Below are 144,179 nucleotides of genomic sequence, written 5' to 3' on the forward strand. Positions count from 1 at the left end.
CAGCTGGATCGTACAAGATCAGCTGGATCGCACAACGTCATTTGTGTGTTTGTTTTGGGCCGTATGTTATAATTGGGCTGGGTAATATTGTTGGACTGATTTAATCAGGTCGCACAACACGAACTGGATCGCACAATGCCATTGTATGATAATTATTTGGGCCGTGAATGTTTAAACCATTTAACTGTATGATGGGCCGGGTATAGATTGGGCTTAGTCATGTGATCGCACAAGATGGTTGGGCTCGCACTAGCTCTTTGGCCCAACCATCCGAATCGCACAAGTGGTGTTTATGACGTGTTGACTGTTTACGTGCATACGTGTTTGCCATGATGTATACGTGCAATACTTGAACACAAAACCTGACTAGTGTGATAACCCTGTTAGGACGTGATTGATCACTGTTAGTTCAAGAACCCTCTATTGTGTATCTGCCGAGCAAACCAAGGTGAGTTCACACAGCCAAGGCATGGGGTTCCCAGGGTGGGAATGGGATTGAATGAATTATACGTACATACTTAGTTAACGGAACTTAATGATATGAGTCCTCAGGGTGAGGATGGTGAATGATAAGATACGGCTAGACTAGTATACCTACTTGAACAGATCTTCGCACACACGCCAAGGGTTGGCTGCGATAATTATGACTGATCTTCGCACACATGCCTCGGGAAGGCTGCGAACTAAACATATTAGAACTTCGCACACATGCCAGGGTGGCCAGCGATACAAATATACATAGTCTAGGATATTTGGGAGTATTAACCCAAATCTTCGCATACATGCCGAAAGGGCCCGCGATGGAAACCAATACTATACATGAATAATGAACGAACTAATACGATGCATGATTAGATGAAAGAACGCAACGCTTGCTATACTATTTCTATTACTGAACTTACTTTCTGTGAACTCGCTCAACTAGTTGTTGACTCTCTGCTGCATGCCTTGCAGGACCTTAGGTACATTATGGAGCTTGCACAGGGAGGAGCAGGTCGTTGTGGGCAAAGGATCATGAATGCTATTTAAACACTTATGATGTTTCATACATTAATATTTATGTTTGGGTTTACTTAAATGCTTCCGCTATACTTAACTATATTACACGTTCAATATGATTGGTGGTTAAGATCCTGGTCATGTCACGCTCCCAAGCGGTGATACTCTGCAGGTGGATTTTGGGGGTGTGACAGATTGGTATCAGAGCCATTGGTTATAGAGAACTCGGTTTTAATATGGGAAAACGTTTTTATTAAAACCAGACTATAACCAGAACAGTGCTCTCAACGATCCACAACGACGCTTCGCTCCACGTGCAAGACTCGACATCCTAGGTAATAAGGTTTATGATTATTGCCTGCTTGCTAGAACTATATAGAACTTTGCTCGCATTACACTTAGATACACATGATACTATTACATGAGAATACCTACGTGCTACGCTTTTCTGTCATCGCCCTACTCGCGAACCACTCTCACTTACGTTACTTTTACTATGAAGATCATGTCTGGACGAATTAACATGACACAAGCCCAGCTAGAGGCTCTCGTTCAAGCTCAAGTTGCTGCGGCACTTGCAGCTGTGCAAGCAGGTAGTATATCCTGCAGTATAGCACACACTAGGATCTTTAGATCCTACACTCCCAAACTAGCTCTTGTATTTAAACTTTGCCCTATTCGTACACAATAGGTCAACCAGCGCAGCAGCAAGTTTGCACCTTTAAGAACTTCATGGACTGTCGTCCAAGTACTTTCAGCGGCACAGAGGGGGCAGTGGGACTCCTCCACTGGTTCGAGAAGCTTGAGTCTGTGTTCGAGATGTGCGAATGCCCTGAGGCTCGCAGGGTGAAATACGCCACTGGCACGCTAGAAGGAATAGCACTAACTTGGTGGAACGCCCAAGTTCAGATCTTAGGGTTGGCAGCTGCTAACGCCACACCCTGGAACGACTTCAAGGAACTCATTAAGAGGGAATACTGCACTCGTGATGACATCCACAAGTTGGAGAACGAGCTTTATCACTTGAAAATGACGGGGTCAGAGATTGAAGCCTATACGAAGCGGTCAAACGAACTGGCCATTCTGTGTCCAACTATGGTGGACCCTCCAGTGAAGCGCATTGAGTTATACATCCAGGGACTTGCGCCAGAGATCCAGAGCCACGTTACGTCGGCTAACCTCGATAACATCCAAGACATTCAGCGTCTTGCTCATCGCCTCACGGATCAGGCGGTGGATCAAAACAAGTTACCCAAACGCGTCAGTGCAACTACTACTCCAGCTGCTACTTCTGCTACACCCAACGACAACAAACGGAAATGGGATGGGGATTCCAGCAGGGGATCAGTTTCCGTTCAGTCTCAAGCACAGCAGCGCAGGACGAATGACTACCAGAATCCGAGTCAGCAATCATCTGGCAGTCAGGAGCAGGGTGGATACAGGGGAGTACACCCACTATGTAACAAGTGTAACAGGCACCACAGTGGAAGGTGTCGCAAGGAACGTTGTCAGAGATGTCTCAAGATAGGGCACGAAGCCAAAGATTGCAGGAGCTCACGACCTGCAAACCAGAATCAGCAACTTCCACCACCAGCTCCTCAAAACCCACAGCAGCAGCAGCCACAACGTGGAAATCGGGGATGTTTCCAGTGTGGGGCAGAAGGTCATTACAAACGCGATTGCCCTCAGTTGAACCAGAATCAGAACCACAACAATAACCAGGGCAACGGGAACAACAACAACAACAATGGCAACGAGGCAAGAGGTCGAGCTTTCGTGTTAGGACGAGGAGACGCAATGAACGATATTTGAACTTACAACTTATTTTGGGTTTTCATTATTATGTCTCTGTTACTCAAACAAAGTTTGGTTTGAACATCAATCGTATTGGGTTTTATGAATTATTTTAACTACTATACTTTATGTTTGATATGATGGATGGTTTGATATTATTGAACGCACCTGCCGTATTTAAGGACCTTATGAACAGGGTGTGCAAACCCTACCTAGACAAGTTCGTCATAGTATTCGTGAAGTCCACTTCTTAGGCCACGTAGTGAACAAGGATGGGATCCATGTCGATCCATCCAAGGTAGACTCGACCAGAAACTGGCCTGCACCACGTACTACAGACGGTTTACCAAGGATTTCTCGAAGATTGCTCAGCCGCTTACGCTACTGACACAGAAGGGTGTCACCTACCGTTGGGGCAACACGCAGGAAACTGCTTTTCAGTACTTAAAGGATAGACTTTGCAGTGCACCTATCCTCTCTTTGCCAGAGGGCACAGACGATTTCGTAGTATATTGTGATACATCCATTCAGGGTCTTGGGTGTGTATTGATGCAGCGAGATAAGGTTATTGCTTACGCTTCGCGCCAACTTAAGGTTCATGAACGCAACTACACGATGCACGATTTAGAACTGGGAGCTGTTGTTTTCGCGCTTAAGATATGGCGACACTACCTGTACGGTACCAGGTGCACGATTTACACCGATCACAGGAGTCTCGAGCATATCCTTAAGCAAAAGGATTTGAACATGCGTCAACGGCGATGGGTTGAATTACTGAACGATTACGAATGCGCTATCAAGTACCATCCAGGCAAAGCCAACGTTGTGGCTGATGCCCTCAGTCGGAAAGACACTTTACCATGGCGCGTGCGAGCGCTACAGCTTACGATTCAGTCTAGCCTTCCAGCACAGATACGAACTGCTCAGATCGAAGCACTAAAACCAGGAAACGTCAAGGCAGAAGCCCTACGCGGCTCACGACAGCGGTTAGAACAGAAGGCAGACGGCGCCTACTATGTAACGGGGCGTATTTGGGTCCCACTTTATGGCGGTCTACGCGAACTTGTGATGGACGAAGCACACAAGTCTCGCTACTCGGTACATCCAGGGTCGGACAAGATGTACCACGATATCAGGACTACTTATTGGTGGCCTAGCATGAAGGCCCACATCGCTACGTACGTTGGAAAATGCTTGACCTGTACGAGAGTCAAGGTTGAATACCAGAAACCAGCGGGCCTACTTCAGCAGCCTAAGATACCTCAATGGAAATGGGAAGAAATTTCCATGGATTTCGTTACAGGCCTACCTAGATCCCAGCGTGGGAATGATACCATATGGGTGATCGTGGATCGACTCACCAAGTCTGCACACTTCCTACCTATAAAGGAAACGGATAAGTTCTCCACTCTCACAGACGTTTATCTTAAAGAAATTGTTTCGAGGCACGGGGTGCCCATCTCCATCATTTCGGATCGCGATGCACGATTCACGTCAGAGCTATGGCAAGCGATGCACAAATCTTTCGGCTCACGACTAGACATGAGCACAGCGTATCACCCTCAGACGGATGGGCAGTCTGAGCGAACGATCCAAACTCTTGAAGACATGCTTCGGGCATGCGTTATTGATTTCGGCAACGACTAGGAAAAGCACCTCCCTTGGTGGAGTTCTCATATAATAATAGTTATTACACCAGCATTCAAGCCGCTCCATTTGAGGCATTGTACGGGCGTAAATGCCGGTCACCTCCCTGTTGGGCAGAGGTGGGGGATAGTCAGATTACGGGTCCAGAGATTGTAGTGGACGCCACAGAAAAGATAGCACAAATACGACAACGCATGGCGGCAGCACGCGACCGTCAGAAAGCCTACGCGGACAAGCGTAGAAAGCCATTGGAATTTCAGGTCGGGGACCGGGTTTTACTAAAAGTCTCACCCTGGAAGGGTGTGGTTCGTTTTGGCAAACGGGGCAAACTAAATCCGCGATATGACGGACCATTCGAGATCATCGAAAAATCGGCAAAGTAGCCTACAAGTTGAATCTACCAGCTGAACTCGGGACAGTTCACAATGTCTTTCATGTGTCGAACCTAAAGAAGTGCCTATCAGATGAAAACCTCATCATTCCTTTCAAAGAACTCACTATCGACGAGCGGTTGCAGTTCGTCGAGGAACCAGTTGAAATCACAGACCGGGATGTGAAGGTCCTCAAAAACAAGAGAATCCCTCTTGTTCGAGTACGTTGGAACTCCAAACGTGGCCGAGAGTACACCTGGGAACGCGAAGATAGGATGACAGAAAAGTACCCCCAGTTATTCGGAACCAATGCAACCACTACTGAGACTGAAGCTACTACTTCGGAATTTCGGGACCAAATTCCAGATCAACGGGGGGAGGATGTGACACCCCAGGAAAACCAGTGAACGATTGAACTTACCTAGCTTCCTCAGTGAGTGCATACCAAATTTCGGGACGAAATTTCCAATTAGTTGGGGATAATGTGACAACTCGGACTTTAGACTTGCTTTGACGTAACGTTACGTGTCTATATGATACCATGATTTAATGAATGTTTTGTTATTATGTGCATATGTGTATGTATTGCATGGTTGTATGTATGCTACATGAAGGTTACATGACCCGATCGCACAACACACACACCCACTCGACCGCACAAGGCCTTTGGGCCGTGTTACTTGTAAATTGAGCTATAGGGCGGCCCAAGTGGTGGGTTCGGCCCATCCTTCCCTAAACCGAATAACACTTAGGAAAGTTGTAACCATTCTCACTTGTTACAAAACAATCTACACACACAACCCTAGACGACCTCTCTCTCTCTCTCGTTTTGCTTGAACCCGACGGCAAGATCATTCCATAATCGGATCACCCTTGCTTCTTCTCTAATTCGGTTAGTATATCTTTGATTGTGTTCATGTATTATTCGTGTGATATTGCTCGTTTGTTTACCGAATGATGTGTTTCGAATGAGTATTGTATGATGATGATATTAGCAAACTTTACTTGTTAAACCGAGGATGATTTATAGTATTTTGTTAAATCGGCTATCATGTATTGATTTAGGTTGTATAGAATGATGCTTGTAATCGGCTGTTAAATGTTGAACTCGAATGATATGCTTAGATGATAGGGTTGATCCGAATGAATGCTATACGTTGTTCATGTTGATGTGGATTAGGGTTCATAAGAGTTTTTGATGAAATTGCCATGTTTGATCGATATTTGGGTTAACTGTTTTGGGGATTGTGTTAATTGATTGATTTGGTAAAAAGGAAACTGCTATATGATTTGTAACTGATTGCATAATTCATGGAAAGTTGTTAACTAATCACACAAATGGATCAATCACACAAGACCGGCCGATCGCACAAGGGAGCCCACTCGTACAAGGTCCCTGGATCGCACAAGGTCTGTTTATTTGGGCCTGTTATACTGTGTTGTGTTGGGCTGGACCGCCCAAGGTTCCACGCGTACAAACAGATCAATCGCACAACTGATCTAGTCGCATAAGGCCCAAACGCACAATACTTTTAGCCATTGCCTGATCGCACAACATCGAGTGGATCGCACAAGCTAGTGTGGATCGCACAAGATGTTGGGCCACACACTTATACCGAACTGTTGTTGACTGTTGGGCCACAAAGCCCATTTCCTGATCGCACAACCCAGCTGGATCGTACAAGATCAGCTGGATCGCACAACGTCATTTGTGTGTTTGTTTTGGGCCGTATGTTATAATTGGGCTGGGTAATATTGTTGGACTGATTTAATCAGGTCGCACAACACGAACTGGATCGCACAATGCCATTGTATGATAATTATTTGGGCCGTGAATGTTTAAACCATTTAACTGTATGATGGGCCGGGTATAGATTGGGCTTAGTCATGTGATCGCACAAGATGGTTGGGCTCGCACTAGCTCTTTGGCCCAACCATCCGAATCGCACAAGTGGTGTTTATGACGTGTTGACTGTTTACGTGCATACGTGTTTGCCATGATGTATACGTGCAATACTTGAACACAAAACCTGACTAGTGTGATAACCCTGTTAGGACGTGATTGATCACTGTTAGTTCAAGAACCCTCTATTGTGTATCTGCCGAGCAAACCAAGGTGAGTTCACACAGCCAAGGCATGGGGTTCCCAGGGTGGGAATGGGATTGAATGAATTATGCGTACATACTTAGTTAACGGAACTTAATGATATGAGTCCTCAGGGTGAGGATGGTGAATGATAAGATACGGCTAGACTAGTATACCTACTTGAACAGATCTTCGCACACACGCCAAGGGTTGGCTGCGATAATTATGACTGATCTTCGCACACATGCCTCGGGAAGGCTGCGAACTAAACATATTAGAACTTCGCACACATGCCAGGGTGGCCAGCGATACAAATATACATAGTCTAGGATATTTGGGAGTATTAACCCAAATCTTCGCATACATGCCGAAAGGGCCCGCGATGGAAACCAATACTATACATGAATAATGAACGAACTAATACGATGCATGATTAGATGAAAGAACGCAACGCTTGCTATACTATTTCTATTACTGAACTTACTTTCTGTGAACTCGCTCAACTAGTTGTTGACTCTCTGCTGCATGCCTTGCAGGACCTTAGGTACATTATGGAGCTTGCACAGGGAGGAGCAGGTCGTTGTGGGCAAAGGATCATGTATGCTATTTGAACACTTATGATGTTTCATACATTAATATTTATGTTTGGGTTTACTTAAATGCTTCCGCTATACTTAACTATATTACACGTTCAATATGATTGGTGGTTAAGATCCTGGTCATGTCACGCTCCCAAGCGGTGATACTCTGTAGGTGGATTTTGGGGGTGTGACACATGTAAAGTGGCTGACAATTTCGTTACTGTTGGCTATACCCTGGATCCTTAAGGTATATGAGGATTGATCACCCTCTCTCGCGAAAGGGTATTTTCATACTCTATAAGGTTTAAAGGTTTTCACCTTTCTAAGTCTTGGAGTTTATACACTCCCGCCTGTAGCGCACGAAAACAAGAGTGTTTTCACACTCTTCTAAGGTATAAAGGTTTTCACCTTTCTAAGTTTCGGGGTTTCCACACCCTCGCCTGTAGCGCACGAAACGTGGGTAAAATCCCCGGTAAAACTCAAAGACTTAAAGGTTTTCACCTTTTCAAGTCTTGAGGTTCTTATACTCCGGCTTAAATGCCTGGAAACTGGGTTTAGTCCCAATAAAATACAAATTTTTTGGATAATCCCAAAGTATATTTTCAAAAAACATAATCATTTACAAGTCTACATAAATTTTTGAAAAAAGATTGCTAAGTTTAAACAACTGGTTGAAGAATTGCTAAAGGATCATATCCCGGTACAACATACTGGTCCTGCACAGACAGGGGACATCCGTGATGGAACATGACGTATGCTGATACTATATTCGACTGGGGACATTTATGCTGGAGCAAGAAGGAAACCTATGCCAACATTATATCCCACTGGGGACATTGCGAATGATTCAAAGGTTTAAGAATGAAGATTATTGCCTAGGTGTTTCTGGTATGGATTCTTACTTTTCCTAAGTTTGAAGGCCTTATCTGAGTAAGTTAAGTTTTTATGAAAATTTGTATTTAACTAAGTTTTTGTCAAACATTCTGAACAAAGGTGACAAAGCAGTTAAGTATCATACCAGTATCCTGACAGGATATTCAGAACAAATTTTTTAAATAAACATATAACACGGAGATGAGGTCGAAAAGGTTAGTTTATTATTATTGGTCCAAAAAATTGTATTCTTGGTTTCATCTCAAAAAGAGACCCATTCACCAAGAACACAATTAAGTTTTTAAAGCATATTTACATAAACAATTGAAGGCTTCGTCCTGAAAACACAGGATCCCTCCACCTTCAACTGTCAAACTATTCTACTTGCAGGAAATTAAAATTGTTCTAAGTGCAGGACGGCCAGATGATTTAGACCCTACAAAATACAGGTATCATTAAAGACAAACTAACCAGGATACAAGTTCAGTATATGTGTACGGGATACAGGATCTGGATACTTACCTTATTAGGGAAGGAGATCATGGGCTCGATGGATTCCATGAAGCCAAGGACACCATAAGAGAAACCTTCGGCAGCAGCAACAGAGGGCTTAGAGCTGATGGTAACATATGGCTCCTTTTATCACCAAGGCAGGCTTAGAAAAGCTGTCAAGCTCCTCTAGATCAAAAGTAGCAGGGTCCTTGATGGAATCTGCGTAAAAGGGAGTAATTCTAATTTCATTACATGATAGTATTCTGAAGTAACCAAACCTATGCAGGAATATTTAAAGCAGATATCATTACCAGACATATTGGAATGACTAAAAAATATATCCGCTGGAATCAGGATATCCAACAGTTATATTTTTGGGGACAATTGTTATGGGTGAAATTCTGAGCCCATATCCTGACTTTGTGTCTTGACTTTTTATTTGTTGTATATGATCAGGATACCGGATCAGGATACCGTATCAGGATACCGGGCCAGGATATTGGTAATATCCTGAGGCAGTATCCTGACTATTACTAACGATTGGCTTGTAAAACGTTGGTTGCAAGGTACCAACGTTAAAAGACTTGATCTACCTGAAGATTCACTCAAGGTGGTTGAAAAATGGACGTTGATGGTGGAAGAATGGGTCTTCTAACGGTCAGAAAGGCATGTTCTGCGAGAATATCGGATGTTGGTCAATGTTATTGACATTGTAACGGTTATATGAGCTGAAGACCCGGTTTTGTAGTCAATAAGCACGTGGAAAACAAGTAGAAAGAGTTCCCCAACGTTCAGAATGGAATATTCCCAGCATCCTGGAATAATAGGAGAGTTAGTTTGTTTTTTGTAACTATATAAAGGGGCGATCGGATCATAGGTAGACACAACTTTTCACACAATCTCCACTAACACTCTCGCATACTTTCACTTTCTAGCTCATTGCAAACAACACACTTGTATTCAAATTTCGTTGTAACACTTAGTCGATCCGCACCACATCCTCCAGTGTATCCTGATATTTGAAGCAATACAAGAACAAGGTAGCTGCGATTGTCAGCTCCCGAGGTTTTATGCCGGCGATCTAGATTGATCAAGGGCTTTCCTCGTACATCTCGTGTCATTTACTTTACTTTTTTGCTCATTGTTTGATCACAGATACGACTCTATATCCTGAGCCGTATCCTGAAACTGTTTTTGCAAATAACTCAATTAACATATTTTTGAACACATTCTCTTAGCACACTACCTCACTTAACTAATTTGATCACTTAATTGCTTCGGTAATTTTTGACCAAAACAATTTGGTGCCAACCGTGGGGCAAGTGGTGCTCTCTTTACTAAAATTTTTTTGTCAAATCGCTAATCAGTTTTCTATTTTCAAAACTTTTTGCCACATTGTCCATAATGGCCTCAAGATCAAACATGAGTTCCTCTACTGTGTCTGCTATGACTTCTGCTACTACTGGTTCGGTGCTTCCACCACCTCCTCCAAGGACGCCAGCCTCTTCACGACCTCAGGATATTATCCCAACCCGTAGTGTTCAGGAATCTGCTCCCTTGAGGGATTATGTGAACAAATTCAGTCGAGAATCCTTGGATATCCCACATCTTGATGTTGCAACAGCTGTGCAAGCTTTCAAGATGGGATTACAAAAGGATTCTCAGTTTTATCAGGGTCTTGTAATGAATCCCTGCAGGAATCTCGACGAAGCTCGTAACAGGGCTTTGAGATATATCCGTCTGGAGGATGACAGGAAGATGCAAGAAAGGATGAACTCATCTAACACTTATGAGTCAACTAACAGGAAGTCAGAATCCTCATTCAAGTCATATCGGCCTAAGCCATATGGTAGAAATGAAAACAAGAGAGTGAATGCTGTCGAGGATGAGGATCCTGAAGAGTATCCTAAGTTGTCTGAATATTGCTTTTCTGTTAACATTCCCAAATTGATGTATGCCATGCGGGGTCTAGGAGACAAGGCTAGGTGGCCTCGAAAGAATCAACAAAAGGCTGACTAGAAAGATAAGTCAAAATGGTGTGCTTTCCATGATGATTTCGGACATGTAACTGAGGATTGCATTGCTCTAAGGAAAGAAATAAGCTATCTTCTAAGCAAGGGATATCTGAAAGATCTCTTAGGAAGAAAGAAGAATAAAGGTCAGGATACTAAGAAGGATCCTGAGCGAGCAGCATCACCTCCCGCGGATGCCAAGATAATCAACTTCGTTTTGGGAGGATCCGACATTTGTGGGACTTCGTATTCGGCAGCAAAGAGACATGCAAAGGAAGCTAAGGCCGAAATGGGAGACAAACCTGTCAGGATGACTACCCTCACAACTGACAAAGTGATCACTTTTGATGCAGATGACAGGGATACTGTCCAGGATCCTCACCATGATGCTCTGGTAATAACGTTATATGTGGCTAACCATTTTGTATGCAGGATACTGGTTGATAATGGCAGCTCCGTCAACATAATCCAACTAGAAACTCTGAAGAGAATGAATGTATCTCCAATGGATATCACTTCAAAGTCTACCGTGCTTGTTGGGTTCAGTGGAGAGGCTAGAAACACAGTGGGAGAGATAAAGTTGCCAGTATACGTTGAAGGAGTCAACTCGATACAACGTTTCTGTGTGATGGATTCTCTATCCTGCTATAACATCATACTGGGAAGACCGTGGATTCACGATATGAAGGCCGTGCCATCAACATATCACCAATGCATCAAGATACCTACCCCTTGGGGAGTTGTCAAAGTTGATAGTGATCAGTAGGAGGCGAAAGAATGTTACTCATCCTCGATGAAATCCTCAACCAAACCTAGTGCAGCATAGCAATTAAAGACGCGGGCCCAGGATATCGTGGAGGATCCGGAGCAGGATGTGAAGAAAATTATCCTAGACCAGGATAATCCCGATATTTCGGTGCTCGTGGGAACCAATATCCCTCAGGATATTGAAGAACAATTAATTAACTTTTTGAAATGCAGGATGTCGATGTTTGCATGGAAGCATGAGGATATGACAGGCATATCCAAAGATATTATCACTCACAAGCTTGGAATTGATAAATCATTCAAGCCTGTGCAACAAAAAAGAAGGAAGTTTGCTCCTGAGCGGAACACTATTATCCAGGAGGAAGTTGAAAGACTATTAAAGTCCAGAATGATCAGAGAGGTTAAGTTCCCAAGATGGCTAGCAAACGTGGTTGTAGTACAAAAGAAAAATGGGAAATGGTGAGTTTGTGTAGACTACACAGACTTGAACAAAGCCTGTCCTAAAGACCCATTTCCTCTTTCCCACATTGATGCAATGGTAGATGCCACTGCCGGGCATGAAATGCTGACTTTCATGGACGCATCTTCAGGATTTCAACAGATCTAAATGGAGCCTTCTGACCAGGAGGATACTGCCTTCATGACACCAACAGGTATTTATTGTTATACAGCTATGCCTTTTGGTTTGAAAAATGCAGGTGCAACATACCAAAGAGTGGTAAACATGATGTTCAAAGACAAACTGGGGGACACCATGGAGGTATATATCGATGATATGGTGGTGAAATCTAAAAAGGCTGAGGATCACCTCCAGGATATCAAGGGAGCATTTGATATCCTGGATCAATACAACATGAAGCTAAATCCTTCTAAATGCCATTTCGGAGTGGGGGCAGGAAAATTTCTTGGATATATGGTGACAAAAAGGGGGATAGAAGCAAGCCCAGAGCAGATCAAAGCTATCCTGGATATAAAATCACCCTCAAATATGAAGGACGTACAAAGATTGACAGGCCGAGTAGCAGCTTTAAACAGGTTTATCTCAAGATCCTCAGAGAAATGCAAAGACTTTTATGATATCCTAAAGAAGAACAAAAGATTCGAATGGGGGGAGAAGCATGAAGCAACCCTGCAGGATTTGAAACGATATCTCTCAACCGCACCTATGTTGATGAAGCCTGAAAATGGTGAACCACTATCCCTATACCTTGTTGTATCAGGGAATGCTGTAAGTGCCATTCTTAGAAAAGACCATGAAGGTCAGCAATATCATGTTTATTATGTTAGTAAAAGTTTATTAGATGCTGAAACTAGGTACTCTCACTTAGAAAAATTAATACTAGCATTGGTCATGGCATCAACGAAGCTTAGACATTATTTCGAGACACATAGGATACATGTTAAGACAAATTATCCTGTCAAAAATGTGCTTAGGAAACCAGAAATGTCGGGTAGGATGGCCAAGTGGTCAGTAAAGTTGAGTGCTTATGATTTAGTATATGAACCTAGAAATGCCATAAAGTCTCAGGCTTTAGCTGACTTTGTGGCTGATTTTAGTAGTGACATTCAGGACGAGGTAGACCTAGAAGTTCAACAGTTAGGAGAATCCTCAGAATCCTGGACATTATATACTGATGGTGCATCTAATGTAAGAGGAGTAGGATTAGGAATACTACTAAAATCGCCACAGGGGGACATATTACCCCAGGCTATTAGGTGTGAATTTCCTGCTACTAACAATAAGGCAGAATATGAAGCTTTAATTACAGGATTAGAATTGGCTAAGAGTATGAGTATCGAAAATTTGCAAGTATATGTTGACTCTTTGTTAATTACTAACCATTTTAATGGATCCTACGCAGTTAAGGGTGAGAAATTAATCGAATATCTCGATATTCTCAAAAAATTAGCAGGATATTTCGATGTTTTTATACTTGAACAGGTACCAAGGGAGGATAATGCTGAAGCGGATGCCTTAGCAAATTTGGGATCATCGATCAGGATACCTGAAGGGACCCAAATACCAATATTACATATCTTGTATCCTGCAACGAATCCTTAGGAAAAAGAAGTAGCAGGTATTCAGGATCCTGGAGCGGAGTATCCTGAAAAGGATCCTAAATCCTGGACGACTCCAATCATGAGATATCTCAAGGAAGGACATATCCCCGGAGATGAAAATCCTAAGGCATTTAGGATGAAGGTATCACGATTCACTATTATAAACAATGTTTTATACAAGAAATCTCTTGCAGGACCGTATTTGAGGTGCTTGGAGGGTCCTGAAGCTAAAGAAGTACTTCAGGATATACATGAAGGGGATTGTGGTAACCATACTGAGGGCAGGTCGTTATTCTCAAAAGTATTAAGGACAGGATATTATTGGCCAACAATGAGAAAAGATGCCGCAGAATATGCTCGAAGATGTGACGCATGTCAGAGACATAGTAACATACTGCATCAACCTGCTGAACCATTATATCCTATTGTTTCCCCTTGGCCATTTTTGAAGTGGGGTATGGATATAGTGGGAAAGCTACCAAAAGCCCCGGGAGGAAAAGTTTTTATGCTAGCAATGACGGACTATTTCTCTAAGTGGGTCGAAGCGGAAGAATTTGTTCAAGTTAGAGACCAAGAAGTAGTATCCTTCATAAAGAGGAATATCCTGACCAGATTCGGAGTACCAGCCGAAAGAATCTGTGACAATGGTTCTCAGTTTATAAGCAAGAGAACTACTGACTTTTGCAAGAGTTGGGGAATCAAAATGGTAACATCCTCCGGTGCATCCTCAAGCGAATGGACAAGCAGAATCCTCAAACAAGATAATTGTCAACAACTTGAAGAAAAGATTAGGGGCCAAGAAAGGAAGATGGGCAGAAGAATTACCCTTTGTTTTGTGGGCTGATAGAACGACGGTAAAAAATGCAACTGGTCAAACCCTGTTTTCCTTAGTATTTGGAACAGAAGCAGTGATCCCGACAGAAATGGTGATACTCACAGCAAGATCCAACCTCCGGAATCCTAAGTAGAATACTGAAGTCCTATGCCAGGAGCTGGATACTATTGCTGAGACAAGAAATGCTGCACGACTAAGAATGGTGGCATATCAACAAAGGATATCCAGAACATACAACAAGAATATAAGGATTAGAAGGTTCAAAGTTGGAGATTGGGTGTTAAGAAAAGCTTTTCAGAATAATACCAATCCTGCTGATGGAAAGCTGGCTCCGAAATGGGAAGGACCATATGAGATTGAATCAGAATCAGGAAAAGGTGCATACCGACTCAAGGATATGGAAGGGGATATGCTGCCGAGATCTTGGAATGCTATACACCTTAAGCTTTATTTCAAGTGAGTTTAGAATTTAATTTCTAACTCAGGAGGGTATGAATTCTATCTCTTTTAATTGTGTTTGGTTTAATTTATTCTTTGAAACCCAATACTGACTTAAGCATCTGAGGGGTGTTAGCCAAGCTAACACCCACCTTAGTTTTGAAATGTTTTGCAGTATATGCTTCGGGATGTAGCTCCAGGATACACACTCAGGATGCTTCGGAAGATTAGAGGAATGGCCCCTTCTCTCACGTTTAAGGGATCCTGATCCCTTCACAGGTTTAAAGGTATTCACCTTTCTCACGAATTGGGTTTAAACACCCCGCCTGGAGCGCAAGTTATCCAGGGATAGTTCAAGGTGGCGGGACCAGTTCATGTAAAAGTGGCTGACAATTTCGTTACTGTTGGCTATACCCTGGATCCTTAAGGTATATGAGGATTGATCACCCTCTCTCGCGAAAGGGTATTTTCATACTCTCTAAGGTTTAAAGGTTTTCACCTTTCTAAGTCTTGGAGTTTATACACTCCCGCCTGTAGCGCACGAAAACAAGAGTGTTTTCACACTCTTCTAAGGTATAAAGGTTTTCACCTTTCTAAGTTTCGGGGTTTCCACACCCTCACCTGTAGCGCACGAAACGCGGGTAAAATCCCCGGTAAAACTCAAAGACTTAAAGGTTTTCACCTTTTCAAGTCTTGAGGTTCTTATACTCCGGCTTAAATGCCTGGAAACTGGGTTTAGTCCCAATAAAATACATTTTTTTTGGATAATCCCAAAGTATATTTTCAAAAAACATAATCATTTACAAGTCCACATAAATTTTTGAAAAAAGATTGCTAAGTTTAAACAACTGGTTGAAGAATTGCTAAAGGATCATATCCCGGTACAACATACTGGTCCTGCACAGACAGGGGACATCCGTGATGGAACATGACGTATACTGATACTATATCCGACTGGGGACATTTATGCTGGAGCAAGAAGGAAACCTATGCCAACATTATATCCCACTGGGGACATTGCGAATGATTCAAAGGTTTAAGAATGAAGATTATTGCCTAGATGTTTCTGGTATGGATTCTTACTTTTCCTAAGTTTGAAGGCCTTATCTGAGTAAGTTAAGTTTTTATGAAAATTTGTATTTAACTAAGTTTTTGTCAAACATTCTGAACAAAGGTAACAAAGCAATTAAGTATCATACCAGTATCCTGATCAGGATATTCAGAACAAATTTTTCAAATAAGCATATAACACGGAGATGAGGTCGAAAAGGTTAGTTTATTATTATTGGTCCAAAAAATTGTATTCTTGGTTTCATCTCAAAAAGAGACCCATTCACCAAGAACACAATTTAGTTTTTAAAGCATATTTACATAAACAGTTGAAGGCTTCGTCCTGAAAACACAGGATCCCTCCACCTTCAACTGTCAAACTATTCTACTTGCAGCAAATTAAAATTGTTCTAAGTGCATGACGGCCAGATGATTTAGACCCTACAAAATACAGGTATCATTAAAGACAAACTAACCAGGATACAGGTTCAGTATATGTGTACGGGATACAGGATCTGGATACTTACCTTATTAGGGAAGGAGATCATGGGCTCGATGGATTCCATGAAGCCAAGGACACCATAAGAGAAACCTTCGGCAGCAGCAACAGAGGGCTTAGAGCTGATGGCAACATATGGCTCCTTTTTTCACCAAGGCAGGCTTAGAAAAGCTGTCAAGCTCCTCTAGATCAAAAGTAGCAGGGTCCTTGATGGAATCTGCGTAAAAGGGAGTAATTCTAATTTCATTACATGATAGTATTCTGAAGTAACCAAACCTATGCAGGAATATTTAAAACAGATATCATTACCAGACATATTGGAATGACTAAAAAATATATCCGCTGGAATCAGGATATCCAACAGTTATATTTTTGGGGACAATTGTTATGGGTGAAATTCTGAGCCTATATCCTGACTTTGTGTCTTGACTTTTTATTTGTTGTATATGATCAGGATACCGGATCAGGATACCATATCAGGATACCGGGCCAGGATATTGGTAATATCCTGAGGCAGTATCCTGACTATTACTAACGATTGGCTTGTAAAACGTTGGTTGCAAGGTACCAACGTTAAAAGACTTGATCTACCTGAAGATTCGCTCAAGGTGGTTGAAAAATGGACGTTGATGGTGGAAGAATGGGTCTTCTAACGGTCAGAAAGGCATGTTCCGCGAGAATATCGGATGTTGGTCAATGTTATTGACATTCTAACGGTTATATGAGCTGAAGACCCGGTTTTGTAGTCAATAAGCACGTGGAAAACAAGTAGAAAGAGTTCCCCAACGTTCAGAATGGAATATTCCCAGCATCCCGGAATAATAGGAGAGTTAGTTTGTTTTTTTGTAACTATATAAAGGGGCGATCGGATCATAGGTAGACACAACTTTTCACACAATCTCCACTAACACTCTCGTATACTTTCACTTTCTATCTCATTGCAAACAACACACTTATATTCAAATTTCGTTGTAACACTTAGTCGATCCGCACCACATCCTGCACTGTATCCTGATATTTGAAGCAATAGAAGAACACGGCAGCTGCGATTGTCAGCTCCCGAGGTTTTATGCCGGCGATCTAGATTGATCAAGGGCTTTCCTCATACATCTCGTGTCATTTACTTTACTTTTTTGCTCATTGTTTGATCACAGATACGACTCTATATCCTGAGCCGTATCCTGAAATTGTTTTTGCAAATAACTCAATTAACATATTTTTGAACACATTCTCTTAGCACACTACCTCACTTAACTAATTTGATCACTTAATTGCTTCGGTAATTTTTGACCAAAACACCTTGATGTTGTAAAGTTATAACAATGTGTCTTTTTTATAGAAATGGAATGTACTCGCTAGTATTTCTTGCTGATAAAATGTTTTTAAAACACATTTCAGGTAACTTGATGTGAAGCTATTAAAAACCAGCTATGGAGCACTGAAGGCTTAAATAAAGTGGCTATAAGTTACCTAAATAAAAGAAGAAGTTTATGTTTTCAGTAATTAAGGTTTATCCCTATAAATACATTATAAATGGAATATGGGGTTTAGCCCATTTGTTTAAATATAAAAATTTTGGTGTTTTACAAACTCTAAAATTATTTCCTAACTATGATCCTCATGATTAATTCCGCTGCAAATTTAATAAACACCGATACCACCAGTCAGGCTCGCAGCACCTGCTCCCAGGGTGGGGTCGGGGGCTGCGACAATTAATTACTTAAACACGTTAGTAAAGTCGGAATCCTAAAAGTGTCATTTTTGCTCGTGGCGTACTAAAAAGGGGAACTTTAATTGTGATAAAACTTAAATATGAACCATGTGTGCTATGTGGCGTACTATACGTGTATATTATTATTGTGTGATCATAATCGAACATTAATCCACTTAATGGGCCACCAGCGGGTTGTCGGGTCAAAGTTGATCAACTCGAATAAACCCATTAACTGTTTTCAAAACACGTAAACAATGGGATTATTTGGATGTTAAGGGTTATATGAAACTATATCAACACACTCATATACATGTGTTGATATGTAGCAGTTAGAGATTCACTTGTGTTGCACTTGCTGATTTCCCTAAGGTGAGTTTCACAATCCTCTTTTACGCACTTCCATTTGGGGGAGAAAACATGAACGCAAACATTAGATTCTATAATTATTTTCTATCACTTGTTTTACTAAGCGCAAACATATCATGAAAGTCCTTACATCTCGCATCGTTAGTATAGGGATTATCGAGGTAATCTTGTGGTTTAGCCAGTTTAACTATTTCAGCACAAAAATGAATCTTTTAACATATCAGACCCCGAGGTTGCATTTTATAACGGTTTTGGCCCCTGACACTAACTTTATTACTTTTTTGCAGTTAAATGTAAGGTTAATTAGGTCATTATATACCTTAGGGGTTATTTCTGATAATTACAATGTTCTTTTAATATTTAAGAGATTATTAATGCAATTACTCACGTTTTTTTTATTATTTCGCTATTTAACGATTATTATTTAACAAAATACATTTTAAATATACAAAAAAATATGTATTTTCATTAACCGTTTGTTTTTATGAAAGTCGTTTAAAAAGTAATTTGTTTTTTTTTTACATTTTGTTTAAACCATCTATCATTTTTAAAATTGTTCCTTTTTAAACCATTTGTTTTTTAAAATCATTCTTTTTAAAGTTATTTGTCTTTTAAAGTTTTTTAAATACTTCATTTTGTACCATTCTATTTAAAATCATTTATTTTTAAATATTTTTAAACAACTTACGTTTTTAAGTTGTTCATTTTTAAATTTTACAAAACGGCGTGTATAAAAACAAAAGAAATGTAAGATTTGAAAAATAAAACATTCTAATAAAAAAGTTTGCAAAAGATCGTTCATTTTTCAAACTTTTTTTAGAATAGTTTATTTCTTTTTCAAATCTTCCATTTCTTTAGATTGTTTGTTTATTCAAAATTCGTTATTTTTTAACCTTTCGTTTATTAAATTTGTGCGTTTTTTAGTACCTTGCACGTGTTAACTTATTTTTTTAAGGTTTTGTTTTTTTATAAGTGTCCTTTTTTAATCTTTGTTTTTTAAACCACTCATTCGTTTAAAATCGATCGTTACTAAATTCCTTCAATTTTTGACATTATTTTCTGAGGTTCTTTTTCCTAATGGCTATAAGTAAACTGAATACAAAGTTTCAAAAATGAACGATTTCAAAAACGGTTCTAAAAGGAACGGTTTAAAAAAGAAACACTTTAAAAACTAACGACTTAAAAAAACGAATTGTTTAAAAAAGTTAAAAAATGATTTTAAAAAAACGGTATAAAATGAATAGTTTAAAACACATTAAAATACAAACAACTTTAAAAAGAACGATTTGAATAAACAAGCGTTTTAAAATTAATAATTTTAAAAACGATAGACGGTTAAAAAAACAAATTATTTTAAAAACGACGGTTTATAAAAAACAAAAGCTTAATGAAAATACATATTTATTTGTATATATAAAATATATTTTGTTAAATAATAATCATGAAAATAACGAAATAATAAAAAAAACTTGAGTAATTGTATTAATAATCTCTTAAATATTAAATGAACTTTGTAATTATGAAAAACAACCCCTAAGGTATATAATTACCTAATTACCCTTACACTTAACTGCAAAAAAAAAGTAACAAAGTTAGTGTCAGGGGCCAAACTAGTTAGAAAATGCAAACTCGAGATCTGATATATATGTTAAAAGATTCATTTTTAAGCTGAAAGAGTTAAACTGGCTAAAACAAAGAGGCCAAAACAATAATTTACTCAAAAATAAACTATAAAAAATAATACAATCCTACACAATTGCCTTTGTAATTTCATGAATCAAACCATCTAAGTTAGCTACCAATAGTTACAAGATGTGATCCAGAAAAAAACATATAATTTTATATTAAAATCAGTTATCTACGTTTAGTCAAATAAATTATCCAGATTTAGACTACACGGTGTGGGCGTTCTTTCTCGGTAGTGTTGCCAATCAACGCCCACTGTTGGTGCATCCGTCTATCGTCTACGTCTTGTATCGAGTCTAGAGTAGAATAGGCTAGATCAGGGCACGGAATCCGAGATTCTGTCATTGGAGGTGATTCCGCTCCAAATGACATCTTGTCATTTGGAGCGAAACCCCTATATTCTGATTCCGCCCGAAATAGGTTAAAGTCTGATTTCGCCCATAATGTTTAGTTCTGATTTCGCTCATGCTTGTAATGTCTGATTCCGCTCCTGATGATCTTATATGTTCGAGCGGAATTAGAACAACTATAAATAGCATGTGTTTAGGAGCGAAATCATATAGTTGTTAGGGTGATTGTCTTCCGGTGAGCCACGAAGTGCTGCCGAAGTGTTGAGTCGATTGTAAACGTCATCCAGATCAATATAATCAACAGTTGAAAGTGAATACTCGGTGAATTGAACCTGATTTGTCTGTTTCCGCCTTTCAAATCAGGAATAGTTCTTCTGATAGACTCAATTGGGTCCGAATTCGATCCTACATGTGGTATCAGAGCTAAGGAGGAAGAGCTCTTGCCAATTCAACCGAAAATTCTGTTTTTCTACACCTTCTACACTGTCCTTTGCAAATTGACTGAGAAAAATTGATCAAATTATTCTGATTTTTGCACAGTATGCTCGAAATTAGTAATTAACAAAGCCTTGAAAGTATCAGCAGTTAATTCGAACTAAAACTGAGTAATTTGCTAATTCCACTTGAAACGCGTTCGAGAAATGATGACGTCACATGTGATTTCGCTCCAGGATAGTTCTTGATTCCGCTGCAAACACCTGATTTCGCTCGAATTACAGTTTCCGCTCCAAAGTTACATTGTGATTCCGCTCATAATTACATCATGATTCCGCTCCTAATTACATCGTGATTTCGCTCCTAAATACTTTGTGATTCCGCTCCAGAGTACTTGGTGATTCCGTTCCTGATTACATAGTGATTCCGCTCTTGCTTAAGTTTCCGATTTCGCTCCAAACAGTGATTCCACTTAAAGTGTTAATTTCGCTTGAACCAAGGCTGTTTTGTGAAATTTTTGAAATCTGAAAAATGGACGAAGAATTCTACAACGCATTCGCTACTCCGGTTACCGCGATCACTATTGCACAGAACACAATGCTAGAAAACGAAACGGGTACAATGCAAAAACCGCCCAAACTCATGAACATAGAAGAATATAAAGGTTGGGAAGGTCGTTTCGAAAATTGGGTACAAGCTAATTACCTAGACGCTTGGGAGTGTGTTGAGACGAAGTATGTGAGACCGTTAAATGACGATGAAGAGGAAGTTGCGATCAAGGATATGAGTGCAGATAACAAAAAGAAATACAAAAATGAGAAGATGATGTTAAGTCTGCTACAACAAGCTGTGAAAGAGGATATTATGGTATTATTGCAGCATAACGGAAGTTCTTATACTATCTGGAAAGCTCTTAGATCAAAGTTTGTTGGTAGTCAGGAAATGATCAAAAACAAGAAATCACTCTTGAAGAAGGAATTTGATTTGTTTCGTGGATTGAAGAATGAGAGTACAAAGCAGATTATAGAGAGATATTGTAATTTGTTAGTAAACATGAGGAGAGTCAGTATTAACAAAGACAATGAAGAACTGATAGAGAAGCTTGCAGATGCATTACCTCATGAGACTTGGGGCACATACTTGATGATGCTCAGGAACAAGAAAGGATTTAGCACGTTAACCTTGAGCAAATTCATTGAGAAGTTAGAAGCTCAAGAGATGGAGCAAAGAAAGATTGTTTGAATGAAAGATTTCGACGTTGAACAGGATATCGGATTATACTATAAAGCAGGGATGAATGAGAAATCTACAAATTTCTCATCATTTCCAAGAATTCAACCGGAAATTCATCAAAAGGATCAAGCAGTAACACAAGTTTCTCATCATTTCCATCATTTGATCCGAACATTTCAGCAACAAAGAATGGAAGAAAACTTCAGTGCAATATTCTTTTAAATCTTGAGAATGATCAAGATTATTCAGATGAAGTTGCTAAAAATCAAATGTCTTTATTGGGAATGGTTTTAGAATCTTACAGTAGTTTTGTTGCTGGAAATATCGGAAATCCTATGCTTAATAAAGAGGATTATGATCAGATTGATGCTGAGGAAATGGAGCTTATGGATATAAAATGGTGTTTGGCCAGTGTTCTAAGGAGAGCTGAGAAATTTAAGCAAATCACAGGAAGAAATGACTTACGTGAGGCTAACATTTCTACTTTAGGTTTTGATAAATCTAAAGTCACTTGCTTTCGTTGCAGGGAAAAGGGACACTTCAAGAGGGAGTGCACCAATCGTGAAGCAAGTGGAGCTCAGAATCCTTTCAACAACAACAATGATTACTACCGAAAAGCCATCTACCATCAAGTTGCTCAACAACCATCTCAACAACATCAACATCAAGCTTAAACTGCACATGGAAGAAATGTGATTGAAGATTCTGGAAAAAGAGCTTGTGTGGTTAATCAAGATGAAAAGAAGCCATTCAACTTGGATAAATATGTCTCAGCTGATGGAAAAGCTTGTGTGATTGATCAAGATAATGAGAAATTACCTGAGGGTTTTAGCTAGGAGAATTTCACTTGGGATGATTATATTCCTGATCAAGCCACAGCTCATACAACTCACAAAGCTTTTGTTGCCAGAATAGAAGAAGAGAGTGATGATGATAGCACTGAGTACTATGCTAAACAAATGAGAGATCATTTGAAAACGTTGGAAGAAAGTGACAGCGAGGATGAGAAAGCTAAAAAGAAAAAGAAGAAAATCAAGACACCGGTCAGTAGTGATGATGAAGAGGTTCCGGTGATTAGAAGGAAAGTGAAAGAAGTTCCAAAGTTCGAGATTAATGAAGAAGCCATTGCAAAGAAGAATCCAGTGATTTGTGAAAATTGTGAAGCTGTAAAGAAACAAAACAATTCTTTGATTCACAATATGAACAGATTAAAGGAATCATATGATGTGCTCAAGAAAGCGATGAACATGTACAATGATACAAGTGAAGAGCAAGCAACTGCAATGAAGATACTTCAAGGAGCGTTCATGGTCAAGCAAAAAGTTGTGAACAATTATATCGAGAAGTATGCTGCTCTTGAACAGAAACTGGACTTCAGAGGATTGAAACTGAAAGAGTTAATCGTTTGTTGAAAAGTTACCCATGTTCGTCTTATGTCATTGACAGGATTTATCCGACGGCTGAAAGCTTGAAGGCATTTGAGGACAATGATGTAACCAAATAAAAGAAAGGTTCAGAAGAAAATATTGAAGAAAAGACTCCAGTGAAAAAAGACTAAAAAGAAGAAAGACACTAAAAAGATGACATCCGGTAAGAAACAAGGTGTCAGATATAACCAGTGTCCACCCCCGCTGGAAAATGGATATCTGGCTAGAAATCCAAATGATGAAAGAGTCAAAAAGGCAACAAATTTACAGTGGGAGTCGGAGTCGTCAGTAAACTTGCCAGATAATATTGATGTCGTTTTTACATCGTCTGACACTGATCAACAATCTCAATTGATGAAGAAAGTCATGGATCATGTGTTAGATAACGATGAGACAGAGGAGTCAAAGTCGGAGTCTGTGACAGAGTCAAAGTCGGAGTAGTGACAGAGTCAAAGTCTGAGTCAAGTATTCCGGGTCAAACAGAAAAACAAGAAAAAATAGTTTATGACAAAGAATTCTTGTTATCAAAATCAATTTGAGTGATGAAACATTTAAAGTGGCTTATACTTTAAATGATTCGGATAAATTATATTCTGATGGGGAATTTCCAATAAGAGGTGTCAAAACTGAAATGATTAAAAAGGTTTTCAAACTCACAGAAATTAATATTTCTGAAATAAAAGATTTAAATCTTACTGATAAACCTAAAAAATACACCTCAAGAGTTCAACAGAGATTAAACAAGAAAAAAGGTTACAGTTCTGGTTCAGGTTTTCAAAAGAAATCTAACCATAACGGTAATTTCAAAAAGAAAGGTTTAGGATTTACACCTACAGAAAAACAGAAAAATGAAAAATATGTTCGTGATTTTAAATCCAAAATGACATTTGTTTCAGGAACGTCAGCTGATGAAGAAGAAAAGAAAGAATTCTGGAGGCAGTCAAACAGTGAGTTCCTTGCAAAGAAGCAAGATGAAATGAAAAAGATGGCTGAGCAGAAGAAAGATACGAGAACCTGTTTCCAATGCAACACTGTTGGACATATTGCCAGAGATTGTTCTAAGGCAATAGCACCAAAACAGGGAGTATCTCGTAAACTGAAGAACAAAGTTATTGAGTTTGAACCACCACTTGATAGAACCAAACTTTTCAAAAATTCAATTTTTGAAACTGGTGAATGTTCAAACAAATTTTACAAGAAAAGAGCTAAATCTGACAACCAGAAATGGGTTGTTAAGAAGTCTAGTGGAAGTTCTAGCGATGATTCTGATAGGTCAAAATCAGAGGAGCTATCTTCTGGCGATGAATCTGATTCCACAAAATCAGATGAGCCACAGGTTGTTTTAAAAAGTGAAGCTATTTTGAAAGATGAAAAATCAGTTCGGATTGTGAATGATGAGGATTTTCCATCACTTCGGGCTGAAAATTATAAGAAAAAAATTGGTAAAGTTGAAATTTCTAACCAATTTTATTCTGATAATCAGGTTTTTGATGTGGAGAAGGCCTTTAACCCCAAGGTAAAACATATCTTTGGTAAGATGATTGACCGAAAAGTCAAAGGGGTTAAAGAGTTTTATGAGAAGAAGAGAGGAGGTAAGAAACCGAGTGATGGTGACTCAGTGACACCCAAGGCTGGTCAGGCTTGGGTGGATATTTTCTTCGACTAAAAACCTGACTTGCTGGAGCTCCCAGGTTGGTAAGCGAGGAGCAGGTATCGACATTTTTCTTGAGGAATTTACTACGGTAATGTCATCGTACAAACGGTAAAAAGGTTTGTCTGTGTATTACAAACAAGTGGTAAGAAGACTTGATTGTGCATACTTGCATATTGTAAATCAAGGACATTAATTTGTACTTGCATTTTCCTACTAGTGGTTGAAAGACAATATGAAGAACCACATCCCCGAACCTATTATTGATATACCTACAAGTGGTAAAATCAACCAAACTTATTTTCTGGAAAAACCATTTTGATTAAAACAAACTTAAGTGTTTTGAAATCTAAAATGGGAAAATAGTTTGTTGATAGGGGGAGTTCTGATTGTTTATGCCAAGTGAATGGCGAATTGAGGCGATTTGATATCGGTTGTCAAGTTTTCTTGTACAGTTTGTTTTCAAATTTTTTTTAATGTGTTTGCATTTTAGGGGGAGTAGAAAATTTCAGAAAATCCAAAAACATTAGAAAATTTGAAAGAGCACAAAACTCATTTTTGATCTGAAAAATATTGATAAAACAACAAAAACATGATAAAATGAAAAACGAGTTTTGTTGTGAAAAAGAGGAAATGATAGTACATCAGTGGACTGTCACAACATGCTAAAGAAATGGAAAGTTAAAATGTGATAAACAATCTCACTGCGGATATGCCAGTAGGTTTTTGCACATTTAGTAGATTGTGACGAGATATAAACCTAAATTCAAACTTGCTTAGTTCGTGGGGAACAACTTCTTGGATATATGGGTAACCCCCGAAATCTTGTTTGAAAGGTCCCACTTTCTGAGATACTAGGTCTTTATGCTTAGTGACATCTGGGGTATTATCCCGGGACTTCTGCTGTATGGAAATACTGACCTAGTCCCCATATAATACTTTCCGCAAATGCTTGAAAAAGCGCAGCCCTCAGCAAATTGATTAAACAATAAAATTGATAATCATTGCTGTTGAAGAAAAGATCCTCTAAAAGGGGACACACCAAAAGTAGAAGCCGTCATCTCTCTGCGTAAACGGAAGTATCGACCTGAGCTCTCACGGCCCTCGCAATTTAACCCCTTTACAGATATTATCTAGGTATACTCACCTGTAAGACTGAATATTGGGATCTGGATACGGGAGTATATTCAAGTAGTGGGACACGCGGATAAGTTTAAGTTCATAAGACATTAATATCGTATCTCGGATCAGTTGAACTTTGTGTGAAAATTTAAGTGGATCAATATACTGACAATCTAGGTTAATTGTTTAGAATTTAAAATGAAATGAAGCTTAACTGTGTTGGTGATTTGTCTCATAAACTGATATGATCCTCTTACACAAACTCGCAAAAATATTGTCTGTGAATATTTCTTTACTGCATTACATTTCTCTTATTACAAAATCCAAAAAGATTTTAGTGTGTTTTAGCATAATTTTTTTGAAAAAGACAAAAAGATTTTCGACAACTGGTGTTGATGAGCTGATTTTCAAAATTCAAGTGCTAAACATGATGACATCTGGTTTGGGAGAGAATGTTTAAGAGTGTAAATTTTACAAGTGGTCATCAGATGTTGTTAAAAAGGGAATACGTTTGCAAATGGTTCATCAGAGACTAGATGTTAGACCATTTTATGATGTTTCTAGTGGTGTCTGAGTGAATTAAAGATTTATTTCATAAAACTTATGTTTGAGGTAGAGATTATGCAGATAACCTGAGCTGGAGGAGAGCCAGGTCATGATCTTGAAACGGATGTTGAATCTGTAAAAGCCAGACTGTGATCCCAGATGACTGAGAGGGGGAGTCTGAGTTGCAAAGAGTCAGGTTCTGATCTTGAGATTGATTCTACTGATGAAGATTGAAGAGTCAACATTCGCGGGAAGAAGTTTGTTGGTGATGAAAGAGAAAGAGAAGATAGAGATTGAGGATGCTTACAGCGTCAAATATTTCAAAGAGAAGCCCAGAAGACTGATAAAGACTGAAGATGCGAAGACTCGACACTGAAGACTCCGTCAACATCCGAGGGGGAGTTTGTTGGTGCATCCGTCTGTCATCTACGTCTTGTATCGAGTCTAGAGTAGAATAGGCTAGATCAGGGCACGGAATCCGAGATTCTGTCATTGGAGGTGATTCCGCTCGAAATAGGTTAAAGTCTGATTTCGCCCGTAATGTTTAGTTCTGATTCTGCTCCTGATGATCTTGTATGTTCGAGCGGAATTAGAACAACTTTAAATAGCATGTGTTTAGGAGCGAAATCATATAGCTGTTAGGGTGATTGTCTTCCGGTGAGCCACGAAGTGCTGCCGAAGTGTTGAGTCGATTGTAAACGTCATCCAGATCAATATAATCAACAGTTGAAAGTGAATACTCAGTGAATTGAACCTGATTTGTCTGTTTCCGCCTTTCAAATCAGGAATAGTTCTTCTGATAGACTCAATTGGGTCCGAATTCGATCCTACACCCACACTCCCACACCGTCCCCCAGCGTTATTCACGACGTTGTTCAGTGAGCTTGGGATTCTTCACCGGCGTTGAGGGCAAACGTTGCACGACGTGGACGCCATTTATTGGTTGATTTAAACTAGCCGTTAAACGGCTAGTTTGACCCTAAATTTAAAAAAAAAAAAAAAAAAAAAAAAAAAAACCTATATATACTAACATATTTCACACATTTTTTTATGAAACCACACATTTCATCAATTCCCAACTTGCCATCTCTCTCCCAATTTTTATATAATTGTAAAAAAATGGTAGGCTCCATTTTTTCTTCTTCTTCGTCGTCGTCTGGGCTGATGATTTAATTCTATTCTCATCAGACGACGAGGGACCGACAATCATAATTTCAGCGGTTCAAAGGTGGATCAAACTATAATGGAAGGCGGAGGTTGCTCTTCGGAACCCAAGAGGAGAAACTACCTAGTAGTTGACCGAGTCACCGCACATGAATTGTTGGTAAGTGATTATTTTCACCGAATCCTACCTACGATGATGGTACTTTTAGAGAACGATTTCGTATGAGCCGTAAATTATTTCTAAGAATATCGAACAAAATTTAAATCTGCTAATCTTAATTTCAACCAAGCACCGAAGAGTTAAGTAATGAAGAAAAAGAAGCGAACTTGAATGAAATTAAAACTAATACAACAATCTGCCTTATGGGTGATGTTTGGCACTGTTACGGCGTTGCCAGCCCACGTGACGAGGGCGCCAAACCACAACGATCTGCCTTATGGCTAAAGTTGCATATTCCTTTATGTAAAATCAACTTCTCATGAATACAACATGTAGTCACACATATGTGGTTTACCCTTTGTATAGATGTTTATATGCCGGTAGTTGGACACACCCTTCTTTTACTTTTAATGAAAAAAGATTTAACTCCTCTTTTACTTTAAGTTGATAAAGTATTTAAAGACTGAGAGTTTAAATCCTGTAGTGTATAGGTTGTGATGTATTTATACTATAAAACTAGTTCAAAAATCCTGCAGTGTATAGGTTGTGATGTATTTATACTATAAAAGTAGTTCAAAGAAAAAAAAAACTATAAAACGTTTTGCTCCAAAGTTTCTAGTTTTTTAGCGTTAAACTTCCAAATGTTTAAAAAACTACAATGCATTGGTTTGATTTGTCATTGATGTCATCATCTTCTTGACAGACATCATGCCATGGTTTGTTTTGTCAAGTTTCAGGAGGTGCACATAAACGGTTCATTAACCGGAACCGGTTAATAACCGTTCGTCTAGTAACCGGTTTGAAGTTATTTTTAACCGCCGGTTTCTAACTGGTTAGTGATTTTTTGAGTGTAACCGGCTATTAACCAGATTACTGGTTAACCAGAAAAAAAAAAAAAACGGTTAATTAACCGGAAAAACCGGTTATTAACCAAATTAGTTAAATTGAATAACCGAACCAATTAAAGTAATAACCGGCTAGTTAACTGAACCAGTTATAAAAAATAACCGTTTTGTGCACCTATACATGCGATTAAGTTAATAGAATGCAGAAATCAGTATTGCCGTATGGATATTAATAAATCATTGGGCTGCACGAAAACCATTTAAAACCGAACATGGCCCAATAGCAAATACCATTAAGAAAGCTGATCGTGGGCCATAACTTATTTAGCTGCTTCTAGAGGTGCACAATTTTTAATAACCGGTCGTGTTTTAAGGGTTGGAACCGGTTATTGCTATAACCGGTTTGGTTTCGGTTCTGGTTATTTGACCATAAAATCATACCCTATGTGCCCAGTTTCGGGTAGGGTTCGGTTCCGGTTCTTAAGAAACCAGATATTAAAATACCCTATTTTCAGGTTTTTATACCTTATTTCGAGTTTTTTAGTTCTATATTTTCGTATTTTTTAATACTCTATTGAGTTTTTATTACCCTCGTATTTTTTGTTTATTATTATTAAATATGCATTGTATAATGTAAGAAAAATAAAATAAATGCACTAACATAAATTTAAAAGAAAGATATTAGAATCGTGTATCGGGTATAGCCGGATATAATCGGTTCCGGTTCCGGTTCTTGTCCGGTTTCGGGTATTAATCGGATATGATTGGTTCTGGTTCCGATTCTAGGTATTGAGATCAAAATGCATACTCCATCTATACCCGACGGGCAGGGTCAGTTCCGGCTTCGGGTATAGAATACTTGGGTATTAAAATAACGGTTCCAGGTTTTTTTAGCGGGTCCAGTTCTAGATACGGTTTTTTTTTGTGCACCTCTAGCTGCTTTAAGGGTGTTGTAGATTTATTGGGCTAGTTGATGCCTGATGGATTGATTATTGATAGTTTGACACAGAAGAGTGATTAGTTTCGTTTTGCTGTTTCTTTAGCGTAAAACAGAAATCGAAACCAAAAACCGACAACCGTATTGTAGGCGGTAGACAAGTTTTTTTTGTTCCATGTCGGTCCGGTTACAGTTCGGTCGGTCGGTCCACACAAAAAGTAGCCCCTGGATCGGTCATTGTACGCCAATTCCTAGTTTAAGTATCAGGTTATACAACAGGACATGACAATTTTGGTTTACTCAAATTTTATAACAAGTCAAAACGGACCACTCTTAAAGAACTTGCTAACTTAAAACGGGACCAAATTGGTTAACGCCCTAAAGACCTTTGTTTATCTCCACAACCTACTCGTCACCGACACCACCTACACCTTTGCTGCCACCACCGCCACCCTTGCCACCTCAACTTATTAGTTTACTCACATCATACAAGTCAAAACTGACCACTCTTATAGAACTTGCTAAATTAAAACGGGTCCAAATTAGTCACCGCCTCCGATGTAACACCCCGTGTTACGAAAGTCAAAGTACAAGCCAAAGTCAAGGTCAAAGGAAGAAAAGATTGCTAATTGCGATCTGTCACTCTTTGCTTAACTATGGATTGTACACTTTGACTTGTAATTGAATCTTTTATTTTATTTACTTTAGTTGTATTATGTTGAGTATCTGTGAATAACGAGGTTTAATCGCATGTTTTATCGCTTTATCGCTAATCGCATCCCAATCGCATTCGCAACTCGAACTATGCGTTCTGGATATTGTTTTACATGTGTGTGCTATTTATGTGTTACTTGTGCATGTTTAAATGATGTTTTGTGGTGATTATTTGAAAACGCAATCGCAACTCCATCGCAATAGCAGTCTAATCGCAAACGCTAAGCGCAAGATAATTAGGATGATTGTATGTTAGATATAGTATTTGTGTGGTTATTGTACATCTACCGTATCGCTTAATTGAAACTCGCTCAAACGCATCGCAACGCTCAACACACGAAACGAAACGTCGAAACGCAACTCATCGGAGCCACTCGATCGAATGACTGTTCGATCGAATGGCCATCCAATCGGATTGCCATTCAATCGGATTGTCATCCGATCGAAGTGTCATCCGATCGGCACGCCATCCGACACGTGCCCTTCCTTTCCCTTTTTGGCAACCTATAAATACCCCCTGTCACATCACAAGTGATGTGACAGCTCTCTCTCACGTCCGGCCAACGCGCAAGCCCTCTTTTCCTTCGATTTCTCGCGATTCTTGTAAGTTTTCAACTCAAACCTTGTACTTCTATGATCTACACGCAATTCTTCATCATTTTCACCTTTGAATCTTAACTTTTAACCATGAAATCAGCTGATTTGAGGTGTTCTAGGGTGATGTCATCAGGGGGTTCTTTTGAACTTCAAGTTTTGGCCTCATTCCACCAAGAACAACTCGGATCTGAAGGGTTTCCACATGATTAAACAACGTTTTCGCATAGATCTAAACATTTTCAAAGTTAAAAGGATTGAAAGATACTTTTTCAACTTTCTTTCAACTCTTTTACACTCAATGCACTTAAAACCGATAGAATCAGAGCTCATTCAGGCCTTCTACTCTTCTCTATTGATGTGTCAGTTTAAGATCTGAATCCTATCAACGAGACAACCGATTTCGGGTTCAAACTGAAACCACCCGTCATGAATAGTTAACTAATCGGATAGGGGTGATTCCCGTTCGATTGGATAACCTGGGTCTGATGGAGTTTCCGTTGTTTAACATGTTGTCATACCGTCTTGATCAAACCGCAAAACTCTTCAAAATAATCAAGTTCAAGACGATGTGACTGTTGGGACGGATTGTCGTCCGATCGGATTGCCATTCGATCGGATTCTGATCGAACGGCAATCCGATCGGATTGAACTTGAGGTTCAACACTTAAACATTTTCAAGATTTCAAAAGATCTGAATGTCGAATGGATTGCCGTCCGATCGGATTGCCATCTGATCGAACGACAATCCGATCGGATTGACTTTTGGGACTTCAACATTTAACGTTTTTACAATTTTCAAAGATCACCAGTTTCTAACGGATTGCCATTCAATCGGAAGACCATCCGATCGAGTGATCGTCCTGCTGTGAACTTGTTCTCTGAGAAATACCTCGTCGGACGGATCGCCATCCGATCGAACGACCTGAAAGGTAGAGATACTTCTCTGTTTTCAAAATGCTACAACGAAAACTTCAAAGCCACCATACACAAACGCATCCTTACCAGACGAATGTCAATCCGACCGAATGGCCATCCGGTCGGATGACCATCCGAACAGATTGACATCCGATCAAATGACCATCCGATCGGATTGCCATCCGATTGGATTACCGTTCGACACTTGGTCACTTTTCCCGTTTAACGCGCCGATCATTCGCTTATGCTATCGTTAACTATTCAGGCTAATCTCTCAGCGCTCCCGTCAATCCAAGAGAGTGTTTACTTGTTAAACGCTATCTGTGAGTATACTCGATCCCTTTTTGCTTTATGCGCTTTTGAGTGTTACATACGTTACTTATTCAAATCACTATCGACACACAACGCAAACACTATTTATACGCTGATCGTTAATGCATGTTACGTGTTATTCGATGAATGCTTATATGTTATGTTAACACAGTGATTGTTGCCTGACACCTTAGCAATGATAGTACTATAGTTTGGACTCAGCACCTGTCGTGGACAGGGGTTGTTAAGGGCTTTACTTCACGTGTCCCAGTGGGGATATGTGTTGCGCATTCTACAACTCGCAGTCACGTCTGTGCATATTTCTATGTCGATAACCTACTAGCCTTCACTTTGTTACATGTTACATGCCAGTTATGCGTAAACGATTTCGAACTCAATTATACTATTAAACTTGTATGCTCACCTTTACACTATGTGTATTGACCACTATTTTAACGTATGTGACAGATGCTTAGGATGCTTGCTTGCTATTTGATGGAATTGAGCTAGGTAGGAGTCTAGAAACAAACTAAATAAAATCTGAGTTGTCGGAATGGATATTTGTCTTTGAGAACAATGTCTGTAATAATTGTTTTTATTTTATATGTTTGTGGTATGGGACATGAACCTTTAATATATTATAACTAATAGTTGTTATGGATTCTCCTGGACAATTTGTTTCGCTCAGTGCCGCGCCCCGATGATTCCGCCATCGGTTGGAGTGTGACAGATTGGTATCAGAGCCATAACTATAGGGAACTAGGCAAGACTCGACCTAGTCCAGGTCGATGTCTTAGAAACGACCTAGTCTATAGTCTAAGTACCAACAGAACGACTTGTGCATACCCTGTAGAGGTTTGGTACAAGCTTACTTGCTATTCTCGCTCGCACCCGTTGAACACCATCACTGCACAATATTTTCGAAAATGAACGAATGATCAGATCGAGACTAGGTGTTAAAACCGCAAACTCTTGATCAGATCGCTTGTTCGACCCGCATTTTTACTATAAACAAGAGAATTTGCGTTGAATCAGGAGTGAAATCCGCACTTCGACGCAATTTTCTCACTCTATCTCGTGATTCTATCACACAAACAGGAATAAGGTTGTTAAGTCAGGTGATGTCTGTCGTTAGTGACATGCAAAAACCTAATTAACCTAGGTAGCTAGGGTAAGCAGGGTATCGAATCCAGAGGAGTCTGTGGTTAATGCTAATTATTATTTGTTTGTAAATATTTGAATTACTTTGAGAAATTGCTAGAAAACTATAAACAATAACTTTGAGATTGTAAAAACAATGATAGAAAAGGTGATCACTCCGGGATTCAGATTCTGTAATTACTAATAACCTAGTTCTGATTTTATTGGATGCTATTGATTGAATAGTAAATCTGTCACATCTACCAATTACCTATGCAGTTCAAAATCTTAATATTAATTGATCAGAGAAATATTAAAACAAACATTCATAGGAATCATTCAATCAACAAAAGCATAATTGGATTCAAAACATAATTATAACTCTGACTGTCACTCAGGATTTGTCTGTCACACAAATTATATAATCACGCAAATAGTCGGCTGTCACCCGACTACAAATCCAAATCTCAATAAAAACAAAAACTAAAATTAAAAGTGTCTCACAAGAATCATTCACCCGAAGTGTCCACGAAAGATTTAGCCGCTCATCTCGGTTGTTTTTGGATTGAATTGTCTTTCTGCCGTCGAAGATGATGATGAACGATGTGATGATGATTATTTTACTGTTCATCAAAAGTCAAGACCCTCAAAAAGTCGGCCTACTATGGCTGCCTCAAGTCCACGCGATTTATGATCACTGTCTTCTCAATGATCAGCCCAATCCAATAAAACAAAGACTAAGGGGTGTTTGTTTTTTGTTAAAAGCTCTCCAGGACCTCTTATGTCTGCCCCATGAAGACCACGCGCAGACGTTTGAGTCTGCAGTGTGTTTGTTTTCTCGAAGACCTTTCATTAAAAAAGTTCTGCGAGACCTCTTCTTGGTGCAGACTTGGGTCTATGTCTTCTAAGCTCTTCTCCCCTCTTTCATTTTGCCAGATACCATAAACAAAACACCCCCAAAGAAAACCCTAGCTCCTCCTCATCTCCCCTCTACATAGTTGCCGCCGCCGCCGTAGCTCCTCCGCCTCTTCTCCACGCCGCCGATCTCCTCCCTTCTCCCCTGCTGCTGCCGTCGATCTCCTCCCCATCTCCCCTGCTGCTACCGATTACCGACCTCTTCTCCGTTGAATCACCTCACATTTGCCGTCAAAGACATGTGAGTTTTTGAAAGAAAATGTGGTTTTTAATTTGTGGATTTGGTTTGCTTGGATCCGATCACTGTGACTTCTTAAATATGATTTCTTTCGGTTTATGGTTTATGTTATGGACAACTTCTTTACAATATTATTGGAAATCATCGCTGAATCACTTGAATTCTATTTTGCAATCACTGTTGTATTATTTTGCAATTTCATTTGTTTGTGATTTAAAAAACAGAAAATGTGATTTTTTTTTTGAACCAGTGATCCATTTTGGAAGTATATTGGAATCACTGAAACATTTTGGAACCACATGAAATTTCATTTTGTGATTTAAAAAATATGTTTAAAACTTATAATGGCTAGAAGAACACTGTTTGTTGCAGTGATTTAAAAAAAATGAAAAAAATTATGTTTAAAAATTATGTTTATGATTTCTTGTGTTTGCAGAAGTTCAAAACAAACAGTCTTCTCCTTACAGACTGCAGAGGTTTGGTCCACCTCTTCTGCTACAGATGTCTGCAGATGTGGTCCGCAGACTGCAGACGTTTTACCTCTGAAAAAACAAACAGCACCTAAAGGTCTCCTCCAAAGTCTGCGTGAAAGATATATGGCCCATGATGAGAATGTGATGTTGACTTCTTGAATGAATCGCCTGCCATAAGTCACGTGAATATCTGATGGCTGCCAATCCGTATGTATGATGATGTCAAGATGATGAGTTAATGTTGAAAACTTGTTGTGATGTGAACCTCAAATGGCGGCCCCCTCTCTCTTCTGCTGCCAAACCTTCGAAGTCTTCAAAAGTCTCCACTCCCCATGTATGTCGTCCAAGTATGATAATGATTTTTATATCATGGTCCAATCAAAAAGTCTCTTTTATGTATGCATGTGCGCGTCGATATGTAGGTTTTCTACCATTCAAGTCTTTTCACAAGAAACACATGTGCATGGCATTTAAGTCACCATAATCTATGGTATAGTAGCCGTAGGCTACGTTTCTCATTGCTGGAACCTTTTTTCTCAACCGTAGGCTACGTTTATAAAACGTAAGTTACGGTACGAACCTTCTGTGAACTCTTTTGCTTTTGTCTCGCTCCTTGTGACTTCATTTTTAACTTGCATTTCAACTTTCAACTAATGACAAACAGCCCCCTGGACTTCGTTGCTTCGCGTTTCTCGTGCTTCGAAGTTGTTTTACCACCCGCAACAAGTACCTAGCAACGCAATGTGCCTCGGTTATCATCCACAAGTATTCCGCTTCATTACCGAGCATCATAACTTCACCGAATTACGCGATTAACCTGTAAAACCACATACTTGCGTAGTTAACATATTCAAAGCGTATAATCACATGAACGGCAGTAAAACACGTAAATTAAGCACATTAACACTCGGTTTTCACACTCTCCATCACATCCCCACACTTGACATTGATTGTCCTCAAGCAACCACCACAAACATTACTCACCTTATTAACAAATCACCATTGAATCCCTTACCGAACTAGCAATTTAAGTGTCACACCCCGACCACGTAAAACAACAAAACGTGGCGGAAACGTCGGGGAGTGTTGTAACAGAATCATTGTTTCACAACCATGGATTAAATAGTTTTGTTTTATTGAATTATTGAATTCAATGTTTTGGTACAATTTAAAATAAAACAAATAATTTTTTCTCAGTTTTAAGTCGCTAAGGCACAAGTCCATCCTATATGTAGCGTGCATCAACAATCATCACATAGCAGTACCTGAAACATATATGAAAATATGGTACGTCAGCATAAAAATGCCTGTGAGTAACATAGGATTTTATGTATTAGATTCATGGCTGTAGATAATATGAGAAAAGGTTTTATGTTTTTCAAAATAGCCATGAATCTAATGTAAAAGTTTTGTTTCTGAAAATGTGTCATTTTGGAAAACGGGTTTATAGTATAGACAAAAATATACTTTGGTTTTGAAAAGTTTGTACAAATAGTATATCATAGTATACTTTAGTTTTGAAATAGTTAAATGGATAGTATATCAAAATATACTTTAGTAATTAAAATAATAGTTTCGGTAGTATATCTCAAATATACTTTGGTTTAAGAATAAAAGTATTGGTAGTATATCAAATTATACTTTGGTTTGTAAATAGCATATCAACTATGCTTTGGTTAAAAGTAGCATATCAACTAAGCTTTAGATAGTATATCAAAATATACTTTAGTTTAAAATAACAAAGTTGGTAGTATATCAAACTATACTTTGGTAAACAGTAGCATATCAAACTATGCTTTGGTTTAAAAATAGCATATCAACTATGCTTTGGTTTAAATAACAAAGTAGGTGTGTTAAAACATATGTTGGATTTTTGTACATAGTATATCAAAATATACTTTGGTAGATCACATTTGAGAGCACATCAAACTGTACTTTTGTAGTATATCAACATATACAAAGAGAGTGTGATTTGGTATTCAACAAAGCCTTAGTGTATCAAACTACACTTTGGAGACTATAGAAATACCACGAAGGCAATTTCTATTTGGTTTAAATTTGGTTTCTGACATTCCATACAACAGGAATGGGGTGTCTAGTCCTATAGCGCTATATCATACTACCAATCGGCTGGGTGAATGTATAAAAATGGTACAATCCAACAATTTGTTTATTAAGTTTTGGAAAATCAGTGTTTAAACCATAGGTAATTGTTTAATTTGTCAAAAGAATATGTATTAAGCATGTGTAATCATATAGTTTAAAATCAGGAAAATAACAGATAGGCATATATGTTTCACCCCAAAACAATTGAAAACAGTAAAAGAGGGGACTATGTACTCACTTGAGATTGCAAGTATCCTTGATTAAGTGTCCTAACAAAGCTCGGGAAATCAAGGAATCAAGTGGCACCTAGTATGGATCACTATGTTAAACAATCGGATCCTAAATCGGGAGATAGGATAGAATGAAGTTCTATAAATCAAATGAGTATTGCAACTCATATGGTATGATTTAATAGAGCTAGCATTCTGATTGGAAGGCCTACCTAAGTGCTTTTGACCCATTTCGACACATTATGGTAACTTAAGCCCCTATAATGCGTCGTTTGCGTAAAACTATGTTCGGATGGTAATCTATGTGCTATGTCAAGTCTTACATGCCCAATTATCCCTATACATGTTACTAAATCAGATTACTTGTCAAAAATATGTTCACATAGTCAAATTACGGATTCTAGCTTCAAAAGGTGTCACACCCCCAAAATCCACACGCGGAGTATCACCGCTTGGGAGCGTGACTGACCAGGATCAAGCCACCAATCATATTGAACATGCATTTAATATTAAGTAAAATAACTGAAAACCATCCATTCAATACAAAAGGTGATCAAACAAATCATCGTTTCAAAATGTAGCGGAAGCATAGTAAATAAACCAGTAGTAGTTAACAGTTTTAAGTGTCATAATAGCTCAACAGAAAAGCCACGATCCTTGTCCACAACGACCCGCTTCTCCAGTGCAAACTCCAAGTACCTAACGATCTGCAAGGCATGTAACAGAATGATCAACAAACTAGTTGAGCGAGTTCACAGAAAGTAAATGCGTAATAGTAAGTTCGTTTGTAACAGGTGGCTCTACTGGGCCGTTTGTATGTTCTATTGGTGGTGGTGTTCCACGTTATTGGTGGTGGTGTTCCACGTTACTGGTGGTGGTGTTCCACGTTACTGGTGGTGGTGTTCCACGTTATTGGTGGTGGTGTTCCACGTTGTATAACCACTAGACTACTCGTAACTATAGGTATCCTTCACAACCGAGGATAGTGATCAGTATAAGTATCCTTCACATCCGAGGATAGTGATCAGTATAAGTATCCTTCACATCCGAGGATAGTAATGTGGTAGTCTAGTCATAGTGTCAATAGTGTATCTAATCAACCTTTCAATCCCATTCCCAACACCCCGGGAATCCCATGCCTTGGTAAGAGTGTGAACTCACCTTGGTTTGCTCGGTATGTTAGTCTACGTGTTCACGAATAATCAATCACGTCCTATTGTATGCACGTATAATTAATCAGTTCAAATTCGCAATATTTCACATGTAATCTATCAAGGTTTAATAACATAATGAGAATAATAGGGTAACACCGTTAATCAATTAACAAAGTCTACTACGGAGTTAACGAAAGTTAATCATCTACAATATTAAAAAGAAGAACATGGCCGACAATTGCAAACAATTCTCAAAGGCTATTGGACCAATATTTCCACTTGTATCTTAAATCCTGAATTATCCATTTGGTAATAACAATTCATGCAAATCATTGATTAATGGCACACATTTTGATAGTACTCGATTACAATAAATAGCACACACATAACTCCCACATGTCCACTGACAATTCATATGCTAACAACACAAACTAACCGATTATGAGGAGGTGATCACATGCAAAACATTAATTTGGTTACACTTTTCATACAATCCACATGCCAATCATGCCTCACAATAGTCAACAAATATGCACATTGTTTCCATGCTTCCATTGGACCAAATAATCACAACCTAAGCTTCTCATTGGACCAACCAAGCACTCACATGAATTATCAATGCACTAATAATAACCAACATGATTATTACATATCGGCAGTTGACCATACCCAGCCATCGACCACCGATTTGACCCACTCACTAATAGCGAACCGGCCAATAATGGCATTTGACCTAATATATGCGACAACTCCCTGCTATTGGACCGATTATGAAGGTGGGTCAATTCTCAAAAACCTAGCCGACAACTCCTATAACCTTTTCAGTAAATCACATGTTGATCAAATTAATAAGATCTAGTAGATTCATGCAAATCAATTCAATCCTATGTTCATACATATCTAATAATAGCCGTTAATACAAAATGTCAACAACAAGCAATAATGATTTCGATGACTAACCGAAATAGAAGAGAATAATTTGGTTGATGCACGGCTCAAGTCTTTCCCAGCTGCCATTCGTTTTCAAGGAGAGCGAGAGGGAGAATGCGAGAGATGGGGTGATTAGGGTTTTTTTTTTTTAGAAAGATAACAACGTCGTGCACGGTATAAAACCAAACTCTTATCCGATAGCCACTGGGCCGAGGCCCATATATTGTTTTCGTTGGTGAGCAGCGGACGAAAACACTTAGGTGTTTTCGGACATGATGTGTTTTCGGGTGGGGGCATTTGAGTTGGGGTGATTTCGGCAAGAGAGGTGTTCGATCAAAGTTCCAATTTTTAATTACACTAAATGCACTTTTAACGCGAACATATTAATAACATACTCTCAAATGTAAAGCACACCATATATAACATATCAGTCACAGTACAATATAACAGATTTCAAACATGTACAGTTGTGAAATAACAAGCCGTGAAAACAAACAATTAACGCGCAGTTAATGCTTGCGAAGGTGGAAATCTTGGAAACTCGAGTTGTCACATTATCCCCAACTTAAAAGAAATTTCGTCCCGAAATTTGGTACGCACTCACTGAGGAAGCTAGGTAAGTTATATCGTTCACTGGTTTTCCTGGGGTGTCACATCATCCCCCCGTTGATTTGGAATTTCGTCCCGAAATTCAGTAGTAGTAGCTTCAGCCTCAGAAGTGGATGCATTGGTTTCGAATAGCTGGGGGTACTTTTCTTTCATCTGATCTTCGCGTTCCCAGGTATACTCTGGGCCACGCTGGGAGTTCCAACGAACTCGAACAAGAGGGATTCTCTTGTGTTTGAGGACCTTAACATCCCGGTCCGTGATTTCAACTGGTTCCTCGACGAACTGCAACCGCTCGTCGATAGTGAGTTCCTTAAAAGGAACTATAAGGGTCTCATCTGATAGGCATTTCTTCAGATTTGACACGTGAAATACGTTGTGAACTGCACCGAGTTCAGCTGATAGGTTTAATCTGTAGGCTACTTTGCCAATCTTTTCTAAGATTTCAAATGGTCCGACGTACCGCGGATTCAGTTTGCCTCGTTTACCAAATCGAACCACACCCTTCCAGGGTGAAACTTTCAATAAAACCCGGTCCCCGACCTCAAATTCCAATGGCTTTCTACGCTTGTCTGCGTAGGCTTTCTGACGGTCGCGTGCTGCCGCCATGCGTTGTCGTATCTGTGCAATCTTTTCTGTGGCGTCCACTACAATATCTGGACCCGTAATCTGACTATCCCCCACCTCTGCCCAACAGAGAGGTGACCGGCATTTACGTCCGTACAATGCCTCGAATGGAGCGGCTTGAATGCTGGTATGGTAGCTGTTATTGTACGAGAACTCCACCAAAGGGAGGTGCTTTTCCCAGCCGTTGCCGAAATCGATAACACACGCTCGAAGCATGTCTTCTAGAGTTTGAATAGTTCGCTCAGACTGCCCATCCGTCTGAGGATGATATGCTGTGCTCATGTCTAATCGTGAGCCGAAGGATTTGTGCATCGCTTGCCAAAGCTCTGACGTGAATCGTGCATCGCGATCCGAAATAATAGAGGTTGGCACTCCGTGCCTCGAAACAACTTCTTTCAAGTAAATGTCTGCTAAGGTAGAAAACTTATCCGTTTCTTTGATAGCCAAGAAGTGAGCAGACTTTGTGAGTCGATCAACGATCACCCAAATAGTGTCATTCCCACGCTGGGATCTAGGTAAGCCCGTAACGAAATCCATGGAAATTTCTTCCCATTTCCACTGCGGTATCTTGGGCTGCTGAAGTAGACCAGCTGGTTTCTGATATTCAACCTTGACTCTCGCACAGGTTAAACATTTGCCAACATAGGTGGCGATGTGGGCTTTCATACTTGGCCACCAGTATGTTGCTTTGATATCGTGGTACATTTTATCTGCCCCTGGATGTACCGAGTAGCGAGACTTGTGCGCTTCATCCATCACAAGTTCGCGTAGACCGCCATAAAGTGGGACCCAAATACGCCCCGTTACATAATAAGCGTCGTCTTCCTTTTGTTCCATCTGTTGCCTTGAACCACGTAAGGCTTCAGCCTTGACGTTTTCGGGTTTTAGTGCTTCAATCTGAGCAGCTCGTATCTGTGCAGGAAGACTGGACTGAATAGTAAGCTGTAGCGCTCGCACGCGCTTAGGTAGAGTGTCTTTCCGACTGAGGGCATCAGCCACAACATTGGCCTTGCCTGGATGATACTTGATGGCGCATTCGTAGTCGTTCAGAAGTTCAACCCATCTTCGTTGACGCATATTCAAATCCTTTTGCTTAAGAATATGCTCGAGACTCCTGTGATCGGTGTAAATCGTGCACTTGGTACCGTACAGGTAGTGTCGCCATATCTTAAGCGCAAAAACAACAGCTCCCAGCTCTAAATCGTGCGTCGTGTAGTTACGTTCATGAACCTTGAGTTGACGAGAGGCGTAGGCAATAACTTTATCCCGCTGCATCAATACACAACCAAGCCCCTGTATCGATGCGTCACAATAAACCACGAAGTCATCCGTGCCCTCTGGCAATGAGAGAATAGGTGCGCTGCAAAGCCTATCTTTTAAGTACTGAAAAGCGGTCTCTTGCGTATTACCCCATCTGTAAACGACACCTTTCTGTGTTAGCATAGTAAGTGGTTGCGCGATCTTTGAGAAGTCTTTAATAAATCGCCTGTAGTAACCCGCCAAACCCAAGAATTGGCGTATTTCTGTCGGTGTACGCGGTGCTGGCCAGTTTCTGATCGAATCAACCTTGGATGGATCGACATGAATCCCATCCTTGTTCACCACATGGCCTAAGAAGTGGACTTCACGAAGCCAGAAGTCGCATTTTGAAAACTTTGCGTACAGTTGCTCCTTTCGAAGAAGTTCCAAGATAAGGCGTAAGTGCTGCTCGTGCTCCTCCTGACTCTTGGAGTAAATCAAAATGTCGTCGATGAAAACAATGACGAACTTGTCGAGATAGGGTTTGCACACCCTGTTCATAAGATCCATGAAGACTGCAGGCGCGTTCGTAAGCCCGAATGGCATGACAAGAAACTCGTAATGACCGTAGCGAGTTCTGAAAGCGGTTTTGGAGACGTCCTCATCCCGGACTCTCAGCTGATGATACCCTGACCTTAAATCAATCTTGGAATAGTAACACGACCCTTGCAACTGGTCGAATAGGTCATCTATGCGCGGAAGAGGATAACGGTTCTTCACCGTCACCTTATTGAGTTCGCGGTAGTCGATGCACATCCTGAACGTACCGTCTTTCTTCTTCACAAATAACACTGGAGCTCCCCAAGGCGACGAGCTTGGACGAATAAAGCCCTTTTCCAAGAGCTCTTGTAGCTGCTTCGACAGTTCTTCCAATTCGGTTGGAGCTAAACGATACGGTGCGCGGGCTATTGGTGCTGCTCCAGGAGCTAACTCAATCTGAAACTCGACTTGACGATGAGGAGGTAAACCAGGTAAATCTTCAGGAAACACTTGAGGAAAATCACGCACAACTGGTATATCCTCCAGCTTCTTTTCCTTTGCTGACCCGTCTGTGACAAGTGCCAGAATGGCAGTATGTCCCTTTCGTAAACATTTCTGAGCCTTCAAGAAAAAGATGATGTCAACCACAGCACCACTCTTGTCGTCTTGAACTTCGAGAGGTTCTTGACCTGAACGAGGAATGCGAACAATCTTTTCTTTGCATAGGATTTCTGCTTGCTGTTGCTGCTGGCGATTCCGATTTGCAAGCCGCGGGCTCCTGAACCCTTAGCTTCTGCTATGCTCTGGCGATCACTATTCTTGCGCTGCTGCTGTGCTTGAGGCTGAACGGTAGCTGAACCCTTGCTGGAATATCCATCCCATTTCCGCTTGTTGTCACTGGGAGTAGCGGGAGTAGTAGAAGTGGTAGCGGTAGTAATAGCGCTGATACAACTAGGCTGTCGGTTCTGTTCCACTGCCTGATCCATGAGGTGATGGGCAAGACGTTGAATGTCTTGGATATTGTCGAGGTTAGCCGATGCATCATGGCTCTGAATCTCTGAGGCTAGACCCTTTAGGTACAATTCGATACACTTGCTTGGAGGGTCCACCATGGTTGGACATAAGATGGCCAATTCGTTCGACCGTTTCGTACGAGCTTCATTTTCTGACCCCGTCATTTCCAAATGGTGAGGCTCCACTTCCAACTTGTGGATGTCATCACGCGTGCAGTATTCCCTTTTAGTGCGTTCTTTGAATTCGTTCTAGGGGGTGGCGTTAGCAGCTGCCAACCCTAATATCTGTAGTTGCGCGTTCCACCAGGTTAGCGCGATTTCTTCCAAAGTACCAGGGACGTACTTGACCCTGCGAGTCTCAGGGCCGCCCACTGGACGACAGTCCATGAAGTTCTTGAATGTGTAGACAGGTTGCTGTGCGTTCTGACCCGTTGCGCGAGAAAGATAGGTCAAGGTTAAGCGCGAGAGTTGGGTCACGAGAGTAGGATCTATCATCCTAGAATAGATCTGTAACAGCAGGTTATACCTCCTGCTTGTGCGGCTGCAAGCGCCGCAGCAGCTTGTTTGTTAATAAGAGCCGCCAACTGGGCTTAAGTCATGTCAACACATCCAGACATGATCGAACGGCAAAGGTAGCATAAGTATGAATGGTTCGCGAGTAGGGCGATGACAGAAAAGTGTAAGCATGTAGGTGTTCTCAAGCAATAACAAGTTGTGAGCATGGAAATGTAAGCATACTACGAGCAAAGTTCTATGCAAATTCTAGCATGTAGGCAATAAACATAAACCTTATTACCTAGGGAGTTGAGTCTTGCACGTGGAGCGAAGCGTCGTTGTGGATCGTTGAGAGCACTGTTCTGGTTATAGTCTGGTTTTAATAAAAACGTTTTTTTTTTTTTTTTATATTAAAACCAAGTTCTCTATAACCAATGGCTCTGATACCAATCTGTCACACCCCCAAAATCCACACGCGGAGTATCACCGCTTGGGAGCGTGACTGACCAGGATCAAGCCACCAATCATATTGAACATGCATTTAATATTAAGTAAAATAACTGAAAACCATCCATTCAATACAAAAGGTGATCAAACAAATCATCGTTTCAAAATGTAGCGGAAGCATAGTAAATAAACCAGTAGTAGTTAACAGTTTTAAGTGTCATAATAGCTCAACAGAAAAGCCACGATCCTTGTCCACAACGACCCGCTTCTCCAGTGCAAACTCCAAGTACCTAACGATCTGCAAGGCATGTAACAGAATGATCAACAAACTAGTTGAGCGAGTTCACAGAAAGTAAATGCGTAATAGTAAGTTCGTTTGTAACAGGTGGCTCTACTGGGCCGTTTGTATGTTCTATTGGTGGTGGTGTTCCACGTTATTGGTGGTGGTGTTCCACGTTACTGGTGGTGGTGTTCCACGTTACTGGTGGTGGTGTTCCACGTTATTGGTGGTGGTGTTCCACGTTGTATAACCACTAGACTACTCGTAACTATAGGTATCCTTCACAACCGAGGATAGTGATCAGTATAAGTATCCTTCACATCCGAGGATAGTGATCAGTATAAGTATCCTTCACATCCGAGGATAGTAATGTGGTAGTCTAGTCATAGTGTCAATAGTGTATCTAATCAACCTTTCAATCCCATTCCCAACACCCCGGGAATCCCATGCCTTGGTAAGAGTGTGAACTCACCTTGGTTTGCTCGGTATGTTAGTCTACGTGTTCACGAATAATCAATCACGTCCTATTGTATGCACGTATAATTAATCAGTTCAAATTCGCAATATTTCACATGTAATCTATCAAGGTTTAATAACATAATGAGAATAATAGGGTAACACCGTTAATCAATTAACAAAGTCTACTACGGAGTTAACGAAAGTTAATCATCTACAATATTAAAAAGAAGAACATGGCCGACAATTGCAAACAATTCTCAAAGGCTATTGGACCAATATTTCCACTTGTATCTTAAATCCTGAATTATCCATTTGGTAATAACAATTCATGCAAATCATTGATTAATGGCACACATTTTGATAGTACTCGATTACAATAAATAGCACACACATAACTCCCACATGTCCACTGACAATTCATATGCTAACAACACAAACTAACCGATTATGAGGAGGTGATCACATGCAAAACATTAATTTGGTTACACTTTTCATACAATCCACATGCCAATCATGCCTCACAATAGTCAACAAATATGCACATTGTTTCCATGCTTCCATTGGACCAAATAATCACAACCTAAGCTTCTCATTGGACCAACCAAGCACTCACATGAATTATCAATGCACTAATAATAACCAACATGATTATTACATATCGGCAGTTGACCATACCCAGCCATCGACCACCGATTTGACCCACTCACTAATAGCAAACCGGCCAATAATGGCATTTGACCTAATATATGCGACAACTCCCTGCTATTGGACCGATTATGAAGGTGGGTCAATTCTCAAAAACCTAGCCGACAACTCCTATAACCTTTTCAGTAAATCACATGTTGATCAAATTAATAAGATCTAGTAGATTCATGCAAATCAATTCAATCCTATGTTCATACATATCTAATAATAGCCGTTAATACAAAATGTCAACAACAAGCAATAATGATTTCGATGACTAACCGAAATAGAAGAGAATAATTTGGTTGATGCACGGCTCAAGTCTTTCCCAGCTGCCGTTCGTTTTCAAGGAGAGCGAGAGGGAGAATGCGAGAGATGGGGTGATTAGGGTTTTTTTTTTTTAGAAAGATAACAACGTCGTGCACGGTATAAAACCAAACTCTTATCCGATAGCCACTGGGCCGAGGCCCATATATTGTTTTCGTTGGTGAGCAGCGGACGAAAACACTTAGGTGTTTTCGGACATGATGTGTTTTCGGGTGGGGGCATTTGAGTTGGGGTGATTTCGGCAAGAGAGGTGTTCGATCAAAGTTCCAATTTTTAATTACACTAAATGCACTTTTAACGCGAACATATTAATAACATACTCTCAAATGTAAAGCACACCATATATAACATATCAGTCACAGTACAATATAACAGATTTCAAACATGTACAGTTGTGAAATAACAAGCCGTGAAAACAAACAATTAACGCGCAGTTAATGCTTGCGAAGGTGGAAATCTTGGAAACTCGAGTTAATGCTAAAACGCATTTTGACCGAAACTTTGACTCGACACTACAACTAGTTAACGTGGTAATCAGCGGCTATAATCACGAAGGATTATAACTATCGTGATTACAATCACGTTTCAAAGTTCAATTGAACTTTGACTTGACCAATTGATGGTCAAAACCGAAAGTCAAACTGTTGGCCAAACGTTTGACTTTCTGCACTACATAAGGAAAAAAAAGCAATAAAAAGAATGAAAGAAGGCTCACAATAGTCCTTGCTATCTTTTCTACAAAGAAGACAAGTCCCAAAAAGCTTAGAAGAGAGCTCCAAAGCAGATTAGAGAGGAGAAGAATGAGGTATGAGCATGGAATGAATGAAGTTGATGGCTATTTATAGTTGTAGTGGATTAACAAGATCATTCCACTTGTTTTTCTTAGCCATTAAGCATTAATCCTAGCCATACATGTGTTACAAGCTGATTAGAGCCTTGGTGAACACACAAACTTGCCCACCACACAAAGAAATTGCACAAACAGCCCTTGAATTTGCAAACTGTTGATGAAAATGAACTTTCTGCCCAGATGTGGCACTCGGGTAGCGCGACGGCATAGGCAGGAGGGCTCGCGCTACGCTACGGTGTATCAGATTCAGCAAAGTTTCAAAAATGGCAGAAATGGTCCCTGCACGCGTTTAAAGCCTTTTTCGATGCGTTTAAACCCCGTTAACCTCATTTCAAGCCTCTAAAATGAAGTTAAAGCATAGGGGACTCAAAACATGCTCAAAAATATCTCGGATGTCGGTTCGTTTGATCGTACAATCGCGTTGTTCGGTTAATTACGACGGAAGTCGTAACGAACGCAAAATCGATCCAAATTAAGCGACGAATGGAATTTTTGCATGGCGATCACTAAAATAAAAATATTTTAGTGTGTACAAAAATTTTGGATGTCCAGATGTGGTCAGAACGTAAGATATGCGCGAAAATGCAAACTTACGCCGTTTTTGACACTTTTAATCCCTGAAAGATCACATAAGCATGTTTTCGCACACCGAACCACTCAAAGCTTGTTTCTAAGCTATGATTAGGTTATATATGGTATGTTTAACTTATGATCAAGTTCCGGACTATTCGTTACCTTACGAATCGGTATAGTTTCGCAGTTTGACGCAAATAGTCCCTGCGATTGAATAAACTTGTTTTTGCCATACCAAACCTTCCAAAACTTATTTCTAAGTTATGTAAAGGTCATTTAAGGTATGTTAAGCCTATTTCACTATTCCGGTGTGTTTGTCGCGCTAAACTGATTACGTTTACGCACCAGTGCGCGTATAACTTTCCAGAAAGCGATTTAAAGCTCGGAATTGAACAAGAAATGATATGTGCAAAAGATACACATATTTATACAAATCCCAGGTATGAAACACAATGTTTCATAGGTTTGGCATTTGTTTGGTGTTCGTGGTGACACAGGTGTCACAGTCTCCCCTACTTTAGGAAATTTCGTCCCGAAATTTAATTCTAGAGGAAACTTGTGAAGACAACTGTGATCGTTTCGCTTTCAAGTGAATCCTTCGTTTCCCGAGTAGAACTCTAGGTCACGTTTGGATTCTTAGCGAATCTGTTAACTGCCAAAATGTTGCAGTAACAAACACATGGGGTTTCGAACGACGGATAGGAGGATGTTTCCTATGAAGACTATTATAGGAAACTTGTGTGTGCTCGAAATCAGAGTCGGAGAATGCAAAATAAGATTGACATTGGTCAAGGTCCAGGACTTCTAGCAATTTAAATAACGCTTCTTTCGTAATGTAATAAGGAACACTTATATATAGGAAGTACCAGCGGCGTATCCACCATGCCCTTTTTACATTGTTCCCGTCTCGTTATTCTTATCACTATAGGTCTTAACACATGACAAAACTTGCTGTGGTTTTTGTGCACTGAATTTCATAATTACGTATGCATCCATAATTACGTAATTCCTTGCACAGTCCGCACAGTTCATCTCATAATGTGTAGGGTAAAATCAATCGAATAACCATGAAATGACTTGACTAGACCACCAAGGATCTTTTTAACTAGATCAATGAACGATCCTTTTAACTAGATCAACACATGATCTCCTTATCTAGATCGTCGTATGATCTTTTCAAATAGACCATTTAAGGGATCTTTATAACTCGGAACCAAATAATCGTTTTGAATAAGCACTTTGGAATCCAAGGTTCTTACTATTTGCATAGAAGCCCCTTAAGGATTTAAGACAGTACTTTGAGTATCCTTCTGAGAATCTAACATATGAAAATACGGAAGATTCCACCAGGACTTAGATAACGAGCTTTGGAGTTACACATAAACACAAAATCACCAAATTGTGTATTCGTTAATTTAATTATTAGCTCGTTTGTGAATTTGAAGTACACTAAAATCCAATCACGGACTTCAATTAGTACTTTAAAATATCCTCAAGAATCTAACTATGAAGATAGGAAGATCTTATAAGGATTTGGAATTTGTTTCTGTCGTGTTATAACATTCGTATTAGGATATATAAAGAATCCAATTAAGGACTTATGATAGTACCTTTATCAAATCAAAGATTTGAAATGGTACTTCAAGTATCTGATTAAGAATTGCACCTGTACTTTGTTTCTTAAAAAAAACTAGTACTTAGGATTTTTGGGGAGATCACAAATGATCATAGAATGAAGGAACCACAAGAGTAGTTTGTTCTGGAAAGAACATGGTTCATTGGTGTCGGTATTGTAGGGGTATGCCAACATACAATCGGATCAGTTTTGGAAATAAAATTGGAACAACCATTTTATTTATAATAACTGAATTGTCCCAAATGTCAAAAGATAACAAACAAAGGAAATACAACAGACTAATTGTTCCCTGCTGCGTTGTCATTTGCATTTGCCTCGTTTATGTTGAATACTCGTCCACGTGCTGGATTTGTATTAACAAGTCTTGGGCAATTGTTCCTGTAGTGAGTAAGGTCACCACAGTTATAGCACGATCCAGGAGGAAACTGTGCTCGAACAACGGCAGGATTTGCAGCATTTTGGTTTTGGATAACATGACGGCAGGTTTCGACCAAATGTCCCAATTGCCCACAGTGGGTACACTTGAGACACGGTGTTTGATTCACATGATGACGGTTGCATTTGTTGCACAAGGGTGCAGTACCAATATAGTTCTTCCTAGCACGAGGCTGTGCTGGCTGATTTGGTGCAACCTGATCATTCTGAGCGACTACTGCGAAGTTTTGTGAAGCCTTACGCTTCTTTGACTTCTTAGAGGACTCGGTCTGTTTATCCTTTGGTTTATCTTGTGCTGACTTGTCAGATGGTCTCGGATCGCCTTTTCGGAAAAGCTTACCCTTCCTGATTTGAGATTCAGTCAGGGTGGCAGATAGTTCGATGGCTTGTCTGACGGTAGTAGGGTTGCTACCAGTAACAATATCCTGAACTGGGTCAGGAAGACCATCGATGTATCTTTCAATCGCCTTATCCAAGGGCGTAACCATGGTAGGACATAACAGACTTAATTCCTCGTAACGATCAGTGTAGGCTCGATGTTCACCGCTGTCTTGTTTGAGATCATCAAATTCCCGTTCCAAAGCCCTAAGCTCATGACGAGGACAGAATTCCTTCATCATTAGAGCCCGAAGCTCTTCCCAGGTTTGTGCCATTGCTACATTGGCACCTCGATCCCTCATTATGCCATTCCACCATGTGAGTGCTCTTTTCTGGAATACACTTGACGCAAACTCAACTTTTCGCTCGTTTGGGCATTGTACATGACGAAACGTGCTTTCGAGACTCTCAAACCACTGTAGGAACCCTGTGGCCCCTTCAGACCCAGTAAATTTGAGTGGCTTAGCTGAGTTGAATGTTTTAAAGGTGCACTGAACATTATTATTGTTATTGTTTGCCTGATTTATCTGGGTGATAAGGTTCGGGAGCACAGCAGCGAATTGCTGAGCGATTAAGGCTGCCAAAGCGGCATCCTGAGCTGGATCACGTCGAGGAGGCATATTCTAAAAGAGCAAAGAAACATGAGGGAAAAACGAGTGAGATGTCATTGGATATTCAAAACTGGATGTTAAGAATATCGACAAAGCATAAGGATTGTGATCATTTGTTCGTTACTTAAAACAAACAAACGACACTGTGACAAATCAAAGTAAATGGGTCAACATAATGTATCACTGAAGACATGCTCGCCTATAAGTGAACACTCACCCCAAGAGTTCCCAGGTAAGAGTGACTGGTCCGATACTGCGGATTTGTACGAACACTCTAGCCTTAGACAGAAAACTCAGGGTACAGGCATTCACTCTTCCAGTCTGCACGTGTTCACATTATTTAGACTCAAACTTTGACGGGATTTTGAAAACTCAAAAGGCACAAAGCTAAAGATGAATCAAACTGGAAGGGTTCAAAACCTAGTAATCAATCATCCAAGGATAGATGATTAATTTTCGAAGCGGATTTGTTATTGTGTTCTCGTTGTGGTTATCATCTAAGGATAGGTGACGTGTATTGTTTTAAGACTAAACACAAGATAACTTGTGATAGGGTCCTAGGAAGGTTATATTCTAGGTCAAAGCATTACTAATAACCTAATTCCCTATAACCATTGGCTCTGATACCAACTTTTCTGTCACACCCCGACCACGTAAAACAACAAAACGTGGGGAAACGTCGGGGAGTGTTGTAACAGAATCATTGTTTCACAACCATGGATTAAATAGTTTTGTTTTATTGAATTATTGAATTCAATGTTTTGGTACAATTTAAAATAAAACAAATAACTTTTTCTCAGTTTTAAGTCGCTAAGGCACAAGTCCATCCTATATGTAGCGTGCATCAACAATCATCACATAGCAGTACCTGAAACATATATGAAAATATGGTACGTCAGCATAAAAATGCCTGTGAGTAACATAGGATTTTATGTATTAGATTCATGGCTTTAGATAATATGAGAAAAGGTTTTATGTTTTTCAAAATAGCCATGAATCTAATGTAAAAGTTTTGTTTCTGAAAATGTGTCGTTTTGGAAAACGGGTTTATAGTATAGACAAAAATATACTTTGGTTTTGAAAAGTTTGTACAAATAGTATATCATAGTATACTTTAGTTTTGAAATAGTTAAATGGATAGTATATCAAAATATACTTTAGTAATTAAAATAATAGTTTCGGTAGTATATCTCAAATATACTTTGGTTTAAGAATAAAAGTATTGGTAGTATATCAAATTATACTTTGGTTTGTAAATAGCATATCAACTATGCTTTGGTTAAAAGTAGCATATCAACTAAGCTTTAGATAGTATATCAAAATATACTTTAGTTTAAAATAACAAAGTTGGTAGTATATCAAACTATACTTTGGTAAACAGTAGCATATCAAACTATGCTTTGGTTTAAAAATAGCATATCAACTATGCTTTGGTTTAAATAACAAAGTAGGTGTGTTAAAACATATGTTGGATTTTTGTACATAGTATATCAAAATATACTTTGGTAGATCACATTTGAGAGCACATCAAACTGTACTTTTGTAGTATATCAACATATACAAAGAGAGTGTGATTTGGTATTCAACAAAGCCTTAGTGTATCAAACTACACTTTGGAGACTATAGAAATACCACGAAGGCAATTTCTATTTGGTTTAAATTTGGTTTCTGACATTCCATACAACAGGAATGGGGTGTCTAGTCCTATAGCGCTATATCATACTACCAATCGGCTGGGTGAATGTATAAAAATGGTACAATCCAACAATTTGTTTATTAAGTTTTGGAAAATCAGTGTTTAAACCATAGGTAATTGTTTAATTTGTCAAAAGAATATGTATTAAGCATGTGTAATCATATAGTTTAAAATCAGGAAAATAACAGATAGGCATATATGTTTCACCCCAAAACAATTGAAAACAGTAAAAGAGGGGACTATGTACTCACTTGAGATTGCAAGTATCCTTGATTAAGTGTCCTAACAAAGCTCGGGAAATCAAGGAATCAAGTGGCACCTAGTATGGATCACTATGTTAAACAATCGGATCCTAAATCGGGAGATAGGATAGAATGAAGTTCTATAAATCAAATGAGTATTGCAACTCATATGGTATGATTTAATAGAGCTAGCATTCTGATTGGAAGGCCTACCTAAGTGCTTTTGACCCATTTCGACACATTATGGTAACATAAGCCCCTATAATGCGTCGTTTGCGTAAAACTATGTTCGGATGGTAATCTATGTGCTATGTCAAGTCTTACATGCCCAATTATCCCTATACATGTTACTAAATCAGATTACTTGTCAAAAATATGTTCACATAGTCAAATTACGGATTCTAGCTTCAAAAGGGCATTTTGGTCATTTCCTATGGGCATACAAGCTAACTAGCATACGACTAACCAATCCTATGTGATCATAAGGTATAACCTCAGTGGTTATTCCCTATGCAACTATGATCACTAACTAAGCTTGGTCGGATCTTAAAGATCGACCAAATGGGTCGGGTTCGAAAGGCTAAGCGGTTGTTTAGACCGCTTACCCTACGACCCTAAACAAGCACTAAACTAATAGTGTCGAGTTAAACATATCAAAACATGTCTAACCTACTGATTTGGTATCAAAACAAAGCGTTTTGATACCCTAAAGTAGTTCCGTTGCAAAATGCGTGCTAAAACGCATTTTGACCGAAACTTTGACTCGACACTACAACTAGTTAACGTGGTAATCAGCGGCTATAATCACGAAGGATTATAACTATCGTGATTACAATCACGTTTCAAAGTTCAATTGAACTTTGACTTGACCAATTGATGGTCAAAACCGAAAGTCAAACTGTTGGCCAAACGTTTGACTTTCTGCACTACATAAGGAAAAAAAAGCAATAAAAAGAATGAAAGAAGGCTCACAATAGTCCTTGCTATCTTTTCTACAAAGAAGACAAGTCCCAAAAAGCTTAGAAGAGAGCTCCAAAGCAGATTAGAGAGGAGAAGAATGAGGTATGAGCATGGAATGAATGAAGTTGATGGCTATTTATAGTTGTAGTGGATTAACAAGATCATTCCACTTGTTTTTCTTAGCCATTAAGCATTAATCCTAGCCATACATGTGTTACAAGCTGATTAGAGCCTTGGTGAACACACAAACTTGCCCACCACACAAAGAAATTGCACAAACAGCCCTTGAATTTGCAAACTGTTGCTGAAAATGAACTTTCTGCCCAGATGTGGCACTCGGGTAGCGCGACGGCATAGGCAGGAGGGCTCGCGCTACGCTACGGTGTATCAGATTCAGCAAAGTTTCAAAAATGGCAGAAATGGTCCCTGCACGCGTTTAAAGCCTTTTTCGATGCGTTTAAACCCCGTTAACCTCATTTCAAGCCTCTAAAATGAAGTTAAAGCATAGGGGACTCAAAACATGCTCAAAAATATCTCGGATGTCGGTTCGTTTGATCGTACAATCGCGTTGTTCGGTTAATTACGACGGAAGTCGTAACGAACGCAAAATCGATCCAAATTAAGCGACGAATGGAATTTTTGCATGGCGATCACTAAAATAAAAATATTTTAGTGTGTACAAAAATTTTGGATGTCCAGATGTGGTCAGAACGTATGATATGCGCGAAAATGCAAACTTACGCCGTTTTTGACACTTTTAGTCCCTGAAAGATCACATAAGCATGTTTTCGCACACCGAACCACTCAAAGCTTGTTTCTAAGCTATGATTAGGTTATATATGGTATGTTTAACTTATGATCAAGTTCCGGACTATTCGTTACCTTACGAATCGGTATAGTTTCGCAGTTTGACGCAAATAGTCCCTGCGATTGAATAAACTTGTTTTTGCCATACCAAACCTTCCAAAACTTATTTCTAAGTTATGTAAAGGTCATTTAAGGTATGTTAAGCCTATTTCACTATTCCGGTGTGTTTGTCGCGCTAAACTGATTACGTTTACGCACCAGTGCGCGTATAACTTTCCAGAAAGCGATTTAAAGCTCGGAATTGAACGAGAAATGATATGTGCAAAAGATACACATATTTATACAAATCCCAGGTATGAAACACAATGTTTCATAGGTTTGGCATTTGTTTGGTGTTCGTGGTGACACAGGTGTCACATTAAGATCCCAAGTCATACCCGTCCCATAGACTCACACAATCGAGATTGACAATCTGACAATTAAGTGATATGCATTTAAAACAATTGAAGACTTGCCTAACTAAAACTAACATGCTTATGATACTACACACATGCCACACGCCCCCTCACAATAATCACTCCTCTCGGCTTTATCAAGACTAGCGTGTAATGTGCTAGTATATATTTCGCTCAAAACCAAATATGCGACTTTGTAATCATAAGCTGGAATGGCAATCACACCTCCACTGTATCAAACAACGTAACACATATCAAAAGGACTTTTGGGTTTTGGGTTGAGGGTAAAGGTAAGGATATATTTTTGGCTTTTTGTATTTATATGGCGAACACAATGAATATACCAAACCATGACAACTTTATTCACAAATCACAATAACTACTAACTTTGGGTTATTTTTCAACCCATTTATTTATCACGAACATAACAATGATTTTTTTTCCTTTTTCTTTCTTTTCTCTTTTTTCTCTTTCTTTCTTTTTTTTTCTTTTCTTTTTTTTTTCTTTCTTTTTCTTTTCAACAAATATCTAACACACACTTGTTATTCATGGTTAGTAATCAAACGGGTCAAACGAGGTGTAACAAACGAAAGGTGAAAGGCTCAACATGGTTAACTAAGGTGGGTGGAGTCAACAATCAACAAATAACACAACGAAGGAATCTTAATGCCTTTATCATTTATGTGCATACGCTAAATCACAGTCTCAGCACGTATCAAACCACACAAGTTCTAACACAAAACAACATATGGCCTACACTCAACAATTGAACATTTATTGCAACTCAACTAACAATCTAGTAGGCTCAAATATCTCCCCGAACAAAAGGAATATGGGTTGCCGACACGTAGCATGTGTAATTCCTAAAGCTTGTTACCCCTAGTTAGGCATTTCTTCTCAATGATTTTCTAAAAACATGTCAGAAATACTCTCATGAAACTTAAAGGGACAACCATGACTAGGAATCTAAGTTAGTTTAATATCAGCAAGAAACCCCTTTAGCGATTGAAAATGTTGGTTTTCATGTAGTTCAAGCATACTTGAGACAAAAATTTTCAAAATTTTTCAATTTTTTCCAATTTCAACCAATTCAAGCATTTAAAATCATCAATATTACCAACCCTCTCTCGAGTTACCGCATCCCCACACTTGGGATACATTGTCCCCAATGTATGGTGCAATTTATAGTCTAAACTCGAGAGAACCACCCTACATCCTCGGGCTGCCTCCCGAGAGCGCTAAGTTTTAAGTCTTCAGCCAGACCGTACCTGATTAAACTCATGGTGGTTCAAATGGCATCTCTCGTGCAAAGAACACTTGTGTTGGTGGATGGTTAGTATCCCACTGCCATCCATCACTCCATATGGCATCCAAATGATCCAGGTTATCGAAATCTATCGACTGTGAGAATTCACCCTTAATTTTCCTCGCGGGCTTCTTCCTTTCCTTCAACTGTGAGAACTCACCCATATTCACCTCAAGTGGTCTCTTCTTGGATTTTGTTGCATCCTTTGGTGACTCCTTTTCTAACTTGACTGAACGCTTTTTGTTTCTCATCTTGAGCCACCACGGTGATTTGACCACTTTATCCTTCACGACCTTTTCATCTTTAGACCTGTCAATCATAGCAACACTCTCTTTTGGGATATCCTCATTAATTGGAGGATGACACTTATTAGCAATATTAGAATAAGCACAAGTGTGAGACATAAAGTTTAAGGAAAACTTACGTGACCCGAAGACCATATTCACATTATTAGCATTGCAATCAATGATAGCCTTCACGGTTTTCAAAAATGGCCGACCTAAGATAACTGGCGGTTGTCCTTCAACATTGGATGGCGTGTGGTCCACAACTAGGAAATCTTCGGGGTAATAACAATCCCCTACTCTTACAGCAATTCCTCTCAACATCCCCCTAGATGGTTTCCTTGACCCGTCTGCAAGCACAATCGTGGTGTCCACCTCTTCAAGCTCACCAAAATCGTATTCATCAAACACTCGACCCACCAATATGCTTATGCTTGCCCCATGATCCATCAATGCCCTATCAGTCTTGAACTCACCCAACTGGACTAGGATCATAGGCACATTCTCCTCTTCATCTTCAACACTTGCAACCAAACGTATTGCACCACTGGTCATATTTAAACGGGCGGGTGAATTATCATCAACTATTACCCGTGCAGGAGTTACTTCCTCTACATCTGATTCTTCAATACAAACCTCATCTTGGGAATCCGCGATTAACTCAGATATTTGAGATTGTGAGTCCACTTGATTGTTGCTTCCTAACCTCTCGGACTCTCTTTTAACCCGCTCATTGCATAGTGCATTTATGAATTCACCTAGCTTGACTACATCTTCATAAATCTGATATATATCAGGGATGTCTTGGGCGTAACTTGATTAGTCATATTCATTAAAATGACCATTGCCTCCATAACCATAGTCCTCAAAATATTCTGATTTTCCATTACAACCCCAATCTTGCTTGTACCGGTGACCATCATCCATCTCATAACCACTGTACTCCCAATTTGGATCATGATGGTAATCCATATCATCGATCTCTTCTTGATATCTATCTTGATAAGAATAACCCTGGTAACCTGCATTTTCTTGTCTTCGCATGCGTTGGGACCATACCCACTCATCAAGTTCAGCCTTACTCTCGAACATTGGGCATATGAATGCCCAATGTCCTTGGCACCCACACCTTGTGCATGAAACATATTTTTTATATTCACAGCTCATATTTCCTGCACAAGTAGCAAACGAAAAGCAGTACCGAACAAAAAGAAAACAAAGACAAAAGTGAAAGAAAAAAAAACTAACTAACTAGAAAAGGCAAATACTTTTTGGATTTTTTAGTTTTTATGTAAAACGAAAGCAAACAAACAAAACTAAACTAAACTAGCACTAAGCGCACGACTCCCCGGCAACGGCGCCATTTTGATGTCTGTCGTTAGTGACATGCAAAAACCTAATTAACCTAGGTAGCTAGTGTGACAACCCGAACTTTTGAGGTCAGCAATACTTTATCTTACGATCTTTACTTCTTTCTACCTTTTCTCTAATGTGTTAAAACGTTTTATTCAATGATAACTTCGTTAATCTAAAGCATAGAATAACTCAGTTAAATAACGTAATGACCTCTTGGGCCGTACATATGGTGGGCTACATATTCACACTCTAATAATTAGGATTAACCTTGAGTTGCCGAAACCCAACCTTGCACATACGAGCTATCACGGCCCAGTTCTTGTAACTCAAAAAAAAAAAAAATTGTATCTTCATAATCGGCCCATCACTTAGGTGCTTAGCATTATAATTAGCGTGGTGCGTGTCATTATAAGCATCCCTCAACATCAAGAAAACAAACCCTACCCCTCCCCTTGTGTTGCGGCGGCAGTAGGCTCTCCCCATCGAGGCATCATTCCATCCAATTGAACTCTTGGTTAGTGATTTCTAGTAATCCTCAATTATTTGATCGTGTTTCATGTGTGAATGTGATTGACAAAAATTGTGTGCATGTAATTAATGTGTTGATATCGGCCAATAAGATAGCACCATGAATGAATTGTCGGCCACTTTATATGTGCTCTTCTTGAATATTGAGGTTATACATGTGCCGCCAAAAGTTGATGCCAATTGAAATTGATTAATCAATAGTACATGTCCAAAAATTGGTCCAATAGAAGCATGATAGCAAATTCAAATTGTCGGCCATTAATGTTAGTTTGATAAAAAGACAATGATGAGGAGCATATGAGTATATATGACTTTTAAGTGATTGTTTATTAGGGCCACATGATTGTCTGACAACCGATTTATTTGATAGGGCCTTTGAACCCACTAAAGAAAGTATGGTGTCACTTTAGTTTATATGAAGGGCTGCCAACATTTATACACTAAACAAACCCCATTGGACCGATTATAATAATACATTGCATCTAATAAAATAGCATATGATTTATAGCAGGAGTCATGTGGTAGTCCGAATACTATACGAGTCATTGAGTCCGAATTTTTGACTTACAAGCTTAGGGGTCCGAGTATGATTGGAGGCATGGGGCGGCTAACCAAATTCCATTGGTTGAGGGGCTTGGTCCTCTAATATTAAGGAACCAAACAATATCATGTCGGCTGTGTTTACTTCTTTTGCTAAAAAAAAAAATAAAATAATAATTGTGGGTTATTTCGGATGGGTGTTATGGGCGGTTGGTGTATGGCCATTGGATGTGGGCTTTGGCCCAATAGGGGTAAAGAACCGAAGTAGGAGATGGCAACTATATATATATTTTCATTTTATTTTTTTTAAAGACCATGCCACTACTTTCTTGACTAATATTATAATCTTGGGCGGCCACATATCATTGGTCGTAGTGGGCGGCCCATTGGATAATTTAGGATTTATTTTGGTGACTGTAGCGAATTAACGAAACAAAAACTTGTATCGACGAACCACCGGGTGGTGAAACTGGATTTTGTTTCGCCAAGGGTAGTTGGCGAAACAGAATGTGTTTCGCCAAAAAGAATATGTTTCGCCAAAAAGAATGTGCTTCGCCTAAAAGTGTGTTTCGCCAAATGTATAACCTGCCCAGTAACTCAGTCTAATCCTGTTAAATATTAACTGAGACATATAACTGCTGTTATGTTAAGTGATGTGCATGATTTTTTTTGATAGTGAATACATGCTAGTACTTCTGTGATTATACCTATACGTGAACAATTTGGATGTAAACTGATTGTGCATACGTGCGTATCTAGGACTTGATTAATTACTTGTGAGTGCATAACCTAGCATACCGAGCAAACCAAGGTGAGTTCACACTCCTACTAAGGCATGGGATTCCCGGGTCGTGGGAATGGGTTAAAGGTTTCAATTGACTTATAACGTACAAACGCTTTTACTAGACTATCACCTATCATGGTCCTCGGATGTCAGGACGGTTCCGTAGGTTGGGATAACACCTACGTGGTCATATACTAATTCCGTAGGTTGGGATAACACCTACGTGGTTCCGTAGGTTGGATAACACCTACGTGGTCATATGCCATTACTGCCTCGGATGTCAGGCACGCACGTAAAACCTACGTGTACGCATTTCTTACTTCTTCCGTAGGTTGGGATAACACCTACGTGGTCATATACTAATTACTATCCTCGATACGAAGGATACGTGCTACGCACACCTCATACGCGCTACTGTTCTCGGACGAAGAACAGGGATAATACGAATAGTCTAGTGGTCACATAACATGGGAAGCCCCCACCTATATAACTTACTATCGGCCCAGTAGAGCCAACCTGTACTTACTGTTACGTACTTATTTACTGTGAACTCGCTCAACTAGTTTGTTGATCATTCTGTTACATGCCTTGCAGATCGTTAGGTACCTGGAGCTTGCACTGGAGAAGCGGGTCGTTGTGGGCAAGGATCGTGGTTTTTACGTTGAACTATTATGACATTTAAAACTATTAACTATTGTTGGTTTATTTACTATGCTTCCGCTACACTTTGAAACTATGGTTATGTTTTGAACACCCATCGTATTGAATGGATGGTTTACATTTATTTTACTTAATATTAATTACATGTTCAATATGATTGGTGGCTTGATCCTGGTCAGTCACGCTCCCAAGCGGTGATACTCCGCGTGTGGATTTTGGGGGTGTGACAGATTGGTATCAGAGCCATTGGTTATAGAGAACTTGGTTTTAATATGGAAAAACGTTTTTATTAAAACCAGACTATAACCAGAACAGTGCTCTCAACGATCCACAACGACGCTTCGCTCCACGTGCAAGACTCGACATTCTAGGTAATAAGGTTTATGTTTGTTACCTGCTTGCTAGAACTGCATAGAACTTTGCTCGTAGTATGCTTACATTACCTTGCTCACAACTTGTCATTGCATGAGAATACTTATGTGCTTACACTCTTCTGTCATCGCACTATTCGCGAACCTTTCTCACTTATGTTGCCTTTGATGTGAAGATCAATGGCCGCACGAATTAACATGACTCAAGCCCAGCTAGAGGCTCTCATTGCTGCGGCAGTTGCAGCCGCCCAAGCAGGTCAACCCGCTCAGCAACAACCTGGGTGCACTTTCAAGAATTTCATGGATTGTCGTCCTAGCTCGTTCAGTGGCACGGAGGGAGCAGTTGGACTCCTCCACTGGTTTGAAAAGCTCGAGTCGGTTTTCGAAATGTGTGAATGCCCTGAGGCTCGCAGGGTGAAGTTCGCCACTGGCACACTTGAAGGGATTGCGCTCACTTGGTGGAACGCACAAGTGCAGATCTTAGGGTTGGCAGCTGCTAACGCCACACCCTGGAATGATTTCAAAGAACTGATCAAGAGGGAATACTGCACTAGAGAAGACATTCACAAGTTGGAGGACGAGTTGTATAACTTGAAAATGGTTGGTTCGGAAATCGAAGCTTACACCAAGAGATCGAATGAGTTGGCTGTGTTATGTCCAACTATGGTGGACCCTCCATACAAGCGTATTGAGTTGTATCTCAAAGGTTTGGCACCAGAAATACAGAGCCACGTTACCTCGGCTAACCTCAACAACATCCAAGAAATCCAGCGTCTCGCTCATCGCATCACTGATCAGGCAGTAGACCAGAACAAACTGCCAAGGCGTGTCAACGCTACCGCTACCACTACCACTACTGCTTCTACTACACCTGCTACTCCCAGTGAAAGTAAGAGGAAATGGGATGGGGATTCTAGCAAAGGGTCAGCTTCAGTACAGTCACAAGCCCAGCAGCGAAAGACAGACAGTTACCAGAGTCCAAGTCAGCACTCCTCAGGCAGCCACAGACAGGGAGGGTATCGAGGAAATCTCCCAAAGTGTAACACCTGCAACAAACATCACAGTGGCCAGTGTAACAAGGTTCGTTGTCAAAGATGCCTCAAGATGGGTCACGAGGCCAAAGACTGTAGAAGCCCTCGTCCTGCGAACCAGAACCAGCAGCAGCTACCAGCACAGCAGAATCAGCAACAGGGTAACAAGGGGTGCTATAATTGTGGTGCTGAAGGTCACATCAAGAGACACTGCCCTCAGCTAAACAGGAACCAGAACAACAACAACAATCAGGGCAACGGGAACGACAACAACAACGGGGGAAACAACAACAACAATGGCAACGAGGCAAGAGGTCGAGTTTTCGTGTTAGGAGGAGGAGACGCAATGAACGCTAATTGAACTTATAACTTGTCTTGGGTTTTCATTATTATGTTTACGCTACTCAAACAAAGTTTGGTTTGAACATTAATCGTGTTGGGTTTTATGAATTATTTTACCTGTATATTTTATGTTTGGTATGATGGATGGTTTGATATTATTGAAGCGCACCTGCCGTATTTATGGACCTTACAAACAGGGTGTGCAAACCCTACCTGGACAAGTTCGTCATTGCCTTCATCGACGACATTTTGATCTACTCCAAGAGTCAGGAGGAGCACGAGCAGCGCTTACGTCTTGTCTTGGAAACTGTACGCAAAGTTTTCGAAATGCGACTTCTGGCTTCGCAGTGCCCCTATTCTCTCATTGCCAGAGGGCACGGACGATTTTGTAGTATACTGTGATGCATCCATCCAGGGTCTTGGATGCGTGTTAATGCAGCGCGACAAGGTCATTGCTTACGCTTCACGGCAACTCAAGATTCATGAACGGAACTACACGACGCACGATTTAGAGCTGGGAGCTGTTGTTTCGCGCTTAAGATATGGCGACACTACCTGTACGGTACCAAATGCACGATTTACACCGATCACAGGAGTCTTGAGCATATTCTTAAGCAAAAGGATTTGAATATGCGTCAACGGAGATGGGTCGAACTGCTTAACGACTATGAATGCGCCATCAAGTACCATCCAGGCAAAGCCAATGTTGTGGCTGATGCCCTCAGTCGGAAAGACACTCTACCTAAGCGCGTGCGAGCGCTACAGCTTACTATTCAGTCCAGTCTTCCTGCACAGATACGAGCTGCTCAGCTAGAAGCACTGAAACCCGAAAACGTCAAAGCTGAAGCCTTACGCGGCTCAAGGCAACGCATGGAACAAAAGGAAGACGGCGCCTACTATGTAACGGGGCGTATTTGGGTCCCACTTTATGGTGGTTTACGAGAGCTTGTGATGGACGAAGCGCACAAGTCTCGCTACTCGGTACACCCAGGGGCGGATAAAATGTACCACGATATCAAAACAACATACTAGTGGCCAAGTATGAAAGCCCACATCGCCACCTATGTTGGCAAGTGCTTGACTTGTGCGAGAGTCAAGGTTGAATATCAGAAACCAGCTGGTCTACTTCAGCAGCCTAAGATACCGCAATGGAAATGGGAAGAAATTTCCATGGATTTTGTTACAGGTCTACCTAGATCTCAGCGTGGGAACGATACAATATGGGTCATAGTTGATCGACTCACCAAGTCTGCACACTTCCTGCCGATCAAGGAAACGGACAAGTTCTCCACTCTCGCAGACGTCTATCTTAAAGAAGTTGTTTCGAGGCACGGAGTGCCCACCTCTATTATTTCGGATCGCGATGCACGATTCACGTCAGAGCTTTGGCAAGCGATGCACAAATCCTTCGGCTCACGATTAGACATGAGCACAGCATATCATCCTCAGACGGATGGGCAGTCTGAGCGAACTATCCAAACTCTAGAAGACATGCTTCGAGCGTGTGTCATTGATTTCGGCAACGGCTGGGAAAAGCACCTCCCTTTAGTGGAGTTTTCATACAATAACAGTTACCACACCAGCATTCAAGCCGCTCCATTCGAGGCATTGTACGGACGTAAATGCCGGTCACCTCTCTGTTGGGCAGAGGTGGGGGATAGTCAAATTACGGGTCCAGAGATTGTAGTGGACGCCACAGAAAAGATTGCACAGATACGACAACGCATGGCGGCAGCACGCGACCGTCAGAAAGCCTACGCGGACAAGCGTAGAAAGCCATTGGAATTTGAGGTCGGGGATCGGGTATTATTGAAAGTCTCACCCTGGAAGGGTGTGGTACGTTTTGGCAAAAGGGGCAAACTGAATCCGCGGTACGTCGGACCATTCGAAATCTTGGAAAAGATTGGCAAAGTAGCCTACAGACTAAACCTACCAGCTGAACTCGGTGCAGTTCACAACGTATTTCACGTGTCGAATCTGAAGAAGTGCCTATCAGATGAGACCCTCATAGTTCCTTTTAAGGAACTCACTATCGACGAGCGGTTGCAGTTCGTCGAGGAACCAATTGAAATCACGGACCGGGATGTTAAGGTCCTCAAACACAAGAGAATCCCTCTCGTTCGAGTTCGTTGGAACTCCCGACGTGGCCCAGAGTACACCTGGGAACGCGAAGACCAGATGAAAGAAAAGTATCCCCAGTTATTCGAAAACCGTGCAACCACTGCTGAGGCTGAAGCTACTACTACAGAATTTCGGGACGAAATTCCAAATCAACGGGGGGATGATGTGACACCCCAGGAAAACCAGTAAACGACATCACTTACCTAGCTTCCTTAGTAACCGCATGCTAAATTTCGGGACGAAATTTCTTTCAAGTTGGGGATGATGTGACAACCCGAACTTTTGAGGTCAGCAATACTTTATCTTACGATCTTTACTTCTTTCTACCTTTTCTCTAATGTGTTAAAACGTTTTATTCAATGATAACTTCGTTAATCTAAAGCATAGAATAACTCAGTTAAATAACGTAATGACCTCTTGGGCCGTACATATGGTGGGCTACATATTCACACTCTAATAATTAGGATTAACCTTGAGTTGCCGAAACCCAACCTTGCACATACGAGCTATCACGGCCCAGTTCTTGTAACTCAAAAAAAAAAAAATTGTATCTTCATAATCGGCCCATCACTTAGGTGCTTAGCATTATAATTAGCGTGGTGCGTGTCATTATAAGCATCCCTCAACATCAAGAAAACAAACCCTACCCCTCCCCTTGTGTTGCGGCGGCAGTAGGCTCTCCCCATCGAGGCATCATTCCATCCAATTGAACTCTTGGTTAGTGATTTCTAGTAATCCTCAATTATTTGATCGTGTTTCATGTGTGAATGTGATTGACAAAAATTGTGTGCATGTAATTAATGTGTTGATATCGGCCAATAAGATAGCACCATGAATGAATTGTCGGCCACTTTATATGTGCTCTTCTTGAATATTGAGGTTATACATGTGCCGCCAAAAGTTGATGCCAATTGAAATTGATTAATCAATAGTACATGTCCAAAAATTGGTCCAATAGAAGCATGATAGCAAATTCAAATTGTCGGCCATTAATGTTAGTTTGATAAAAAGACAATGATGAGGAGCATATGAGTATATATGACTTTTAAGTGATTGTTTATTAGGGCCACATGATTGTCTGACAACCGATTTATTTGATAGGGCCTTTGAACCCACTAAAGAAAGTATGGTGTCACTTTAGTTTATATGAAGGGCTGCCAACATTTATACACTAAACAAACCCCATTGGACCGATTATAATAATACATTGCATCTAATAAAATAGCATATGATTTATAGCAGGAGTCATGTGGTAGTCCGAATACTATACGAGTCATTGAGTCCGAATTTTTGACTTACAAGCTTAGGGGTCCGAGTATGATTGGAGGCATGGGGCGGCTAACCAAATTCCATTGGTTGAGGGGCTTGGTCCTCTAATATTAAGGAACCAAACAATATCATGTCGGCTGTGTTTACTTCTTTTGCTAAAAAAAAAATAAAATAATAATTGTGGGTTATTTCGGATGGGTGTTATGGGCGGTTGGTGTATGGCCATTGGATGTGGGCTTTGGCCCAATAGGGGTAAAGAACCGAAGTAGGAGATGGCAACTATATATATATTTTCATTTTATTTTTTTTTAAAGACCATGCCACTACTTTCTTGACTAATATTATAATCTTGGGCGGCCACATATCATTGGTCGTAGTGGGCGGCCCATTGGATAATTTAGGATTTATTTTGGTGACTGTAGCGAATTAACGAAACAAAAACTTGTATCGACGAACCACCGGGTGGTGAAACTGGATTTTGTTTCGCCAAGGGTAGTTGGCGAAACAGAATGTGTTTCGCCAAAAAGAATATGTTTCGCCAAAAAGAATGTGCTTCGCCTAAAAGTGTGTTTCGCCAAATGTATAACCTGCCCAGTAACTCAGTCTAATCCTGTTAAATATTAACTGAGACATATAACTGCTGTTATGTTAAGTGATGTGCATGATTTTTTTTGATAGTGAATACATGCTAGTACTTCTGTGATTATACCTATACGTGAACAATTTGGATGTAAACTGATTGTGCATACGTGCGTATCTAGGACTTGATTAATTACTTGTGAGTGCATAACCTAGCATACCGAGCAAACCAAGGTGAGTTCACACTCCTACTAAGGCATGGGATTCCCGGGTCGTGGGAATGGGTTAAAGGTTTCAATTGACTTATAACGTACAAACGCTTTTACTAGACTATCACCTATCATGGTCCTCGGATGTCAGGACGGTTCCGTAGGTTGGGATAACACCTACGTGGTCATATACTAATTCCGTAGGTTGGGATAACACCTACGTGGTTCCGTAGGTTGGATAACACCTACGTGGTCATATGCCATTACTGCCTCGGATGTCAGGCACGCACGTAAAACCTACGTGTACGCATTTCTTACTTCTTCCGTAGGTTGGGATAACACCTACGTGGTCATATACTAATTACTATCCTCGATACGAAGGATACGTGCTACGCACACCTCATACGCGCTACTGTTCTCGGACGAAGAACAGGGATAATACGAATAGTCTAGTGGTCACATAACATGGGAAGCCCCCACCTATATAACTTACTATCGGCCCAGTAGAGCCAACCTGTACTTACTGTTACGTACTTATTTACTGTGAACTCGCTCAACTAGTTTGTTGATCATTCTGTTACATGCCTTGCAGATCGTTAGGTACCTGGAGCTTGCACTGGAGAAGCGGGTCGTTGTGGGCAAGGATCGTGGTTTTTACGTTGAACTATTATGACATTTAAAACTATTAACTATTGTTGGTTTATTTACTATGCTTCCGCTACACTTTGAAACTATGGTTATGTTTTGAACACCCATCGTATTGAATGGATGGTTTACATTTATTTTACTTAATATTAATTACATGTTCAATATGATTGGTGGCTTGATCCTGGTCAGTCACGCTCCCAAGCGGTGATACTCCGCGTGTGGATTTTGGGGGTGTGACAGCTAGGGTAAGCAGGGTATCGAATCCAGAGGAGTCTGTGGTTAATGCTAATTATTATTTGTTTGTAAATATTTGAATTACTTTGAGAACTTGCTAGAAAACTATAAACAATGACTTTGAGATTGTAAAAAACAATGATAGAAAAGGTGATCACTCCGGGATTCAGATTCTGTAATTACTAATAACCTAGTTCTGATTTTATTGGATGCTATTGATTGAATAGTAAATCTGTCACATCTACCAATTACCTATGCAGTTCAAAATCTTAATATTAATTGATCAGAGAAATATTAAAACAAACATTCATAGGAATCATTCAATCAACAAAAGCATAATTGGATTCAAAACATAATTATAACTCTGACTGTCACTCAGGATTTGTCTGTCACACAAATTATATAATCACGCAAATAGTCGGCTGTCACCCGACTACAAATCCAAATCTCAATAAAAACAAAAACTAAAATTAAAAGTGTCTCACAAGAATCATTCACCTGAAGTGTCCACGAGAGATTTAGCCGCTCATCTCGGTTGTTTTTGGATTGAATTGCCTTTCTGCCATCGAAGATGATGATGGATGATGTGATGATGATTATTTTATTGTTCATCAAAAGTCAAGACCCTCAAAAAGTCGGCCTACTATGGCTGCCTCAAGTCCACGCGATTTATGATCATTGTCTTCTCAATGATCGGCCCAATCCAATAAAACAAAGACTAAAAGTCTCCTCTAAAGTCTGCGTGAAAGATATATGGCCCATGATGAGAATGTGATGTTGACTTCTTGAATGAATCCCCTGCCATAAGTCACGTGAATATCTGATGGTTGCCAATCCATATGTATGATGATGTCAAGATGATGAGTTGATGTTGAAAACTTGTTGTGATGTGAACCTCAAATGGCGGCCCCCTCTCTCTTCTGCCGCCAAACCTTCGAAGTCTTCAAAAGTCTCCACTCCCCATGTATGCCGTCCAAGTATGATGATGATTTTTATATCATGGTCCAATCAAAAAGTCACTTTTATGTATGCATGTGCGCGTCTATAGGTAGGTTTTCTACCGTTCAAGTCTTTTCACAAGAAACACGTGCATGGCATTTAAGTTACCATAATCTACGGTATAGTAGCCGTAGGCTACGTCTCTTCATTGCTGGAACCTTTTTTCTCAACCGTAGGCTACGTTTATAAAACGTAAGTTACGGTATGAACCTTCTGTGAACTCTTTTGATTTTGTCTCGCTCCATGTGACTTCATTTTTAACATGCATTTCAACTTTCAACTAATGACAAACAGCCCCCTGGACTTCGTTGCTTCGCGTTTCTCGTGCTTCGAAGTTGTTTTACCACCCGCAACAAGTACCTAGCAACGCGATGTGCCTCGGTTATCATCCACAAGTATTCCGCTTCATTACCGAGCATCATAACTTCACCGAATTACGCGATTAACCTGTAAAACCACATACTTGCGTAGTTAAGATATTAAAAGCGTATAATCACATGAACGGCAGTAAAACACGTAAATTAAGCACATTAACACTCGGGTTTCACACTCTCCATCATCAGGAGTGAAACTCGAACCTTGATAACTTATTTCCATTCTATATTTTGTTTTACAAAACTCTCACCAAAGTCTCGACGGACACCAACGACTTGAGTCATACTGTAGCTGGAAGGATGTGTGCCGATCGCCCAAATTGAGGAGAGAGCGTAGTCCAGAAGGCCAAAGTGTGTACTCAAAGTCCTTGAGAATAGTCGGATCACTTTGGGTAGTCAACGTCTATCAGCCTAAGACGATCTATATATGACTTCAAGCTCGCAATCACTGATTTTATGTGTTTCGATTCTGAGCCCGCAACTGCTGACTCTGATATTTGTTGCTTTTATATGGATTTTCTATGTTTTATGTGGTTTTACCTGTTTATGTTTTGGTGATTTATTCGCTTTGCACTTTTCGCTTCGATCAACACACACGACTCGCACTGCACATCTACCTCAAAATGCTAACAAATCGTATGCTATACTACTCGCTATGCTACTCGCTGTGTACTCGCTAATCGCAATCGTTATACTTGAACGCGCAGAACTCGAATGATAAAGGAATACGAATGTCACATATAGGTGAATACGTGCGAAATATAGTGTGTGTACTTGCTTCTGTGCTCTACGTATTTATGTGCTAATGTGTTTACGTGCCTATGTGCCTACGTGCCTATGTGATTATTTGAATAGATGTGTTCCTGAGCTTTATATGAAGTAGTTTAGAGCGGAGTGAGAGTCTATATTAGGGTTAATCAAAATTGTGTTTGAGTCCTGTGGCGATGTCTGTTGCAGACAATGTTGTCATTTGGATCATTTCACTCCCGATATGCTCGACGCAATCATGAAGACAAGCGTATCGCTTCTCTGGTCGCCAAGCAAATTGCCAAAGTCATTCCGCAGATTGTTAGCGAGCTGAACGAAAACGCTAGCAAGACTTCTGAAGAGTCCAGGACTGATGCTCCTAAGCCTACTTTTAGCTTCAAGCAGTTCAAAGCATGCGGCCCGAAAGAATTTGCCGGTGAAGATGGGCCTACGGCCATGTTTCAATAGTTTGATTCGATAGAAGTCACCTTGCGCCAGAGCGGCTGTCCAGAAAACCTTCGCACTGTCAACGCCACCGGCGTCTTCCAATCTTGTGCTCTAGATTGGTGGACGACCGAGAGAAACAAACGAGGGAATGATGCAGCTTACAGGCTAACGTGGGATGAGTTGAAGGACATCATGATGCGAGAGTTCTGCCCTCCCCACGAGCTCCAAAAGTTGGAGGACGAGTTTTGGCACATCAAACAAAAGGATGGCGACAATGCTGGTTTAACTGCTCGCTTCAAGCAGCTGAGTATAATCTGTCCAGGTCAAGTTACTATTCCCAAAATCACCATCAATAAGTATATCCGTGCTCTACTGGATTGCGTGGTTGATTTCGTTCAAGCTGCGAAGACGACCACTATTGAGGAAACCTTCTTACTCGCTGCTGAGATCAACGACAAGCGAGTCAAGGCTGGTTACTTTGACAAGGCCTCCAAGAATCTGCACCAAGTTACCGCTGCTCCCACCGCTGAAACCGCCACCTCACCGCAGTCTTCAAAGTCCTCCCGCCGCAAGAGAAAGAGCAACAACAACAACAACAGTAGCAAGAATTGCACTGTCACAGCTGCCGCTCCACTAAGCTGTCTCTACCCAGCAGCAACCTCAACACCGCCAAGTACCGGCCCCGGTCACCAACGTACCGCTGGTTAAGCATGCGTATACTGGTCCTCACCCGGCTTGCCCTACTTGTACTTATCATCATCCCGTGGGGATTGCTTGCAGATACTGTGTGCACTGCAACATGTACGGCCACTTCACCGCCAACTGCCGTACTGGTCCACGTCAAGCTCCAGCTCCAGCTCAAAGTCAAGCTCCTGCTCAACAAGCTCTACTTCCTGCTCCTCAAGGCCAACAAGCGGCTCCTGTACCCGCAATCCACGCTATAGCTTGCTTTGCGTGTGGTGATCCAAACCACTTCGCGAACATGTGCCCAAATCGAGTGGTGAAGAAGAGCCACAATAGCAGCAGCAGCCAGCAGCCCGCGGACGTGCTTTCAACATCAACGCCCGCCAGGCTCAAGCAGACAACAATGTGGTTAATGGTACGTTCCTTGTGAATGGTATATACGCTTCGTGTTTGTTTTATACTGGAGCAAATAACTGTTTTGTATCGTTTGAATTCGAAAAGCTCCTTAATCGTAAGCGCGTCCATCTCCCCTCGACGTTCGATGTTGAAGTTGCCACCGGAAGAACCGTCGCTGTCAATTCTGTTTTACGTGATTATACGCTTGAACTCAACAGTCACGTCTTTCCTATCGACCTTATTCCGATGCAGCTCGGTAGTTTTGACGTCATAGTAGGCATGGATTTTCTTCGTGAAAATCGTGCTGAAGTTATTTGTTTCGATAAGATGATTCGCTTCTCGCTCGCTAATGGTGATCAACTTTGTGTGTATGGCGAAACTCCTTCGAAAGGTCTTAAACTCATGTCGTGTGTCCAAGCGAGCAAGTATCTCCGCAAGGAATATAGAGCTTTCTTGGCTAACATTGTAGTAGTGGAGAAGGAAAAGAAAGGAAAGACATGAGTGAAAGATGTTCCCGTTGTTCGTGAATTTCCTAACGTATTTCCTGACTATTTACCTGGTTTACCTCTGAGTCGTGATATCGACTTTTGTATTGATCTCATTCCTGGAGCAAATCCTGTTGCTAGAGCTCCTTATCGACTCGCACCGTCTAAAATGCGCGAACTCTCGAGTTAACTCCAGGAACTACTTGATAAAGGCTTCATTCGCCCTAGCACCTCTCCTTGGGGCGCGCCAGTTCTTTTCGTCAAAAAGAAGGACGGGTTATTTCGGATGTGCATCGACTATAGGGAATTGAATAAGCTGACTATCAAGAATCGTTATCCCCTGCCTCGAATCGATGATTTGTTTGATCAATTACAAGGTGCTACGTGTTTTTCGAAGATTGACTTACGCTTAGGCTACCACCAATTACGCATTCAGGAGGAAGATATACCGAAAACCGCTTTCCACACTCGTTACGGCCACTATGAATTCGTTGTTATGCCTTTTGGTTTAACCAACGCAGCCGCGGTTTTTATGGATCTGATTAATCGCGTGTGTAAACCATTTCTCGACCGCTTCGTCATCGTGTTCATCGATGATATCCTGATCTATTCCAAGTCGAAAGCCGAACACGCGCAGCATCTACGCTTGGTTCTCGAATTGCTCCAAGGGAATCGACTCTATGCCAAGTTCTCCAATTGTGAATTTTGGCTAGAGGAGGTTCAATTCCTCGGTCACATTGTCAATAGTCAAGGTATTCACGTCGACAATGCGAAGATCAAAGCCGTTAAGAGTTGGGTTACACATAAGAACCCGTCTGAAGTCCGTTCTTTTCTCGGACTAGCGGGCTATTATCGCCGATTTATCGAAGGATTCTCTAAAATCGCTGTGCTGCTTACTTCTCTCACGCATAAAGACAAGCCTTTTGTTCGGGGAACTAAACAAGAGACTGCCTTTCGAACTCTTAAGCACATGCTCTGCAATGCTCCCGTTCTCGCTTTACCCGACGGAAACGATGACTTCGTTGTCTATTGCGATGCCTCAAACCTTGGTCTCGGATGTGTTCTTATGCAACGGGACAAGGTTATCGCTTACGTGTCTCGTAAGCTCAAGATCCACGAGAAGAACTACACAACCCATGATCTCGAGCTTGGTGCAGTTGTTTTTGTGTTGAAAATTTGGCGACACTACCTTTATGGTACCAAGTGTACGATCTTCACAGACCATAAGAGCCTACAGCACATCCTCAGCCAAAAAGAACTGAATATGCACCAATGCCAATGGGTAGAACTTCTCAACGATTACGAATGTGAGATCCGTTATCATCCAGGCAAAGCAAATGTCGTTGTCGACGCTCTAAGCCTACGAAGCTATTTGCATAGTGTTCGTAATGTCCACGCCCAGCACCACCTCGAAACTCTTATCCACGAAACCTAACATGCCTGTTTTACCGAACGCACTTTGAAGAAGGAAATGATTCTCAACGATGGCGCCCAGTTAGTGAATAAGTCGAATGGGATATTCCATTATCTAGACGGGATTTGGATCCCCAAGCACACCGACTTACGACAAATTCAGATGGACGAAGCCCACAAGTCTCGATATTCCATTCATCTCGGTGCCAACAAAATGTACCAGGACCTTCTCTACAAGTATTGGTGGCGGATATCGCTCTCTATGTTTCGAAGTGCCTGACTTGCTCGAAAGTCAAGGCCGAGCACCAAAGACCCTCTGGCTTACTCATCCAACCTGAGATCCCTATGTGGAAGTGGGAGAATACAGCTATGGATTTCATAACGAAACTCCAGCGCACGCCATCAAGTCACGACAGCATTTGGGTTGTCGTTGACCGTTTGACTAAATCTGCTCATTTTCTGCCGATACAAGAAGACTTTAAGGTAGAAAAATTAGCCCGAATCTACATCGACGAAATCATTTGTCGACATGGGACGCCTCGCGACATCATCTCTGACCGTGATAGTCGGTTTACCTCGCATCTTTGGGAAACGTTTCAATCCGCTCTCGGTACTACGCTTAATCTAAGTACCGCGTTCCATCCCCAAACCGACGGTCAGACTGAAAGAACGATTCGCACCCTTGAAGACATGCTTCGCTCGTGTGTTATAGATTTCGGTGGTAACTGGGACGCATACTTACCTTTAGTCGAATTCTCATACAATAACAGTTATCACTCTAGCATCCAAATGGCACCATTTGAGGCATTATACGGAAGAAAATGTCGATCGCCTATTGTGTGGCATGAGATTGGAGATGCGCAAATAACCGGTCCTAAGCTATTACAAGAAACGACTGACAAAATCCTCTAAATTCGAGACAATCTACTGAAAGCTCGAAATCGTCAGAAAAGTTACGCCGATAGACGCCGCAAGCCCCTTGAATTTGACGTTGGCAATCACGTACTCCTAAAGGTTTCACATTGGAAGGGTGTGATCAGATTCGGCAAGAAAGGAAAGCTCGCGCCTCGATTTGTTGGACCCTTTAAGATTCTGGAAAGGATCGGAAAAGTGGCCTACAGACTTGAACTACCGGAAGAACTTATCAACGTCCACCTGACTTTCCATGTTTCGAACCTCAGAAAGTGTCTGGCCGAGCAGGATTTACAAGTTCACTTGAGGATCTACAAGTGAACAAAACATTACACTTTGTGGACAAGCCTGTCGAGATCATGGACCGAGAAACCACGAAGCTCAGGCACTCACGCATTCCCATTGTGAAGGTCCGCTGGGAAGGCAAACGCGGCGCAGAGTTCACCTGGGAACTCGAAAGTGACATAAAGGCGAAGTACCCGCAGTTGTTTGTTACAGCTAAGACCTAATTTCGGGACGAAATTTCCTAAGGGGGGGGAGGCTGTAACACCCCGAGTTACGAAAGTCAAAGTACAAGACAAAGTCAGAGTCAAAGGAAGAAAGATTGCTAATTGCGATCTGTCACTCCTTGCTTAACTATGGATTGTACACTTTGACTTGTAATCGAATCTTTTATTTTATTTACTTTAGTTGTATTATGTGGAGTATCTGTGAATAATCAAGGTTTAATCGCATGTTTTATCGCTTTATCGCTAATCGCATCCCAACCGCATTCGCAACTCGAACTATGCGTTCTGGATATTGTTTTACGTGTTTTACGTGTGTGTGCTATTTATGTGTTACTTGTGCATGTTTAAATGATGTTTTGTGGTGATTATTTGAAAACGCAATCGCACCTCCATCACAATAGCAGTCTAATCGCAAACGCTAAGCGCAAGATAATTAGGATGATTGTATGTTAGATAATCAAGTTCAAGACGATCAGACCGTTGGGACGGATTGTCGTCCGATCGGATTGCCCTCCGATCGGATTGCCCTCCGATCGGATTGCCATCCATCGAACGACAATCCGATCGGATTGTACTTGAGGTTCAACACTTAAACATTTTCAAGATTTCAAAAGATCTGAATGTCGAATGGATTGCCGTCCGATCGGATTGCCATCTTATCGAACGACAATCCGACCGGATTGACATTTGGGACATCAACATTTAACGTTTTTACAATTTTCAAAGATCAAGAGTTTCTAACGGATTGCCATTCGATCGGAAGACCATCCGATCGAGTGACCGTCCAGCTGTGAACTTGTTCTCTGAGAAATACCTCGCCGGATTGATCGCCCTTCGATCGAACTGCTGTTCGATCGAGCGACCTGAAAGGTAGAGATACTTCTCTATTTTCAAAATGCTACAACGAAAACTTCAAAGCCACCATACACAATGTCACGACCCCAGACCCCATCCTGGACGGAATCGGGAACCGCGAGCAGTCCAGTGGTACCGGTGATTATTTTGAAAACATTGCAGCGGAAAATATCATCAGGACCGTGAGTTAGGAAAAATATCAGAGTTTAGATAACACCGGATTTTTTTATTTATTAAATAGATGGAATAATTTCATATTTTACAAAGGTAGCTTTTAATAAAAACAATATTTCTTAATTTGATTTAATGGTAAAATAAGCCACTTCTTGAAGTCCTTCAGTGCCGGATCCAATCCTTACTCCATTCTACTGTAATTACCTGAAACGCGTTTTATAAAGGTTTTGTCAACGGGAAATACTGAGTGAATCATTCATTTTACTTAAAACGACGCATTTGTTATAATTTACAGTATTAAGAGAGATTACAATGTTTCTGATATCAAACCAACTACCCACGGTACTTTATCACTCGACCCACTGGCCCACCTGTCCAGTGGTGTCTGTGTGATGCAGCGTGTGAAACGAAAAAAATGAAGATTACACGTTGATTCTACGAATACCCGTGTAGCTCTTCCCCAACCCCCAAATTGTAACCCCAAAGGCCACGGAATTTGAAGTGAAAAAACAGTTTTCTCAAAATTCAATTCTGATCTTCTCATTAGCTTTAGCAACATATAAATAAAGACTGAAATTCGAAACGGGCCTAAAAAAGATAACGGGCCAAACACACAGCCTAAAACAAAAAGCCCAAAATAGTTCAAAAAACATAAAAATGCAAATAAGTAATAGAAATAAGCGTTTTTTTGGCCCGAGTTAGGGCCATTTTAGTGAAGGCCCTTTTCTTACGCGGTCTTGGGCCTCCAAGTACAAAATAGCCCGTTCCTCTACACTTGGGCCCACATCATTCCCCCCTGGATAGACAAAATTCGCCCTCGAATTACCAACAGTTTCATCATCAGAAGACTCTCCATAATAAGGCAACAGATGCTTCACGTTAAACACATCAGCACAACGAATGTGACTAGGCAGTTTTAGACGATATGCATTTGGATTGATCTTCTCCACGATTTCAACTGGGCCAATCTTCTTCGCTGATAACTTGTTGTATTCCCCAACTGTAAAACGATCTTTAGTCAAAACAGCCCAAACAAAGTCACCTTCCTCGAACTCAACATGCCTACGCTTCTGATCAGCAGCTTGCTTATACTTCAGATTAGCTCGGGTCAAATGATCATACACAGCATTATGAACTTCATGTAGACCCTCTACAAAATCCTGAACTTTCTTTGGAACAGATCCAGAAACAGGAAGGGACATCAAATCAAGTGGTCCCCGAGGCTGAGATGAATACACTATCTGAAATGGGCTATATCCAGTGCTACGATTGACAGCATGATTATGAGCAAACTCAGCTTGGCACAACTTTTGATCCCATTCCTTCACATGATCACCAACCAAACACCTCAACAAATTCCCAAGTGACCGATTAACAACTTCAGTTTGCCCATCAGTTTGTGGGTGATAAGCACTACTGAAGTTAAGTTGAGTATTCACCATCTTCCACAAGCTACGCCAAAAATGACTCAGAAATCAGGTATCCCGATCAGACACGATAGAAGAAGGTAGCCCATGCAAACGGTACACATCACGAAAGAATAGTTGGGCTACATTGACAGCATCAGTCGTCTTCTTGCAGGGAATAAAATGTACCATCTTAGAAAACCGATCCACCACAACAAATATGGAATCATTACCTCTCTGAGTACGAGGTAACCCCAACACGAAATCCATACTAATATCAACCCATGGCTGTGAAGGAATTGGCAAAGGCATATAGAGACCCGCATTGGTAGCCGTGCCCTTGGAAACCTGACAAACACGGCACCTCTTCACATAACGATCCACCTCTTTTCTCATAGTTGGCCAATAATAAGAAGCTTGAACCAATTGTAAAGTACGATCACGACCAACATGCCCTTCACCATGTAACTCCTTAATAATCTTTAAGCGAAGACTAGAATCGGGAATACATAGCTGATTCCCCTTGAACAGAAAACCATCATGCAAAAGAAAGTCTGACTTTTGTCCAGTTTCCACATCCTACAAAATAACTGAGAAATAAGGGTCAATGGCTAACTGCTCACGAATGACCTCCAAACCCGGCACATCAACCCTCATAGATACAAGCAGATTACTCCTCCTGCTTAAGGCATCAGCAACCCTATTTGAAACACCAGTCTTGTGTTTGACCATAAACGTAAACTTCTCAAGAAAGGCCAACCATCGCCCATGCTTGTGAGATACCTTATCTTGAGTACGAATATGCCTTAGGGAATCATGATCAGTGAATAAAACAAACTCCTTTTGAAATAAGTAATGACGCCAATGCTTTACAGCTTGGACCACTGCATAAAACTCTAGGTCATAAGTACTGTACCTCAACTTAGGCCCAGTTAACTTCTCACTAAAATAAGCAACAGGTCGACCACCCTGACTAAGAACCCCACCAATCCCAACCTTTGAGGCATCAGTATGAAGTTCAAAAACTTGAGAAAAATTAGGCAATACCAGAATTGGTGCTGTAGTGAGCTTCTCTTTCACAACTTGAAAAGCCAACTCTGCCTCATCCGTCCATACAAACGTCTTCCCCTTCATACAATCTGTCACTGGGGCCATAATAGAACTGAAGTGTGGAATAAACCTTCTGTAAAAAGAAGCAAGCCCATGGAAACTACGAACTTCAGTAATGGTTGTAGGAGTTGGCCAATTCTGAACAGCCGCCACTTTGGATTCATCAACCTGTATCCCATCACCAGAAATAACATACCCCAAGAATAACACTTTAGGGGTCATGAACACACACTTCTTGGTGGCTACATAAAAACGGTCCCTGCGAAGTAAGGCCAAAACCTGCCTCACATGCACAACATGGTCGCTGAAAGAAGCACTATAAATGAGGATGTCATCAAAATACACAACCACGAACTTCCCAATAAAAGGCCTAAGCAACTGATTCATCACACGCATAAAAGTACTAGGTGCGTTTGATAAACCAAATGGCATCACCAACCACTCATACAATCCTTCACGAGTCTTGAAGGCAGTCTTCCACTCGTCACCCGGTCTAAGACGAATCTGGTAATAACCACTCTTCAAATCTAACTTCGTAAAAATACTAGCACCACCAAGTTGATCAAGCAAATCATCAAGTCGAGGAATAGGAAATCTGTACCTCACAGTAATCTTGTTGATTGCTCGACTATCAACACACATACGCCAAGTGCCATCTTTTTTTGGAGTCAATAAAGCCGGAACAGCACAAGGGCTCATACTTTCACGAACGTGACCCTTAGAAATCAACTCCTCCAGCTGTCTTCGCAACTCTTCATGCTCAACAGGGCTCATCCTGTAATGTGGTCTGTTGGGTAACTGGGACCCAGGCTCCAAATCAATATGATGTTGGATGTCACGCAAAGGTGGTAATCCATCAGGCAACTCAACAGGAAAAACATCAGAAAATTCCTCAAGCAAAGGAACCATAGCATCAGGAATTTCGACTTCCTCGGGCACTGCCTTCCCTATCAAAACAAAAACACTGTCCGTATCCTCCAACTCATCTTGAAACTGACTGATGGTCAACAAAGTACCCGACTGTTTTGCGGCTAACTGCTTAGGCTTGCTAGGAACAAGAGTGATCTTCACACCACCAAACAAAAAACTATAAGTATTGGACCGCCCATTATGTTCTATATTACGCTCGTACTCCCAAGGTCTGCCCAACAATAAGTGACACGCGTCCATAGGGACCACATCACACACGACATCATCCTTGTACGTGGACCCAATGGAAATTGAAACGACTGCCCTTTTAGATACCGTCACTTCACCTCCCTTTTTCAACCATTGAAGCTTGTACGGTTTCGGGTGACTCTCTGTCTTCAAGGCCAACTTTTGAACTGCCTCTTCAGAAATCAGATTGTCACAACTCCCCGAATCGATGACAAACGTGCAAACGTTCACCAAAATGGTACATGTTGAGTGGAAGATGTTGTGTTTCAGCCAGTCATCCCCATCTGCCTTTGGTGTATAGCAAGAACGCCTAACCACCAAGTTCACCCCAACATCACCGGTCACAACCTCCTCTTCATATTCAGTTTCTTCATCGTACACTGGGTTATTCTCATACTCTTCATACTGATCATCCTCAGACTCATCAAACAAGTGTCTCTTACCGGCCTTCTTACACTCAGCTTGACGATGGCCCGTCTCACCACAATTGAAACATCTCGGACCACTACTACTAGCACCCTTAGAAGTAGGCCCGGTATTGCTACCCCCCGGCTTCTGCTGACTAGGCCCGCCACGAGGTGCCCCACTGCCTGACCCAACGTTTCCCCCAGCAGGGGTAAATGAACCGCCCACCCGACGGTTTTGCTTCTCAAAGGCCAACGCCCGTTGGTGTGCCTCAGGAATGGTTAACGGATCAAAAAGATTCACGGCCTCCATGATCTGAACCCTTAGACCCGCAATATACCGAGAAACAAGTTGCTCCTCCGGTTCTTGAATATCATTCCTCGCAATCAACTGGTAAAACTCCGTTGTATAATCATCAACCGATTTAGCCCCCTGTTTCAAATTCTGCAGACGCTGGTACATCAACCTTTGAAAATTATGAGGCAAAAAATTGGACCGCAAGCACTTTTTCATCTTGGCCCACGTCACGATCCTTGACTTCCTGAGTCTATTCCGTGTTAATTTCAATTGTTGCCACTACGCAGAGGCCCTACCACGTAACTTGGTAGCGATCAAGGCCACCCGCTTGTTTTCAGGCACCTCCTTGTACTCGAACACCTCCTCTACGGTAGCCAACCAATCGATGAACCCCTCCGGATTCAAACTAGACCCATCAAATTCCGGAATATCAACTCTTATCCCAGAATCCCAACGCCTGTTACCCCCTCCACGTTCACCCCTTGGTTGCCCCTCCCGTTCCTCTTCGGAAGTCGAATCATCACCAAATGGGTTACTAAGTTCAGAACCATACCCGTCATTGGGTCTCTGCCTCCTACGATTGATCAAGTCGGCCATCCGGTCAGTCAACTGATCGACCACTTGATCCAACCGCTCATCCACTCTCGCCATAAGTCGCTGCTCCAACTCTCGTTCATACACTTCATCGAGAGGCCTGTTGTTGTTTCTCCTCGGAGGCATTTTGAGCCAGGAATTCGGCTCTGATACCAACTGATGCAGCGTGTGAAACGAAAAAAATGAAGATTACACGTTGATTCTACGAATACCCGTGTAGCTCTTCCCCAACCCCCAAATTGTAACCCCAAAGGCCACGGAATTTGAAGTGAAAAAACAGTTTTCTCAAAATTCAATTCTGATCTTCTCATTAGCTTTAGCAACATATAAATAAAGACTGAAATTCGAAACGGGCCTAAAAAAGATAACGGGCCAAACACACGGCCTAAAACAAAAAGCCCAAAATAGTTCAAAAAACATAAAAATGCAAATAAGTAATAGAAATAAGCGTTTTTTTGGCCCGGACGATGACCCATAGGCGGTTTGCAGCAAGATGGAGCTCGTTCTCGCCTTCGAATCGCCTGGTCGCACGTCCCAAACGGACCCCCGTAGCCCAAGTTAGGGCCATTTTAGTGAAGGCCCTTTTCTTACGCGGTCTTGGGCCTCCAAGTACAAAATAGCCCGTTCCTCCACACTTGGGCCCACATCACTGTGATTATGGTCATATCACCCATTGGCTGCCCCAATGTTGAAGATTATCAAGTAATGTATACAAAACCCCACATACCGGCTGTAATTTGGTGATTACAAAGACTTAATCCCTGTAATTATAACTTTGAAAATAATTTGGAGTTTTGTAAAACAGTTGATAAAAAGAGAATGACTCACAGTATAAGCATGCAGTATTGATCTAACAAACTTCTTGATTCTACTCCTTCTGATAATTAAGCATATACTTTATTATTTTGGATCTTCTGATGATTAAGCATCCATTTTGATTGTAAGCGTATAGTTGGGAGTATTCTGATGGTTAAACATATAGTTTAACATAATGGAATACGTATTTGTGTAAAACCATATCAAACCTAACGATGATCACGAGATTCGAACCTTAACGAATTTCACAAAGTATAGTCTTATTCAGACAGTACTTTGGTATCCATTTAATGAACTCACAAAGTATAACACTTTGGATTCCGTTTACCGAAATTCACAAAGTACAACATTCTGGCATCCGTTTAATGAACTCGCAAAGTATAGCACTTTGGTATTCGTTAGTTGGTTCCTAAATCGATCGGACAGAATATCGCATCGGTGATTATTGGTTAGAACACCAACGTATAGAGAGAAGAAGAAAAGAAATGAGCAATGAAAAATGAAATCCTAGGTTCCTATTTATAGCAAGCAAGCAAGCACCTCAACAAATCTTCTAATCGATGTGGGATACAAATGACATGCCTACCTACCTGCTTGACATGCTAGCTAGCTTGCTTATATATATTAATTCAGCTGCTTCACTCGTTTTTCTCGTATAACTTTTAAAATATGGCGTTTTATAAAACGACGAATATGTCTTTAGAACGAGCATATTTTTATCTATGTTTTAAACTAAGTTTCATTAAAAACGGAGTAAGGTAAAAAAAATAATATATTTAATTATTAATATTAAACATTCTCATACGTCCCCATATATATCTATTTTTAATAAATCGTACTTAGCTTAATTAATCTTGTTAGCTTAATTAATATTGATTAACTGATTAATTAATCATACTTAACTTAATTAACAATTAATTAATCTACTCAGCTAACTTAACTGCTAAGTTTATTTTACTTATTAAGTTTACTTAGCTTTTATGCATTCTAGCAGCTCCCTGCTTACGAGTTCTAATTTCTAGATACAAGGGAACTCGTATTAGTGTATTAACTCAATTCAAATTTAACGATAATCACGAGATCAAACCCTCACAACGAATGACAAAGTGCAATCACTTAAACATCCATCGGATTCACAACGAATGACAGAGTATTCTCCAAGTTCGGGTGGTACTCAAACATCCTGTCGGAATCACGACTAATGACAAAGGATAGTACTTAAACATCCTGTCGGATAGTTTCAATCGATCGGATAGAGTATCGTACCAGTGATTAGAGTTATTACTCTAATAACGGGCAGAGTTTCGGGATTTAGATTATAATACCCGAGCTATTGCTATAATAGAAGCTGAAGGAAAGAAAAGAATTGAACCGTTTGAAATGTAGTTGTGATCGAGTTATTACCCTGTTATCGCGGCAGCGTTTCGTGTGGTGTGTGTTTTGAACGAGAAAGTGAATAACTCAGTGTAGGAAACGAATTTGAACGTCGTTCAATTACAGAAATCTCAGTCCCACACCCTTCTATTTATAGCTGGAAAATGGTCTCCCCCGCGTGTCGCGACAGGAAGACCTGTCTCCTTCGCGTGGCGCGACGGAACACCTTTCATCGTAGGGTTGCCATGTTCATGGGTAGGCTAGCTGAGTCGACAGAATTGATAAATTCGAATTAGACAACAAGATATGTGGATAATCGTCGAGTAGGGAATATCCCCCCTGAGTTTTAGGGGCCCTGATCCTGATTCTGATTGTTCTGAAAATTTTAGGGATTGTGCAGGATTACCAGGGTTTCTCAATTAGGGTTTCCTTACTGGAGAATTAATATAATAAGTATTAATTTTAGTGAGAGTTGTTACATCCTCCCCACCTTGTTTTAAATCTCGTCCTCGGGATTTGGACTATGATATCTTCTTGGGTTTACATCAAAACAATATATAATGGTGTCTCGGATGGAATCAAAAGATCAATACCATAGGGTAGTTGGAATTCAATGGTTTTAAAGTTTTAGTTTCAGGAATCGATGTTAACCAAAGGAGATGAAATAATATCATTAACAAGTTTGACTAAGTTTCATGAATCAAAAGATATTGGATAGGCGTGAAATTTGAAATAAAATGACTTGTAGAAACAATAGGATTTAATGTCAGAAAATAACTTATTTTGATCCATTGAGGGGGATTCTGAATTGATAAATCTCTATTTTGTGAATGAAAAAAAATGATTTATCAATAATCAACCCGAAAATCAATATCGTTTACTTAAATGGTAAGGATACACTGGACAATAGAATTTAGTGTATCGTGGTCTGAGTACATAACTGTATCAGGACTATTAAAATGACAAATCAAACGAAATGACGTATGAATAAGGTTTATTATTTAGCACAGGCTACAAATTTATACGAACACTGCAAAGTGTTGTAAGAATTCAATAATTATGGTGACCGAATGAATTCCCCGTTTTTTGAAATTAACTGAGAGTTTCAAGGAAGCGAATCTGGATATTTCAGAAGATGAGATGTTCAAATGAATGAGATGAAATGATATAATTTCCAAGGTGATTAGGTTCAAGCCAAAAGATATATGATCAATGGATATGGATATGAATGTTTGTGAATGATTTGCCAAAGGAAACTTATTTCGATTGTCAACTGAGAAAGAATCAGAATCAACAAGCTTGAATGAAATAAAAGTACGAAAATGATTTGTCAACTAGGAAAAATCAATGGGTTGACATTTATTGAATTACAAGGATACACCGGAATATAAAAGAGTTTAGTGTATCTTTGTCTTAACACATAGTTGTATTAAGACTATTTTCAAGGATGAGTCAAGCGAAAGAAATACATGATTTTGGAATGATTTGTATGCTTATAATTAGCCCAAGCTACAAATTTATACCGACGCCACAAGGTGTCGGAGTGATTGAAATAATAATAGCGGTGATTGAATAAGTTCGCCATGTTTGAAACCAAATGAACGAAGTAAGTTCGAAAGTTTGTTTCAAACAATTGAATAAGTGTTTTTCGATTGAAAATGAATAAGAAATAAAGATTACGAAATGCTCGATTGATGTTGTAAGAATCATTAAGAGATACACTGAAATATGACAAGAATTTGTGTATCATTATCTTAGCACACGATTGTGTTAAGATGGCTTTTATAGGATAAACCAACAAATCGAATTCAGTACAAATTAAATCCGTATATAATGTGTGAAAAGTATAAATAGTTCCGCATGAAATGATTGATAGTAATTTAGCACAATTTGCAAGTTCATATCAATACCACAATAAATAATTAAATAATTAAATCCGAGCATGATGTGAGCAACGTGATTAGCGCAAGCTTCAAACTTTGTGAAAATGTCACCATAAGATGATCGTGATCAAAGAAATGATTTGATGAATTCGAAGACTAAACAAGCATGTTATGGTTCAAGAGAATTGAAGTGCTTGCTGGGACTATTTTGAATATGATGGCTTCAATCCATCATATGGGACTTTGAATTGAATACGTAATGCGAGCAAGTTCAAACAATTTGAACTTGGTGTAAACAAAACGAGTTCATGTATCAATAAGAAATTTTGGACATGGTCACAACAAAAACCATGTATGCCAAAGGAAATTGAGTTTTTTCAAGAAACTTATTGACTCGATATCAAAGAGTCATCGTTTTGCAATAAACGTGGTTTATAAATGCAAAGATCAAGTATAGTGAAACGATATTTGAACTTTTGATAAAAACAACAGATTGGAATGAAGCCCTCCAGTGGTCTTCATAAATCAAACGAACCACATGCGCAACAAACAGTGCATGTGTAACGTGTGGATTTACCAAGAAATGAAATAGATCAATATTTGTTATTATGAAAGAAATCCTCATGGTATGATGACCGTTAGGGGAAGTAGAAACGCGAAAGTCAATTCATTATATGCAGAAGTCAAGATTTCCAATGAAAGAAATATAAGAACTTTACCTGGAATTCCGTGTGATAACCGGTGTTAAGTGATATTACTAGAGAATGTCGAATAAAATAAAAGTGGGGATTGTAAAGGTATATGACTTCTTTTGCAGTGCCAATAGTTATGACTTTGATTAGACTGTGCACCGATTGTTGTGAAATCCGGTTCTATCGTATCTCAGCAAGATTCATGTCATTTGTAGGATCACATGGCCAAGTGCTGCTTTTTGATTAGTAGTTCTTCCACTGACGGGATTTGCTTTGGTGTCGTCATGCCCAATTATATTTTTCCAAAGGTCTTGCCTCAAAAGTCGTGTGTGATATACTTCGACGTCTGTGGACGTAAAATTTTAAGTTCATGTGTTTTCTTTGTGCACTAGCACAATTTTACATGTTTCTTACTTGCGGTAATAATTTATGGTAACGCATTGGAAATTCTTATGCTTTTGATGGTGTCCCAACTTAATGGATTTTCAGTATTATTTTGTCGTACGAGTTACGAGGTAGATGATCAAACGAAAGAATGTTTGACATCGAAATTATAGACATATGCAAGAGATTCCTGATAAAGAAATCTAGATTTTATTATTGACACATATGCTTGTGCTTTATTCTTAATTGACTTTTGGAATTCCTTATAGATATACATATCTATATAATTATATATTTCACATGTTGTAATATACATACCTTTCATAAGGTTAAATGTATATAATAGATTCATATTTCCAAAATAAATCAGATATCTGCTCATGATATTATTTAGGGAAATCTTGTCACTTGTTTGACATACTATGTACCCCGTCTTATCCGGTTCGCGCCGGAGAGGTAATCTCAGTATATCCGGACAAGCTGGAGAGTCTGCTACTCTATACCCAGTTTTGCCGGAGAAAATTTTCTATTTCCCATAAATAGTATCTTTTCAAAATTTTAAAAATGCCTCTTTTATTAGGGCTTTTATCCAGAATCAAGGAAATTTGTATCTCCATAACATATCTTTATTCTAGACCAAGCAATATCAAATAAGCAAGGATTAATAGTAATTAAGTGTTATTGTTTATTTATCATATCTGACAATATTCTACTCACCCTTCTTATGGTATACCAATATTCATTACATTATACTTATATAAGTATTTTATCTTGAAACTTATATTAGGGCCAAAATTTCTTAAGTTCAAGTCTAAATATCATCCTGAGGGTTACCAGGCAATATTCAGTTCCTAACTCTCCGTTTAAAATTAAGTCTTATTACAACACCTAATTGCTTAAACAAGTGGCTTAGCTTATACTAAGGCATCTTTTCTTATGTTCACGTTTAAATGCTATCAGATGTGCTACCAGTTAATAGCAATCTCCTAACTCTTTTATTTAAGCTTAAATATTATTATCACAACACTTATAGGCTTAAAGTAGTGGCTCTGATACCACCTTTACTGTCACGACCCCAGACCCATCCTAGACGGAATCGGGAACCGCGAGCAGTCCAGTGGTACCAGTGATTATTTTGAAAACATTGCAGCGGAAAATATCATCAGGACCGTGAGTTAGGAAAAATATCAGAGTTTAGATAACACCGGATTTTTTTATTTATTAAATAGATGGAATAATTTCATATTTTACAAAGGTAGCTTTTAATAAAAACAATATTTCCTAATTTGATTTAATAGTAAAATAAGCCACTTCTTGAAGTCCTTCAGTGTCGGATCCAATCCTTACTCCATTCTACTGTAATTACCTAAAACGCGTTTTAAAAAGGTTTTGTCAACGGGAAATACTGAGTGAATCATTCATTTTAGTTAAAACGACGCATTTGTTATAATTTACAGTATTAAGAGAGATTACAATGTTTCTGATATCAAACCAACTACCCACGGTACTTTATCACTCGAACCACTGGCACACATGTCCAGTGGTGTCTGTGATTATGGTCATATCACCCATTGGTTGCCCCAATGTTGAAGATTATCAAGTAACGTATACAAAACCCCACATACCGGCTGTAATTTGGTGATTACAAAGACTTAATCCCTGTAATTATTACTTTGAAAATAATTTGGAGTTTTGTAAAACAGTTGATAAAAAAGAGAATGACTCACAGTATAAGCATGCAGTATTGATCTAACAAACTTCTTTATTCTACTCCTTCTGATAATTAAGCATATACTTTATTATTTTGGATCTTCTGATGATTAAGCATCCATTTTGATTGTAAGCGTATAGTTGGGAGTATTCTGATGGTTAAACATATAGTTTAACATAATGGAATACGTATTTGTGTAAAACCATATCAAACCTAACGATGATCACGAGATTCGAACCTTAACGAATTTCACAAAGTATAGTCTTATTCAGACAGTACTTTGGTATCCATTTAATGAACTCACAAAGTATAACACTTTGGATTCCGTTTACCGAAATTCACAAAGTACAACACTCTGGCATACTTTTAATGAACTCGTAAAGTATAGCACTTTGGTATTCGTTAGTTGGTTCCTGAATCGATCGGACAGAATATCGCATCGGTGATTATTGGTTAAAACACCAACGTATAGAGAGAAGAAGAAAAGAAATGAGCAATGAAAAATGAAATCCTAGGTTCCTATTTATAGCAAGCAAGCAAGCACCTCAACAAATCTTTTCTGATCGATGTGGGATACAATTGACATGCCTACCTACCTGCTTGACATGCTAGCTAGCTTGCTTATATATATTAATTCAGCTGCTTCACTCGTTTTTCTCGTATAACTTTTAAAATATGGCGTTTTATAAAACGACGAATATGTCTTTAGAACGAGCATATTTTTATCTATGTTTTAAACTAAGTTTCATTAAAAACGGAGTAAGGTAAAAAAAATAATATATTTAATTATTAATATTAAACATTCTCATACGTCCCCATATATATCTATTTTTAATAAATCGTACTTAGCTTAATTAATCTTGTTAGCTTAATTAATATTGATTAACTGATTAATTAATCATACTTAACTTAATTAACAATTAATTAATCTACTCAGCTAACTTAACTGCTAAGTTTATTTTACTTATTAAGTTTACTTAGCTTTTAAGTATTCTAGCAGCTCCCTGCTTACAAGTTCTAATTTCTAGATACAAGGGAACTCGTATTAGTGTATTAACTCAATTCAACTTTAACGATAATCACGAGATCAAACCCTCACAACGAATGACAAAGTGCAATCACTAAAACATCCATCGGATTCACAACGAATGACAGAGTATTCTCCAAGTTCGGGTGGTACTCAAACATCCTGTCGGAATCACGACTAATGACAAAGGATAGTACTTAGACATCCTGTCGGATAGTTTCAATCGATCGGATAGAGTATCGTACCAGTGATTAGAGTTATTACTCTAATAACGGGCAGAGTTTCGGGATTTAGAATATAATACCCGAGCTATTGCTATAATAGAAGCTGAAGGAAAGAAAAGAATTGAACCGTTTGAAATGTAGTTGTGATCGAGTTATTACCCTGTTATCGCGGCAGCGTTTCGTGTGGTGTGTGTTTTGAACGAGAAAGTGAATAACTCAGTGTAGGAAACGAATTTGAACGTCGTTCAATTGCAGAAATCCTAGTCCCACACCCTTCTATTTATAGCTGGAAAATGGTCTCCCCCGCGTGTCGCGACAGGAAGACCTGTCTCCTTCGCGTGGCGCGACGGAACACCTTTCATCGTAGGGTTGCCACGTTCATGGGTAGGCTAGCTGAGTCGACGGAATTGATAAATTCGAATTAGACAACAAGATATGTGGATAATCGTCGAGTAGGGAATATCCCCCCTGAGTTTTAGGGGCCTGATCCTGATTCTGATTGTTCTGAAAATTTTAGGGATTGTGCAGGATTACATCTAAGCAAGCGAAGAATGGTTCAAGAACGTTACGACGGGAGGGCCAAACGAAGTTTCACGCCGATACAAAAATGCACATTCTCCATTCACCAACTAGCGACAGGTAATCCTCCCGATCAATATGATGAATACTTAGCCATGTCGGATAGAACTTCACGTGAATGTTTACAATTCTTTTATAACGCGATCGTTAAATTGTATGCCAAAGAGTTCTTATGTAAACCAACGAGACACGACATCGCACGTATTTACCTCGCGCATGAGGCTAGATGGCATTTTCCAGGGATGCTCGATAGCATCGATTGTACATATATTGAATGGAGAAATTGTCCAAGAGAGTTGCGAGGAACGTATGTTAGGGGTGACGTCAAAAGACCAACCATCATACTTGAAGCGGTGACGTCGAATGATTTATGATTTTGGCATTCATATTTTTGTGTTCCTAGTTCAAACAACGACATCAATGTTTTGTACACATCGCCGTTATTTCAAACCGTAACAGATGGTACCACACCCTTTTGTCCCTTTTTGTTAACAGAAGATATTACAGATGAGTCTTTCTTCTTGTGGATGGTATCTACCCATCATGGTTTGTTTTTGTGAAAGCTCCTTCATTTCCTGTACAGGTTAAAGAAAAGACGTTCAAGAGGTTGTAAGAATCGGCAAGAAAAGATGTTGAGAGGGCTTTTGGTGTTTTAAAGGGTAGATGGGGTATACTAAATCGACCCGTTCGTGCGATAAATAAGAAAACAATACATAACATAGTATATGCGTGTATCATATTCCGCAATATGCTAATAAAAGAAGATGGACGTGCAATATCTCCAGATTGGGTGCCGAATCCTCCTACACAAGTTCTCGTTCCCGAAAATGTCCAACAAGACTTACGCAATGAAGAAATTCACTTTCGGTTGAGATATGGTTTAATTGAACTTGTAGGTTCTTTAGGTTTGGAATTTCCGGATTCGGACGAGTAGTAGATTTTCTTTATGTATCTTTTTATTTTTATATGTTTATTTTTATGTTGTAATCTAAAATATTTCTAGAAATATTGTTTTTTATTTAAATGAAATTTATAATTTATAATTTATAATTTTATCGTTTTATTGTTTTATTGTTAATTTATAATTTAAAAATTAAAAAAACCATCACTGGTGATGGGCATTTTCACTAAAATCCATTACTAGTGATAGAATAAAGCTCAATGACGTGACAAAATTTGATTGAATGTTGTGAGTGATGGAATTCCATCACTAATAGAGCGCGCCTACCCTAAATGTAGGCATAAAAAACCTTCACTATATTAAAAGTCAAAATTATTGTATGCACTTTATCGGTGGTTTGGCAATGGGGCATGGCATGATGGCAAATGCACATGCCAATTGTTAAAACTTAAAATGTATGGGGTTCATTATCTGCTATTGGCTTCAAACATTGAATCTGAATATTATTATTATTATTATTATTATTATTATTATTATTATTATTATTATTATTATTATTATTATTATTATTATTATTATTATATTTGATATTTTATTTTTAAAAAATGGTAAAGAATATATATATTATATGATTAAAAAAAAGATGTGTGTGTATAGTTGTTAACAAAGTTCATTTGTACCAATGTTATTCACCAAAAATTTGAGCAAAAGATTTTGATTGATTATTTATAAACTCTTGTGCAACAACAATTTCTATTCTATATCTGATTTGAATCTGCAACAACAATTTGTGATTTACAGATATACTCATTTTCTACAACTATATGTTGTGAGTAAATTACAAATTTACCCTCTCCTCTGATGGCATGATGTTAGTTTGAAGCTAACTTTCTTGACGAAGGGGGCACAAGAGATTTCGCATAAGCAACTGGCAAAGCAACGATCTTCTTCGGCTTGCTTACATACGCCCTCTTCGTGAAGTTATTATAATCATTTGCTTCAATCTCGTCCAGTATTTGTCGATACAATAGTAGCGATGCCCAAACCTGCCATCAACAAGGTCATTAGAAAAGGGTCGGGTTGATTGGACTGTAAAGGTAGACATTGTGACCAATTAACATACAATAGTAGCGATGCCCAAATTGCGTTTCTGAAAAATAATACCTCCTAAATCATTTTATTTAGAAAACTATACTATTTTTTTTGCCATAATACAGTTTGTGTATCTGAGCAGTTCATAAAAAAATATTAAAAATTTTTGACAGACGACCCGTTTCAAGATTTACCCATTCTAGCCTATTACCCAACTCATCGCCACGGTTGGGCTCACTTTACTTACGAGAGCTTGATGTCAGCTCTTTTCGAGCTCAATTTGAAAAGCTAGAGCTTGGCTCGTGAGTAAGTTTTCTAGTTTGGGCTCGTTTCGTTAATTATTTATTAATTATTAATATACATATAGTTTTATATATAATAATAATTATTACATAGATATATTAATTTAAAATTAATATGATAGGCTATGCTCTCAAGTGTGCTCAAACTCGATAAAAGAAGCACTTTTGGGCCCGAACCCAAGTGCAAGCAAGTTTAAGTTCGGCTCGATTCGAGCTTTTAGCGACAAGTAGCTCACGGGCAGCTTGGCTCGCTTACACCCCTGGCTATTGTTTTAGACTGAATGTGTAAGAAGCTTACCGGCCATCTACTAGCGGAACTTAGCTGTGTAACACCTTCTTCCGCTTGATCAAAGAATGTTCTTGCTCGATGTATTTGTTTTTTCATAAAGAATCTCCATTTATCGGTAACCTTCATTGCAAATATGTCTTCATCTGACAAGCCGGCTTGTGCTAGTTCATCTTGCGGCAAGTAAACCCTTCCTCTTCTTGCACTGGACCAGAAAAAAAAAAAGCATTCAAGGACTAAACATGAGGTCAAATTTTATAGTTTTAAAATTTCGAGATCGACATTCCATATTTGTAATTGACATAGCAAATTTTGCTAGTTTGTTGTACTTTTTCTACACTTCCATGTAGAAACCACATTTATTTAAAGTTTAACTGGGATCTGTATTGATTTTGAGGTTTAAAATTTGCTTGATTGACCTTAAAAGTCAAGAACTAAGCATGAGGTCAAACTTCATAGTTCACACTTATCAAAATTCAAAATTGACTTTGTATCTTTTGCTATTTTACTAAAAAATTGTATGCAAAATTTCATTTGATAGAAAAACTTGAGCATTTGATTGATTTTGTAGTTTAAAAAAGTTTGGTTGACCTTAAAAGTCAAGAACTAAGCCTGAGGTCAAAGTTCATGGTTCATACATATCAAAATTCAAAATTGACTTGGTCAACTTCGCTAATTTACTGAAAAATTGTATGTAGAAATCAAACTCATCTAAAAATTGGGGATTTTGGAGTGATTTTGAAGTTTAAAACAGCTTGATTGACCTTAAAAGTCAAACTTACTCTTCTCCAACATCTCTAAGGATGTTTGTGAGTTGATTAGCAATCCCTAAAGCCAAAGCAGCATTATAAACACTCTCCGTCGGTGCGTTAGATCCAGGGGCAATTCCCATTATCGGAACACTCATCAATCCAACCGTGCCCGCTACATAATAGCAATACAAATAAAGCTCGTCGAAATTCTCGTATCTTGACTTTCTGAGGTCCATCCTCATCCCATCAATCATATCCTTAAAAGGCTGGAACCAACCAAAAAAACAAAAACAAAATCATCAGAAAATTGACATAATAAAGAACCCGTTATGCAATTTGACCCGCTTTCATAAAAGTCAACCTGAATGTCAACAGGAAACTTAGAGACGGTATCTGATAAAGCAGCGTCGAGCATGTCAAACGGCCGTCCATTGAAAAGATCTTCTAGTCTCGACTCCCATCGGTCTAGAGCTTTGGGAGTTATATGCGATGCATTAGGCCCGTCAACAAGTTCATCGGTTCTCCTACACCATACTGTTTGATTGAACCAAACACAAAATGTCAATTTCGGGTTATAGTCATAACATACGTGAATCTTTCGTTATGTATATACTTTTACTCGTCTAAGCCTTATATATTTTCATTCTATACGTGAATAATATTGCATACATATACGCATAGTTAATGGCAAATAGCGATAAGGTATCTATATGCTACATAGCGAAAAACGATAAATAGCGGGCGGCTATTTTATAAATAGTGATACACTAGAAAAAAAAATTATATGTATATTATATCAAAATACCCTGGTATATATGGTATTTTACATGTATATTTAACAAAAACCTAAAATCCAGTTATTTTATAGCTCTATTTAATTGCTATTTATATTAAAAAAAAAAAACGAAACAAAAAAATAAATTGTCGCTATTATCGCTACAACCCTAACAGCGAGCCTAGACCTATACGCTACGTAGCGCGCTATAGCGATCGCTACGCTTGCTATTGACAACTATGCATATACGTGAACCTATACGCAATATGGTCTCGTTTATCACATTAATTTAAGTTGATAGAATAAAAAGTCTGATACATGAGTAAAAAAGTAAAAATAAAGATAAATGAAAATATAAATGAGTTTGATATGCTGTAGGAGTGTAACAAAATAAAATATTAGGACTGCTAGAAAAGATGAACCAATTGAGTAGCAAGTGAGCTAACAAACAAAAGTCAAAAGTCAAAGTACATGTGAGTTATTTTTATCAATTAAGTAATACTAAATGGCTGCAAAAGTGAGATCCCTGATAAGTTTTAACAAATTAAAAACTTCAATGAGAGCACCTATCAAAAGTAACAAACCTTAACACATATTTTTCTAATCTTTTTAAATATATAATAGTTAGGTATAGTTTCTAACGAACTAATTTAGGTAACTCAAACCATCGATTTTTTTTTCTCATTTCCTTTGGTGTATACGTTTATGATTCAGTTAATCGGTTTTTTTACTCACCCCAAAGATAAATAAAAACTCACCGTAAATGGCCCATATCGCTTTTCTCCTCTCGGGTGTCATCAACAAAGTTCCTGTCAATAACAAAAACAAGTTATAAACAAGTGTACAATTCCTAAACATTCTTGGATTAAAAATTTAAAATACTTTAAAAAACTGACAAAACCTAATTTATGAGTACCGCCGATTAAATTGTCAATATGGATTATTATGGGCCAACTAACAAGACTATCTAAAAAAAATGTAATATTATTAGAAAAACAAACAAACCTAATTTAGGACCTGCGGTTAAACTCCCAGTATAGATTATTATCAAGTCACAGTTTACATTTTTTTAAATCTAATTGCCAAATATATATAAAAATTCAAAGTTTTTATAAAACAATACAACAAACCTAAATAAAATGTCTTGGCATATTCAGCACAAACTTCACCACATCTATCATAAGCTTCATTCAACAAGCCAAGATTCCCAGGAAGAACAATCTCTGGCTTCACATCCACATCTTCTTCTCTAGACCTCATCTGTTTTTTAACCAAAGCAGCTTGCTTCAACACAACATCATAAACCAATTGTTCAGATGAAATTGCAAGATTCCCAGATGGGTTAGCCACCACCCTCCGAGCCACACTTGTTCTTCTCGAACCCACTTTGTTAAACACAGAGTAACACCTATGTTTCCTACCAACATTCTTCAATCTAAAAAGCCCCTTTTTGTTTGATGAATCTCTTGTTCTTGTAGTTTCCAAGAAACCCAATTGGTTGCACACTTCAGAGTTAGGGGAAACCACCCACATCATGGCTGCAGACATGGGTTTGAAATGGGTCAAATTTGATGAAAAAGATGTCACCTTGAAACACACCAAGTAAAGAGGGGTGTGTAATAGGGGTTTTGGAGGAATACCCACTTCACATTCAGTGAAAAGATTGTGAATTTGGTGAAAATGGGTTGAATTTGTTTGGAATCTGAAGTGGTATTGGAGGTTTTTATGGGATGAAAATGGAGGGTTCTTGATGAATGAAGAAGAGAGATGGAAGAATGAAGATTATATGTTGATGAAGGGGTGTGTGTGAATAAAATATGGTGGAGAAAGCTGAGCAGCATTCTAGTTGAGGATGATGAGTGGTGGTGCCTGTTTTGTCCACATAATGCATCGGCTGCACTTGTCCACACATTTGGTTTGAATTTCATGATAGGTTTAGCCTTTGGAATCCGTACAATCAAGTTTAAAGAGTTTAATGTAATTTTAATACATCGGGTTTGGATCATTTTGTCCGTTTAGTCCAAAGATTTAAATATTGTCATTTTAGTTTAAATAGTTTCAAGCGTTGTCATTTTAGTCCACGGAGTTAATTCCGTCCATTTTTTCTGTTAGCTAGAAGGGTAATCCGATCATTTTATATGGTCGAATACTCGAATTGCCCTTCTAGTTAACATAATTACATATAAAATGACTGAAATGCCCTTCTAATTAAGAGAATAAAGGGACGGAGTTAACTCATTGGACTAAAATGGCAACGCTTGAAACTATTTGGACTAAAATGGCAACGTTTCAAACCTTTGGACTAAACTAGCAAAATGACCTAAACCACAGGGACTAAAATGGCATTTAACTCAAGTTTAAATGATAAGAGTCATTCCAGCTTTGGCTGGGTGGTGAAGACTCTTGTGTTTTAGAAAAAAATACAAAGGTTTAAATCATGATATTAGGTGTGATTAGTATTTATTGGTGTATTTCAAAATAGAGTAGAATTAATGTAACCTTTGTTGTTTAAAACAAAAGTTTAAATGATAAAAAGAAAGTCATTTGATTTGTAGATTTTACACAGTTGATTTTAGTAAATATATAAGTGACCAACCAGCAAGTGGTATGCCTTGACATTGAAAACAGCGGTAAGCTGATCTTCCAATACGCGGCTACCCAGCCCACTTGCATAAAGCTGATGGACAGACTGACAATCCCAGCAGGCCACGTGGTGGGTGTTCCTTCGTACAATTGATACAGCAGGACACGTGGCAACACCTCCACCGTGCGCCTGACACATCGCAGCCTACGCTCCTGCTAGACCTATGAAAGCTGCAAGTTGTCAGTTAGGCCCAAGGCCCATCAAGCGGCCCATTGGCTTTTCTCCTTCACTCTTCGGCTATAAATACCAACTCCAAACCAGGTTTGAGGTAATGCTAATCTGCTCACTCACACTTACTACTTAAACATTTATCTTGCTTCCAAAGCAAATACTTATTCTCACGCTAGAGGGTGGTAACAAGGACCAACTCCCACCCCATTCTCCTTGTTGCGAGTCACGGTGTGTTTCATTATGCAGGTGACAGATTAGAGACGGCACAACCATCAATCGAGGAAAGAAGGGATTAATCCTACTTGACGAGACTCGACCTGTGGACTAATCTCTTGGTTAACCACTATTTCTTCAGATATGTAGGGGTAGTTCTTCGAGTTTGATTTACGGGGATGGGATGTGGACCATTCCGTCTGTGATTTTACGAGTTGATTCGTGATTTACATGTACTTTAGGCCATTAGTCAGTTCGTAAGCAGGAAGGTAAGGTAAATCACGTAATTGTAACAGAAAAAATGGCAGTTGAGATTTGTAAATATAATCTCACTTTCAGTTATGGTTTTGTAATTGGTTCATGAGACGAATTCCCATTTTTTTAAATGTGTGAGTGCATATGTCTATTGCTTACGTCAATAACGTATCATAGCTAAAATAGATGAGACAAGACTGGTATTGAAATGTACAAAACATAAAGTTCTTATGTGTTGAAGTCCATTCACACGGATGGACTTGGCCAGATCCGCACAAATGGACTACGTAGTTGAAGTAGATCTGCACAAGTAGGTTCGCGCGAACCTAGTCCAACCGCAAGTCTTAGTTCGAGCGTATGCAGTCCATTTGCAGATAGCTTAGAGCGAACCAACCTTGCCTATAAATACTAGCTTAGTCTTGTTCATTTGAAAACCTTAGAGACATAGAGGGGAAACTCTTGTCAGTTGATTTAGCGGTTGTAAACTGTTATATCAGTAATAGAAATCAGTGTTAATTAGCTTGCTTGTGTTCAATCTACACATGTACCTGGATTCCGCACAAGATACGTGTTCTACGCATTCAATAGAGTTACGAAATCGATCCTAACACGAATCCACAAGTAGTATTAGAGCAGGTGATTGATTGCACGGATTGAAGACACAAGAATTCAAGAAGATTCAAGCTGAATTCAAGCTAATTATAGATAAATTTCATCATCTTCTTCATATCTTCTTCTACTCATCTTCTACTCATCTTCTACTCATTCTTTTCAATTTTAAATCTCAGATTCAAGAAGTTTTCAAGGTTAAAAACGTCTATTTCAAACATCTCATGTGAAAATCAGTTTTAAATAATCCTACAAAGTTTCAAATCAAAATTCAACCAAAATCATTAAAAATTTTCGAAAACTCATCAAGTTTTTTGACAAACATGAACATGCTGAGGTCATGAACGGATCTGGTAGTGTATTTGTAGATTCACATGGATCTAGACTTAGTGGATTTGCACGAATTTGGTTGTTAAAAGTTCATACAGTTCTGAGTTTTTATAAGTGCATTCGCACAGATCAAGAGATCACTTGATCCGCATGAATCAACAAAGAAACAAGGTTTACTGTTTCTGAGATCAGTTCGCACGGACCGACTAAGAATCCATCCGCACAGATCTGGAATTCCTCATCCGCGCGAATCGAGTCAGTTTAGTTGTTTGTATTTCAAAGTTGATCTAAGTGTTTGTTTGATTGTTGCAGGTTATTCTCAAGGATTCAAGATCATGGTAGAAGAGTTTTACAACGAATTTTACAACACATTCTAAATCATCTGAAATAGCAACATCCACACTGAAAACCATTTCGAAAGCTATTACAGAAACATTGAAACATGATAACTTATACGGAACTAACACAAAACCACCAAAACTTAATAATATTGAAGATTATAACTGGTTGAAAGACAAGTTTATTAACTAGGTCAAAGCATATGCTCATGAGTGTTGGTTTTTTTTTTTTTGGAATTCGGGTATAGAAGACCATTAAATGATAAAAATGAAGAAATTCCACTTTTGAATTTAGATAAAGAGGATAAAAAGACATTTTCTGATGAACAAAGAATGATTGCCTTAATTCAACAGTTAATTAGGGATGATATTTTTTCTTACTTCAACATGATGGCTCGTCAAGATCTGTATGGGAAGCACTACGAGTGAAAGCTGAAGGAGGAAAACAAATCAAGAAAAACAAAATACCATCGCTGAAGAAAGAATTCGATTTGTTTAATTGTATGAAGGGTGAGAATGTGAGACAAATGATCGAAACGTTCTATCATCTTAAAATTGAACTTGAAAGATTTGGAATTACAAAGACCAGAGAAGAAATCATTGATAAAGTGATCGAAGCGTTACCGCGTGAAGATGAATGGCAGACATTTGTCATGATACTGAAAAATGATTCAAAGTTTGATGAAATCACCCTAGATACATTGATTGAAAAGCTAGAAGGACATGAGTTGGAGCTGCAAAAACAGAACAAAATAAGCAGTTCAAACTATCAGCAAAATGTGAGTCTTTACTAAAGAGGAAACTTGATCTCAACCAATCAATCATCAAAGATTGGTACAGCTTTCAGTGTTGAAAAGTCAAAGGATTCAGCAAAAGGTAGTTCTTCAAGTTATGATCCAGGTTATCATTCCTCCTCGACAGCATCAAACAAAGCAGATATCGATGATATTCAGTGTAACATTGCCTTAAAACTGAAAAGTTCTCCGAATATGAGTATCAATACTGCCAAGCAACAGATGAGTTTCTTAGCATCAGTTCTGGAGTTATATGAAAGTCTGGTAGCGGGTAGATCTAAAAGAGATGGAACTTATCGACATCAGATGGTGTCTGGCTAGTGGCATTAGGAGAGCACAATAATTTATAGAGATTACAGGCAGGCAATGTCTTAAAGGTTCGAATATGAAACTGGGATTTGACAAGTCGAAGGTCACATGCTTCCGATGTAAGCAAAAAAGGACACTTCAAGAGAGAGTGTGTGAATCGGGAAGTGAATGAAAATGTCAATCCATTCCATGATGACTATTACAAGAAAGCAATCTATCATCAAACTAATGAACAACCGGTAAAGTCGAATCAAAAACAGATTGGTGAAGGATCATCAAGAGAAAAGAAACAAGCTTTGGTGACGATTCAGGATGATGAAGGATTCAATTGGAATAAATACATTCCAAAAGAAAAGTTTGCATTGGTTGCTGAAGAGAAAACTGAACCTGTCAGAGAGAAGACCTTGAGAGAAAGAACAATTGCATGTATCAAGTTGGATGAAATGCAAGCAGCCTACGATGAACCTAGAAAAATGGGCAGATGGGATAAGAAGAGGGAATGCTACAGAAATTATAAAGGTAATCTAGTAGTAGATTCAAGTAAAGTGGTTTTTAAAGATCTACTTGAAATCATTCCTACTTGTGGAGAATATTACTCGAAGAAGTTTGAGGATAAAAATTATGTCCCAAACTTGGAAAAGAGAATTAGAGAAGTAATGCTTGCGAGTTTGAGAAAGAGAGATGAAGAAAAGGTTAAGAAAAGTGTTGAGAAGTTGGTTGATGAGTTGAAGAAAATGGTAGAAGAGGCCAGTGATGGAAGAGAACAGAAGGTTGAAGAGCTGAAGATGATAGTAAAAGAAGCTGGTGAGGAAAGTCGAGAAAAGATTGATGAGAAGTTGAGGAAGCCAACAGAGGAAGTTGTTGATGAAAAACAACAGAAGAGTGATAAAGAATAGAAGCAGATGGCAGAAGAAGCCAAGGTGCCAGAAAATGTTGAGGTACAAGTTCAAATTGAATCTTCCGAGTCGTCAAACATTGATAATAAAAATGAAAATGTTGAACAGTGCAAGAAATGCGTGGAAACATGCATAGCTTGTACTGAAAAGGATGAAAAATTAAGATTCATAGATATTGAGTTTACTAAAATTGAAAGAGTTTTCAAAGATAAATGTAAAGAAATGGTTGAAAATGAAAAAGTTTTGAAAGAAAAAGTTTTGAAAGAAAAAGACAAAGAGCTGACACAAAAATGTAAGGTTTTTGAAAAAGAAAATGAGATTTTGAAACAAAAGTGTTCAACAATAAGTGAAGAACGTTTACAAAAAGAGAATGCAGTTCAAGAAATGAAAAAAAGAATATGATTCAATAAAAATTTCATATCAAGTCACGAAAGAATCATATGAAGCTGTGAAAAGTCAAATGAAACTTATTCAATCTAGACTTGCTCAATATTCTGAAAGATCACAGATACTTAAAAACAAATATGAAATAAAACAACAAGTTGTTAATCAGTATATTGATGAAGTTGTTGAGCTTAAACGAAAAATGGCTGAATTAGAACAAGATAATAACAAATTACACAGTTATCATGCTTCATTGTATGCTCTTGAACATATTTTCAACATAAAACCGGATGATAATGATTCTGAGAAAAACAAGAAAGGAATTGGTTTAGAATATCATCAGGTTCCACCACCATTTGAGAAAACGTTTACATTCTATGATGACGAGAAGGTGGCAAAAGCTTTCGACATGGTTAATCAATTTCCAGATAACATTGATGTTACTTACTCCAAATATGATGATTTTAATGATTCAGATGTGGTAGGTAAGGTCGTTGAAAGCATTTTGAAAGAGGATTCTACCAAGACAGCTAAGTCCGAATCACAGGATGAAAATGAGGAAAGTTTTCATGAAAGTTATCTTTAGAATTCAAAATCTGAGAAAAATGCGAATGATGATCTGATAGGATTGGCATATTACATGATTGGATCGGACAAGTTATTCTCAGATATTGAATTTCCGATTCAGAATGCGATTGCGGATAAAATTCACAAAGTTTTCAAACCGGTAGAAATCGAAAAGTCTGAAATTGCAAGATTTACCGGAAAAGCGAGCAAGAAAACTTTTTATAGCAAACCTGGTTACAAAAAGAAAAACATGAAGGCTGGGTTGGGTTATAAAAAGAAACAAAATCAAAAGAAACCGGCTGAAAAAGTTCTGAAGAAGAGAAAGAAATCCGATTTAGTCGACAGACTAAGGAGGAGTTCTATGCTTAGAAGAAGAAACAAAAACAGGCTAAAGATACTTCAAAGAAAATATGCTTTAAATGTGATCAAGTTGGATATGTTGGTCGTAAATGTCCGATTTAGTCGACAGACTAATGAGGAGTTCTATGCTTAGAAGAAGAAACAAAAACAGGCTAAAGATACTTCAAAGAAAATATGCTTTAAATGTGATCAAGTTGGATATGTTGGTCGTAAATGTCCACAGAATCTAAAGCTGTTGATGTTGAGAAAAATAAAGTTGAGGTTTTGAATCAGAAGTCAACCAAGGTTGAATCAAAACAAACCTAGAAACCAAAATCAAAGACACCCAAATTGGAGACTACACAGATTTGGAAACCAAAGGTTGATTTACCAAAATCAAAACAAACTTGGAAATCAAAAACTTCCATGTTTGAATCAAAACAAATCTGGAAACCTAAGAATGATTTGTCAAAACGAAACATTCAAAGTGATTCAAGATTTTATCAAAGGAATGTTTCAAACGGACAAATTTGGTTGGTCAAGAAATAAAAGACTTCTGTGAGTGACAATAAACGGAAAATCGATTCAACCAAGAAGGTTGAAAATAAGAAAGAAAAAGTGTTTGTTAAAAATGACAAAGATTTTCCAAAGTTAAATGATTCGTATTGTGTACAATACCCAAGGTCAAACAGGCCTGGGTTGCATTGTTAAAGTAATTGAGTTAGTTAAATGTGCAGGGGCTTCAAAAGATGGCTGAAAGTCAACATGGGTCAGCCTGGCACAGGAGGTGGCAGGTTCCTGTGGATGAAAAACAGGGGGTTTGTTTGTTTCGTAAATAAATAAAACATAAATAAAAAACCCTAAAAATAGAAAAACACAAAAACACAAAAATTGTTCGTTTTTTAAATTGTTAAAAAAATCAAAAAATTGTTGATGGAATACGCCGAAACCCTCACGGTTGAACAAATATGATAAAACAAAATTGAAAAACAGTTTTCTAACTGTTAAATATCAATGTGTTGTAAATCATTGGAGTACTTTATGCAAAACAGAGCATGATAAACAGAAAATGGATGGCGAGACGAAGCTATCTACATTGGTTATCAAATTTTCTTAAATGTTTTGGATTTTAGGGGGAGTAAAAATCTTGAAAATACAAAAACATTTGAAAATTTGAAAAAGCCAAAAACATGAGAAAACTCAAAAAGAGTTAGTGTAAAAAGAGGAAATGATAGTACATCAGTAAGACAGTCATAGTGCTAAAGAATTGGAAGGTCAAACGTGATAAACGATCTCACTGATGATGTGCCAGTAGGTTTTTACACATTTAGTAGATTGATTTTGAGATATAAACCTAAATCCATAACTTGCTTATCTCGTGGGGAACATCTCTTGGATATATGGACTTAGTACTCCGAAATTTCGTTTGAGAGATTGCCTGATTCTGAGATATTAGGTCTTTATACTTATTGATATCTGGGGTATTATACTTGGTCTTCTGATTTTGCATCAGCAATGTCCTAGACCTCGTATAATACTTTGCGTGCTTAAAGCTTTCCCTCTGCATAAAAAAAATAAATAGTATCGAAAGATATATATCAAGTGCAGTTGTAAAGAAGATTCCTAAGTGGAACACACCTTTAAGTCGAGCCTTCATCTCTTTGAGTGAATGGTAGTTCATACCTGAGCTCTCAAGCCTCGCACTAACCCAGAGATAGATATCATTTAGGTATATTCACCTATAAGACTGAATCTAAGGAATCTTGATATGAGAGTATATTCTGAGGTGGGACAATCGAATAAGTTAAGTTCTTAAAACACTAATCTCGTATCTTGAATCAATTGATGTTTGTGTGAAAATTTAAGAGGATCGTATTGATGTGTGTAAAATGCAACATATAAATCACATCAATTAAGGCATAAAACTAACCCTTTTTAAGTACTAATGTTGGAAAAAGAGTGTTTTTGTCTTCCTTTTGTATTTTCAGGATGAAATGAGCTCAAAATCACAAAAGAAGCAAAAAAGACAACTAATTCTACCATAAAATACAAGAAAAGGAACAAAAGTGGACTGCCCGGACCCTCAACGGCACCTCCCAAGGCAAAGGAGAAGAAACAGAGTCTGAACACGCCCCGTGTCCAGCGAACACGGGGGCGTGCCCAGGAAGCAGTAGAAAAGACAAACCAGTAGAAGCTTCCATTGCCCACCACGGGGCCATGTCCAGCGAGCACGGGGGCGTGGTGAAAGTACAGCAGGCGCATTAATTGTAATTCGCAATTACAATTAATGAAGTGAGAGAATGTCAGACGGGCACGGGGCCGTGTCCAGCGGACACGGGGCCGTGTCCAGCCTTCTGTTCAGCCTATAAATAGAGGAGCTTGGCTTCATTCTCTCTCATCCCTTGGCACACCACCTCTCTCACACCTCATCCACCACCCATCACCACCATAACACCATCATCCACCACCATCATCCATTGTCCATCGTAGAGTGTGTGAGTCGTCTCGGGATCCAAGATTGATCGTAAGAGTTCTTGACAATCAAGGCCATGTTTCCCTAAGTCTCTTACATCACTTGGTGAAGACAAGTGTTTAGTATAATACTTTTTATTTTTAATCTTTTGCACTTTTTATTTGGTTTTGTATTAATGACTTTAATAACTAGTTACTTATGTTGAAGGTGATCTTTCCTTATCGTTTGTCCGTGGTGTCTTGGCATTATTTTACTGTCTATATAAAATAAAAGATTTTCACCATTCATATCTCCACGGTCTATATGGAGGTATGTTGGCTACCTGGTCGGGGGTTAAGGGAACGGTTTGGTAAGGGTCTTGCCCTTGTTCAGCGTTTAGAGGTCCTGCTTGGGACCTGAGTCAAATTTAGTAGGATCTCCTTCAATGCCCATAGGTATTGGATGGCGGGGATCCAAACTCTTTGACCCCCTCATAAGTTAACTACTATTAATACTATAACCCGGCTATTTAGGACTGTATCTCTGCTGACTCAGACTACTTAGCCGAGGGTAACGTCACCGCCAAAAGCGGGGCCTACCACAATTTGCATTAATAACTTAATTCATTATCTTTCAATAATCCGACCCTTTAGGATTGTATCCTTGCTGACTCAAACTACTGGGTTGAGGGTAACGTCGCCTTCAAAAGAGGGGCCTACTACAATAACTAAGATAATCTCTTAAACAAGTGCAAAAGTGCGAAAATAATCGAAGGTTTTACTAATACACGTGTCGGATCCAAGTGATTCATCTTGTCTATCTGTTTTTATTTTATTTTATTTTTCAGCATTTAGTTAGTTTTTATTTTTCTTAGTTTAAACATTTTTCTCACTTTTTGATTTGGTTAGACGTTGAGGATAAACCGGTATTAAAAGCTCTTGTGTCCTTGGACGACCTCGGTATCTTACCAACACTATACTACGTCCACGATGGGTGCACTTGCCCATATGTGTGTTTAGTGTTAGTAAATATCGTGTTTTATAAATTTAAAACTTGGCTAAAAGTGTAAAAAGGGGCTTAAATATACATCTAAAATATATTACACTTCACGCACATCAAGTTTTTGGCGCCGCTGCCGGAGACACAAGGATTTTAAGAAAGTTAGGAATCAACGGCCTAATCATATTTTTAATTTTTCTTTGATTTTTTTTTTTTAGGATTTTTCTTAGATTTTTAGCTTCTGCAGAGCTCAACACGGGGCCGTGCCCGCTGAACACGCCCCGTGCTCAATCATTGGAACTGGCAATCCTGTTTTAAGTCAGACAGTAGGCTGAACACGGGGCCGTGTCTACTCAACACGCCCCCGTGCCCAAGATTCAGTTGCTGAAAACAGAACCGTTAGATCCCGGCGGTTGGTAATTTCTGACACGAACATGAGAGATAGTAATTCTTTTTACTTTCGGCACTCTTATGGTTTGTGGTGTCGAATATGTGGAGGCGAACATGAGGAATTAAAATGTTTTTTCCTCACTTATAGGCCCCACTATATAGACCCACCGATTCCTTGTAACCTTAAGAGGGGCGAAAGTAAAAATAAGCACTATTTCTCCCTCGAATGCGCCCAGCCAGATATTCTAGGAGAAATGCTCCTTGACGAGCTATTTCAACTAGAAGAACTACTTCTCAATTGGTCAAAAGAACTCAGGAAGGATTTTTTAGATCCATCCCAAGATAATGACCATGAGGAAATGTTGGAACCGCATTCCGACAACCTCGTTGCTCCCGAAAGTACCTTCTTACCTAGAAAAGACGCGGACGATAGTCGTCCCTGTGCCGATTGTGCCGTGAAGGACTCCCCATCGACTTCGTTCGATGCATACATAGACCTGAGCGATTCGGCATACACCTTCTTTAACGAGAGCCCGGAAAAGGGTTGGACTTGTCCACCTAGAATGAAAATAGGAATTACCCTCACCGACAACCTCTTGCGTTCTCGCCTTAGTATAGGACAATTAAGGTATCTTAGGCACTTTGGGGTTGTTCCAACAAGTCAAGAGCCACCCGATATAGATTAGCTCATTAGTAAGAAACAAAACTCCATAAAACAGCCTGCCGACACGGGGCCGTGCCCGGTCAACACGCCCCCGTGTTCACTCAGAAGATTCTCTGCTGATTCTGTCAGAATACGGACAAAATGTGTCAGGATTTTCTCTGCACACGGGGCCGTGTCCAGTGGACACGGGGCCGTGTCCAGTGTGCTGTCGTTTTCTTTAAATGCAGCCTGAATCCTGCTCATTTTTGACCACTTCACCAAGCAGAGATTCCTGGGATCTTCACATATACCATCCTAGGTAAGTGCTAAAAGAAGGTTCCTAAGGACCATCTTGTCTTTTCCACTTTTGTTCATTTCTCCTTCTTCCAAAAATTTTTCAAACCTTACCTCCATGGAAGCTTGGAAACCCATGATTCCAACCTTCTATAAAAGGCTTGTAGGAGTTTTTGCTACGGATTCTTGTCTAAAGTTAGTTCTATAACTTTGTTTTAAATTATCTAAGCTTAAAACACAATAAAAGTGTATTAAAATAATTTAAAAACCTGGAGTCGTTAGACAAAAATCCTGCAGATAGCTGAACACGGGGCCGTGCACACTGAGCACGGGGCCGTGTTCGAGGTACTGTTTTGCAAAAGTTTAGTTATCTTCGGATTATTTCGCAGAAAATGGCCAGCAGAAACAGCGGAACATCTTCGAGAAATAACCGAAATGGAAGGAGGTCGTCCACGGCAGAGGATTCCCTAGTAAACTACGTTTACGCTTTGAGGGAAGCCATAGACGAGATGACGGGAGTAGAAGAAGCTTTGGTGGATCGTATTAATCATCTGACGGTAGGTTTGGAGGGCTGCCTACGAGAAGTAAATCTCCTGCACCAGAGATTAAACCTTCTCGCTTCCCCGCCTTTGGTTCCGGTGATAACCCAAAGGGCGTGGAATGTAGTACCCGAGGTAATCATTCCAGCAGAATGGCACGCCATGCACCAAGTACCTCAACCAAGGGTGGTGCAAGGAGTCCCGGTGAGCGTTCCTCCTCGAGACACCGAAGAGAATGAAGCTACCTTTTACCTCCCAAGGGAGATAGAAGAATGGCTTTGAATGACAACCGAGGAGCCATCGGCTAGAGAGAGTTACTACATCGGGAAGCTATTCCCGAAATTTTCTTAAATAAGTAGAACCCTTATGATAACCTTATGTATCCCCTAGTTATTTAGCTAACTTAATGTAATGTCTCTCTATGATTTGCAATGCTATGATGGTTTTTATGATTGATGGTTGTCGTGAGTATAAAACACACTCATGGTGGTAATGGATGAAAAAGGGAACGAGAAAAATGGAACCATGCACGAAGAACAGAGCAACCCGACAAAAATCTCCATCACAGAAGGCTCAACACGGGCCGTGCCCAACCAACACGGCCCCGTGCTGAGCCCCTGCAGAAAATCACCCAGTTCAGGTAACTGGACACGGGCCGTGTTCAGCGGACACGCCCCCGTGTCCAGGCTTCTGTTTCAAATCTGTAATTTTTGTTACTGGCACTTGACCACGGGGCCATGCCCGGTCAACACGGGGCCGTGTCCAGGATGCCAGTAACATAAATCTTTGCTTTTTAACCCACTTTTATACATTCTAATCAACCAAAAACATTATTTTTGGACACATTGAGGACAATGTGTAATTTAAGTGTGGGGGGGGGGGGATGCTAAAACCCTTGAAATTTTGCAAAATCCTAAACACAAGCCTTACACAAAACTCTATTGGAACCGCTAAACACCCCAAATTTTTTCAAAAACTTTTTCATTTTTTTTTATTTACTTGTCTTAGTTTAAGTTGGGAATAACAAGTTCTAAAAAGGTTATATTTTTACAAGTTTACAACCGATAGCGTTGTGATAAAAAAAGAACCAACATAAGAAAATTATGAAACGGTATAACAAGTCGAGTTAAAAATTCGATTATATATGCTTGGTCACATTAAAAACCCATTCCCACAAAAGTGAGTTTTGAGCCTTTATTGAGCACAAAAATACACATATTTAGATTAAATGCTCATTTTTCGTTTCTTGTGTGAATAGCCGCTCGGTCCTTACAAATCTAGAACTTGCCACGACGATACATTCCCGGTCCTTACCAACTTAAACCCAAGTAAGTAAATGATGGAGGCATTAGGACTAACCATTTTTTCTTTCAAAACCATTATTTTTCATTTTTTTTACCTACCCAAAATCCCCCTAGATAGCCCCTTTGAGCCTAAACCTTTCATTTCATTACCCCAAAACCCTTTTTACCCACCAAAAACCTTTTTATTTTTTTTTTTTTAGTAACAAGTTCGCTTTTTCGTAAACTCACCTTTTTATGTGACGATTGAAAAAAAAAATGATGATGATGATGAAGTCAAAAACAAACAAAAGCTATAAAAGCTTGTTTGAAGAAATACTTCAAAATAAAAAGTCACTAAAAACAAGGTACTTCACGAAAACCGACGCTTGTTACGATTTTCGCCCTTTTTACTAACCACTAACCAACCACCCACCTTTAAACCCAAGCCTTCACCCAAAAAGTCCTCTTGATATTTACAAAGGTAAAAAGTTAAAAAGGAGGAGGATTGATTGCTTGGCAAGCCTATGGAAGACGTAAGTTCCGTGCCGCTCTCGAGTGATTCACTAAAATATACACCTTCGGCCGAGTGTTGAGTGATCTCCCGTGAGGTATGTGAACTTGTATATAAATGGAATTTTAATAAGGCATGCTATGCCCAAATAAGTAATTCATCTTATGAAACGTTCAAAATAAATCATAACGAATAGGATTGTAAATAAATAAAAATAAAACCTATAAAAACCTTGGATTCCCGACACTCTAGGACAAGCTAAAAAAACTTCTCTTCTACCTATTCCATTTGGGAGTGTAAGCCACATTTAAAGAGTTTTGCTTGAGGACAAGCAAAAGTTCAAGTGTGGGGGTATTTGATGTGTGTAAAATGCAACATATAAATCACATCAATTAAGGCATAAAACTAACCCTTTTTAAGTACTAATGTTGGAAAAAGAGTGTTTTTGTCTTCCTTTTGTATTTTCAGGATGAAATGAGCTCAAAATCACAAAAGAAGCAAAAAGACAACTAATTCTACCATAAAATACAAGAAAAGGAACAAAAGTGGACTGCCCGGACCCTCAACGGCACCTCCCAAGGCAAAGGAGAAGAAACAGAGTCTGAACACGCCCCGTGTCCAGCGAACACGGGGGCGTGCCCAGGAAGCAGTAGAAAAGACAAACCAGTAGAAGCTTCCATTGCCCACCACAGGGCCGTGTCCAGCGAGCACGGGGGCGTGGTGAAAGTACAGCAGGCGCATTAATTGTAATTCGCAATTACAATTAATGAAGTGAGAGAATGTCAGACGGGCACGGGGCCGTGTCCAGCGGACACGGGGCCGTGTCCAGCCTTCTGTTCAGCCTATAAATAGAGGAGCTTGGCTTCATTCTCTCTCATCCCTTGGCACACCACCTCTCTCACACCTCATCCACCACCCATCACCACCATAACACCATCATCCACCACCATCATCCATTGTCCATCGTAGAGTGTGTGAGTCGTCTCGGGATCCAAGATTGATCGTAAGAGTTCTTGACAATCAAGGCCATGTTTGCCTAAGTCTCTTACATCACTTGGTGAAGACAAGTGTTTAGTATAATACTTTTTATTTTTAATATTTTGCACTTTTTATTTGGTTTTGTATTAATGACTTTAATAACTAGTTACTTATGTTGAAGGTGATCTTTCCTTATCGTTTGCCCGTGGTGTCTTGGCATTATTTTACTGTCTATATAAAATAAAAGATTTTCACCATTCATATCTCCACGGTCTATATGGAGGTATGTTGGCTACCTGGTCGGGGGTTAAGGGAACGGTTTGGTAAGGGTCTTGCCCTTGTTCAGCGTTTAGAGGTCCTGCTTGGGACCTGGGTCAAATTTAGTAGGATCTCCTTCAATGCCCATAGGTATTGGATGGCGGGGATCCAAACTCTTTGACCCCCTCATAAGTTAACTACTATTAATACTATAACCCGGCTATTTAGGACTGTATCCCTGCTGACTCAGACTACTTAGCCGAGGGTAACGTCACCGCCAAAAGCGGGGCCTACCACAATTTGCATTAATAACTTAATTCATTATCATTCAATAATCCGACCCTTTAGGATTGTATCCTTGCTGACTCAAACTACTGGGTTGAGGGTAACGTCGCCTTCAAAAGAGGGGCCTACTACAATAACTAAGATAATCTCTTAAACAAGTGCAAAAGTGCGAAAATAATCAAAGGTTATACTAATACACGTGTCGGATCCAAGTGATTCATCTTGTCTATCTGTTTTTATTTTATTTTATTTTTCAGCATTTAGTTAGTTTTTATTTTTCTTAGTTTAAACATTTTTCTCACTTTTTGATTTGGTTAGACGTTGAGGATAAACCGGTATTAAAAGCTCTTGTGTCCTTGGATGACCTCGGTATCTTACCAACACTATACTACGTCCACGATGGGTGCACTTGCCCATATGTGTGTTTAGTGTTAGTAAATATCGTGTTTTATAAATTTAAAACTTGGCTAAAAGTGTAAAAAGGGGCTTAAATATACATCTAAAATATATTACACTTCACGCACATCAGTATACTGACAATCTAAGTGAATCGTTTAGAACTTAAAGTCTATAAAAGGTCAACGGTGCTAGTGATTTGTCATAAACTGATATAATCCTCAGACGCGAACTCAAACAAAAATATGTTTGTAAATATTTCATTACAGAAAAATTTCAAAAAGATTTTGAGTGTGTTTTAGCATAAAATTTATAAAATACAAAAAGATTCAGTTTCTATTTTATTTTCGACAACCGATGTCTGAAAGCTGAATTTCAAAATCTAAGTATGCTGAACATGTCTCAGAAAATAAACAATTTCATTAATTTGAAACTTGAGGTTTTTAAATGCAAAATCCAAAAACAGCTTGTGAAATCTCCAAGGTCAATTAGTTGGACTTGGTAGATAATCAGATGAATCGAGGTCATTAAATTGAACTTGATTGTCTGAGACGGTTTGAAGTGTTTGAATACTTTCAATGTCAAAATTTTATATAGTTATTTGATAGGGGGAGAAAGCTAGGTAATTGGTTTCTAGGTTTACAAATTCTAAATTGTCAGATATTCTACATTAGAGCTAGATTACCAATCCTGAATGTTCTATAGTGATTAGAAATTCTCTCATGTGGGCTTGAATTGTCATATGATTTTAAGCCAGGTTTCAGATCCTAAAAGCTGATAGCTGAGAGCTTAATGCAAGGGGAACCTGGAAAAAGAGTTTATCGAAAGGGGGAGCAACAGAAGTTGGAGGCTGATTCAAGAGGAGTCATTAGAGTAAAGGGGAGTCTGTGGTGCTGAGAATGTTAAAGTTTCATGAAGACTCAGAGTGAAAGAAAAAGCTACGATATTAACTGCAACAATATCCAAGGGGGAGTCCGTGAGTGCATATGTCTATTGCTTGTGTCAATAACGTATCGTAGCTAAAATAGATGAGACACGACAGGTATTGAAATGTGCAAAACATAAAGTTCTTATGTGTCGAAGTCCATTCGCACGGATGGACTTGGCCAGATCCGCACGAACGGACTACGTAGTTGAAGTTGATCTACACAAGTAGGTCCGCACGAACCTAGTCCATCCACAAGTCTTGGTTCGAGCGTATGGATTCCATTCCCAGATAGCTTGGTGCGAACCAACCTTGCCTATAAATAGTAGCTTAGTCTTATTCATTTGAAAACCTTAGAGATATAGAGAGGAAACTCTTGTCAGTTGATTTCACAGTTGTAAACTGTTATATCAGTAATAGAAATCAGTGTTAGTTAGCTTGCTTGTGTTCAATCTACACACGTACTTGGATTCCGCACAAGATACGTGTTCTACGCATTCAACAGAGTTACGAAATCGATCCTAACACGAATCCACAAAATGTGGGTATTTATTTAATTTAATAAAATAGGTGGGGGGCTATATTATTATCGTGTGTATATATATAATTAATATTTATTTATTTTTGTTTTTTAATAATAGAGGGTACTTTGGTCATTTAACACATACTAAACTCAAAATTTTAACAGCGTTATCTGGTAAAGAACACCATAGTTACAATATTCATACCCCAAAGATCATCGAGTGATAAGTTTACAACCATCAGAACCAACTGTGTAATTATTAAAGGTTGAGGACCAACTGTAATAAGTTTACAACCATCGAAACCAACTGGCAACTTTTGACATGACTCGAAGCGATACAAGTATGATACGAAAGTAATTAGGTTTTGAGTTATCATATCTAGTCTAGTTTGTTTGATAAACAAATCCAGTGTTGGTTAACATGTTTGATTAATTGAATTATACTCGGGTTGAAATGTATAACTTATTTAATTATATAGGTCAACTCGTCAATTCGTTTAACCTAATTTTACGACTCAAATAACTTGTTTACAACTTGACTACAATTCGTTACATGTTTGACATATTTAGATAAATTGATTAAATAAGTCGTGTCTCGGTTGCATGACTTTAAATGTTGCGGGTATGAGTTGATGCTTTTGACACAAACAAATATATGAGTCATGTTTAGGTTAAAAGATTGACACTTCTAAATTGTGAAAATAGTTATATATAATATAGGTTGTTACACCTTAAAACCTGGGCATATAACTTATATGACTTATTCGATTACACAAGAAATTATAAACCAAATCCATAATACCTCAAAGGAAGTTTAAAACAATAATACAAGAACTAACAACCGTATTTTAATCCGTACGAGTTATATTGTCTAGGTGAACGCATTAACCAAATTGTTTGAAAGGCTATTATATGTCAAGATCCACAATAAGCCAATAGTTGATCCAAGGCCCAAAATCATGCGTGACCTTTCCTTTACTAGTTGAGACCTCATACCTCCTGAGATACACACTTAAACAAGTAAGCCAATGAGTTCTAAGCTAATCATGTCAAAGCAACACTTTCATCAGTTCAATACTCATGTCATTACAAGTTCCCATGTCTAACATGTTTATCTAGGACACTACACTAACCAACTTTCAGTTGAAACACTTTAACATATACACGAGCACACTGATAAGGTCCACACACTCATGTCCAAAAGCCAACACACAACATAAACATGCATACACATATATGCAACAAGTAATAGGCATGATATTTGTTAGGGAACTTCTAGAAATCGAGTGCTAGGATAATCTGAGAGTGGTGTCAACACTATCAAATTGAAACAATTCAATGGTTCTCTCAGTTGTATCAACCGAATAAAACTTAGACTTTGATATGCAGGAACAAGGTATGTAATCTGTGTGTGAATTTCGAGAACTAGATAGGATGCCTTGAGAAATTCGATATACTTTGTAACAGACCAAATAATCCTATTTATAGAAGTCTAAGGGTGGTGTTTATTTAACCACCATACCATAACTACCCTTGGTAGTTACTTAACCACCATGCCATAACTACCCACCATAACTACCCTTGGTAGTTACTTAACTGTAATGTCATAACCACCCTTGGTAGTTACTTAAGCCTCTTGCTATAACTACCATTGGTAGTTATTAAATCGTCACACCATAACTATAAATATATTCTTATACCTAAACCCTAACTAATCATAACAACGATTACCCCAAACTGTCATCGCCTCCTCTCTCTTCGACATCCAGCCACCAAGCAACCGCCACTACTGCCGCCCACCACCGCGTGCCGCCTTCTCATTTCGCAACGGATTGGATCAGTATTTGTAACACCCTAACTGACGGCGGAATACGTCGGGGCGTCACGACCACAAGATTGTTCAGTAGCACATGGAAAACTAAATAAAAGTTGTAATATTTATTCTATCAAAATTAAGTTTGTACAAACAATCACATTGGCTAAATACAACAATTGAATAAGTTAATCTAAGTCCCAAGCCCTATGTGACATCAAACTTGAGCTTTAAGCTAACATTATAACTTGAAACTAAGGGTTAACTATAAATAGTTTGTGAACACATATAAGTTTGCAAAATATAGTAATAAAATGATTTTGTATGATTCACATGTCAAAGCATATCTAAAGCTAATATGTGAGAACAAATACAAATAATAAGTACGTACGAATGTCATGTAAGTCCATGACATAAAGCATAAAGACAATTAAGCAAGGACATATAGTGAATTATCTAGGTTGCATGAATAGGTTGCATGAATCAAGATTTCATGAACCAAAGTTGTATGAATCAAGGTTGCACGACTTAAGGTTGCATGGATCAATGTTGCGCGAATCAAGGTTTCATGAACCAAAGTTGCATGAATCAAGGTTGCACGACTTAAGGATGCATATAAGTTTTATACCAATCACATGTCAAGCACATCTATAGCTAATATGTGAGAACATGTTCACATGCACAAGAACATATGACTACCATGCAAGTCCAGGACCTAAAGCATAAAGATAGTAAAGCAAAAACATGTAATGAATTATCTAGGTTGTATGAATCAACGTTGTAAACATGTTTCATCCCAAAAGTTGTAGTAAAAAGGGAAATATGTACTCACCTTGGCTAGCAAATAAGGCACACAAGTTCTTGTAGCGTGAAGTGGGAAGAAAACTTCAAAAATTCACCCTAGATAACTAAATACTGCTAATTTAATAATTGTGGAATTACGAGGAATAATGTTAGGTCCAAGTGTACAAGGTTTGTGATTATAAAACAGTTTAAGATCAAAACAACATTGAATTGTATAACAGAAGATAGATAATCACAAACGAGAAGTCATTATCAACAATTTTTTTTTTCATAAATAATCAAATGATTACAAATATTTTACAAATGATTGATTCTACAGACTCCCCCTCGGCCGATAACTTAACAATTCTGTTCGTACAAAAGAAAAGAAAGATGTGATGTGTAGTGCTAAATAGATCTATAATAGGTGAATTCTATTTATACAAAGTATGAAAGCTCCATTTGTAATGGTTGACATCACCCTGATATTGACATCTAACATTCCTAACAGAACAAATTCCACAGATGTTGCAAACATCTGTGCAAATCTAACCTCTGTTCCAACTAAGCCAAACACTGATAAAACAAGTACTGTTACATTGGGAAACATCAGTTTGGACTATCCTATGTTGCCTTGATCCAAACATCTGTTTGGCCAGACGGATGTTTTGTCTTCTTCATTAGACCTTTGGCTTCCACATACTTTAGCATCCAACATATCTTGTTTCTTCTTGAACAGTGGTTCCAAGGCTTTGATTAGATGTTTACTTGCCTTCAACAAATGTTCTGATTTAGGTGATGGCTACTAAATATCATCTGTTCTTTTACAGGTCTAACAAATAACTAGGTCGAATGGGAGATTAGGAATTCTTGTTCTTGTTTTGGGAATATCTAGAGTTTATGCTTAATTTATACGATTGAAAAAGTAAATTAATACATGACAAAACACGACGTAAATGGTATATTTTAAATTGTGGGAACACCCAAACATGTTTAGTTATTAAGTTGGGAAATGATTTTAAAGTTTGGCCAATTGATGAGTTTAGTCCCTGAATTAGTTTTAGTTATACTCCTAAAATAAAGTTTATAGTTTTATTTTCATAACACTTTTAATATAGAGCTTGTATCTTGAGAAGTTTTAATATCAATTTATGAAAGTATTTTACTAATATATAAATAAAGTAATTAATTTCTTATTTGATTTATATTCATTTAATAATGCTCTAAAAAAATTTACATTAATTTTTTAATAGAATATATATATATATACAGGAGAAGAATCCGTTAGGAACCACCCTTTATTGCGAGAACCGTGAGAACCAATGTGAACACAACCAAAAATACCTAAAAATAGCTAAAAAACACACAATTTTTTTTTTTAATATTTTTAGCTAAAAATCGCTAATTTTCGTTACCAAAAAAATTTTAAAAAATAAAAAAAATTTGGCTACTAAAAGCAACGATTTTTAGCTAAAAAATATTAAAAAATTGTGTGTTTTTTAGATTTTTTTTAGGTCTTTTGGGGGTTTAGTTTTTAGCATTTTAGCTTGGGTGGGGGTGGGGGTGTGGGGGTGGGTTTAGGTTTTTATTTTTATTTTATTTTATTTTTTTTTGGGGGGGGGGAGGGAAATTGGATTTTTAATAATCACACCTTTTAAGTATTGTGTTTTCATTGTACCTCCGTTAAAAAGAGTTAATGGAGTTGAGCTTTTTTTCCGAATTTCAAACTCATATTTTAGGGCTTTTGATTAGAACGATGATACGAGTCGATTGATGTAAAGCTTACCTCGAAACGGTGCTCCAGTGAGAATATTCAAAAGCCCAAAAACTGGGAGTATTGGCCAACCAGTAGGAGTATTCAAAGGTGGGAGCAATATTGGCCAACCACCTCTAAGTGGGATTATTAAAATCCAATTTCCCTTTTTTATATACTAGTTGGAAATTTTAGAGAAAAAACGGATACATAGTTATGTGTATATATGAATAAATGGATATATACGCGATTAAGTAAATGTAATAGTAGATGATAAAATAACCTGAGATGTTTTATTGTTTAAAGAGAGAGTACAAATACGGTGGAAATAAACTAGAAAACGACTACGAAGCTGGAGGGTCCTGGTTGTTACAGTATTGCTGCATGGATCTCGAGTGTCCGATCTGTTTCGTGCTTGGTTTACTAGCGAAATCGTCTGTCAATCCATCATGTTCTTGGTATTTCGTTGAGACACCATTACTGAACACCCTTAGGGTTGGTTATAATTGTTTAATCAAATCGTTAAGCAAAGTTAACCTTAATCTTTACCACCAACTCATCACACAACCAATTTCCTATTAACGTGTTACTTAAACACTCATTTCAGTAGACCCTTCTGATAACCCTTTTGTGGAATTACAACTCAACATGTGCACGCCATTCCCAATACCTTTCAAACAATCATTTCGTCTAATTTTATGGAATATATAAATTTAATAATATTTTATATATTCAAAATTACATTTAAGTTAGCACCAGGTTATATCACAAGCTCATTCAATTAGAATTCGATTCGTTTTGACACTCTTTAAGGAACTAACGCAAACGATTGTTCTCACACATGTCTCATGGGTATCCTAGAACGACCTTAGCTTGGACTGCTGGGACACTAGTCAGTGTCAACTAAAATAATTTTTGCACACCATCGCTATGCCACCACTATCGCGGTTGGTTGCCTCGATGTCGTTGTCACCAACGGCTACCTTAACGCCACATTGTCATGGCGACCGTAGTGCATACTACCTATGTGTGTCTCGACTACCATCACCTTAGATCACCACCGCAAACAACTACCACTAAGGTTGGCCTAATCGCCTCTCGGTTGCCATTGCCGCCTTTCATGCCCTCCATGCAACCTATGACCATAGACCGCCACTTCCCCCTTCGCCGGTTTCATCTTAAGCCAACCATCACCACCAGTTGCCGCCAATCTGGTTTACTCTCTCTCTCTCACACACACACACACCCGATTATCACACACATGAAAACAAACCGATAAATGACCCCCCCCCCCCCCAAAAAAAAAAAACAATACCATAAACAATAAAACTTCAATATAACATAAAAATAGAACACAAATACATAATCACACAACCTCTACACATACTCACGTAACCTTGTATGCGTAATCATGCTACCTTTACATGGGTCACTACATACTTTAAACTAAATAGTCGTGTCTTAAACGTAACTGTCACACCCTCAAATTCCACCTGCAGTGTTTTCTGCCGCTGAGCGCGTGACAAACTAGGATCATTGCCATTAGTTACATTGAACAACCACTACATGATCTTTAAAATACCATGTTGCTCATTTAATGAGAAAACACTATTCATAGGTTGAAAGAAATGCGGAAGCGTAAATAAAAGTAAGTTCAAAAGAATTTGATACGTAAAACAAAGCACCCAAAACCCATGCAATTAATGTTAGAAAACGAGTTTAAATGTTTATCAAGCTATGCGACTCCATGTATACGCTATCCTCATGTGTACCTTAGCAACCTGAGAAAACATACTAAAATGTGTCAACACTAGGTTGGTGAGTTCACAGGTTTCAATTGAAATATATCAATAGGTAGCAAGCATGTATGTATACATGCCACTAAAGCGTTTTCAAATCGGAGATGACTGCTTATGTTTGTTGCCTTCCACCATGTCTATCATAAACAATGGTGAGATGTTAGGTCAATTATACACCTTATCGGAGTGTCGCGCCCCCGGTCAAAGATAATATTTATAAACCCGATTTACCCTTAACTATGAGTTAGTGGTAGTACGGGGTCGATCCACGAAGAGTTTGTGGTTTGCGCGCGGACAAGATTGATTACAAAGAATGTCACAATTATGAAGTTTGTTATGGTTTAATTTGAATGTTTGTTTGATTGAAAGAGATGTCGGATTACACCGACGAATTTGTTTTTAATTACTTAACTACGAAAAACATGAATGATTGCAACAAAAAACTTGATTAAAAGGTTTTAAACAATAATGGAGAACAAGGTTCACACCCGGTTCGACAATTGTAGGACCTAGGGTTACTACACATTTTAACTTGGTTTAATTGAATTAGTTCATTAACGGTTTAGAATCATGAGACTTAGGTGCTGATTGCTATCAACGTTTAAGACAGACCGCAATGCACTTCCTTACCTCGGACAAGTAAATCCAATCAAAAGACAAGGCATAATTACACATATTCATTTCACGAAGTCAAATTTCATAACCCACTCGACAATTCGTAAATTCAATACAAACGTAAGACAATTATCTAATGATTCAAATGCAATTCAAATTGTCACAAACCATATATTAAATAAGTAGCAACCCTAGAATTCCTTACAAAAGTCTATACCGGGGCGAAACCTGCGAGAATTAGCCGCTAATGACGAACGGAACACAATCAACCATTGATGAACTCTTAGTCTTGAACATCTTGAAGCTTTGAAGATGAGTATGATGAAGGTTAGGGTTATGGTGGATGATCATGGAAAATGGATTGGTGGAATTATGGAAAGGATGATGATTAGGGTTAGGGAAGTGAGTATGGACGATGAATTCGGATGATGATAGATGATTCGGATGGACTAGAATTAAGGTTGGTGGTGTTCTTGGCTCCAAGAGAGGTTTTAAAACTCAAAATTCACGTAACTCCCTTGAAATGGTCAAAAACAGGTGTTATAAGTCGTCCAAACATGCCAAGGAAACATAATTTGCGTCGGGACACAGGAGAGGGCGTCGCCGACGGCCTCCACAATTGCACACTTCCTCTGACGGCTTATTCTACTGCCTATGAGTGTTTCTGGCCGACGGGGTTTCTGGAGGGCGTTGCCGACGACCCAGAGCCCTCTAACTCTTGTTTTCTGTTTTGTCCATTTCTCGCTCTCGGTTGATCAGTTTTCCGTCCCGATGCTCCGTATAGCTCCCGAATAGCTCCTTAAACTCCGTTAGACCTGCAAAACACAACTCCAATCAAAAGTAGGCTATTCAAAACTAAAAGTTATGTAAAAACATGAACTTAAACATATTAAGACACTGGTTTTTGACCACGCATCTCATCCCCACAGTTGTCTTTTACTTGCCCTCAAGCAAATCTATATTTCATTTTCACATGGGTCGAACGAAAAACACACTTCCCATTCTAGAGACTTAAGCTAAGGTCCAATGTCATGCCCAATTCATAATTTTTACAATTTTCGGAATATTTAGCGGAAAGCGATTAATCACATAAAGATGGTTACCCAAGATTAACCCGCCCTTGCAATTAACACATCAAACATATCCCTCACAATGTTTTCTCCACTCGGTTTAAAAAGTTAGCTAATTATGATACATTAGCATATTTCAAATGATCACTCAAACTGATTAGAACACGTACTCGCATAGGCTTGCAACTCAATCATTCTCCACCACTGAACATGAATACTAAGCACAAGTCAAAAGGTCTTCAAGGGTTGTAGGGGGCTAGGTTAAGGGTGTGGAATAGGATGTTTTGAAAGTGGCAAAGGTGATGAAAATTCGATTTTTATTACAAATATTACTAAACAAACTAACTACAAACATCATACTACAAGGCTGTATTTTCGTCTTTTATTCAACAAACTATCAACGCATATTTTTGTGCTTTTTCACAACAATTTTCTGCTATTCTTTTCATAATATTTTCTGATTTTTTTTTATGAATATAAACCAAAACTATACAAAACAAACTAATCCTAACATCGAATCTTCATCACACGGGTTAAAAATAAAAGGTTTAACTGTCAAAGGCTAAATGGATTGGTCAAACGAAAGGTTTAGGCTCAAAGTTGGCGACTAAGGGATTGATTTTGGGTACGGATAATATAAATGGTGTAAAGAGAAAAGGTTTACCTAATGGCTTAATCATTCTTGTGCTCGTATTCGATCTGTGGTCTCAAACGCATCAAAAGTTGCAGGTTCTACGATACGCGACTAATGGCACACTCAAACCAAGAAATAAATATCTAGGATTTGTAAAAGTGGCTTAAATCTCACGTAAAAGGGTAGGATATGTGATATGCAAAATATATTAGTTTCTTAAGCAGATTATTCCCAAATAACCACTTGCTAAATACCCGCCATGTTAATAATTCGAACTTAACCATGACAAAAGACCAAATGAGTTGTGCCATCACTCATTGACTTAGTTACTTGTGCTTTTTTAGATTGTTCAAACAAAGGCATTTTGAAATTTTTTTTTGAAATTTTCCCCCATACCCACACTTGAAGTCAACATTTTCCTCAATGTGAAGTGTTTAAATGAAAGGGTCAAAATCGAAAACTTTTCCTCCGCATCCCCACACTTGAGGTCAATATTGTCCTCAATGTGTAAGAATGCGGCTTTTAAAAACGCATAAGGGATGTGACACGACCAACCTCCCAAATTTCACCTCGGCTAAAAGTGTAGACAATACATTCCACTTATTAACTAACTACTAATTAAAGCTAAATAGGAACATATGCACCTGGTTGTCACTCGTTCCTCGTGTGCTCCTTATTCTTCAATTATGAACATAGTGTACCTACAAGTCTTAATCCTTGGGTAGAAGCAAGCTTCCCGCAACTTATTAGTTAACCATTTTTACCATTTTTAATAAAGAACTTACCAAGCCATCTTTTTATTTAACTTTGATTTTTCTTGTGGAAAATAAATTTACAACAACAATAAGCCTAACTCACTTTCGTAGCAATCACCGCGACATTTAGCATATGCACGCAAGACCATTAAACCTCCCTATAGCTCGGGAGGTCGAGTAGGTCTCGTGAGGGTTATATAGGGAACACACCCACAAAGTTCATTTAACTAATAAACAAAATGCAACTACTATGAAATTAAATAAAGACACTAAAAACAAAATGAAATAACAGGAAATAACTAAAAAATATACAACAACAAAAAAGCATACCTCGCCCTTATCTTTGATATCTTTCATTTGGATCCACTGGCGGGTATAGCTGGTAGGGGTAACCGGTGAGAGCCGACATCATCTCATGAAAGTCATCAAGGGATCCTTATTCCCCTTCGGTTGGTTGTTGCAGCTGCAACGGGAGAAAGCTAGATGCGACTCCTTGGGGCCACCCAGGAGCCGGCTGGGAAGGTCCAATCGGGACAGGGAGATCTTCATATCTCGTCCATGGGGAAAATTGCTGAAAAAACGCCCCGCCGCATAAACCCTCTGGTGGCGCTCCTGGTCGTGAAAAACATGGGCATTATTAACTGCCATTTGTTGGGCTATGCCCACCGCCCTCTAACGCATGTCTTCCAACAAGTTCTGCTTAACCCGCATGTATTCTTGTTCTTCCTTCCAGGCCCGCCGACAGGACAACTCTTGCACCCGGTGCAATTCTTATTGTTCCCAATGGGATTGTTGCAAAGCCCAGTATTCTTGTTGCTGAACCCACTGCTTTTGTTCCTTTCCCCGGTGGGCTACTTCCTCGGCCCAGTGAGCTTGCTGTTGGGCTTGCCAATCTTGTTCCCACTGCCTCCTCCTTTGATCATATTCATGGTTTTCCCCTATCCCTGCAGACACATTTTCATACACATCTTGTTGACCCCGATTGTATGTATTATACGCCGGCTTACGCCGGTTGGTCACAAAATGCGCCACACCTTCAGAAACTTACCAGTGTGGGCGGACATACCTTTGACGGGGTCCCCCCGGACCCTGAGATTCATCTTCGTCCTCTTCATCAACCATCTCTTCTTCACATTGTTGCTTTTGTGCAGCACTTGAAGCGACATAGTGGAACTGATTTCCATGTTCATCGAAACATTGTGTACCGATGACCAAAGAGTTGGACAACTATCTTCCAATGATGCCTCATTTTGGCAAAATGGACTTTGTCCACGGGTTTCGAAACCCACAACGTTTCATCTGGCAGATGGTTCTGCTGCACAATCGTCACACTGATCAATAGAACGTAAGGGATCATCCGTCGGAAATGAGATTCTCGGGTGTCCCAAGTATTTATCATGAAAATGTGTCGTCATGATAGTTTGGGTGTTTCGAATAACAATGAATGTAGCACCCGACAATCTAGTGCTCTAACTTTTCCTCGATCTCCAAACCGAACAAAGATATTCTCTAAAGAAATAGGCTGAATAATCTTTCCTTCCACCGACAAGTGGTTCCTCATAGCCACACCACCATCACTGAATGGTAAGGTTGCACCAATCAAACCATTCGGGTCCATAGGAACCGTCTTGTTGTCCAAAAATCGGGCCATGGGGTAATAATCGTGCGCGTCATCCCCCAACGAATCAAAACGTGCAATGTGGTTCATTGTCTAAAAAGACATCACCATTTGCCCCTTTCCCGTATCACCTACTAGCTGCCAAGTGCTTGGCAGCCCATCCCTGTTGTTGAACCTTAATGATGCTAGCCACTCACAAACTGCAGCCAAATACACCCTCGGTGTATTATCTTCACACCAATCCAAGACCCGTTCCCAACTGAGTCTCTCGAACATTTGGACGTTCCAAGTCGTCCTAAACTCCTCCATATTCACTGACCTTTCCGACACAACCCTTTCTGGAACAAGTGTCTTAGGCTGAGACATCCTCCATTTCCACAATTTTATTTCAAGGCGCTTATTTGAAAGCGCCTTGTTCTTGTCTTCCTCCCACAGTTCCCCAACACTACTATTTCTGAACTTCTCCCACGCCCAATCTTGGCGCTATAATCTCCCGTTATTTTCTTCGACATTACTTTGTTGTTGCGATTTTCGCTAAAAAAAGACCGGAAGATGATCCGGCTCCCGAAGATGAGCCTTCTCTCATGGTTTTACTTCTCTTCCGGCTAGCCATAACTACAACAACAACATAAAGATAATAATCAATATAACCTCAAAACTTCAAAACTACTCAAACTTAATCATGAACCATAATGTCGAACTTCAATTTATTCCTTAGATATAAACTAGCAAGTTTTAAACTTTACAAGTAGCATTCTTTATCATCTAAGATCAAATTTTTATGGCAAAAATCTTACATACATAAGATTTCAACACATTTAAAATTATGCTCATGCTTAGACATATGAACAAGTGGGTGTAATCACATCCCCACACTTGTTCCATGTTCAATCCCTACCCAAATCAAATTCAACTCAAATTTCAAGCTATTCTAACATACATTTATCATAAACAACCTACTCTTAAACAATTAAGTTCAAAATTTTGAAAGTAAAGTTCATACCTTTTATGTTGTAGATGAAGAGAACTAAGAAAAGATGAAAGTCAAGAAACTTGAAGAACACCCTAGTCAAAGCCCAAAATTTGCAGCTCCAAAATCTTACAAATAAGCAAGATTTGATGAAAACTATGATGGGGAGTTTTGTATCTCTCGAAAAACTACACAATTTAGGCTCAAGAATCGTTCGATTTGCTGAAGAATTGAAGAAGTTATGGTAGCTTGAAGGTTTTAGGGTTCTTGAAAGAATTTGGGGGAGAAGATGAAGTGCTAAGAGAATTGTGAGGTTAGAATGCTGAGATTTTATGTTTTGAAGACTAAGGATCAGATTTTGTGGTTCCCGGGTCGAGTATGTGGCTAAAAGTGAGTTCGGGTCAAGTTCTAAATGGTTTTAGAATGATTGGGTCCGTTTTTGAAGTTGCAAATCACTCAGCATCGACAGACTTTAGAGGGGTCGTCGGCAATGGCATGGCCCCTCATCGGCGACGCCCCTTGTTTTACTTAAATGGCCAGACGACCTATTCTACTGTCTACAACCTTGTTTGCCCGACGACCCCAACTAAAACCAGTCGGCGACGACTTGGGACCCCGTCGGCAACGGCTTGGGACCCTGTCGGCGACGACTTGGGACCCTGTCGGCGACGGCTTGGGATCCCCATTGGCGACGGCTTGGGACCCCGTCGCCGACGCCCTCTACAACTTCAAATTTTCTTTATAGAAAATATGGGCGAAAACGAGTAACTTTTACAAAAGGAACCTATGCTAGAAAAATTACTGAAAATTATGAAAAATGTTTTTATGAATTTTTATGGGTTTTATAATTAAAAACAAACATCCGTTCAACAAATCCTACCCCCCCCCCCCCCCGAAAAGTCGTGCATTGTCCTCAATACACACAACAAGTCTAAGACATACTTTGTCACACCCCCAAATCCCACCTGCGGAGTACTACCGCTTGGAGGCGTGACTGACCAGGATCCAGCCACCAATCATACTGAACAAGCATATAATGATCATAAAAGTTTAACCAATACGATTGGTGTTCCAAAACAATTAAGTTTAAGTTGCAAGCGGAAGCATAAGTTTAAAGTTATAACATAAGTTCAAAAGTTTCAAGTTTAACATAGCACGTAGTAATCCGTGTCCCACAACGATCCTCCTCCATGCAAGCTCCAGCTGAGTACCTATGGTCCTGCAAAGCATGTAGTAACGAGTCAACAACTAGTTGAGTGAGTTCACGGTTGGGTGTTTGTTTTAGTTATTCCGAAAACAGTTTCCTTTAACTGGCATCCTGCCGTGGGGGTTACCCCATAGTTTAAAAACGTGACATGTTCGTTCCCAGTTACTCCGGCATTCCAGCCGTGGGGGCTACCCCATGTTAGTTATCAGGCATTTCGGCCGTGGGGGCTACCCCATGCGTACACTAGACTCGTTACCATATCGACTGCTGACTGTAGTCATGTTTATGTGCCCTGAAAAACATCAATGTCTATCATCATTGACGTGCCCCAGATCCATTAGTTCACGCCCGTCCTCTGCGGCACGGTGTGAGGCTTGTCAGACCTAAATAGCGCTATCTAACTAATGACCCGCTCGCCATTGGCCCGGCGATTAGTCGATACAAAAAGGAGGGACTTCGTGATAGAGTTTTAGTCTAGTACGTTCATCCGTCCATCCGGACGAGGAATCACATTCCTGAACCACTGACGTCCTACCCAAGGAGGACGAGGAACCCACGTTCCTTAACCCCGTTCCCAACCCAGGGAATCCCATGCTTTGTGGAGGGTGTGAACTCACCTTGGTTTGCTCGGCAGTTAATCACAGAAAGATCAATCAAGTCGCAAGTAGTCAATAACGTCCTAACACGGATATCACTTATAATCAGATTCGAACCAAGTAGTGCACAAATGTTCAACACGTATGGCAACACGTTTAACAGTAACAGTTCATAGTTATCATTCAAGCACAGCCCAAAGTCTAAGTGTAAGGCCCAAACAGTTTGGGCTCGTGATAACCGACCCAAATAACATATCAACAGTAGCACAGAAGTCCATAAATTCGGCCCACTAACTTAGGCCCAAAGTGTGGTCTCGAGTCGCAACCGGACTCGCAAGCATGGTCTCGAGTCATGCTGTGTGTGCTGATCTCAGGTGGTTGCGAGTCGCAACCATGGTCTCGGTTCATCATGCTGAGGTCTCGAGTCGCAACGGGACTCGTGACCTGTGGTCTCGGCTTGTCCTGTTATGGTTGCGAGTCGCAACCGCGTGGTCTCGAGTCATCACGCTGTGGTTGCGAGTCGCAACTGGGTGATTGCGAGTCGGTAGCAGTCGTTTTCATGTTCACGTGTTGATGCAGATGTAGTCAGCCAAATGGTACAATGTAATCAGGCCCAAATCAGGAAACTACCAATAGAATTTCACTAACAGTTTTCCTAATCAGGCTATTGGTCAAAGTGGATCAAAATCACAAGGGTTTTCATATCTTAACTATCATTCAAAGTGTTCTTCATACATTCAAACCCATATTCAACAAGTTCATAACATATTAATCACTTATTCAACCAAAATTATGAACAAGCATCAAAACACTAAACATAACACACAACTCGGTTTTCATATATGTCCGATTTCATGCCAAGTGCAACCCGATTTTTATGTATCATCAAGATCTAGTAGTTTAAACTCTATTTAACCCAAGATATCAAAACCCATGCATATAGTTTCATCTTTTGACAACAAATGGTTATTTCATCAAACAAGCTTCTTGATAAACGATCATCTCATATAAAAGAACAACTTATCCATCAACTCAAACACTAAGCATAACACGAATCATCAACATTCATACATCACAAATCACAACAAAAATCAACCATAAACATTAAAAACACTAACCGGTTAATGGGTTTCGAGGGTGTGTGTAAAGCTTCCAACCGGGTGTGTGTGTGTGAGCCGATCCAAGTCCAAATCCGAGAATGATGAAGTGTTTGTGTTCTAGAGTTTAAGTGAGAGAGAGAAGTAGGAGAGTGTGTGGGTGTAATGTTTCAACAAATGGTAACAAATAACTAAGGGTGGTTTATATATAGGCTAGTTCCAAGTGTGTGCACCCTTAGTGGGTTTCGAGTGGGGGTTTACGGCCCAAAGGCCCAACCGGCCAAAGGTTCTCGGCCCAAAGGCCCATTCGGTCACTATTCACTCGAGACCTCATGGTCTCGAGTCGGGTTCTTTGTTCTCGGGTTGGGTTCTCGACTCACTTATAATACATATAATGCACACATAACAAGCACATATCATGTAAAAAGGTTCACGTTATCATTAAGTTTAATCAGTCAACTAGTCACATAATGTACAAGCAAGTTACAACGAAAGGTTCTAAATTTCGAGTTGTCACATCATCCCCAAGTTGAAAGAAATTTCGTCCCGAAATTTGATGGCACTCACTGAGGAAGCTAGTTAAGTTGCATGGTTTTCCTAGTTTCCCTGGGGTGTCACATCCACCCCCCGTTGATCTGGAATTTCGTCCCGAAATTCCGTAGCTTCAGCCTCAGTAGTGTTTGTACTGTTCCCAAACAGTTGGGGATACTTTTGTTTCATCCGATCTTCGCGCTCCCAGGTGAACTCTGGACCGCGACGTGAGTTCCAACGAACTCGAACAAGAGGTATTCTAGTGCTCTTGAGGACCTTAACATCCCGGTCCGTGATCTCGACTGGTTCTTCGACGAATTTCAACTGTTCGTCGATCGTGAGTTCCTTCAGAGGAACTACGTGCGTCTCATCTGACAGACACTTCTTCAGATTCGACACATGGAAAACGTTGTGAACTGCACCGAGTTCTGCTGGTAATTTCAGTCTGTAGGCCACCTTGCCTATTTTCTCAAGGATTTCGAAAGGTCCAACGTACCGTGGGTTGAGTTTGCCTCGTTTACCAAAACGAACCACACCCTTCCAGGGTGAAACTTTGAGTAATACCCACTCCCCAACCTGGAGCTCAAGTGGTTTCCTGCCCTTATCGGCGTAAGCCTTCTGACGGTCACGAGCGGCCGCCATGCGTTGTCGTATTTGAGCAATCCGCTCAGTAGTGTCTACCACATGTTCTGGACCAGTGATTTGACTATCCCCCACCTCTGCCCAACAGAGGGGTGACCGGCATTTACGTCCGTACAATGCCTCAAACGAAGCAGCTTTAATGCTGGTGTGGTAGCTGTTATTATACGAGAATTCCACGAGTGGCAGATGTCTTTCCCAGCTGTTGCCAAAGTCGATTACGCAAGCGCGAAGCATGTCTTCTAATGTCTGAATAGTGCGTTCGGACTGCCCGTCCGTCTGTGGGTGATACGCTGTGCTCATATCAAGACGTGAGCCAAAAGACTTGTGCATTGCCTGCCACAGTTCCGAAGTAAAACGTGCATCTCGATCAGAGATAATAGAGGTGGGCACCCTGTGCCTCGAAACAACTTCCTTGAGGTATATCTCCGCCAGAGTGGAGAATTTATCTGTTTCTTTGATTGCCAAGAAGTGTGCGGATTTCGTGAGTCGATCCACGATCACCCAGATAGTATCGTTTCCGCGCTGCGATCTAGGTAGGCCAGTAACGAAATCCATGGAAATTTGCTCCCATTTCCATTGTGGTATCTCTGGTTGCTGAAGTAGGCCTGAGGGTTTCTGATATTCCGTCTTGACTCGCGCACAAGTCAAACACTTGCTGACGTAAGTTGCTATGTGGGCCTTCATGCTAGGCCACCAATACGTAGTTTTAATATCGTGGTACATCTTGTCCGAACCAGGGTGTACCGAGTAGCGAGATTTGTGTGCTTCATCCATCACAAGTTCTCGTAAGTCGCCATAGAGTGGGACCCAAATGCGTCTTGTTACATAATAAGCACCGTCTTCCTTCTGTTCTAAGCGTTGCCTTGACCCGCGTAGGGCTTCAGCTCTAACGTTTTCTGGTTTCAGTGCTTCTATCTGAGCAGCTCGTATTTGCGAAGGTAGACTAGAATGTATCGTGAGTTGTAGAGCTCTTACGCGCTTAGGCGTAGTGTCCTTTCGACTGAGGGCGTCTGCCACCACATTGGCCTTGCCCGGGTGATACCTGATGGAGCACTCGTAGTCATTCAGCAGCTCGACCCATCGTCGCTGCCGCATATTCAGTTCCTTCTGCTTGAATATGTGCTCTAAACTCCTGTGGTCAGTGTAGATGGCGCACTTGGTTCCGTATAGGTAATGCCGCCATAGCTTAAGTGCGAAAACAACAGCTCCCAGCTCCAAATCATGCGTAGTGTAGTTCTTCTCGTGAACTTTGAGTTGTCGTGAGGCGTAGGCTATGACTTTATCTCGTTGCATCAATACACAACCAAGACCTTGAATTGATGCATCACAGTAAACCACAAAATCATCTGTGCCCTCTGGCAGTGAAAGAATAGGTGCACTACAAAGTCTATCCTTTAGATGCTGAAATGCTAACTCTTGTACATTTCCCCAATGATAAACAACGCCTTTCTGCGTTAGTAGGGTGAGAGGCTGCGCGATCTTAGAAAAATCCTTAATGAATCTCCTGTAGTAACCTGCCAATCCCAAAAATTGGCGAATTTCCTTTGGTGTGCGAGGCGCAGGCCAGTTCTTAATAGATTCCACTTTGGATGGATCGACGTGAATCCCATCCTTGTTCACCACATGCCCTAGGAAATGGACCTCTCGAAGCCAGAAGTCGCATTTCGAGAATTTCGCGTAAAGCTGTTCCTTCCGAAGGAGTTCCAAAATAAGTCGTAGATGTTGTTCGTGCTCCTCTTTGCTCTTAGAATAGATCAGGATGTCGTCGATGAAGACTATAACAAACTTGTCCAGGTACGGTTTGCAAACTCGGTTCATCAAATCCATAAAAACTGCCGGTGCGTTTGTCAGCCCAAATGGCATGACCAAAAACTCATAGTGCCCATAACGAGTTCTAAAAGCTGTCTTAGAGACATCCTCTTCTCGAACTCTCAACTGGTGATATCCCGATCTCAGATCGATCTTTGAATAGTAGCTCGACCCCTGCAACTGGTCGAACAAGTCGTCAATGCGCGGTAGAGGATAACGATTCTTCACAGTCACTTTGTTAAGTTCTCGATAGTCGATACACATTCTGAAGGTACCATCCTTCTTCTTCACAAAAAGTACTGGGGCTCCCCAAGGCGATGAGCTAGGACGAATAAAACCCTTATCCAAGAGCTCTTGTAGTTGCGTGGAGAGTTCTTCCAACTCTGATGGAGCTAAACGATAAGGTGCACGGGCTACAGGCGCAGCTCCAGGAGCTAGATCAATCTGAAACTCGACTTGGCGATGGGGCGGAAGACCAGGTAATTCCTCAGGGAATACCTCAGGATAGTCGCGTACAACCGGAAAATCTTCTAACTTCCTCTCCTTTTCTGTGGTATCAGTAACTAGAGCCAAAATCGCAGTGTGGCCCTTTCGTAAGCACTTCTGAGCCTTAAGAAGAGAGATGATGTTCTCAACTGCACTTCTCTTGTCGCCACGAATCATGAGAGGTTCACTACCTAATCCAGGAATACGAACGATCTTCTCGTTGCAAAGAATCTCTGCTCGGTGTTGGGATAACCAGTCCATCCCAATGACAACGTCGAAACTACCCAAGACAATAGGAATAAGATCGATAGGGAAAGTCTGGTTAGCGAGAATAAGCTGGCAACCCCTGACTACGTGTGAGGCTTCCAAACTCTTACCATTAGCTAGCTCTACTGTGTGCTTGTCGCTCAGGGGTGTAGGAATACGCTTAAGCATCTTACTAACTTCTAGTGACACATAGCTAGTATCGGCACCCGAATCAAATAAGACCGTAACATAAAAGTCGTCGAGAAGGAACTTACCCGTCACCACGTTGGGATCATTCCTTGCTTCACCTTGACCAATCACGAACACTCGTCCCTTAGCACCATTGTTGTTGTTCCCATTGTTACCATTCCCCTGATTGTTGTTGTTGTTCTGATTCAGTTGGGGACAATCTTTCTTGAAGTGGCCTTCAGCTCCACACTGAAAGCACCCTTTGTTGTTACCCTGCTGCTGTCGCTGGTTCTGCTGAGGTTGCTGACGATTCTGATTGACGGGGTATGCGCTCCTGCAATCCTTTGCAACATGACCAGGCTTGTTGCACCGATGACAGTTGCCCCTGGTGCATGGCCCACTGTGGTGTAGGTTGCAACGATTGCATTTGGGGTGATTTCCTTTGTACCCACCATGACTTTGACCACCGGACGATTGCTGACTGGGGCTCTTGTGATCATCCGTCTTTCTCTGCTGAGACTGAGTTTGCACCGAAGTTGAACCCCTGCTTGAAGTTCCATCCCATTTCCGTTTATCCCCACTAGAAGCACCAGAAGTAGTTGCAGCACCTATGCGCTTCGGTAACTTGTTCTGCTCCACCACTTGGTCAGTGAGACGGTGAGCCAACTGTACAACCTGCTGGATAGTAGTCAAGTTCGCTGAAGTCACATGACTTTGGATCTCTGGCACCAAGCCCTTGAGATAAAGTTCAATTCGCTTATACGGAGGATCCACCATAGTAGGACACAACAAGGCTAGCTCATGTGATCTCTTAGTGTATGCCTCAATCTCTGACCCCGACATCTTGAGATTGTAGAACTCATCTTCCAGCTTGTGAATGTCGTCACGACTGCAGTATTCCTCCCTGATCATTTCCTTGAAGTTTTCCCATGGGGTGGCGTTGGCAGCAACCAACCCTAACATTTGCACTTGAGCATTCCACCACGTGAGAGCCAAACCCTCGAGAGTGCCAGTAGCATACTTTACCCTGCGCGCTTCAGGGCATTCACACATTTCGAACACAGATTCCAGTTTCTCAAACCAGTGTAGGAGACCTACTGCTCCTTCAGTGCCGCTAAAAGTTGTGGGTCGACAGTCCATAAAGGTCTTAAAAGTGCACACCGGTGCCTGAGCATATTGACCTAAGGTAGGTGAAAGAAAGATAGAGTTTAACACAAAGGTTGGTTCACGAGAGTAGGATCCAAATGATCCTAGAACAATTTCGGACTGCAGGATATACCTCCTGCGTGTGCAGCTGCGAGCGCTGCGGCAACTCGTTCGTTGATCAAAGCCGTCAACTGGGCTTGTGTCATGTTAACGCGTCCAGACATGGTTCTTCATAATAAGAGTAACACGTGTGAGAGAGGTTCGCGAAAGCACGATAGTAGGACAGAGTAAGCACGCACGTGTTCAAACAACAGTAGCTATACTAATCAAGCATACCATGAGCAATGTACTATGTAACTAACAAGTAGGCAATATACATACATCATATTACCTAGAACGTCGAGCCTTGCATGAGGAGCGAAGTGTCATTGTGGACCGTTGAGCGCTAAACCGGTTATAGTCTGGTTTTAACAAAAACGTTTCTCCTTTATTAAAACCAAGTTCACTATAACCAATGGCTCTGATACCAATCTGTCACACCCCCAAATCCCACCTGCGGAGTACTACCGCTTGGAGGCGTGACTGACCAGGATCCAGCCACCAATCATACTGAACAAGCATATAATGATCATAAAAGTTTAACCAATACGATTGGTGTTCCAAAACAATTAAGTTTAAGTTGCAAGCGGAAGCATAAGTTTAAAGTTATAACATAAGTTCAAAAGTTTCAAGTTTAACATAGCACGTAGTAATCCGTGTCCCACAACGATCCTCCTCCATGCAAGCTCCAGCTGAGTACCTATGGTCCTGCAAAGCATGTAGTAACGAGTCAACAACTAGTTGAGTGAGTTCACGGTTGGGTGTTTGTTTTAGTTATTCCGAAAACAGTTTCCTTTAACTGGCATCCTGCCGTGGGGGTTACCCCATAGTTTAAAAACGTGACATGTTCGTTCCCAGTTACTCCGGCATTCCAGCCGTGGGGGCTACCCCATGTTAGTTATCAGGCATTTCGGCCGTGGGGGCTACCCCATGCGTACACTAGACTCGTTACCATATCGACTGCTGACTGTAGTCATGTTTATGTGCCCTGAAAAACATCAATGTCTATCATCATTGACGTGCCCCAGATCCATTAGTTCACGCCCGTCCTCTGCGGCACGGTGTGAGGCTTGTCAGACCTAAATAGCGCTATCTAACTAATGACCCGCTCGCCATTGGCCCGGCGATTAGTCGATACAAAAAGGAGGGACTTCGTGATAGAGTTTTAGTCTAGTACGTTCATCCGTCCATCCGGACGAGGAATCACATTCCTGAACCACTGACGTCCTACCCAAGGAGGACGAGGAACCCACGTTCCTTAACCCCGTTCCCAACCCAGGGAATCCCATGCTTTGTGGAGGGTGTGAACTCACCTTGGTTTGCTCGGCAGTTAATCACAGAAAGATCAATCAAGTCGCAAGTAGTCAATAACGTCCTAACACGGATATCACTTATAATCAGATTCGAACCAAGTAGTGCACAAATGTTCAACACGTATGGCAACACGTTTAACAGTAACAGTTCATAGTTATCATTCAAGCACAGCCCAAAGTCTAAGTGTAAGGCCCAAACAGTTTGGGCTCGTGATAACCGACCCAAATAACATATCAACAGTAGCACAGAAGTCCATAAATTCGGCCCACTAACTTAGGCCCAAAGTGTGGTCTCGAGTCGCAACCGGACTCGCAAGCATGGTCTCGAGTCATGCTGTGTGTGCTGATCTCAGGTGGTTGCGAGTCGCAACCGGTGTCGCAACCATGGTCTCGGTTCATCATGCTGAGGTCTCGAGTCGCAACGGGACTCGTGACCTGTGGTCTCGGCTTGTCCTGTTATGGTTGCGAGTCGCAACCGCGTGGTCTCGAGTCATCACGCTGTGGTTGCGAGTCGCAACTGGGTGATTGCGAGTCGTAACTGGGTGATTGCGAGTCGGTAGCAGTCGTTTTCATGTTCACGTGTTGATGCAGATGTAGTCAGCCAAATGGTACAATGTAATCAGGCCCAAATCAGGAAACTACCAATAGAATTTCACTAACAGTTTTCCTAATCAGGCTATCGGTCAAAGTGGATCAAAATCACAAGGGTTTTCATATCTTAACTATCATTCAAAGTGTTCTTCATACATTCAAACCCATATTCAACAAGTTCATAACATATTAATCACTTATTCAACCAAAATTATGAACAAGCATCAAAACACTAAACATAACACACAACTCGGTTTTCATATATGTCCGATTTCATGCCAAGTGCAACCCGATTTTTATGTATCATCAAGATCTAGTAGTTTAAACTCTATTTAACCCAAGATATCATAACCCATGCATATAGTTTCATCTTTTGACAACAAATGGTTATTTCATCAAACAAGCTTCTTGATAAACGATCATCTCATATAAAAGAACAACTTATCCATCAACTCAAACACTAAGCATAACACGAATCATCAACATTCATACATCACAAATCACAACAAAAATCAACCATAAACATTAAAAACACTAACCGGTTAATGGGTTTCGAGGGTGTGTGTAAAGCTTCCAACCGGGTGTGTGTGTGTGAGCCGATCCAAGTCCAAATCCGAGAATGATGAAGTGTTTGTGTTCTAGAGTTTAAGTGAGAGAGAGAAGTAGGAGAGTGTGTGGGTGTAATGTTTCAACAAATGGTAACAAATAACTAAGGGTGGTTTATATATAGGCTAGTTCCAAGTGTGTGCACCCTTAGTGGGTTTCGAGTGGGGGTTTACGGCCCAAAGGCCCAACCGGCCAAAGGTTCTCGGCCCAAAGGCCCATTCGGTCACTATTCACTCGAGACCTCATGGTCTCGAGTCGGGTTCTTTGTTCTCGGGTTGGGTTCTCGACTCACTTATAATACATATAATGCACACATAACAAGCACATATCATGTAAAAAGGTTCACGTTATCATTAAGTTTAATCAGTCAACTAGTCACATAATGTACAAGCATGTTACAACGAAAGGTTCTAAATTTCGAGTTGTCACATCATCCCCAAGTTGAAAGAAATTTCGTCCCGAAATTTGATGGCACTCACTGAGGAAGCTAGTTAAGTTGCATGGTTTTCCTAGTTTCCCTGGGGTGTCACATCTGTCACACCCCCAAATCCCACCTGCGGAGTACTACCGCTTGGAGGCGTGACTGACCAGGATCCAGCCACCAATCATACTGAACAAGCATATAATGATCATAAAAGTTTAACCAATACGATTGGTGTTCCAAAACAATTAAGTTTAAGTTGCAAGCGGAAGCATAAGTTTAAAGTTATAACATAAGTTCAAAAGTTTCAAGTTTAACATAGCACGTAGTAATCCGTGTCCCACAACGATCCTCCTCCATGCAAGCTCCAGCTGAGTACCTATGGTCCTGCAAAGCATGTAGTAACGAGTCAACAACTAGTTGAGTGAGTTCACGGTTGGGTGTTTGTTTTAGTTATTCCGAAAACAGTTTCCTTTAACTGGCATCCTGCCGTGGGGGTTACCCCATAGTTTAAAAACGTGACATGTTCGTTCCCAGTTACTCCGGCATTCCAGCCGTGGGGGCTACCCCATGTTAGTTATCAGGCATTTCGGCCGTGGGGGCTACCCCATGCGTACACTAGACTCGTTACCATATCGACTGCTGACTGTAGTCATGTTTATGTGCCCTGAAAAACATCAATGTCTATCATCATTGACGTGCCCCAGATCCATTAGTTCACGCCCGTCCTCTGCGGCACGGTGTGAGGCTTGTCAGACCTAAATAGCGCTATCTAACTAATGACCCGCTCGCCATTGGCCCGGCGATTAGTCGATACAAAAAGGAGGGACTTCGTGATAGAGTTTTAGTCTAGTACGTTCATCCGTCCATCCGGACGAGGAATCACATTCCTGAACCACTGACGTCCTACCCAAGGAGGACGAGGAACCCACGTTCCTTAACCCCGTTCCCAACCCAGGGAATCCCATGCTTTGTGGAGGGTGTGAACTCACCTTGGTTTGCTCGGCAGTTAATCACAGAAAGATCAATCAAGTCGCAAGTAGTCAATAACGTCCTAACACGGATATCACTTATAATCAGATTCGAACCAAGTAGTGCACAAATGTTCAACACGTATGGCAACACGTTTAACAGTAACAGTTCATAGTTATCATTCAAGCACAGCCCAAAGTCTAAGTGTAAGGCCCAAACAGTTTGGGCTCGTGATAACCGACCCAAATAACATATCAACAGTAGCACAGAAGTCCATAAATTCGGCCCACTAACTTAGGCCCAAAGTGTGGTCTCGAGTCGCAACCGGACTCGCAAGCATGGTCTCGAGTCATGCTGTGTGTGCTGATCTCAGGTGGTTGCGAGTCGCAACCGGTGTCGCAACCATGGTCTCGGTTCATCATGCTGAGGTCTCGAGTCGCAACGGGACTCGTGACCTGTGGTCTCGGCTTGTCCTGTTATGGTTGCGAGTCGCAACCGCGTGGTCTCGAGTCATCACGCTGTGGTTGCGAGTCGCAACTGGGTGATTGCGAGTCGGTAGCAGTCGTTTTCATGTTCACGTGCTGATGCAGATGTAGTCAGCCAAATGGTACAATGTAATCAGGCCCAAATCAGGAAACTACCAATAGAATTTCACTAACAGTTTTCCTAATCAGGCTATTGGTCAAAGTGGATCAAAATCACAAGGGTTTTCATATCTTAACTATCATTCAAAGTGTTCTTCATACATTCAAACCCATATTCAACAAGTTCATAACATATTAATCACTTATTCAACCAAAATTATGAACAAGCATCAAAACACTAAACATAACACACAACTCGGTTTTCATATATGTCCGATTTCATGCCAAGTGCAACCCGATTTTTATGTATCATCAAGATCTAGTAGTTTAAACTCTATTTAACCCAAGATATCATAACCCATGCATATAGTTTCATCTTTTGACAACAAATGGTTATTTCATCAAACAAGCTTCTTGATAAACGATCATCTCATATAAAAGAACAACTTATCCATCAACTCAAACACTAAGCATAACACGAATCATCAACATTCATACATCACAAATCACAACAAAAATCAACCATAAACATTAAAAACACTAACCGGTTAATGGGTTTCGAGGGTGTGTGTAAAGCTTCCAACCGGGTGTGTGTGTGTGAGCCGATCCAAGTCCAAATCCGAGAATGATGAAGTGTTTGTGTTCTAGAGTTTAAGTGAGAGAGAGAAGTAGGAGAGTGTGTGGGTGTAATGTTTCAACAAATGGTAACAAATAACTAAGGGTGGTTTATATATAGGCTAGTTCCAAGTGTGTGCACCCTTAGTGGGTTTCGAGTGGGGGTTTACGGCCCAAAGGCCCAACCGGCCAAAGGTTCTCGGCCCAAAGGCCCATTCGGTCACTATTCACTCAAGACCTCATGGTCTCGAGTCGGGTTCTTTGTTCTCGGGTTGGGTTCTCGACTCACTTATAATACATATAATGCACACATAACAAGCACATATCATGTAAAAAGGTTCACGTTATCATTAAGTTTAATCAGTCAACTAGTCACATAATGTACAAGCAAGTTACAACGAAAGGTTCTAAATTTCGAGTTGTCACATCATCCCCAAGTTGAAAGAAATTTCGTCCCGAAATTTGATGGCACTCACTGAGGAAGCTAGTTAAGTTGCATGGTTTTCCTAGTTTCCCTGGGGTGTCACATACTTTACATCTTCATGACCCGTTCGTGATGTCTAGAACTTCACACATCAAAGAGGTTAGTACGAAACGAAAGAATAATAAACTGAAAGAGCAATAGGGAACCAAAAAACTAAAATATACAAAACTCTACAAAATGTTACCAGTCCTTAGATGACCTCGTATGTCGGACGGCTTGCCAAGAAGCTAACCGACTCTTTGTTTGTGTCCTTTTCGTCGCTACCATCGGGGAACGGTTTAAGGAGATGGCCATTCACCGTTTGTTTCGATCCATCCTTCGGGTCCTCGATGGTATCAACTCCCAACTTTCCGACCCGCGTAACCATATACGGGCCCATCCATTTGCTCTTGAGCTTCCTAGGGAAGAACTTGAGCCTTGAATTGTAGAGCCAAACCTTTTAGCCCACAACAAACTCCTTCATCTTGCTTGGCATCGTGTGCTCGCTTCATCCCATCCTTGTACTTGGAAGCACACTCATATGCCTCTTCCTGAAGCTCCTCCAACTCACATAGCTTTAATTTTCGCTCCTTACCTGCATCATCATATTTAACATTAACCTCCTTTATAGCCCAAAAGGCACGATGAACAAGCTCAACCGGTAAGTGACAATTTTTACCATAAACTAAGCGGTAAGGTGGAGTGTTGATAGGTGTATTATGTGCCGTTCGGTAGGCCCATAAGGCATCATTCAACTTCGTTGACCAATACCTACGGTCTGGTCGAACGATCTTTTGCAAATTTTCTTTAATTTGCCTATTCGACACTTCCACTTGACTACTCGTTTGCGGATGGTAGGGGGTAGCTATCCGATGGTCAACACCATATTGTTTTAACAGTTTGCCAAAATTAAAATTCTTGGAATGAGATCCCCCATCACTAATGATAACCCGGGGAATCCCAAATCCTGAAATAACATTAGTTTGAACAAAGTTACAAACCACGGTATTGTCGTTCGTTTTGGTGGCAATCGCTTCGACCCATTTGGATACATCATCGACCGCCACCAAAATGTAAAAATTGCCATGCGAATTCGGGAATGGGCCCATGAAATCGATCCCCCACACGTCAAAGATATCAACAATGAGGATCGGTTGCATGGGCATCTCATCCCGCTTGGATATACCCCCTAACTTTTGACACTCAACACAATTTTTCGTAAAGTTTAAAGAATCTTTGAATATAGTTGGCCAATAAAGACCACTATTCAGCACTTTGTGCCTTGTACGTGCACTACTATACATATTTTTACAATGAAATTACACACGAATTGGTTTTAAATTTATAAAAGTGATTATTACTTTTACATCAAAACACACACGAAAGAGGCAAGTGTACCCCGCCATATATGTAGTAAAGTATCGGTAAGAACCAAGTATCGATCCACGGAAATGGGCGGAGAAATAATACTAGACCTTTGTCACTAAATTACCGGTAAAAACATAAATGGTATTGGTTTTAATTAAACTAAAGTAAGCATAAATAAAAACTTATAAAACATAGTAAAATATATATAAATAGCCTTGCTTAATACACAACCACAGCATGTCAACTAAGTCAGTTTTGGCACTAGAAGCATTCGGTCAATTTTCCAATTCGAGACAATTAGTATCCTTTTCGGGAATCCTAACATGACAATCATTCGGAAAGTTAAAACGATAAACACACTTTAACCACCTAAAATTGTTCTTTAACGTGCAATTGATTAATGTCTACAAAAATCTCCTAAAAATAAGTTAGTCATCCGTTAGGAGTTTTCTAACCTCACTTAATCAAGGAAAGCAACACCGATAAACACAATGCAACCACCGAGACAAGCATAAACTAGATTAAATCACAACCGAGTTCATTTTACAAATCCTGCACATAAATTCACCAAGATAGCAATTTTGGCCGAAACTACTAACTAAGCTAACAAATCATGGCAAGAATTCGTAACAACACCATCTAACCCGTTAGAGTCCTTCCGTGAGGGCAAGCTCTCTTGATTAATAATAATTGCATTTTATTAAACCACTAACCCGTTAGAGTATCATGGTGCCTACATTTTAACTAAGTTAAACTAGTTAACCAAATTAAAAGTTTACTAATACATGATTAAATAAGCTTCATTTTTCAACTATCTTACCTAACCAAGCACCAATCATCCAACACAATTACTTATAATCAAGAAATCAATATCAATAACAAGGTTGCAAACTAATCATCAAAGATAACCATAGAAAACACTTCCAAATTTCATTACAAACATAGATTAACATACTAATGGTTATAATCAAGCAAGGGATTGTTGTGTTTTTGCCCAAAGGCTTACATTAATACATAGTAATCAGTCTAAATGCTTGAAACATAACAAAATAATGGAAAGATTTGAGAAACCAAACCATAAACAAGCATAAGAATGAGAATCTGGATAGTAAATGAGCAAAACCGGGCAATGTGGCTTGAATCCGAGTGAAAGCAGCAGCCTTCGGAGCCTCAAAATCGCCTGCAGAGCTCCCAAAAATGTCCAGAGTTACTACTAAAATGGTTTTGTTCTGTTTAAATGCTTTTTCGAAGTTGCACGGCCGTTCTCCCGATCGCACGGCCGTGCACTTTAAGCATTATTGGTGGTGGGCCACCATACTGCATGACGTCACAGATCGTTGACTGGTCTTCGGCCACGCACGGGCGTTCCACATTCGGCACGGGCGTTCCTTACCGAGGTCTGAGTTGCACGCTTGGTTCCTTGGTCGTTCAGTTCCGATGTTATGTTTGATCTCGGAACCGCACGACCGTTCTTCACTAGAACGACCGTGCCGTTTCGGGTTTGGCCTTTATCTCGGAGTTGCACCCTCATTCATCGCTGGTCTTCATGGGTCATCGGATATGTACGGTCGTGCATATGGCCGCATGACCGTGCCAAACGCCCAGGTCAGTTTTCTTCACAGAATCTTCGCAGCCTTGTCGTTTTGTCCGGAAAGTCCTCGTTTTCGCTATCATCTTGTCTGGTATGCTGTTTTAGGCCTGTAAACAAAAATGTAGATAATTAAGTATCCGAATGACGGTTTTACGGCCGAAAACGCATAAAATGGGGGTAAAACGGGGGACTAAAATATGTGTAAATTAGCGAATATCAAATCTCCCCACACTTGAACCTTGCTTGTCCTCAAGCAAGCTGAACTAAAAAGCAATAAAAGACGGAAATAAACAAGAACGATAATTTACACACTATTTTATTGAAAACTACCATAAACGGTTAGCCGGTTTGTCGAAAGACGTCATGAAAAGACTCAAACCCAACAAGCATATGCAATTAAAAAGCGACAACCAAAAAGTCGTGACTTCACATTTAATTGACTCACATGCTAATCTTCACACGACTCACAATGTTCACACACTCGGTTTTATTTATGAAACATACATAAAATGTGTATGTGTAAACACTCAACGCCTAGTCAATGAAACATGCAATATCATAAGCTTGTCATAAGATCTCGTCTCCACCAACTAACATGCAAATAAGTGTAAATCAAGAGGTCTTTACGGGTTGTAACGTTAGGCTTGGGCGAAGGGTATGGAAGTAGACATTTAAAGTGGCGAAAATGGTTAAAACTCGGTTTTAGCGTTTAACTAGCAAGAACATAATACAACTATACATACAAACGCCTTAAAAAGGCGACTAAAGCGCAATCGAGCTTATCAACGAAATTTTAACATTTAAGCATTCAAAATTGCTCGATTTCTATCAACTTCACCCTATTTTAGGGTGTTTTATTTTCTGGGTTGTTTTTTTTTATATATATATAAATAACTATACAATAAACCGAAACAAATGCTAGTTAAACGATTATTTTGTCCGAGTTTCAACACTAAAAAGGGTTTAAAACATACAAAGGCTAAATTTGGCTAAGTGGGCGATAATGTGGGTAAACAAAGGTAAACGGGAAGGCTCGACATGGTTAATCCTAAAGGGTAATATAAGGTGAACGGAAAGCACAACACAAAGAACAAGGCTTACAACAAAGGGGTAATCTAAGTGCCTCTATCACTTTTACACAAATTCACAAGTTCATGGTTTTAACATGCATACTAGTGACAAGTTCTATATTACACATAACATCCGGCTCACTCCTATATCCGAAATGAACAAATATATAACAATAGGCTCAAATATGCTCACGTAACGGATGGAATGGGTAAAAGTGTGAAAATTATCATGTAAGTCTTTCTTTGTTTGTCACGCTTTCCGGTTTCCTTTTTCAAAAATATTTTGCTTGTCGAGTTTTTATCAAGTCCGATGCTTTCTAAAACACAATCAACCGGATTATTTACTAAAATATATACAAAATACAGGTATTTTTGAATGATTTTTCTGATTTTTTTTTAATATGAGGACAAACAAAGTTAACAAAGTTAACCCCCTCCCCACACTTGAACTTCGCATTGTCCCCAATGCGAAACCCGAAATATAGAGAAAAAGGATAATAATACTCCCCTCAAGATGATATCTGATGAATCGAGGCTTCCAAAGCTGCGTCTGTCATATGCTCCGGTCAAAGACTTGATAGCCACAATCTGCAAATATGTCATGGTACAGCATAACAAAACAGTAACAGAATAAACACAAATAAACCATAATGTACATAAATACTACTAGTTCAAACAAAGACACAACATAAAGTAAAGAGTTTTAAAATACAGTACAATCCGAGGGTGTTCGACATATTAAGCAAAAAGAACACCCGAAATAACAAGTACTAATAATAACCATAAAAACCACCAACGAACATCACCACCAACTCCTACTCGTCATCGCCGTCATCGTCTCTCGTGAAGGATGGGCCCGCACCACCATAACCAGGTGGGTTCCACGATGGGAATTGTGGAGGGTGCTGGAAGTAGTCAGGATATGCATGGTGCATCTCCCCGAATAGGTACGAAAACCCGGCACTCACCCCCTGGTATAAGCTCTCCTGGCTCTGCCTCAGCTGATCCTGCGTGGTCCTGAGCTGATCCTGACTAGCCCGGATCTGGTCCTGGCTGGTCCTAATCTGATCGATGTACGTACCATGCTGTTCCTGCGTGACACGCATCTGCTGGAACTACTGATAAAACTCAGGCCAGTCCTGGTGCTGGTAGAACTCATGGTGCTGCGGCTGGTGTGGCGGTGTCTGGTGTGGCGGTGTGTGTGGCTGGTGCTGCTCATGCATCTCTACATCTTCTTCCTCTTCCTCTGCTGGGAGCGGGGGTAACGGGTCCCAGACCTCGTTATTCAGCCCCCTCAACCTATCCCCCTGATCAGTCTCTACAATCAAACCCATTGCCTTTAGTGATCTGATGTCAATATGGACCCCCTCGGTGATCAGAGTGAGACTCTGAAGTACCTCCTCAGTCATAAGGTGTTCGTTGTATGCAATTTCGGTCACATACTGACCGCCATGTATTTGACTGCTGGGAGTCCTCCCTGAGCACTTCACAAAGTATTCAGCCATTCGCGCCGCTAAGTTGATGGGCGCCTTCTCCACCAATGCATACAAAAAATCAAATCAGGTGTTGGACAGTTACCAAGACTGTCCATGCGCCCGCATATAGTGTGGCTAAACACATGGTGCATCACTCGCACCAGAGGGTCTTTAAGTCATGAGGCCTTTGACATCCTTGGGTTGTATGGGTCCCCAACAGCATTTGCAGCCCAAAACTCATCCCTTGCTGCATCAGACGGGAAAGTGAACTGCTCTGTGAAGACATTGGGATCATCCATGTCTTCCCTAGTGTAAATCCCAAGTCTCCTTCCCAAACGACCAACCGACCACCTGTGCCATCTTCCACACAATCTGAAAGCTATCCGCTCCTTGTGGCGGAATTTGGGTCGTCGAGCAGCAACTGGCTTTTCGTAAGCATATGATGCAAAGAACTCTATGGTAAGTTCCAAGTAAACGGGTCGGTTGCAACCGACCAGATTTATAAGTGGACGACTCATCATGTTTTCTAAACGGTCATACTGATTTAGTTCTTGCATTACTTCCCAATCCAGCCATCTAGGGACTCCGAATTGCCCCCTCCGGGCCCATAACTCGTCTCTTTTTGGAATGCATAAAGCTTCACGCTCGTCGTTGGGGTCAAACTGTAGGAAGGGATGATTCATCTGTAATGGGGAACATTGTTAGAACGACAGAAACAGGAGAAAATGGAATTGAAAACAGCTGAGCAGCAAATTATGAAGCTTCTGTAAAACTGATCTGGGCGAACTGCACGGGCGTGCGGCCATTAGCACGGCCGTGCATCACCGAGATCGAGGAGATGTGGCCGGCTAATACCGTATACGCACGGCGTGCGAACATCGGAACGACCGTGCCATTCTGAACCAACATCAGAAGCAGTGAACACCTGGAAATGCACGACCGTTCCATACCGAACGACCGTGCAACACCGATTCTGCAGTATTTTGAACCCCTGATCTAATAACAGCCTGATTTTTCGCAAATTTCAACAAGTATTGGGCCAACAAGGGTCGGAATCACAATCGGGTGTTCACGATACTTCGATTCAACAAGGGTTAGGGTTTCGATTTGTTTATGAAGAGAACCCTAATAAATCCCTTGTTGAATCGGAGGAAATCTACTTAGAAAGCAAGAAAACAAGAAATCTAACACTAGAGACGTACCGTGCGAAGTTGGGTGCGAGATCGTGCGAAAAATCGTGCGATTTGGTGTAAAAACCGCTCTGGAACGGCTGCAGTTGCTAGGGTTCGCGAATGAGGGATTTTGCTGCAGATGAGGGTATATATAATGTGAAAATGACAAAAATGCCCTCAGCCTGCCGCACGGTCGTTCGCCGTTTGGCACGGTCGTGCGAATCCGACGACTTTCGTTTTCCTCGGTGATGCACCGGGGGTGCGACCCACCGTGCCGGAACCTCGAAACGCACGGTCGTGCGGATCCTAGCACGGGCGTGCATCAGCTGCAGATCAGAATTTCATGCAGAAGGCATTTCCAGCAACTGTTTTGGCCGTTTTTCGCCATTTTTTCAACATGCCTACTGTTCTAACAATATTGCAACATAAAACCTTCGCTCGGCACGAATAGAAACCGTACAAACTAACGGAAACTACCTAACTAACCCAAATTACGCTAAAACT

At 39.9% G+C, this 144,179-nt stretch overlaps 1 protein-coding gene across 1 annotated transcript; it reads right to left on the minus strand.

The window, feature by feature from the left end:
- Positions 1 to 90,743: 90,743 nt before the first annotated feature.
- LOC110896060 (phytoene synthase 2, chloroplastic) lies at positions 90,744 to 95,153 on the minus strand. The gene is made up of 6 exons (XM_022143491.2): positions 94,382 to 95,153; positions 94,010 to 94,060; positions 92,838 to 93,010; positions 92,507 to 92,742; positions 91,737 to 91,929; positions 90,744 to 91,090 (listed from the first exon to the last, which is right to left on the minus strand). Exons 1-6 carry the CDS (start codon positions 94,797 to 94,799, stop codon positions 90,917 to 90,919), a joined length of 1,245 nt encoding a protein of 414 aa, XP_021999183.1. The 5' UTR covers positions 94,800 to 95,153; the 3' UTR covers positions 90,744 to 90,916.
- Positions 95,154 to 144,179: the final 49,026 nt, after the last annotated feature.

This window comes from Helianthus annuus, chromosome 15 (assembly GCF_002127325.2).
Source record: "Helianthus annuus cultivar XRQ/B chromosome 15, HanXRQr2.0-SUNRISE, whole genome shotgun sequence".
NCBI lineage: Eukaryota > Viridiplantae > Streptophyta > Magnoliopsida > Asterales > Asteraceae > Helianthus > Helianthus annuus.

Coding starts and splice junctions, on each gene's coding strand:
- LOC110896060 (XM_022143491.2), bottom strand. CDS start 94,799: ATGTCTGCAGCCATGATGTGGGTGGTTTCCCCTAACTCTGAAGTGTGC. Junction 94,061..94,381: donor TGCCAAGACATTTTATTTAG/GTTTGTTGTATT, acceptor TGTTATTGACAG/GAACTTTGTTGATGACACCC. Junction 93,011..94,009: donor AGCGATATGGGCCATTTACG/GTGAGTTTTTAT, acceptor TCAATCAAACAG/TATGGTGTAGGAGAACCGAT.